Source organism: Cupressus sempervirens, chromosome 3 (genome assembly GCF_028749045.1).
Source record: "Cupressus sempervirens isolate cs-2001-9-10 chromosome 3, ASM2874904v1, whole genome shotgun sequence".
NCBI lineage: Eukaryota > Viridiplantae > Streptophyta > Pinopsida > Cupressales > Cupressaceae > Cupressus > Cupressus sempervirens.
Window position 1 is genome coordinate 309443976 of NC_143120.1, and position 144179 is coordinate 309588154.

Below are 144179 nucleotides of genomic sequence, written 5' to 3' on the forward strand. Positions count from 1 at the left end.
ATTCCTTGATGATTTTATTTTAGGTGTTTGTGGAGTCATGTTATTGAAACAACACTTCTGATCACATTAAGAGAGCATTGCATCATTAAGGTACCAGACATCTATATTTTTTAATCCAAAGCATATTTTATTACAATTCAAGGTTAACACCTACACCAAGGTTTGACTTAGGAAACCCACTTTCTGTACAATATTTGTCCCTCTTTTTTGTGTATGTGGGTATGAGTAACATATGTACAAGAATAAATACATAAATATCAAATAGAAATTTATAGTCTTCAAGTCGTTTCTTTGGAAAGTGTTGGGACCCAGTCAAGCCAAGCACATTGTTTCTAAAAATAAGTCAAGTAGGACACCTTATTATTTCCCTTTAAACCACATGTTAAACCATAGGTCAATTGCAATCAACTAGTTTGATATATTTTTTAGAATCAATTTGTCTATTCTCAATCTCCTCGTACACATAGAAAACACCCATTTCCTTGTCTGACCACTAATCTCATATTCGTCCACCTCTGATTCTATAGTGGATTCCATTTGCAATGAAGAATCATTAAATCCACATAGTGCTTCACCTCTCTTGAGGCTTAGAGGATCACATTCCTTCTAAGTTAAGTGGGAGATATGTTTAAGCTTCATGTTTTTCTAGTGCATCCTAGTGAAATCTATTTCCTATATTACATTTTGGTGAACCTGATGTGTCCCTCTTTTGCATATTTTTGAACCTTTGATTTAACTTGGATGCATTTAATTTTATACAAATAAATATTAAATAGGAATGGTTTCTATTTCACATGCAATTGCATTACTTATTAGTTACATTTGGCAAAATCAAATGTTAGATACTTGTTATTTTCACTTAATGACTCATATGTTCATTCACAACACTCTTACACATGGCATCATAGGCTTACAAAGAATATTCCTTCTTGAAAAACATTTCTCTAGGCCTTTATCCACATTCCATGTGTTATGATAATCTCCTTAAGAAATTGCATGGAATGTATGACTTTCATAAGAGCCTTTATAGAAAAATAAAATCCGAAAGATGACATTGAAATGAAGAACATTAGTGCAACTTATAGGTTATTATTTCTCAATGCTAATAGGTTTCATGCTCTGCTTAGGTCTACCGCATAAATAAGTGATGTGTATTATCCTCCCAAAGATACCTTGGTGCAAGAGATTAAGAATGTCCACTAAATCATTTCTTTAGTGCCTCTTAATTCTCCCACATATTATCTTCAACATCAAAATATTTTAAATCAAGGTGAGTTTATGCATTTTATTCATGACCTATCTCCTAACATAACATTAAGTAAATACAAAGATATAGAAAAGCCTTCCTCTTGCCAATAGAAAGTGGATGTGACTAACGATGATCAAATTTTGCATCTCCCTCAAGAGATCAATCTTCTTATCCATCCATATAAAAATATCCTTCAATAAAACATAATATGAAATTCTTCCCTATCCTCAACTCAATGTGTACTATAACCTAGGATCTAATATTTGTTCTAAACAAGGATATGGTTGAGAAGTTCTGGTATTCAATAACAAGGAATAGAGGTTCCTATAGACCCTCTTACACAAGTCAGTAGAAATGGTGTAGGATATATATACCCATCCTCACTTGTGTCTTTGATAATCTAGCTTTCCCTTTAATAGTTGCCCCAGACAAGCCTTATCACTTTTTTTTGGGGTTGGGTTAAACACTTTGATGCAGTGAGTTTTTTTCTAACCTATGTTATTAGTCTGCATGACAATAAGAATATTTCCCATAACATTTTTAAATTTCCATATCGGTATTAAACAATTCCTATAACTTGATGTTCCACTCACTAAACCACTTTATGTTCTATTTCATCCACATTTTCTACCCATAGACCAAATCTTCATGTATCACAATATTGGGTCACCATTGGATATCCATGACTCCAAGTTTCTCTAAATAACTTATCAACTAAGTTATCATTTTTGCCTCCAATGAGAAACCACCTACATTTGCTAAGAGAATCTCACATGGCATCAAAATTTTGAATTTAATATTGTTTCTAATTAATTATTTTTGAATCCTTTCTACCTATCTCGAACTATAATTTGTCATACTATCCTCTCAAACTCCTCAATCATAAAGGTCCACCACTGTGACTAGAAAACCAATTATACTTTTTCTTGATTTTTTAGTCCTAAACCCCAATATTGCTACATATATTTTGAAGTAGGCATGATTCTTTCCACCATCCTCAAATCCTTTTTGATATATAATTCTCCCAACTTAATGTATAGCAAGTCAATCCCCAAGTATTTGTATTTTCTCCCAATTTCTAACGGGTTTCCTTAAAAGATAAGAAAAAAGGTTTTTTCTTCCTCTTCAAAGAAAAAATTATAAGTTTTCATTTTGGTGATGCACACTTGCATCCCCACTTCCTAACAAAAGTTCTCTAGAGCCCCTAATTGATCTCTCAACCCTTGAGCAATTTTTGAAATCAAAATAAGATCATCTGCATGTAGAAGAAGCTTCACCATATAACCTACCAAATGATCCCCTTCACCATTTATCTTGTCTAACCAGGGTTCTAATTTATCAATGTACAAGACAAACAAAGTGGGAGATAATGGACAACCTTTTTTAACACCAATGTCACTACTAAAGTATTCAAACATTCCTTCTTTAGTTATGATTTTGGCTCCAACTCTCCCGTAAAGCTTATGCACTATTTCTCTATACACATTTAGAACACACGCCTAGAATGCCTAATTTTTCTATTATAATCCATAACCTATTTATAAGAACCATGTCAAAGGCTTTCTCGAAGTCCACAAAATAACAATAAGCTTCTCTCCTCTTATTGTCTCATATTTTCTCTAGAAGATGTCAAAGCGTGATGCAATGATCAATGATACAATGTCTGGCATTGAAACTTGCCTGCCCTTTTGATCTTTTTATTTTTTCTTCCACTCACTCGTTGGTTATATATTCCACCATGCTCCCAAAAAATCTTCCAAATAGAGGATTGACCATAATTATCTGGATGATTAATGTCCCCACTTTTAAAGAGAGGGATAATCACCCCAGTGGTTCAATTGAACGAAAACCCCTCTTGAATGACATTGTTGAAGACTTCTTTGATGTTGGGAACAAGAACATCAAATCCCCACATCAAAAGTTCAGCATGAAACTTGTTAATGTCACTTATGTAACCACCTACTATAATACCACTCCTTTGCTATCATTGTAGACTTAGTTGTTAAAATTTTACATGACTCTTCTATAGATGTGTTAGCCCTTATTTGATATTTTAAAGGTAATACTTTGATATATTGAGTAATTCATTATGTCAAGTTGTAACAATTTCCTACTTGTAGTGATGATGCTTTAATTGCTCTTAGTTAGTTAATGAAAATACTTTTACGATGTTGTCATATAGTGTGTTTAAGAAAGATGTTTATTATGTCCTCATGATGATGAGATGGTCATGTTAGAAAATGATGTTATTTATATTTAGGATTTTCTACTATACTTACCTCATACCTGCATGTGTATGGTGTATATGCTTGTTTTACATTTATGTTTGACATGTCTGATATGGTCGAGGGAGGGAGTCGTAGTCACTTGTTAGTTGAGATCTACACGATGCACCACTCCTCACCATTGTTTGTTTAACTTGGATATATATGCACATGTACATGCTCATCTTTTATATATATTTATAAGTATTGGGCATCAACTTCCTTGAATTGACAAGATGAGCACACCTTATCGCAATACCTCAATGGTAAGAATGGGGAGGTAATGTTTAGGTCCAATCCCAACCATAGCTTAATTACTTAACTTGAGAAGGAGGACATGTATTTGACTGCCTACCCGTTTTAAACCCATGAGCTTATCTTTGTTTATGTTGTTTGATTTTGAGTTTTGGTCAATTGTGATAATGTTGCTTTATGTGGATTTGGCTATGTGATTTATTTGATAAAATAATTTAACTATAATATTTGGGTTAATCGTATAGTATTGAGAATCATTAAATATTATTTGATTAAAATGAAGATATTAAAATATGAAAATATTTAATTAATAAAAAACTAATTAAATAAATGCTTTAATTTTGAAGTTTAATTTGAGAAATTGGTTAAAGAGAAATTAAAATATGATGATATTTAATAAATTATAAATTAATTAAATATGTACTTTAGTTTAAAAGGTTTAATTCAAAAGTCCAAATTAAGAAGTTGGATTAAAAAAATGTTTAAATATTAAAAGATTAAAGATTTAATATTGCTTCATTATAATTATTTATTTAATAATAATTAAATTAGAGCTGCATTTAAATAACAAGTTTTAATTATTATTATTAATTTAAATAATAAACTATGTTATAAATAGTGCTTGCACTAATTAGTAAAGTTAAGGAAAAGAAAAGAAAATATATTTTAATAAAAAAGTTCTTTAAGTGCGCATCAAAGGATTAAACAATTAAAATAATTGTTGTTTAATACTTTTTTATAATTGGAGAATAGAAATCATAGTTAGTGTTATGGTTCTTTAGTATAGGGTTTGTAGTTCATTCAGGGGCACACAAGTTTTGGAGAGCAAAATTCAAAATTGGAGCAAAAGAATTGTTGAAAGTTTAAGAAGGTTTGGATTTGCGTGCATTCACAAATTGTCTCAGATTTTAATTGTGGTTTTGAGGTAGGGTTTGAAAATCCATTGTAGAATTTTATTGAAAGATCTATCTACTTCATGTCTTCCTCGATGCTTGCATAATGCTTATTAATTTATTGTATTGATTTTTGGATAAAGAATTATGTTGTAGATTTTAAAAAAGAAAACTTATTGATCAGGAAACTGTAGAATTTAGAAAGTCATTATGATTGTATTCTTTTAAAACCCTTTATAATTTAGGAAAATTTTGATTATAGAAATTTGAAAGAAAACAACAAATTGAACAACTAGAGTTTGAACTTTAAATTTGTCATTAAAACCATGTGATTATCATGAATTTTATGAATAATGATAAATATTCTTCTTATATCTAAAATAATTTGGTTGTAAAATTTATTAGAAAGACAAAAGATTAATAGAGAGGAAAGTATGTTGTAACTTAATTTGTACATGCATGTTAAAACAAATATACTAAAGATAGAAAACAAAGTATATTATGGTTGCATGATTTGAGAGATCAAAGACATCCACAAATACTAATTGTATGTTTATTTTTATTTTATAAAAATATAATTTAATTTTCAGATTTATTTATAACACAAAAAAATATTTTTTTTAAATGTTTAGGTGAGAGGACCAAGTAGTTGAGCACCCTAACTTCGTGCTTCTCAAAATCTTATGTGAAAATTTCAAATCACTCCCATTTTTTTATAGTACTTTACTTGGCAAGTCCCTTGCTTATAACTAAAGTTTCAGAGCCACATCATCAAATATGATGTCACATCGGCATTTTTTTGCCAAAGTGTCTAAAGCAACTCAAAAAAAAAGTGAGACCAATCAAAATGCATTAGAGACCCCCATACTTGTGTAGTTAATGTTGCATCACACTATTGGTTGTTTTTTGAGAAAGGGGACACTTTTCATTCACTTATGACTAATCATCATTAGCAAGAACAAATTTAAAGTCACAACTATTGGTACAATATTGTCAAAAATGTTAGATATTAAATCAATAAGTGTGGGTGTTAAGTCAATAACTCCTATCACAACTATTGGAACACGCTTAAGTACTGGGTCCTCTCCCCTAGTTGTTAATTTCATAAATTAACTTAAACTTTATCATTTATTTATTTTGAAAAATGAAATAAATAAGTAGTACTTATTTTTTTATAAGTTAGTTTTTTTAATATTAACTCTTTTTAAAAATTATTAGTGGGTTTTAATTTGTTATATATTTATTAATGCAAGTGGAGTTATAAGTTAATAAATATATATTTGTGACATTGTTATATTTTAAGAGAAGTTATAGTGGAGTTCACTATATAATCTAATTATGAATATTTAAATATTATGAGAGAAATTTTAAATAACTTAATTAAGTTATAATTTCAAGTTTAAGTTATAGTGGAGTTCACTATATAATCTAATTATGAATATTTAAATATTATGAGAGAAATTTTAACTAACTTAATTAAGATTATAATTTCAAGTTTAAGTTATCTCTATTTTTATTATGAATAAAAGGAAAAATAAATATTAATATTAGACTTAGATAGAAGTCATATTAATATTTTACAAATAGAATTGATATCAATATTTAATCTATTAATATACATTTATGTTATTAATTAAATCATTCATGATTTAAGATTATTTAAATCAATAACATAATAATATTGTATGATAATTTATATGCACAAAGAGATTTAACATTTAAATACTTATTTATTTAAATAACTATAAGTATATTAGCATAACAATTTATACTAACACGTATATTCTTACTATATTTTTTAAACACATTTTTATAGCTCAATCTAAACATAGAAAATGATGGAATTATATCATATGGTTGAAAATTATGTTTTTTCTTAAATATTTTATTTATAGTCTTTTGATGTTTGTTTTTGTGATGATTTTCGTTGTGGGTTGTTTAGTGAGCCAAGTTAGGATGTCATGGTATATTTTATGATTGAAATTGAGATTTATTTTGATGAGCATTTATGAGAACTTGAGTTTTGAGAACTAGTTTTATTTTTTGGTTGCTCGTTAAGGAACCAAATTTGATCAATATTATTTTTGTGGTGTGGGACACAATTGTGATTTGCGAGTAATGGGAAAGTAGTCTAGGTGCATGTCTACGAGAGTGACTTGAAATGGGGGCCAAAGCCCAAAGTGGCTACCAGAGTAACTCATTGTAAGTAATGTCACAATTGATAATATAGTAATTAAAATACTTTCCTCCCTCATGCCTTGAGATAAATTAAAAAGACAAAGATTTTGGCTTGTCTATGCCTTGAGTGTTTGTATAGGCTAAGGACGAGAATGAGATGATACCTTGAGAGGTACGACTAGTTTCCTCGTAACCTTAGAGTTGACTCATGTGATGACACTCCATAGTAGGTAGTCTGAGTCTCCTTCATGGTTTCTTTATATTTGCCTCTGGTGGTGTACTTGTTGGATGATATTTTTTATGGTATATTTACTGTGAGTTATTACTTATTGATTGGATACCAGTTGTTGTTGACAATTGACTTTTATTGACAAGTGTCAATTATTCATTGATGATATTTTTATTATTGGAGTTAGTGATTGGTGGTTTACTTTTATTGATGATAGTTGTTATCTATTGATTATTGTGCTCGTGACACTTGACATTGATTTAGAGGTGGTTTTATCTTTTTTATTTTAATATTTGATTTGTACTTGGTATCTGTTGTTGATTTTGGTATGTGATGTTGGTTTGGCTTTTTGACTTTAGTTATCTTTTCTTTATCTGTAGTTTGAGTTACCCTTGAGGTATATTTGTCTATCAGGATCCCTTGCCTAGGATTGTTTTGTGATTTGATTATTTGTGTGTGGATCATACATTGTCTCTCCTACATGGTGGGAGTGAGAGTCTTTTAGGTGATTGCGTGGTCAGGAGGTAGTGATTTCTTATTATTTTGGTCTCCCTTAGATTGACAAATGTTGGATGTTCGAGGATGCAGTTGCACCTTTATCATTCTTATTCTTGTCTTGGAGACTTATATTCAATGTTATATGTGTATTGTGTATCTTGTATTTGAGATCCTATGGGATATTGTACTCTATATTGGTGTACTTATATTTATTATTACATAACTTGTGACATGTGTAGTGGATGATGTTATTTGGATGTACTTTATCATATTGGGTGTTCTTATGTATGTTCTTGTTAAATTAGATATCTGTCATTCATTTATGTTTACGGGCATTGCATTCAAGACTTAAACTATTAATAAAAGTTCATAAATGTGACTCAATGCGAAAGAACCCTTGAGGAATGAAATTTGTATTTGTATTACTTATGTGTAAATGATGTGTATGTCTATATTGCTTTTGCATTGTTACTTTGATGTTGTTTAAACTTATTAGAAAAAAAGTAATTTAGTGAAACTTTGTAACATATTAGGTTTATTTCTTTTGGCTTCCTGAATGAGGCGTTACACCTACCAATTTTTGTATTCCTAGTTTGATGTCATTCATTGTGAACAATTACATGGACGTGTTTATAATAAGGAGAGAGTCCTCCCTGCACCCCTACTCATAAGATATCTCAGTTCATACTCTAACCATTGAACATTTGTAATATTATTCTATATTTACTTTTCCCTTTGTTATAGTCCCTTCAACAAATTCCTTTGAAAAAAACCTTTAAGATTTTATTTGCCAAAATTTATTAACTCCCTCTTCCTTGCATTAACATAACTTTATTTTTGTAATTGTTCCTTGAATCAACTTAATATATAACTTCTAATTTTTCGCTCAATTTTTCCCTCTTATAAACTCACTTGGCTACCTTACACTCTTCGTGAATGAAAGAATGAAAGATTTTAATAACATCCATGAGGCTAGAATAGCCTATGGGACCCACACAAGAAATCTCCCCAGGAAGGAGAGAAACCAATCTAGCTATAGGTTTTTGGTTGACTTGTCTCTCCAATGCTAGATTTTGATAATCAAAGCCGCTATTCTCTTCACTTGATCCTCCTTAAATACGTAGTTCAAGTCTTTGTTCTCTAATAGCCCTGCATACCTCGATTTGATGTCACTGTACATTGGACATTCCTTGACAAAGTGGTGCTCCGTCTCTACCATCCTCATATTATAGAATAAACAATTTTTGTCTGACCACTCTTCTTTTGGAACTTGCCATCTACCTATTTCACACCTCAACTTGTGTGAACTAGTTTTGATTTGCGCTATGAACACTTTTGCTCTCCAATTAATAGTTGCCCTTATATATGCCTTTTCCTCATGACTAGAAGTGGGATTAAATTATTTACTATAGTAAGAATTTTTTTCCCCCTTGTGTTTTGTCTAGATGATATTGCAAAATTTTTCCATGACATATTTCTTTATCTCCTTATTACTATCCAAACAAGTATGGATGTTAACATCCCATTTTCGCATCCACTTGTCATTTTGCTTTATCCACGTGCCTTTTCGCCTAACAAGTTTTTCATCTATGACTAGCTACGACCAACTATGTTTTTCCAAACCTTGGTTGTCTTCAAATAACTTAGCATCCAGAGCAATGCAACGACTTCTAACGAAAAAAAAACCTATCTCGGTCAATAAGATCTCATAGGGCACCATAGATTTGACTTTGAGATTGCATGTAATGAAGTGTTTTTGAATTCTTTCTACCTGTCGCCATTTCTGTTCGGACATACTGCTGCCCTAAACTTCACACCCATACAGAATCACTAGAGTGACTAGTAGACCAAAAAGAGTTTTCATGTTCGCCCAATCCCATTATTTTGCATTCCTACACCTATTTTGCAGAGAATATAATGCCTTCCAACCTCCTTGAATCCTTTTTGATCTGCATGTATCCCAATTGAGTTTGTTTTGAAAATCTATACCTAAGTATTTCTACTCTTTCACAATCTCTAGTAGATTACCATCAAACAAGAACTCGTCTGGTATATCCCTATTCTTTTTCAGCGAAAAGATAATAACTTTGGTTTTGCTAGTGATCACTTGCATTCCCACCTCTTGGCAAAAACTTTCTAGCACTTTCAAGTGTTCTTTCAAACCCTTAGCCATCTTAGCAAGTATGATGAGATCATCTGCATATAGGAGCAATCTTATCACAAATTGAGCTAGCTGCACCTTGTCAGCATTGGTCTTGTCTATCCATTCTTCTAACTTGTCAATGTAAAGCCCAAATAAGGTTGGAGATAGCAAACATCCTTGTCTAACCCTGATATTGCTACCAAAATCTTCAAATAACCCTTGTGTTGTTCTGATTTTAGCTTTAACTTGCTCATATAATTTGTGAACAATAGTCCTAAGTTCCTTCGGGACTTCTAACTCTTCCATTCTATCCCAAAGTTTGTCATGTGACATTATGCCAAATGCTTTTTTAAAGTCCACGAAGCAACAAAAAGACTCGATCCCTTGGGTGTTCCAAATTTTCTCTATCAAATATCTGAGAGTGATCTTGTGATCTATAGTAGAGTGTTTGGTCTAAATCCCATTTGTCCCTTTGCTCTTTTACCTTCTGTTTTAGCCCATTTGCTAATTTTCCGTTCTACCATGCTGTCAAATAACTTTCCAAATAGGGGATTGATCATTATACTATAGATTTACCGTAGAAGTATTCAATCCTCTTCCATTGCAAGATCTTTTACATGCGTAGAATGCCTTCTCTATAATTAGAATCAACAATGAAGATGGAAGATGGGAGGTCAAAGGTCAATTTGTAGTTGTTGGATAGCGAGATGTAATTCAGGCAAAAGAATTCGCTCTTCAACCAATTAATAAAATCCCAACCAATTAATAAAACCCCACATTGGAAACATTTTCAAAAGGTGCTCAAATGCCATTTCACCTACTCCACCAACTTTTTATGAATCATGGGAGAATACCGGGAATTGGTGAGATGGCATACAGGGGGCTCAAGCCTCTTGGAAGCTCAAATCATACACGCTCACCCGAAGTTCAAATCAGAATTTAGCATCCTTAAAAATGCCTTGTTCTGCCCTGCACTGACATCCACTCAAGTGATCATGATTCAAGGAAATATGATTATATGATTTTCCCCTAATATCGAAGGTTTTAAAACCAGCCACATACCTTTCTATACTAGACATGGCAGGGATAAGCAGGATGCTTGTCTGCAATCCCTCCGACTCATCTGCTCTGCTTGGCCCTAGACAGTCTATTGGGCTAATTTTATCTAGCCCTGTGCGCTTACCCAAATCAGATCGCTGCCATTTTTCAACATCAATCTTTGCTACGAGGAGCTACAAGTGGGTCTCTTCAGAGACAAAGAAGAGAGCACCATGTCACCTAATGCGTGCCCTTGGAGCCGAAGCCAGTCAAATATTGCCGTTTACAGCCAAAACGTCGCCTTCGCAAGGTAGATCTCTTACTGATTGAGTCAATTTGGGAGTAAACTGAGATTTCTTTACTTTATTTTGTCCATTGGTGTGAAATTTTAAACACCCCAGAAAGATATAAATCTTAGCTTTTGGGTGTTCTTTTTATATGTACACACACGTTTACATATTCACAGTTATGTGTGTAGTGTACACACCCCAGAAAGATATAAATCTTAGCTTTTGGGTGTTCTTTTTATATGTACACACACGTTTACATATTCACAGTTATGTGTGTAGTGTACACATTTGTGAATAGATGCATGGCTTGAAACAATGCATATTGCCTTACTTCTCGCATTATACGTATCACAACTGCTATAAATGGATTTGAAAAAGCGTTGCCCATACACAATACAGAACATGCCAGCATCCCACCTAGATTGTGCAGTAAAATTAGCTTGTCAGGTAATTCTTCAACATAGATAACTCTACATCTTTGAACCAAGCCAATTTTGGAGCAGCTTTGTCATAATGAAACCAATCACAGGAAAACATTAATGCTGTAAAAATATTGGCGAGTGTGGTCATTGAGATGGAACTACATCTGCTGCAATATGACAAGGAGCTCCTCGAACGAAGGATCCAAACCATGAGTTTTGTTCTACTAGGTCAATTCAAATTAGTATATTGTGGAGTGTTTTATAGTGGGATATATACATCACAAACTTGTTCATGAATTTACCTTAGTCTTAGAACGGGCAAAATGGGGTTAGTGTTTTTCTGATTTCCATGGCTTTTTAAAAATTTGTTCAAATGGGAATGTGCTGTGAGCAGGTAAGCATTGCCCTTTTACGTTTAGATATAACTTCATATAGTCAAGATTGGGAGGTCGAATGGAACTGCCCTATCTTGCAGCCTTTACGTATCATGCCATCCACATAAACGCATTTGAAACAAACTTAAATAAAAAATCCTTCAAGAATAATTACATATATGGAAGGTTACAATAAGAGACAAAATTCAGGTATGTTACAATGTTTCTAGGCTCTTCATGCCTACAAACTTTCAAATCTTCATGCCGTCCCTCCTCCTTGGCTTCACTGCTCATTTGAAGTCTGATGTCTTTCTTTATCTTGCAGATCTCGTGACTGTCTTGAACACCATAAACACACTTATAAATTCTTCTTTGTCTTCTTTTATCTTCCAACTCTCAGCTAGCTAACTGCATACAATCTTCCCTGAGTGATCTCCAGAGCAACCTGCAAGTTCTTCCTCCAACCGTGCTGCTGCAGTTTTGTGGTCTTTAACATTATGAAATGATTCCTTTAATAGAGATTAGAATCCTTGTGAAGATTCACAGAGAATCATCCAAATCTTCTCTTTCATTTCCCTCCAACTGTCTGTGGTGCCAAGAAAAGGGAGACAGCTGTTGTACATGAAAAGTTGGAACAGAAGAGTAAAAACCCCTCATACAAAGCGATTCTTGTAGAGAAATCTGCGATTCTTTGCCCCTTGTTAGCCGAGTTTGATGGAGTCGTTTACAATTCCTACGTGGAAAACAGAGGACTACTGGAACCTGACCCTGATGGAAGTGGAAGGAGAGGTGAGTTCCATGCTGCAGAGCCAGGAGGGGGAGTAAATGGTATGTGCCCTCCTTTTACTGTTAAAACTTTATCCCTTTCTCTTAACCAGGATATGGTGCAAGCTATTAAGAATGAGCAGTCATGGCTCAAAAATATTGCCAATTTTTTTGTTTGTATGAGCAATGAGTCTTTTTATTCTAGAAAATTCTCCAACGACTGGCTTGCAAATGTGTGGGGTAAAAGATGGTTTTGTATGTAAGCTTCTGCAGTCTGGCTCGCTAAGGATTTTTTTTGTTTTTAAGTATAATAACATACAACAGAGAATATTGAAAATAGCCTATTGGAATGTTGGAAAATCTCCTTTCTGTGCATTCCCATGGCCCCCTAAAGGCAACTGTGAATAAGTGGTTGCCTGCTTAACCCCTAACTGGGTTGAATTGAAACATCTTCAGCCAGAATTTTGGCCCTTCATTACACAAATTCTTAAACTCTGGGCTCAATACTGCAGGTGGAAGATTCTAGGGTTACCCTATCCCCTCTCAATGCTAGGGTATTAATAGCATTAGAAGCAGAAATTGATTTTCCTGAAAATATTGTTTCAGAAATTGATGAAGATCATTCTTCATGAGACCTTTCCCTCCTTGGCAACTTGAATACTTGCTTTTATCGCAAGCTAAATGGATACACCTGCAGAGACTGTCCTGCTCTGAGAAAATTGCAGAAGGAAGAATTTAATGCTGAATCTAACAAGGATTTGAACCCCAAGGTTAAAACTAACGACTCCTCTAAGGAAAATCTTGACCAAAACAGAGAAGACATAACTGTTAATCCAGCAGGCTCAAATGTACAGGGAACTCTTGATGAGAAAGGATAGAACAATTTTATCTCTCTTACAAATCATCTATTTGTGACTACAATAGGAGATGGATTATAATACAAAGAGTCCCTACAAGTAGGCTGAGTATTGCTGGTGGGATAGCACAAATTAGTCGAGTACCATACATTTAGTTGTGGTCTGTAATGCATGTAATTCTTTTGCATATCAAAGAGATTGTGATTTCCAGACTCTTTTTTGTGCTTCTTCAGTTGTTTCGTTGTGTATTATTTGACAACTGTTATGTGGTAGCTCATTTGTGTCAAGGACACACCATTGTTTTATGGGATTTTAAGTGATTAGTGCTAAGTAAATCTTCCATCAATACTGGATGATGAAATTTAACACTTAGTGCAGTCACCTTGGGAAGAATTTTTAGAAAATTTCAATGATGGGATGACAGGATAAGAAGAGCTAGCAGGTGCAGTAGAAACACACTTTTCTTGAGTTGCAAAATTTGTGCTTCATAGATCCATTTTGCTGGTTTGTTTCTTCCTTTAGAGCAAGTTGGAATGCCTGCTCAAGGAAGTGTAAGGAAGTGATGGTGAAGAACTTTACCTTTTTATGAATATGGAAAGCAAACTGCAGACAGATTTGATGTGCAAGATTGCATCAGCATCTTGCACTTACAAGATGTTGTATATGTGCTGCATATTGTGCATGTTTTAACCTCCTTATAGACTGCACATCCTTCCATTACTAGGGGGCTTGAGGCATTTTCCCCAAGGGAGTGATGGAATGGCTAGTGACCCTTGTGAAAAGTGATTGAAACAATCAATTTATTACTGCTTTTTGAAGTCCCATTGACCTAATTTCAACATGAAGTGTTATGATGCTTTTTGTTTATGTGCTCAGTTGACAGTAAAGTTGTTTCAACTTTCTACATTGGAATCTCATTTATATCCATTGATTTTTTCTATCACAGAGGTATTGAAGGTTTGGCGCAATGCTGATGCTGTTTGCTTCGATGTGGATAGCACTGTCTGCATAGATGAGGGGATCGATGAATTGGCAGAATTTTGCGGTGCAGGGGAAGCTGTTGCAGCTTGGACTGCAAGGTGAATTTAATTTGTTTGCTAGGCTTATCTTGTTGTGTGAAGTTTGTGGAGTCATAAGGGTAATGAATTTTGATGCAGGGCAATGGGTGGTTCTGTTCCTTTTGAGGTAGCCCTTGCAGCTAGGCTTTCCTTGTTCAAGCCTTCAAAATCTGACGTTGCTAATTTTTTGCACAGGAATCCTCCCAGGTACGAAGTTTTGTGCTTGATATTTGTTTTTTCTGATGATTAGTTGCAGTGATGTTTAGGGACAAGTAGTAAATATGAACACACATCTTAATCAGTTTCAGTCATTATCCTAATTTCAACAAATGACATTTCACTTAGAAAACTACATAGTATTAAGATCTAATTAATATTACTGAAAAATTGCAAGAGCATACTAAGAAATCAAAATTTTGTACATACTACACAACATTTCTATTCAGGACAATGAACAAATGACTACATCTCAAATTCGAGGTACTTGAAGTACTATGAGCTAAATCCTGTTCTTAACACACTTGACATTGTTGTTCAAAAATCTTGGACCTGAAAAAACCTCAGCAGGCCTACAATTTGTTTCAGACTTGGGACTTGTAAAGAAATTTACCAAAAGCTGGCAAAAATTTTGAAATAATTTTTAAAAGCGTTCATAAAACTGAGTTTACAGAATTCCTATGTAGTTTTCATTCATTTATAGATAAGAAAATGAGTTGAATGCCCATCGTAGTGTCATATGATTATAGACTAAAATCTGTAATTGTAATTTTGGAAGTTTCATCTGTGGTAAACATGGGCCCAATTAAAATTCTATTTTTTGCTTTAAAAACAAGAGTAGAAATCTGGGAGTGGAAGTCCTCAGCAGGGCTGAAGAACAGCATTCTTGGCATTTTCTTTATTGTGATATAATGTGGGGTCAAGGGGTGGAGCTCCCACCACCAAGTCCAAGTTAAGCACTCAAACTAATGCAATGTTGTTAAAGGAAAAATTAAAAAAATTAGAAAAAAGATAAAAAGAAAAGTGCTTTTTATGTTTGTTGCCTGATGGCAGTTTGATGACCATTCAAATGAAATCGTAAACAACCTTTCTGAATTTGACTTTGTTATAATGGATAGGTTGGCCCTTTCTCTTACTTCGCTGGGTTTCATTTTTATTTGTGAGTTTTTGAAGATTTGTTTGGCATTTTTTACGGTGAGTTATCTTTAAAAACTCAGTAGCAACTCATTGGTCTTGGTTTCCTTGTGAGCTACTTGAAGAGTTTTTTATGCTATGGTTGAAATAATTGTTTAAGGTTGCTGTGAAAGCTGGTTTACATTTCTGTTTTATTTTGATCATGAAGATTGGTAATTTGTAAAAATGGTCTAACGTAAGAATGCCTACAGGCTTTAAATTCACCAATTCACTGAATTTTTATGCAATGATATATTTGACTGATTGTTTTCGAATAAATATGCAATTTCTTGAATTTTTAAATGGATCGCCAGGCAAGAACATGATATTACAAAAGCCAAAGATGATTTTTGAAGTGGAAAATCGACCAAAACCAAACATGATTTTTTAGGTGAAAAATCGATTAAAACCAAACATGAAGCAGAGACAAATATCAAAGAACATCAAACTTTTTCTAGGTGAAAAATCAATTAAAACCAAACATGAAGTAGAGACATATCAAGGAATATCAAACTTCATTTTTGAGAAGAAACGGTAAAACCCAACTGAATTTTTTTAAGGCGAAAATATTATGAAAACCCACTTAGATAGTTTTGGAGGAATTAATTTTAAAATAGTCCCATAATATGAGCTGGTCAAAATGAACAAGAGGCAACCTCTTCATCTAAACAGGGAGTAGATGGGGCCTTCTGCTGAGACCCTTGTGTGAAGAGTGACTGCCAACCATTTCCTGCAATCTTTCTTTATGTGACCAAACTTGTGACAATAATTACACTAACCACTTCTTTAAAGATGCCGAAGGCTCATATGAGCCTTTCAACTGTGAGAATTGAGGTTTACCCATGTTCTTATCCCAGGCTTGTGTTGAGAAGGCCACTTGTTTAGAAGATGAGGAGTTAGCATGATTTCCAAACTTTTGCTTCCTTCTATCCTGCTAAAGAAGCTTGTCACAGAGATCAAAGAATGTTAGGGCAACATTGGTAGAAGTGATATTGAGTGTCTCTTTGAAGTGCTTGTAGGATTGGGGTAGGCTTTTTAACGCGATCACTACCATATCTTCTTCCTCCGTCTTGTGGCCAATAGTCTCTAACTTGTCATATAGGTTCTTGATTGCCAACAAATGTGCCTAAAGAGATCTCTACTCATCCATCATGATAGAAAATTACACATTCTTCAGAAAGAAAGTGCAACTCTTTTCAGACATCTCATAAAGATCCTTCAAGATATATCAAATATCTTTAGTTGTTTTATAAGAAAGCACCTAAGGGAGGTGATCATCTCTCATTGAAAGTTTGAGGAGCATTACAACTTACCGATTATGTTCATCCCATCTATCTTGAATTGTTTGTTTTGTCATAGGACATGCTTGTGCATACCCAAAATGATCTTAGCAAGACAATGATACTCAAATATTGTCATCATATTCTACTTCTAAGAGTTGTAATTGCAACCATTGAACCATTGATTCCCTTCCAACATAGTGTTGGTCAAAGATGCCATCATAGAAACAAAGGGTGCTGGTCAACCTTGTGAAGACACATAAACGAAGGCAAAAAATATATTGGAAAAATGAAAACCATAAGAAAACAAACTGGATGAACATGCCAAAAAATTCGTCAAAACAAAATCTTCTGCTGATCTCCCATATGTTTTTAACAAAAAACCGGAACTGTCAAAATTCAAATAAAATCAGATTTGTTGTTCCATAGAAAATAGAGGCAGTGTAGAAAAAGATTTGTGAAAATACCTAATGAAAAATCACAAAAAACTTTCGTTATCCTTGAAAATTGCATTAAAACGGAATGCACGGGGTTGTCTTTTGGTGTCTGAGCAGTGGTCTTGTACAAGAATGAGCAAATGTGTGGTTGACCGCAGTAAACAAAAAAGGATAACAATAATTGCTTGCAAAGAAGTGTGGCGATGTATTTCCAGAAAAAGGTGGGGGCACTAACAAAGAACCCTAATTGTCAAAATTCAAATAAAACGAGATTTAGGGTTTCATAGAAAATAGAGACAGCCTAGAAAAAAGATTGTGAAAATCTCTAATGAAAAATCACAAAAAACCCTTGTTATCCTTGAAAATTGCATTAAAATAGAAAACGTGGGCTTTGTCTTTTGGTGTTTGAGCAGTGGTCTTGTATGGGGCCGTGTAGATGTGTGGTTGACCACAACAAGCAAAAAAGGACAATTGTAATTGCTTGCAAAGGAGTGCGGCGATGTATTTCTAGAAGAGGTGGGGTGTAATATCCCTCTTCCCAATCTTTTAAATATTTACCATTTGATTTCATAAACAATTGATGATTTCTCTCCTTTGTGTTTGTATTCATTTATATATTTCATTGTGAGAAGGGATGTGTCTATTCAAATTAGTTTTGTTATATTTATCATTTATTTATATTGATACTTTAATATTAAAATATTATTATATATGTGAATCATATCATATACAATTTATTTCTCTATTAAATATTATGATTATAATGTAATATCATATTATATGATAATGATTTGTATATTATTTATTTATATTTTTATATAAGTCTCTTTCTTATTCAGATGTTGCATTTGATATTATGACATATTAAATTTATGATCCTATATAATATTTATATGTACAATTATCATATATTATTATTAATAGATAATATAGTATTATTATTTCATTCAATATTACTATATTTATCTAAGTAACGTATTTATATTATAACTCTTTTATTTCACTATCATGATTAGGGGACATGACAATCCACCCTTCCTCAAATTGCTTGTCCTCAAGCAATAATCACTTACACCTATGTTTTCTTACAAAGTCAACATATATGGTATATACTAGGATGCGAGAATCCATAAGACATACCCTCTGCTAAGTTCAACCATGTTAGGATCCCCCAAAAAAGGATAATGATGGATGACATTATTGACATTGATAATATTAAAGGGGAGGATTTTTCTAATTTTGATACGGAAGATAGAGCCATAGACTCCAAGAATCATAAGGGTAATACTAGCTCTAGGGAAAGGATATCTACGAGACTCAAAAACAAAAAAGGAAAGATCTATAAGGAAGAAAGAAAGGAGGACTCCCAAAATTCTCAAATGGAGTACAAGGCGGAAGGGATAGAGGTGGAGGAAACTTCAGAGAAAGCTAGTGGGTGCTCCTTTGAAGATGCAGATTTTGAAGCAAATGGAGAGGATTCTAAGAAGGAAACCCAGTCTCCCAAAGAAATGAAAGTGGTGGTTGATCTTGGAATTTTTGGTAATGAACTAGACCTCAAAGCCTCTAATAAAATTGAGGTAGAGGAACAAGATGCCTCCCTTACTCTCATCAAGAGCCTGCAGAAGACTTAAGAAAGGATTGTGTAAAAACTCTCACTGGTACCAATGAGAAGATTGATGTGCTTAACAATAAGTTCAATATGGCCATAACTAGGCTTGAGCTAGGTGTGACAATTTTCATGATTTATAAGGTGCAGAAGGAAATGATGAGAAAGGTCATGATTGGAGTGATAAATGGGAAAAGAAAACTTAGAAAGGCTAGCCAAAACAAAGAGGAGAAGTGCAACAAGATAAAGAGTGCCAAACAAATCGAGAACTAGATGGAGGAGATCAAGTACCTCACTGAAGAATGCAAGCAAATCAACCAGGCCTAGCAACCCTTTTTTGTGTTTGGAACTTTTTAGTTCTCTATTGTTTTTAGGTTTTAATTATGGTTTAAAAAAAAAAAATTGTTTTCAACGCTCTCGATGTTGTCGAGCTAATCTTACTTTATTGTTATCTATTTTGATCCCCACTGTTGTTGGGGTAGCAAGAACTTTATTCTAGTTTGTAAGTTTATTAGTTTTCAGTTTAGACTTATGTTAGCTTTAGGTTTAGATGGCTTAAACTATTCAAATAATATGGTGTGTTTTGATTAATTAGTGATACTGTAAGTTCTAGGTGGGACTAGCTGCTAGGATTAGAGTTTTCTTCTCTACTTTCTGGCTATTATGGCCCAAAGAAGAGATGGTCTCTAATTTTTTACATTTGGGTTTATGACCCTCTTCCTACCTTTTTTAATAAAAACATGTAGCTAATGTTGAATATGATGGCATTAGCTAACAATGCAACATTGATGCTCCATGATTATACTTCAGTGATAATGTGGATTTTTTACTATACTTTAAAAGTAAAGTGAGGCTTATCGTCAAACACAACATTCCAATATAGAACATAAGATACTTTATTCTAAGTTTAATGCTTATCAATTACTTGATGGTTTGGATCCAATTTCAAATCTAAATTTTAGAATTTCAAAGATCATTTGTGTAATTTAAAAACTAGTCTTGATCTACTTTTATTTTTAAGGAATGTATGAACTAAGAATTAAGATCCATCCCCTCAAAATATATGTAATAAGATCAAATGGAGTCTACGTTAACTTTTTCATTTCATTTTACTTTTGTTGGTAGCTCCTAGTACAAGGGAGGTACAATGGAATTCACTGACAGGGGAAAGGTAGTTGCACACAAATCTAGTTGAATTGAGAGTTTAAACAACTTAGAATGATTATGCATGTTCACATAGATTGATATTTTCACATAGTTTCTTCATTTTTGTGGACATAAATTAATGAGATTCACATCCTTGTTGACCACATCAACACTGGCGAGGGAAGAAAAGCCCACGTAGGTAAAATTTTGTATTAATTTGTGTTTGGTAAATATGTTCCTATCAGTAACAATTATATGATAACTTGTATAAATTTTATGTTCGTGAACATACATATTTTGACATTTGAAATGTTAATGGCATCCCTTCACTAGCACATGCATGTGTTAGGACTTTCGACAATATAGGAAATTTAGACTTGAAGTAATCGGGAATTCAATTTTGAAGTTCAATGTATATTAAATTTGATGTTAATTTTCTTTGATTGCAACTCATAAAAATTAACTAATCTCAATTGTGGTTTGATCTTTCTATATAAGATCATTCAAAGATAAAGGCTACTTCAAACAGAATTTATTTTGATGACTCACCAATTATTTAGGATATCATAGAGATATATATTCATGACTTAAGGATATTTTCAATTTAATACATGACTATTTCACATGTATATTATGTAGAGATTTTGAGATATCATACACCACATTTTTCAAAATTTTGTTTAAGTTGGTATTTACGTGCATTAGATGTATCAATCATATTTATGGAATTATTATAATTTTTTACTTATGTGTCATTGTTATTACGTTTCAATAATATTTCTTGTGTGTTTATAGCCTATATTTTATTTTTCAATTTGATGTGATATGTTAATATTGGTTACCTTAGAATGATTATTAGACATATGTCTATTATTATGAATATGCATCATGATCTCTATTCCATGTGTTTGGGTTATTCTGGATCTATGGTTTCGTGGGTAAGATAGGTTTTAGTTAAGGAATAAGTTAAGAATGACAAGCATTAGTCTAATGGTATCCAACACGCCATTGGGTTCTATTACTATAGTATCTTCATGTTAGCTAATGGATTTGGGGGAAAAAAAAATTATATGCTCGTGGTGGGTTTAACCCTTCCTCAATCAATACTAGATGAATTAGATGTGTACTATCAAGTACTATAGATCCATTTATGAAACCATAATATTGTTAACATGTAATTCTTAATGTACCTCATTTTTTTTCCTTTCATATACATCCCTAGTTATGAGAAAATCTAGTCATTCTAATAAACATACATATATTCCTCTACACTTGAAGATGCACCTTAACTTTTTTCTTCATCCCTATTTTATTTTTTGTGTGTCTGAATCATTAGTGCCAACATCTTTAATTAGGTGGGTTTACCATATGTCTATTGCTTATTTATCTTTCAACTTGCCCAAATGGTAAATGACACACCATAACAATTTTCTCCTTTAAAAACATAAGTGCATAAAATTGTCAAACTTTAACAATTTATTTATAATAAATTGCAACATTTATAGAATATCTATGAATTTATAGGTTCATGTTTGGGCCCTCTACAATAGACATTCCCATATTTTCAAGACTCAAAGCGGTTTTTGTACTTTGCTTGATTTTTCCTTAACAAAAAATCATGAGATACATTTAGTAAAAGTTGTAAAGTACCCTATCATTTTGTTTGGCATGAGTGTGTACCCTTAATGTGAGTGCATCTGATTGGGAATGTTAACCCTAGATATATAGTCTCATTTTCCTCTTAATTCACTTGAATGTTCAATGCTATACATTGGTGATGATGGTCCCTAAGCTATCTAAGTGCATAAACTTGTCAAATATTGGTACTTGTTATTTCTCACATTTTGTGGTCCACTTGTCAATGATTTGTTGAAACCTATAGGGTCATGTGATACCCCTATACAATAATATATCCCATATTTTCAAGATGAATTATTTTTCATAGGGAAACAAATTTTCTTTTGACATAAAAATTGTCAGATGCATTCAATATAACGTTGTAAGGTAGTCCAATTCTTACTTTGTTCATTGTGGGAATGAACTATCAGTGTGAGCGTATCTAATTAGGTAGGTCTACCCTAGGCATGGTCTCATTTTTCTCACCATTTATTTGAATGCCCCACATCATACCCTAGCAATGATCACCCTCAAGTACCCATGTGCATAAAATTGTCAAAATTTGAAAAGTTATTTTTCATAGTTTGTGTCTCTTAAAATGGTGTATGTAAACTTATAAGGTTACTCATGAATACATCTAATATGCCATTGCGTTGCAGAAACAACATTATATTTCCATTTACCTCAAAAAGCTTCCATAATTAATGGTTACTCAATCAAAAATGCAAAAACATACCATCCTTGATTAGTAGAATACGTCCATTTTCATTAGTCCACTTGTTGAGGGGCAACATGTCCATTGATCTACATTCATATATTATGTCCTGATCAATGCCTGCAATGGTAGCTCTTGAAATGTCATACCATATGACCTACCTCACAATATCATTTGTAAGAAGAATAGTAACCTTGATTTAATAGAGCTTAGAGGGCACCTAATCAAGTTAAAATAAGCAATGGCATATATGGCATTTTCAAGGCTTCTACTAAAGATCCCAATTTGTGACCAAGTGTGGTCAAGATGGAATAGTGTTGTAGAATGAAAAATAAGTCATATGCATGAAAATTGATGTTTGTATACACAAGCCACACTAGTGAGCTTAAGATAAACTTGGTTTATGGATGTATTCAATGAAACATAATTAGATTCATCCAACATATTGAAGAGATGGACCTTTTCCATTCAAATACACCAATTGGGTTCCCATGAAACGTATTTATGTTGAGCTACCCTGACAAGCCAATCCATAAAATGATTTTTTATCAGATCAGGTAGTCCAGATTTGGCACCAAATTGAGGCAAATTTAAATATCTTTCAGCTACAAACCAAATGGGTAATTTATCTAGATTGGATCGCTAATATTAACCCAAATCCAAATAGAGAAATATAAGATTGTTCTCTGCTTTTGCAGAAGCAACACACATAATTTATAATATATTCAGGAGAATGATAATATTTAGTGGTTAACATAAATTACTATTCAGTTCCTATAATTGAAGGCAAATTGCTTGTACTAGGAGTGTCACTTTGTCATATGCAGAGACATGTTAATAATTCATGTATGATGTTTGTGAAACAATTGTAAGAATAAGCAATCTTTGAACACTAAAAAGGAAAAAAGAAAAAAAGAAAAAATGACAATAGAAATAAAGATAGAAAATTGCATTATGATATCATTTCTTAATTTTAAAATTCATTTATAAGTGAGAATATTTAATGTTCTATATTAAATTTAAATTCAACAAGAGCTACAAGGCAGCTAGAGTCTTTATAATTTGCAATATTTAGTCTTTGTTGTTTAAATTTGGTGATTGGTGATTATACCTAGCTTCCAACACTGAGAATGCTTACAAAATAGGAAATTCAGAACATATGAAGATCTTACTATAAATAGTTTTCCAATTATTTCTTTTCAATTATTAGAAACATAATTGCATGCAAATTGGAACACTATAAGATTTTGAAAACCAAAAAAATGCATCCATGTATTTTTAGAATACAAACCTATGATTTGAATAAGAATTCCTTGTCCATACCAATAATTTTATTTTATTATTGTACAAAGTCCATTATGCAAATGTACAAAATAGTATAAATAAAATAACTTAGTTTAGAAAACTTTAAGTCACATTATTACAAATAGCATGATCAACTGTAAAAAGCCTAAAGACCATTTCATATTTCACAATTCAATATCAAATGTCTATTTAAATATTGAAAGTTCTTCATAGGATCCTTGTGTCTAAGGATTGTTTTATCGTTCAAACCATGGATTCCCCAATATTAATAGTTTTACAAAGTCATAACCTAACTTGGTGTATTGAGTACTAGTGAATCCAAAATTTAATTTGAGAGCAATATAAAATTTCTAAATAAAATAACTTAGTTTAGAAAACTTTAAGTCACATTATTACAAATAGCATGATCAACTGTAAAAAGCCTAAAGACCATTTCACATTTGACAATTCAATATCAAATGTCTATTTAAATATTGAAAGTTCTTCATAGGATCCTTGTGTCTAAGGGTTGTTTTATCGATCAAACCATGGATTCCCCAATATTAATAGTTTTACAAAGTCATAACCTAACTTGGTGTATTGAGTACTAGTGAATCCAAAATATAATTTGAGAGCAATATAAAATTTCTAATAAGGTCTATAATCTTATAATTTCATGTTCAATAATTTTAGTTCCATTTACCCCCACATCTATTACAGGAACCTGATGCTTATATAACAATATATCATCCAATAATACTCTTGATGGTTCCAAGATTGTAACCACCTCTGATTTTATGTGTGATACCTCAATTTCCTCTAAATTACCCTTAATTTTAGACACAAACAATACCACAAAAGTTAAGATAGGAGCACTAAACAAAGCATATGAGGAATGAAGAAAGCATACAACATGAATGTTCTTAAAAGACATGCATAGCTCAATTTGAGTTTGCAATCCTATGACAATGATCCCATAACCACTTAAAAATTCCTCCTAGATTCCTAAACTAGAATTTATGATATGGCCATATACTTACCTAGGGGAGGGGACCTAGTACTTGAACACCCTAACTTCATGCTTATCAAAATCCTACGTAAAAATTTCAAATCGCTCCCATTTTTTACATCAGCTTAATTGGCGAGTTGCCACTTATAACTAAGGTTTGAAGTTCACGTCACCTATTATGATGCCACATTAGCATGCTTTTTGCAAAGTTGTCCAAAACAACCCAAATAAAAAGTGAGACTGATGGTCGTGCATAAAGGTTACCTATAGTCGAACAGATGATGTGGCATCACATTATTGGTTAATTTTAATAGCTAAGGGTACATTTTACTCAATTTTGGTTAATTAGCATTGTACTAACAACTTTAAAGTCACAAGTATTGGTACAATATTGTCAAAAGAATTGAGCACTAAGTCAATAAGTGTAGGTATCAAGTGAACAACTCCTATCACAACTTTTGGAACGCGTTCAAGTATTGAGTCCTCTCCCCTATTTCTCTAAGTTTATTGTCATTGTCACAACCCATTAAAGAGATCAATTGGTCAATATTGCCACATTATTGATAAGTACAATCCTCCTAACATTGATTGGAAGTATTTGTAGTATTAGAATAGAAAATAATGAGTACTTGGTAATTGAGCTTATATAAGACTACAAATCAGAACAAGCCTAATACATTATAATTGGGCTTATGGGGGTGGAAAATAACATTGACAGAGAACTTGAAAAATTATCTCCAATATACATTTGCTTTTGCATGCTAAAACCCCATAAATATGCCTCTGACTATGAAATTGGTGAGCATCATCCATAGTAAGATTACTACCATGTATCCATAAATATGCTGCAGAAATATTTGGATATGAAATTGGCGAGCATCATCCAGAGTAAGATTACTACCATGTATCTCGAGGCTACTATTTCTGTCCGATCCCAAGTCATAAGAATTATCTAATTACAGTGTTAGTTGCCGAGAATGATACTGAATGTAGTCTACACAACACAAGAATAGAGAAGGGGTTTAAGGCCACGGTGAAAGTTGGAGAAGAAGGGGAAGTTCCTATTGTAATGCAAAGAATTGTTGATCAATTATACTGAGATGTTCAAAGAATGGGACCAGAGTTGTCATCATATGATGTGGTAAAGCGAAAAAGAAAGAAACATTGATAAGTGTGATCCACTTGCTTTACGTCTTCAAAATCTCATCATGTATGTTTTCTTAATTAATTTTTTTAATAAAGGAGTTTTAAAATAAACTTTGCAATTTAGGTGTGTACATAATTTAAAAAATAAAATAAAATATGAATGATATAGTATAATTTAAATAAATCTTATTATACTATTTTTATATTATTATTATTAAGAGTATTATTAGTTTTATTTGTTATAGAGTTTGTTTAATTATCCTTTTTATTTGTATATTGTAAGTTTTTTAAACTTATTTAAAAAAAACAATATAGAATATTGTAATGAGAGATCGTTGTATGGTGAAAGTTTTTTCTTATTTTAAAAAAAAATTATTTGTATTGTCAAATTCAAAAGATAATTTTATTTAAGAAGACCACCACAAATAAAATTTTCAAAATGTGTCTTTCTTTCTTTTAATATAGAATATTGTAATGAGAGATCGTTGTATGGTGAAAGTTTTTTCTTATTTTAAAAAAAAATTATTTGTATTGTCAAATTCAAAAGATAATTTTATTTAAGAAGACCACCACAAATAAAATTTTCAAAATGTGTCTTTCTTTCTTTTTAGATCACATATTTCCTACATTTCATAAAGTTTTTTTAATTTCTTGATTGTTCTCAAGGTCTAGTGTCTTATGTGTTTTAGATGATTGATCACAAAATTTTAACATGTTTCTTCTAATGTTTTACAGTCATGTTAAATAATACATTTTAAAATATTTATATAATCTAGTATTTATTATAATAATTTTTAAATTTTTAAGTAATGTTTTTAAAATTACATCGAAGGTGTTATGTTCTAATAAATAGACCGATTTTAATGATGAGCAATTGGTATGGCCTAAGAGAAATGCAAGATGATTCAAGCAATCTCAAACATCAAATCATGACAAAGCTTAAAAATCAAATTGATCATTATGCATATTAAACATCTAATATTTTTTTTTTGTCTTGGTATTTATTTTACCTACATGGTTTCTTATGTGTTTGATTATGCATAAGGCCAACACAATCCAATCTAGAAACACCTTCAATGCCTTTAGTTTTAGAACATGTACTCATACTTCTATTTACTATAAAGTTATTATTTGTTGTGAGTTATTATATCTTAGATAAAATAATTTAAATAAATTATATCTCAAAAAAAATTGTTTGTTATTTTTTATGTTAAGTTTGTTTGTTAAAATAAGTTAAACAATTATATTTACATATAAGAAGTGTTTATGTAAGAACTAGCTTTGCAAGATCTTCTAGCCCTCCCTTTAACAATCACCTAGGTCCATAGATACACTTGTGTTGAGAACATTGTTTTTCCTCAAGTTTTTCCCCATTTATGTTGAACTGCTTGGCATCTGAATGTGCTGACGCTTAGTCATCGTTGTCATTCATACTGACACTCAACTTCTATATACATATATTCTCTATTTTCTTGGCAAAAAGTATCTTTTGCAATTTACTCATCTCCACTAAAATAACTTATCTTGCATATACGCTCAATCTCAACTGGGGTTCTTGGCAATCACTAGCTTATTCAACGTGTAATGAAAAATAAACAAGTCCTTCATTATGCTCAACCTTTACTAAATGACTCAGCTACAGTGATGACTAGTCATCCTTGCCTAGTAAATGACTAAGTGTTTGGACACTAATAAACAACAAAGTCTTACTAATCAACAATCTCCTCCTTTGACATTAGTGGCAAAATCACTTTGTCATGCATAGTCATTGCATTCAAAAATACTCTCACTGAGATTATAATTGGAATCTGTAAAATCTAATGTCTCTGACTTATGCCTTTATTCCCACTTATGTTTTCCCTTTTTCCTCATTTCCCCCTTTATTCTTCTCATTTCCCCCTTTTTTGTCATTGATCACTTGAGGCTGCTAGGGTTAGGTGATGCTTATCAAAAAAAATTTATGGCTTGCTAGAATTCCTACATAGCTTTTATTCCATTGTTCCTTTGCCTTCTCCAAAACTGAAAACTGTATTTGTAGCTTGGTAGCTAGATCAATGAAACCTTTGAACATATGCAAAATGTGCACCTTTCTCCAAAATATCGTATGTAATAGATATTTATCATTGTATTATTTCCAAATGGGGTAATAGCTAGAATTGAATGAAGATCAACTTGTGTGTGATGTCACTATCCCTACCCATGAGCTCAGCTAATCTTTGTTGACTAGTTTTCAACTTATTATATGATAGTGAGCTTGAACTTGCATTCTTTCATAACGAAATAACACTTTCTCTCATATTAGTATTCAATAAATCAATGGAATGTTGATTTTATAGTGTAAATACCTCAGCATCACTTAACTTTATATACAATAAATTAATGGTCTTCAAAATTATTTCTAACTTGATAACTAATTTGGAAAGCTCTGCTTGTCTATTTACAAGTTCGTGAGAGACTTTTACGAAAACTTTGTGTTCAAACCTTTTGTTTCTTCTTTTGATCTCTCCTTAGTTGTTCTTGTTTTGTCTTACGACTCAAGAAGGTTTGTAGTTCTTGCATTTGTTCAAGTGTCAAATTATTCAAGGGTGAAAGAATAAACCTATGTCACCCTTTTGTAAAGGAAAAAGATAACAAAAGTATAACTGTTCACCTTTAATGACATAAAATTGGTATTATTATTTTGAATTTGAACATGAAGTAAACTAATGAAATGTCTAGAAATGTATGAAGTTTAGGATTATAATTTTTAATAATTATTTAGAATAAGAATTGATATATTTTCCTAATTTTTAAAGACAATTTTTTAGCTGCGGAAAAATGCTGAAAATTGGGGCTCTAGTTCCCACCAAAAAACTATAGGGAAATAAATTTATTTCCTTTTGATCTGAAACTATGTATAGATAACATATATAGCTAGAACAATCAAAAATAAAAATCAACTTTAGATCTATATTTTCTTTTTTATAATGATTCAAATCTTAACTCACCTCAAATTAGTAGTTTTCATCTACCACCATATTTTTCAAAACAAATCTATTCTAACCAAGCAAAAATTGTACATTATATAAGAGGACTCCCTCCTCTAGAATTTCATGTAATTTTTAGATTTTAATTTTTTTTGATATGATTTAATATTTTTTTCTTTCTCAAAATTGACATCTTTTCGAGTGTTAAAATACATGCTTGTAGAATTTTTCAATTATAATATACTATATCTAATTAAAACACTATAAACTCTATATGAGAATATTCTTGACTCTGAGCTCTATAAAATGGTGTTTATATGTTATTAAAAAAATATCATTAAAAATAGTAAGAGTTATGGCCACTTTTTTGAAATAATTTTATTTCTTTAGTAATTGGATACAAACTAGTATAAAACATGTATTTAATAGCCATTTCCAATTGGAAATGTATGAGACCATATATAACTTAGCTAGAATAAATTTATCTAGATCATATGTTTTAACAAAATAGATTTTTAGATAGAAATACTCAAATTTTGTCATTTTAATAAGTCAGCATGAAAGGTGACACAACTTTATACTTTTACCCTCAAGTCATATATGGCTAGAGTAATTACCTCATCTAGAATTACTAACACATCATCCAGTTCATTTGTCCGAGTCAAAACCTGAGATCTAGGTGTTGTATCAATAGGTAGTGATAGTTGTAATTGTTTCCCCTTCTCTCTTGATCTCATTGCTTGTTGTTGCCTCTCCTTAGTAGGTGTCAGCTTTTGTTCAGGTGTTCTTTCCAATGATACTATAGGATTTGCACTCAGTAATTGTACAAGAGCTAGGGAAACCACTTGCTCCTTTGGTATTACCTATTCTAGTTGTGATTTTATCCTCTACTTTCCTCTTTTCTACCCGAAGGATACACATACAAGTTAATTATGTAAACACAATGATTGCATTGCCCTATTGCTCGACACTTGTATCCTCTGCTACTAATGTAACCTTTGCTTTATCAGTCTCTGCAATCTCAATCTTTGGATAATCTACCACTTTTAATAAAAATAGATTTGTACAAGGTAGAGTTGTGTCTGGCACAAGAGTCTGCTTATCTTACTTAGTGAGAACATTTAGGTTTTGTGGAGGTGTGTCAGAAATGTCTTTGATAGAAACAACTTCCTTTTGTTCACATTTATGAACTGGTTGCTTGATCTCTTCTGTTAATTTAGCAAGCTATTCCTTATATGCATCCTCAAATTCAATTACATCTATGCCTTCTCTAGCTTCTACTATTGGAGTAGTCACTCCAAATACCTCTTTCTAATGTAACCCAATCTCACCAAAGAATAATTTAGAAATTGACACGAGACAAATGTTTTAGAATACTGTAATTCTTCATTAATACTTTTGCAACTCTACTCTGCCTCTATAATGAAAACCAACACCTACCATATTGCAATTCAAAAAATTACCATATTTGGAAGATTTTTGGGAAAACAATTTTTGGTAATTTTTAAAACTCATCCTAGAAATCCTGATTTTTCCCAAGAAAAGCCCCAGCTAAGGCAGGATGAATTGCCAACTAATCAACAAAATCAAAGATATGATTTCGGATTTATTACAAAAACAAATTTATAAAAAAATTGGGAAAAAATACTAAAAGCCAATCTTGAAGGTCAAGATGAGATTTTAGGCTCTCGAGAAAATGTCAAAATGGCCACCTATCAAGCTAAGCTCAATTGGCAATCCAAATAACTCCTAGTGCAACTACTTATAAAATTTTAATCGAAACCCACATCTAAGTCAAAAGTTATGACCCCTAAAAATAAATCTCCAGTAAAATCCACATCTGAGTCAACAGCCTTGACCCTTGGATGCCCCAACATCATTCTCCCTTGCTTGAAAAGAATGAAGCTCCTATGAGTTCTGGTCCTCAAACTGCTTCCATTTATGCTCATCTAGCTTTTGCAACTCCAATTCCATAATCCAAGTGCTATCTGTCGGTGCCAACCCTTCCCACTGCACAAGATATCTATTGTAATCACCCTAGTGAGTTTGAACAATCTTCTTGTCTAGAATCTTTGCAACCTTTTCTCTCTTTTTGATAGGTATGGTGTGTGTCGATTCTACCTCATCCTTTTTTTCAACAGAGGTATCATCACCATGGAAAGTATACAAATAAGAAATATTAAACACAGTAGATATATCAAGACCACTTGGGAGCTCTACCTCATACGCATTATTGTTAATCTTCTTCAAAATCTTGTAGGGACCATTTTTCTTATATTTCAATTTATGACAAGTCCCAACAAGAAACCTCTCCTTTCTAAGATAAACCATCACTAGATCCCCTACACTAAAAACCTGATACTTTCAAGTAGCATCTGTAGAAGCTTTGTACTTCTCATTGTTGTCCTGCAAATTTTGTCTTACATCTTCCTGCAACTGGTAGAGCTTCTCTGCAAAGGCTTCTCCATCATCACTGACTCTATCACCCAAAGGAAGCTACACCAAATTGAGAACACCTTGAGGGTTATGTTCGTAAACTTGAAATGGTGACTTACCAGTTGACCTGTTCATTGAGCTTTTATAAGCAAATTCTACTTGAGGCAATGCCAAATCCCATTGTTTGGGCTTCTCTCCAACAATACATCACAACAAATTACCCAAACTACGATTGACAACTATTCGTCCATCTATTTTTGGATGGTAAGCACTATTGAACTGTAATTTTGTTCCCATTTTCTTCCATAACATCCGCTAGAAATGACTCAAGAACTTAGTATCTTGGTCAAAGGTGATTGTTTTTGGAACCCCATGGAATTTGACTATCTGAAAAAAGAATAACTTGGCCACCCTAGTAGCATCACTAGTTTTCTTACAAGTAATGAAATGAACCATTTTTGAGAATCTATCCACAACTAAAAAGATAGAGTCATTACCTTGCTATGTATGTGGCAATCCCAATAGAAAATCCATACTCAAGTATGTCCACGGTCTGACTAGTACTGGTAATGGCATGTACAATCCAATGTTTTGGGAGTGCCCTTTGGCTACTTGGCAAACTCGACACCTCTCCACAAACTTGGTGATATCTCGCTTCATCTTTGGCCAATAGTACTCATCTACCACCAAAGCTATTGTTTTATCCTTCCTAATATGCTCAGCCATACCACTACTATGAAATTGTCGAATAATATTTTCCTGCATTGAGACTATAGGAACACATAGCTGCTTTCCCTTGAATAAGTAACTGTCTTGCATTAGATAATCACCTTGAATAGTGTTTGCATGTCCAGGTACTAGATTTTTCAACTAATCAACAACTTTTCAAAATTCACTATCAGATTCATACAAGTCTTTGATTGCATCAGAGCCAACCACCTTTATTTCCATGATGGTTAGAAGAATAACTCGCTTGCTTAAGGCATCTGCAACTTGATTCTGTTTCCTTGATTTATGCTTCAGAAGAAAGGTAAACCGCTGTAGGAAAGAGACCCACTTTGCATGTCTAGTATTTTAGAGCAATATGGTCTATAGACAACACAAATTCTTTGGGTACTAGATAATGCTTCTAGTGTCTCAAAGCTTGCACAATTGCATAGAATTCTATATCATATGTAGAATATTTCTTTTGCACATCATTCAATTTTTCACTAAAAAAGGCAATGAGCTTACCTTCTTGGCTAAGTACAACACCAATGCCCACATGTGAGGCATCATAGTCCACTTCAAACACTTTGTCAAAATCTGGTAGTGTTAGTATTGGAGCTTCAGTGACTTTCTTCTTTAGGTATTGGAAACTCTCTTCATCCTCTTTGGCCCATGAGAACTATTGACCCTTAGTGCAATCTGTCACAGGTGCTACAATGCTACTAAAATTATGAATGAACTTTCTATAGAAAGTATCCAAGCCATGGAAACTTCTCACCTCAGTGATACTATGTGGACTATGCCATTCAAGAATGGCTCGAACTTTCTGTGGATTCATCTTGACACCATCTGTAGAAATGACAAATCCTAGAAAAGCCAAGCTTTCTTGCATGAACCTACACTTCTTCAAATTATCTTAGAGCTTTTCTCTTCTCAATAACCTTAATAGTATCCTCAAGTGTTGCAAATGTTCTTCGCTTACCTTGCCAAGAATCATTATATCATGAAAATAAACTACTACAAACTTACCAATGTAGGGATGCAACACAGTTTTCATGAGTCTTATAAAAGTGCTAGGTGCGTTGGATAAACGAAAAGGCATAACCTTCCATTGATACAAACCATCCCTAGTTTTGAAAGTTATTTTCCACTCATCTCCCTCTTGGATGCAGATATGGTGGTACCCACTTCGTAGATCAATCTTAGAGAAATACTTCATTTCAGCAAGAACATCCAGCATGTCATCCAAACACGGGATAGTAAAATGATACATGATGGTTATCCTATTGATGGCTCGTTTGTCTGTGCACATCCTCCATGTTCCATCTTTCTTTGGAGTTAATAATGCTGGGACAGCACAGGGGCTGATGCTTTCTTGTACTAAGCCCTTTTGTATGAGCTCAGTCACTTGTTGTCCATTTCTGCATGTTGTGTCAGACTCATTCTATATGTTGCTTGATTAAGGAGACTTTCTCTTGGAATAAGATTGATATGATGTTAGATATCTCATTTTGGGGGATGTTCATCAGGTAGGTCCTCAGGAATGACATCTGAATATTCTCCCAACACTCTAGCTGCTTCTAGTGGTATAGTCAAGTCTTCCTCTTTCCCCTTTTGTACTACCAATGCATAACAACACCTTGTCACTTTCATCTCCTTGACAAGTTCCTTTCTAGGCAACATACTTTCAATTTTTTCATCACCCTTGAGAGGTAATAAGACTACCTTAGATCTATCCTTCCAGAAGGTGTAAGTATTCTTTTCCCCATTATGAACAACCTTTTGGTCATACTACCAGGGATGACCCAAGAGGACATGACATGCGTCCATCGGAATCACATCACACCATAGCTCATCCTTGTAGACCTTCCCTATGGAAAATTTAACAAGGCATCTCTTATCTACTATGACTTCACTTCCCTTTTGAAACCATGCAATATGATAACAACAAGGGTGCTTTTCACACTGGAGATTTCTACCATTTCTTTAGAAACCATATTCTCACAACTGCCTCAATCAACAATTACTTGATATACATTTCCCCTTGAGGTACACCTTGTCTGGAACATGTTGGTCCTAAGCCATGAATCGTCAACGCCTTTCTCCTCGTCCTTCTCGTCATGAGACTTTCTCCCATATCTGAAGGTACTTCTTGTTTAGATTCATTGTCAGTGTGGGCTAGGTTCACTTTGGATGGCCCTCCTTGATTTCTATCTTACATGTTGATATTTGAACGCTCAAAAGCCTTGTGGCCTTCTTCTTCGCACCAAAAACAAGTGAAAGGCCTTCTCTAGTTTTCCTAGCCTCTTCAACTTCCATAGCCTTGACCTCATTGAAACCCCCATACGTGAAGCAGACACATTAATTCATGAAGACACAAAGCATACACAATGCAAACAAATGAAGACATGATGTAAACACAATACAAATGTTATGCAATTCCTTGATTATGAACCTGCAACCACAAAATCATTAGTACACGTTCATATACCTGTACCAAAGGAGTACAAGTTAGTACATATAACTTATAAGTATACTTTCAAAAGAAGCTAATAGTTTTAATTAGGAAAAATAGCTCCATTGTAATGTCCCTACTTGTAAGGGCTTATAATATTGTCCTATTTTTTTCCAAGGAATCCATCATTGCATTATTTAATCGAAATAATTCTTCATATATGTATATATTCATATCCTATCGATTCCATTGTATGTATAGGCTAGGTCACCTGGGGATTGGACAAGGAAATCACATTAAAGGCTTCACAAGACCATGGTCCTTACGTTTCAAATGGATACCTTCCATCCCTCACCATGCCTATATGCTATATACCATACCATAGTCCTCGAAACATCGTGGTGGGGTCCCATAGCTCGATAAACCTAAACCCAAGAGTTGTTATATACCCCTCTTGCCTTAGGACTTAGCCCTACCCTCTTACCCACCTAGTTTCTTATTGATTAACATACTCTTGGGATCATTTTAGAATCATCACTTCTTAATGATTGCCTTACTAGAGTACTCAGGTATTGTGGTGGGGTCTTATAGCTCGATAAGCCTAAACCCAAGAATGGAATACATCCCTCTCTTGCCTTAGGAATCAGCCCTACCCTCTACCTAGTCCTTTCCTCATTAACATACATTTCTTGTTTTTCATTCATTATATTTAAAAATGATCGAAGTTAATTACTCAATAAGTCATTAGATATTTAATCTTAATATTTTACTTCCTTATTTAATTATCCCACAAGAATGTTTACTCCATTTTTCTCTTATTTTATTTAATAAACTAGAGATATAACTATCCATTCTTCAATATTAATTATTCACCAAAAAATTTAAAAATATGAAAGTAAACTTACCTTTTCTTGAATCAACCTGATGGAACTCTAAAATTTTGGCAAATTTTAGAGTCCCAAGTACCATGATCAAAGCTTTGGACTTAATGCTTTGGCAACTTTAGCAGAATTAACAGTAAATGGACTCATGCCATTACCCATTGCTGAATCTGAGTCATCCGTGCAGGTGAAGGAAGGAAAAAAGGATAATAGTAAACAATAGAAAGGTGAAAGAATAGGACGGTGGGTCAGAGATGATGGTCTCTAAGAAAAGCAGCCTAGAACTTTGTTGAATTGAGAAAATGAACCATATTACAAGGCTTCTGTTAATCGTATTGAATTGGATATAAAAGAGAAACACCATGAGCATGAAAGAAGTGTTGGTTTTTAAAGAGAATATGGAAGTGCCATCATGGATTCAAAGAAGAGGAGAAGGAGGCCAAGCATTGTAAAAATGGAAGCATTAGATGTAACCTCTTCTAGAGAGATACAAAAATCAGAGGCTTTACCTGTAGATGGAACAAAGTTTAAAAATAAAAAGAGAACAGCTAATTTACATGTACTTTCTAAGCAAGGAAGATTGGTTAAGCTTCTTCCTTTGTCTAATTTAGACCCTGAATTTTCTCTGTCAAACAACGGTGTAATAGAGTATATAGTGCCACATTCTGCCTTAGGCCAAACTAGTTCGTTTACAGACCTTCGAAGCAGACACAAATTGTCTTTACAAGGGGCATTTTCATCAATACTTGGTAAAAAAAAAAGTCTAGAGAATTGTGAGAATGCTATAGTTATTGAGCAATCTAAACTACACAACAATGTGTCTGTATTTTGTCCTCATAGTGTAACAGATGGGGTTTCAAGTATGAAGGCGAAATTGACTCATTGTTTATCATCTCAACTGCTGTGGTAGTGGTGTACATATGAATGGTTTTACAGTGCAATTGATTGGCCATGGTTTGCCCGGAATGAGTTTGTAGAGTATTTGATTTATTCCCGTGTCATGAATTGGCGAAGTCAGCAACGACTGAGATGCACAATAGCAATGAAAAGCAAATCAAACCAATATCGTTGGACTTCAAAATTTATATATGTACAAAAGAAATCACAAGCCTTCCAAAACTATCGAATGAGTGTTGGAATTTGAAGGAAATGACTAAAATAATATTCAAACGATGGAGAACAGAGGGCTCTAACAGTCTGAAGGAGCCGTAAGTTAAAAGGAGCTGTAGTCTCTATTGCGGCACCAATTCAAGCTCCCACAATCAATACCGACAGTAAATGAGTTATTCACCAAGGCTACGCCTAGAATGAATATGTAAAAGGTTCAATAATCACAAATTTGTACTATCTACACCCAGTGCAATTCTGACATGGTCAGGGGCAAATGATGAGGCACAGGCATGCGTCCAAGAATGATAACCGCAAGTGCTCAGAATGCTTATACCTATTGGAGTTAAATTTACGAAGAAATGAATCTCATCGCAGGAGTTAAATTTTACAAAATGATCGCCAATGAATTAATAATAATTGTTCCCCAAAGGTTTTTGTTAACCAAAGGATTAAGGATAATTATTATTAAAAGTGTGCAATCATTTATTTTTATTAATATGACTTTTCACTTTGAAAAGTCACATTCCTATCTCATTAAAATATAAATAGGGAGATACTCAAATGAAACTAAAACAATTAATATCCGAACACTTTATTTTCTCTAAAAAGAAGCATTTTTTATATTTATATATTTTGTAAGGAGGAATAAGGGCTAAATATGGCTTCATAATGTAAATTCCATTATTTTATTTTTAAAATAAAATAAAATGTCTTTTGTTTATTTTTGAATGGCGTGGAGATTTAAATTGCAGGCAAATCGTCCTTTGTAATTAATTTTTTCTATATACAATTTTGATATCAGATAAGTGGACATGATCAATTACCATTTTAAATTTGATCAGCATAGGTGTTGTGAAATATTAATTGTTTCCATACCTCTGTCCAGTTTGTCTCCTCAGCAGAGTTAAAATTCAATCTGGACTAATTTAAGATTGCATTATAATTGGTCTGTCGCATCTGGATTATTAAAATTGTTGGCAGTATAAATGCATTGAACATTATGAAGTTGTACGTGAAAATTCACCGAAGTTGACTCTATCGCCCCGATTAACAAAGCATTGTGCTTTTGTTATTTAAGTCAGAAAATTTAAATATCCTTCTCACAAAAAATCAAATTCATTATTATTAAAATTTTATCCCAATACTCAGCATCCAGTTTCATTCTGATTGAGTTCAAGGACCTTGCCAGTCGAGGAACTTGCAAAGTTTAAATTCGCTATAGAAAACCCTTGAATTGAATAGTCAGTGTTCAATGTGAAGGTCTACCCGCCTGCGTGTCGAGGAGCCCAAAGTATAGGGGAATCTAAGCAATTTCTATTCGTTGGCCAAAATTTGATTGACAGATCCTACCGGAGAAGTGGCAGGGTCTTGGATTTCCAATCTGTGGTTTTGGGAACCAACACAACCATCTTCATCATATTTGAATGGTCTTGATAGTTATTTAAGTAGACTTGTCTTTTTCTTCTTCCCACTTTATTTGGTACTTTTCCCAATATACATTCATCCTTTTTACTCTACGCTTCCCTAAAATTTCGGCCCTTTATGCTTTTTTTTAAAGAGATTATTATTTGAAATATGCCTCTATATTCCACGTCATTAGAAGACGTGGTTTTGGTCCATGTTTTATATTCCCTTTCATATACTTATCCTTTGTAAGATTTGGTTTACTCTCCCATTATATCTTTATCCTTTTCAAAATGTAATGCCTGCCATGTGTATGAAGTTACTGAATACCTTCTATTAATTTGACCATATGGGTGTGTTTGCAATCAATGAAGGCGTACTTTGTCTTTAGCTTTCGATCATTATTTTCTAGTAGAATTTCTGAATATTTTACTGCGAAATGAATGGTTGGGTGTAATCAGACTATGGAGCATTACATTGATAATATCCCTCTTCCCTCTTCCAAATCTTGTAAATATTTACCATTTGATTTCATAAACAATCGATGATTTCTCTCCTTTGTGTTTGTATTCATTTATATATTTCGTTGTGAGAAGGGATGTGTCTATTCAAATTAGTTTTGTTATATTTATCATTTATTTATATTAATACTTTAATATTAAAATATTATTAGATATGTAAATAATATCATATACAATTTATTTCTCTATTAAATATTATGATTATAATGTAATATCATATTATATGATAATGATTTGTATATTATTTATTTATATTTTTATGTAAGTCTCTTTCTTATTCAAATGTGCAGTTGATATTATGACATTAAATTTATGATCTTGTATAATATTTATATGTACAATTATCATTTATTATTATTAATAGATAATATAGCATTATTATTTCATTCAATATAACTATACTTATCTAAGTAATGTATTTCTATTATAACTCGTTTATTTCGCTATCATGATTAGGGGACATGACATGGGGGCACTAACTGAAGGTGTGGGAAGAAAAGACCACTATTATCCGAATAAAAAGTAAGACCTGCTAAAGAGTAACTTGGCACAGGCTTGACAAGGAATGTCGACGTGACAAAAAGAAAAAAAGACTGCAGTGATACAAATCACAGGCCTGGTTTGATTTGCAAAAAACGCTAGAAAACAAAACAAAACAATAGGTGATGCTGAAAATTTTAGTTTGTATCACCTCTACAAATTGTGTCTTATATCCACGCCAAAAAAAATCACTTGAAGACTCGTTGATTTGTAGTAAAAAAAACCCTAGTTGGGGTTTTTTTGAACATATTGCAAATACAAATAATAATTTCAGTATTCACTTGCTCTGATAGAGAAATTATAATTTTCTTTCTCACCTATTTTCCAAACATAAATAATAGGAAAAACAGTGTCCTTTATTTTTATTTTTGGATCTGTAAGAGGCTAAAGCCAAGATTCATTATTATTATGTGTTATGATTAATTATTATTATTATTTATTAAGATCAAACAGACTTGAAATCAAGACCTCTCAGATTAGAGGCTGACAATCGACTGTTGTGTTGTAGGCTCTTACCTAGTGTTTGTGAAAATTTGCTCTAATATCATGAAACAATAAAAAACATAATGATCATTGTGTTAACAATGAACTCTTAAATAGAATTTAAAACTGCTAATAATAGCGTAGTCTAAAAATAGACTAAATTAAGAAAAATTTAAAAAGAAAGCCTAAATGACCATTAACTAGGATTCTAGAAGAACGAGTTAAATTTAGCAAGAGCCTAGGATACTAAATATAATTAAATAAGAAAAACATGTCATCATTTCACTTCAAAATCTTGCCTTTGTTTTTGAAAAGTGTGACCATATTTGTGGTGAATCTCAAATGCTTTCTTTCAAGGAATTTAGCTTTGTTTTTTGTTTGAATTAGGCGATTTATGCATTTTTAGGGTCATGGTTGCTCTTTTTGGACACAGATGGAATTTATGGGTGCTTTTTTGACAAATCGCAAGCCAAAACAATTGTAGTTTTCTGGTTTTTATTGGATGCAACAAGTCTTTTTTGTTGATGCCAAGGTTTTTGGTGGTTCACTAGATCAAATGATGGTTCAAGTCATTAGTGTTCGGTGGATATTTTGCAATCAACAATTTGTTGAAATTCAATCGCAAAATAGGTAGACCAGCCACAGTGTATGAGACAGAGTCTTTCCTACCTTTAAGGGAAGTCTCTCCCTTCTCACCATTCCTTAAATGAACTCAAGATATGCAAGAAGTTGAGAGATTTTGAAAGGGTGTTACTAATATTTTTTCCTCTTAACTTTTAGAAAAGAATCCATTTACCTGCTGAATGAATAATGGGCAAGATAAAATCTCCAACTACACTTGGAAACGGTGATAGAGATAAGCTAACACCAACTCAAAGGCTGATTGGAAGTGTACCAATTCGGCTCTAAGTTTTGTTTTAATCTATTTTATAAGAATAACCTCTACCATTGGGGCACAAAGGCTTCCAGAAGTAGGGAACTCTAACTATTTTGTGAATTGAGAAGGTAATACAAACTACAGTCAAGGCTTCTAGTCTATGTATCACTTAATCACTCCTAGTCAAAGCTTTGGCTCCGATTGCCTTATACTCAATTATTTAAACACACGAGAACAAAATGAATCAAAGGTAAAAAATGCAAACTATAGTCAAAGCTTCCAATTTGCACTATCACAATTGTGCTCAATCAAAGTTTTAGCTCCAATTGCTTCTTTGTATTCACTTTTCATTAAAATAGTACTATAGAATCAAGGTTATGCTTGCACAGTTCTTCAGAGCTCTCTTGCATACAATAACAGATGATTTTCACAATGAGGGGGGAGGGGGTTGCACTTCTTGTATAGGAGAAGTGAGAAAAATGAGGAAAATGTGGAAGCAAGTCAACAACTTTGATCCGGTAAAACTAGGTGAGAAGAATTATTCGATTGGGGTGGGGGGGTTGCACTTCTTGTATAGGAGAAGAAGTGAGAAAAATGAGGAGGAAAATGTGGCAGCAAGTCAACAACTTTGATCTGGTAAAACTAGGTGAGAAGAATTATTTGATTACATGTCACGAGGAGATGTAATCGAATTACGTGTAATTGCATCACATGCAATTCCTCTTCTCCAACTACAAACATGAAAAATTAAAAACTGAAAGAAGAAAAAGACAAAAAAAGCTGTATATTTAGTGGTACAATCATGAATTGTAGGAAGATCTGGGATCTCCATTGTCTTTGAGACAGCTTCAATTTTGACTACATTGACATGTGCTGATTTTACAACTTTATAGTTTTCTGCAAGAGCATTCAGAGCATTCCATAAGTGTTTTGCTACATATTTGTACGTAGCGAACCTGTTCATTGTGTGGGATCCAAATTCCTCATAATCAAGATCAACATTGACTCTGTCAGTATATCTTGAGGTCATTTCTTCTTTTGGGCACAGGTTGTCATGTTCAGTAAGGGCATTGCATCCCATTTGCTCTAGATCGCACACGAGCTTTGTTTTCATTGATTGACAACCTTCTAATGCTTTCTGCAACTTTGTCAGAATTTTTCCAAGTACCTCTTCCTTATGACACATGAGTCCTTGATATTTGTAGATCATATCAGAAGATGGGATGATGTCACATGCAATCAAGGTATCTAGTTTAACATTTTCCTTTTGATTCCAAACACCCAAAATTTCTTTCAAGGTATTGGTTTCTTGATTTAAAGAGGCAATCATGTCATGTAATATCTCCTCAACACCTGTGATACGTTCAAGAACTTTGATCGCATCCTTGTTGGATTGAATTCCTTTAGAGATCACTTTTTTGAACCAAGCCTTTGCTACTTTGGCTCTTTGATTCTCCAGAGGTGTTTTGAGGTGTGATGACAAGCAGCAATGAATGCTATTGATGGATAACCTCATTAAGATGAGCAACCTTCTACCTTAGCTGATTCTTCTCCCAAAGCTCATGATTGCTCTTTGACAAATTGGCGAGTGCATCTTGGGCATCTTGTAAACACCCCAGTCATGACTACTTACCAAGTTCAATTTTGGTGAACTTTTAATTTGAGTGGTTGAGCTCTTTAGGTGGCTTTGCAACCGTGACATACTTGGTCTTTTCAGAATCAACAACAATCCTTGAAATGACCTTGGCTTTCGAAGATTTAGACCTTAGTCTTTTTGACAAGGAAATTGTCAGGAGGTACTACAACCTTCCTTCTCTTCATAATGATTTTTTGCAACCACGCGGGCAAGTTGACACCTTCATTTACTGGAACAGGGTCAGTGGCTACAACAAAAATTGATCCTGGTTGTATTTTTGTTGTGGCTATGCATGCTCCAATTTGCGTGGTCAGACCTATGGGTGTCCTCTAAGTTGACTTTGTCATGAACATCTCAAACCCTGCAACCGAGGTATCAAGTTGGGAAACTTGATCATCTATGAGAGTTGGAAAATCTTCAAACACATTTCCCAACTTCTCACACTGCTACTTTGTGAGAATAGGAGAAGTTGCCGAATAGATTGGAAATGTCGACATGTTCACCTTCTAGACGAAAATGGTAGGTGCAAAAATAGTGGAGAATGAGTCCACATCGTTGTCTATGGTATTCCTGAATGGATGGATCCGGATTTCTTGTTGGCCGTGAGGGAAATATGATCATCTTGTCCCTTTCATCTTCTTCATTAGATTCTTCCTCCGATCCTTGGGCTTCTATGGGTGCCTGAGAAGATTCTAGAAGTGGTTTTGATACTTTTCCGCCTTTGAGCTTGAATTTGAGAGTTTTAGTCAGTGCTGAAGAGGATGAACCGTCCTTGCTTGTTATTGCCACTCAAGTTGTTCTTCCAATAGGTCCAAAATGATTGCAATCTAACTCGAGTTTTGGATGTACTCTTTTGAGTCCTTGGATGTTTAGCCACTTATTGCCATTTACTAAGATAGATTGAAATCTATCAAAGATGGAATTGCCTTCCTTTTATTGCCATTGCATAGGTAATGGACAATGCTTGTTAAGGCCAACCTTGTGATATTCTGGATATAAGGCCATCATCTTCGAATTGAAAACCTGGTGGAACATGAGCCTGCACTAGTCCATCTTCATGATGCCCACCTCTGTGCACAAATCAATCCGTACATCCTCTATGCGATGAATATGGGTGAATGCTCTTTTGATTCTTGAATGCGTTCCTCGATAATTGAAGTCGAACCTACCTTTGGATTTCTTCATGGTGATAAGTTGAAGTTCTACTTCCATTGCCTTTGCTTTGTATATTGAATTAAGCATATATTGACCAATTGCAAGGGGTTTCGCAGTGGTAATGTTGAATCTTGGCCTGTGTTGACTATGTTGGTACGACTGCACCTCCATGAGCTTTTTGGCCAATTCCATCATAATAATCCTATCAGTAGGATATCCTTTTTGTAAGGTATACAACCCCCCTTGAAAATGACTAACTCTTAAATAGATGAAAGTTGGAAATTGCAAAAAGATGCATGAATTGATTTACCCTCTCCTAGGCTTCATTTGATACTCTTCTAATTACCAACTCTTTGTCAAATTGACACCTTAAATGTCGAAAAAATGCTTCTTGGACTCTCCTATAATGATATTTGCTTTGTGTCAATGTGATCTTATCAAAATAGTCCTACATAGGAACTAGAGTCCAATCCCCCTTGGTGGAAAGTCTTAAGAATGTGCCCATGGCCACAACAATTTATACCAAGTACAAAGTCATGTAGTAAGGTGTTGATGTTAAGCATTTGCTTACATAAAACTGTGCTTATAAGTTCTCCCCAGTAGATGGGTTCCTTGTTATCAAAGATCTAAAGAATAAACTCATATATCCATGGTTCAAAATTACAAGATTCCTTGAGGTGACAAACTGTACTGGGAAGAGTTATCAAATCCTTGACTTCTGGTTTGAAGTCAGATCTATGTGTTGTTTTGGACCACCTAGAGAAGTTAGTTCTCTTGCTATCCAACCAATATGTATTTATGTGCCTTTGATAATCCAATTTGGCTTGATTCCATAGTTGTAAAGACATCTCTTGAGTCAAATCTACACATTCTGAAATTTGAGGAACTTTGAAGATTTTCTCAATGACGTTTGGATCTAGGTTAATGATGACATCTGTGTGAAAATTTACATTATTGCAGTCACTGATTATTAATCTCCTTTCATAAACGATTATTAAACTATTGAAAATAATTTCACAGCTAATATTGAAAACTAACACAATTGCAACTTCACCAATAAGATACGGAAAGAAATTCACAACACAAAGAACACAATTTTTTGGACAAAGAACAGATACAGAGATACCAGTTCTACAGATGGAAAATATATTAACTTCAGCAAATCAAGAGATACAAAATTCCTTGCCTCGTACTAGCAGAATTCAGACAACCTCCTAATTTCTCCTACTAATATTCCCTACTGCTATCCCCAACGCTATCACGATGCTCTTGCTAACACTGCAAGACTATTTGCTATCATTGCAAACTCATTTGCTAACACTGCAAATGCTTCTACAGCTCCTTGGGTTCCTCTGTTCTGTTTGCCAAATGCCTCTCTTGACCCCCCTTTTATACTACCTAACCAACAGGTTTCTAGTTGCTTTTTGATCAAGACAACCTAACCAAGAAGTTTCTAGTTGCTTCTTGATAACAACCTAACCAAGAAGTTTCTAGTTGCTTCTCAATTAAAACAACCTAACCAATAGGTTACTAGTTGCTTCTAGATGGAGTCAATTAATTACAAATATTTGCTAATTAATCACATATGGATGAACATCTGTCCAAGCTACCTAAAACTAACAGTGTGGAACCTGAGTTTTTCATGGGATGTGCTTGAAATTTTAACTTCACTTTCATTTTGGACCTATTGGAAGAACATCTTGATTGGAGATAATAAGCAAGGACGGTTCATACTCTTCAATGCCGCCTAAAACTTTCAAATTCAAGACCAAATGCGAAAAATAATCAAAACCACCTCTAGAATCTTCTCAAACACCCATATAGGCCCAAAGATCAAAGGAAGAATCTAATGAAGAAGATGAATTGGAAGAGGGAGAGATAATGATTATATCTCCCTCATGGCCAACAAGAAATCAGGATCCATCCATTTAGGAATACTGTAGACAACAATGTGGACTCATTCTCCACCATTTTTGCACCTACCATCAGGTTTAATGAAAGTTTTTTTCTTAGGGTTGAAACATCGAGCACAAACATACCAAGAAAAAGCTGAAGTTCTAGGGAAGCAATGGGAAAAGTAGGCACTAGATGAATATTGCTTCTTTTGATATGTTTCATCTCTCTATTACTAGGGGCTTTGAGCCTTTGTAAGAAATCAATCATGTCTACATGCCCTATCTCTGTATCTGTTACTTGATCCAGAGGAGATGAGACGAGTGATGCAGTTGCATGAGCCAACTTCTTATCATATTGTCATCTCATCTTCCCTTTGGATTTTGTTGGCACAAACATGTCTTGTGCTGCAACATGGAAATTCCATAGAGTAAATACATCATCTAAAGGGATTGACTCCATGAAGACGTTAGTCTTTGATTGGCAAAGGCAGATCTATGAAGAACAAGGTGTTTGGAGTACTGATTAGATACTCATGGAACACATTTGATGGCTGAAAATGATCCGGAAAGCATATTCATTTGGACAAAAAGAGTCAAAATGGGACTTAGAAAGATGGATTGCATGTGGGTAATGATGGGTTTTCATATGTATGGCCAAAAATGCAAGCTAAGTGCATAGGAATGTGTGTAAATGATGACTTTGGTATTTAAAAGATTGTCCTTTTACCAAAATCGGGTTCTCTAGAGGTAATTAGATGTAATAATTACATGTAGTAATTGTTTGAGCCTGAGGTACACGTAATTTGGTTCAGAGGATGTAATTGCATGTGTTGGAAACGGATGAAAGATTTATTGACATGAAAAGATGAAAGGTGAAAGGATGTGGATGCACTTGCATTCTTGGATATGATTCTTCAACTTTCTTTCAAAAAAAAACCAAAGCAAGCAAACAAACAAACAAACAAGAAAACTAAGCACAAAACAAAAAACACACCTCTCGCTATTGACTCAAACACGACAAACTTCAAGATGTTCTTCTACATGTAATTTCGTTTTTGGCATATGGCATGCCTTTGAACAAATGGACAAAGATGAGCCAAATAATGCAACATAATAGCAAAGTAAGCAAGAAAGGAAAGTGAAGTTGAAATTTTCAACTCACTTCGAGCCAAATGTAGAGGAAAGAGAAGTTGAAATGAAAGAGTCTTCTCCAAAATCGGACACTCCAAGTGTATTTTAAAACAACTCAATAGCTGATTACCATTTCAAAGTTGCAAATGTAAATATCTATGCTCAAATACTTGGTCGTTTTTTAATGTTGAAGGCAAAATACAAGTTAGAAAACCTTTGAAATGCAAAATGTTTTTGCATACAACATGTTTGTGAGGCATTTTTGATAAAAAAACGTGACTTCCAAATGCCAAAACATTGGTCGTTTATTAAGAGAAAGGGCTAAAACGTGGTTATCAAATGCCAAAATGAGCTTCCAAATGCAAAAATCTGCCCTTTTGTGATCATTTAAGCTGGAAATACATTTTCTAGGTGTTCTTTAGCAAGAAAGGGTCCTTGGATTGTCAAATCTTGAGCCGTTTTTGGCTTGGGAATGCAAATATGTGAGCCCCAAATGCATTTGCATGCATCTCTATGCCAAAACACACTCTAAATGTGCTATTACATGTGTTATTTCTCTTTCAAATACCCTCCATATGTAAGTTGCAGTCAAATCAGCGTTTGGAGAAAAATTAATGTCTTTGGTGCAAATCTCACTCTTAGTGCCTCATTACATATTTAAAATATGTAATACATGCCATGCTTTAGGCGTTTTGGCCTTGGGGAGCAAAAACGTGATCTTGAGATGCCTTTACATGTGTTATAGTGCAAATTGTACTCTATAAGAGACATTGCATATTAAATGTTTGGCTGGGAAAGGCATTTACATGCAAATTGTCGTCTTGGAGGCCCATTGCATATTAAAAATATATATTTTTATTTGCCAAGTCCACAAATTGCTTTCCTAGTGCAAATCAGACTCTCAAAGTGCTATAACATGTAAAGTTGTTTACATGTAGAGGGAAGTTTTCGTGTAAACGGACTCTTAGAAAGTCAATTGCATATTTAAAATAAGCATTTTCAAGCCAAAATTAGACTCTCCATATGCATTTGCATGTAAACATGTAAAAAGACATGTTGTCGAGTTTGCACAACTTAAGTGACCAATTAAGCGCATGTCTTTTTAATTTTTGAGTTAATGTGAAACTAAGTTGAACAAATTTTGTACTGATACCTACATTTTGTGGTGACAAAATGCAGGACAACAATTAGTTAAAAAAATGGCTTATTGTGAATGATCACTCTTAGGTTCAAATGATGGTTCAGGTCATTTAGAAAATGAGGTGAATTTTGTTCAAATGAATTCATGGACTTTTGTGCTAAGCATGGTAATTGAATGTTAATTGACCACACACTATACTCCACAACAAAATGGAGTGCTTGAGAGGAGGAACTTGTAAAGTCCCTTGCTAAAATACCACTAATACTTACCAATGCTGAAGTATGGAATCTTGTCAAACACTTGGCATGCAATCTGGACTGTACTGCAGTGAATATTTTCTAGGACAATTCCGTCAAACACTTGGCATGCAATTGAATTAAACTATTATGAAAATGATAAGAGGGATAATTGTTTAGCAATAAATCCACAAAATGATGCAAAAACAGTGCCAATATATTTATGTGTTCAATACAATTGCCAATTACAACTTTCGGATTTTGACAACAGTAGACCGTATGGTTTGAGCTGATCATGAATGTTTGTCACATACAATAGACACAAAATGAAATATGCAATGCAAGTAATGACTGATTTTTAATGACTGTTACAGCAATGACTGGAAGTTCACACCCTTGTTACAATGCAATCGAATTAGAGGAACCTGGAAATTTGTTGTTGATTGCATTGGGAACGCAGATGCTGTAGATGAAAACTGAACTGTTTGTTGCACCCAAAATGAAGTCCGTACACTGCTGCTGTGTCAGGCCATACTGCACTGTCTTGTGCGATTTTTATATTAATTTTTGTCTTCAATAACATGTGCCAAAAATGCTATAAACATGGACGCCTGGGCTAGGGTAAGTGCCTCCCACAATATAAAAATCAATCTCCCAGCCGAATAGGAGATACAAGCAAAAATGTGAGTTCTGGTTGGAAATCGATCCTTGCTGGGAAGCCATCAAAAACCCCTGAAATGTTCTCCAAACAATGCCAATGCACTTCTTCTAATAAGTAGATGGAAAATCAGTCCTTGGATCACTGAAAAATGCAAACCCTCAGTCCAAATCTGAGTACACCATTGAAGCTCAACATGAAATGGTTGATTTACCACTTCCATTGTCCAACCTTTCAGAAGATCTTTCACCTCCTCAGTTATGCAATCTCTTGAGAGGTATCGTTCTCAAGGATTATGCTGAATATTTGCAGACTATCAAGCCCCACAAATGCTCAAGAGAAAATGTAGTAGAATTATCAAATCTGGTGTCCAAATGAGAGGCCAAGCCCTCTATTTATTTACTTTTCTAGGAAGTTACTAAGAACTTCTAGAAGCATCCTTTTCTAAGAAGTTATTAAGAACTTCTAGAAACATCCATTATAAAATCCCATTATAATGCACTTTTATAATAAATAACTTTTATAAAAAAAAAGTGCAACTCAACTTAGAATTATAACATGTAGGCCCCGTATAAAAAATGATAATAAAATAATATCTCCACGAACATAATGAGCCATCCAATCACCAAATAAACGCCAAAATGACTCTCTCATCAATCCCATTTGCCTACGAGAGTCTATAATAGGCAAATCCATGAACAATGCCATGTCGTACTAACGAGGGGACATTACAGAACTATACTATTACAAAGGTGGCCAATGAATGTTGGATAACCAGAGTGTTCCTAAGAAGTCTTGGGAAGAGGTAGTTTACTTTGTAATGTATCTTCTTAGTAGGCCTTTTACACAAAATGTGAAGGAGAAGATACTAGATGAAGCTTGGCTTGAAAGGAAATCAAAAGTGAATGTTTTGAAGGTTGTTGTTTCTATTGCACATGCACGGATTCCACATGCTAAGAGACCAAAACTAGACACCAAAAGTTAAAAATTAATGCTCACAATGTACAATGACAATCATAAAACCTACAAATTGATTAATGTGGACACTGACCATTTGATGTTCAACATGGACGTGGTGATTGATAAAGAAGTCGAGCCTTTTTATCTCTCTTTTGACATAAAAAGTATTGAAGATCAGCCTACGAAGGCTTAGGAATTTGGTGTCCAACTCCCATTACCTACACTTGAAGGGGCAATCTCATGACTCTTGAACAAGTGGAATCTCTTGGGAGGTACTAGTACCAATATCAAAAAAACTTCTTCAGGATAATTAGGATCAATACCAAATCATGATGGTCATGTTGATTTGGATAGGGGATTTCTACAAAGTAACCTAAGTGCTCACAATGTACAATGACAATCATAAAACCTACAAATTGATTAATGTGGACACTGACCATTTGATGTTCAACATGGATCTGGTGATTGATAAAGAAGTCAAACCTTTTCATCTCTCTTTTGACATTAGAAGTATTGAAGATCAGCCTCCTATTATCTACACTTGAAGGGGCAGTCTCATGACTCTTGAACAAGTGGAATCTTTTGGGAGGTTCTAGTACCAATAGCAAAAGAACTTCTTTAGGAGAATCAAGATCAATACTAGGCAGACCAAATCATGATGGTCATGTTGATTTGGACAGGGGATTTCTACAAAGTAACCTAAGTGGTTTGAAAAACTTGTTGGTGATTTTTGAGATGATGAAATAGTTGAGGGCAAATCATCTAGGGGCAAGAGCAGAAACTTTTCTCTTGTGGCTAACATTTAGGAAGTTTACAAGCCTCATATATTTGAGGAAGCACAAGGTAAACTTAATGCAAAAGGCAATAGAATTTGAACATCAGAGTGTGATGAAATAGGAGTCAAGTTCTTTAAAATTTTCATCAAATGTGTTTACAAAGTCAAGTAAAAAGCTGATAGTACATTTGACAAGTACAAAGCATGGTTGGTGACCAAAGGGTTCTCACAAAGAGAAGGTATTGCTTATGAGGAGACCTTTGCTTCTACAACAAAGATGAGTATACCATCTATCTAGTTTAGGCCATGGTGGCACAAATTGGTTGGAAATTCCATCCAATGGATGTTAAGAGTGCCTTCCACAATGGCCATTGGAGGAAGAACTCCACATGACTCAACCTCAAGGTTTTTAGGTTGCAAGAAAGGAACATTAGATATATATACTAATGAATGTTCTTTATGGCCTAATGTAGGCACCTAGATAATGGTACATAAAGTTGACATGTATTTAGTTAAATAGGGACTAGATACATTCCTTTCAGGTTCAAATTTATATTTCAAAAGTGTTGGAAACGATACTACTCTATTGATCGTTTATGTAGTTGATATCACCATTATAGGTAGTGAGGCATATTTGATTGAACAAATCAAATATAATTTAAATGCAACTTTTGGCACGACAAATTTAGGTCTCCTACATGACTCAACCTCAGGGTTTTTAGGTTGCCAAAAAGGAGTATCAGGTATATAGATTGATGAAGGCTCTTTATGGCCCGATGTAGGGTAGTTAGATGATGGTACATAATGTTGACATGTACTTGATTCAATAGGGATTCTAAACAAGCCCTTCAAATTTAAATTATATGTCAAAAGTATTGGAAATGATATCGTTCCACTGGTCATATACGTAGATGATATAATCATTAAGGGAGCAAGGCACATTTGATTGAACAAATCAAATGTATTTAAATATAGCTTTTGACATGACATATTTCGGCCTCCTACATTATTGGCTAGGTGTAAGGTTTGGAAATTAAGTGGTATTTAGTCTAAATATGCCCAAGCATTTGCTAAGCAAGTTTAGAGTGACAAATTGCAAAATATCATGTACACATGGAAGAAGGGCTGAAGCTATGAGTCGTCATTTATGCAATGAGTGGGTTGCCTTATCAATTTTACAATCGCTAGAATTGACTTGAGCTTTGCTCTGAGTTACATTTCTAAATTTATGAGAACTCCTAAGGTAGAACATTGGGTTGTAGTGAAGAGGGTGTTGAGATATGTGAAAGGGACAATATTTTGTGTAGCAAAACTGCAAAGTAACGTGAATCGGAATCGGATCGGAATTGGCAAGGCTGAATTGAATCGTGAATCGACAATGAATCGGCGATGAATCAGCAAATTTGAAAAAACCCTTTAAATTTAAAATTTTTAACAATTTAAAACTTATTTCATGCACCCTTTATTGAATATAACTTAAACACACTATAACATCATCAAATAGAAGTTAAAACTTAACATACATAAACATGAAAGTTTGGAACATAAAATCCATCACATATGTAACTATGTTATCTAAAATGTAAATTGTAGGCTAGCTGAAGTAAATAGAAATCAAATGATCATAATGATTTAAATCATAGAATGTACGTAAGATGATCAATAAGACATCAAATCATAAATGTATGTAAGAATCTAAGATGAAGATCCATGAAAGTTTGAAACATATGTCTATCAATGATTCAGTATCAATATCTATAAACAAAATATAAAAACAAGGCTCCAGCTCAAGCCTTAGGCTCATAGTCATCATCATCCTCAACATCATCCTCAAGCTCGGCTGTAGCCTCAGCCTCAGCCTTTGAGTATCCAGTCTGCTTAGTAGCAAGGCGTCTAATGTAGGTCCTAGAGGACTGCTGAGCCATATCTCCCGCATGTAAGATGGGCGCACGAACGTTGCTAGGGCCTGTGTCTGTGCGTGCACATGTGCGTCTACCAATGCCTGAAGAACGTGCTCTAGTTGCCTCAGCCTCTATATCCACCTGGTCAACCCACGCACGGTCTTCCTCAGGGAAGACTGGATCCACAACCTCTGTGAGCCACTTTGATTCTAGATTAATCTCCTCTAGAATGATCGGAGAGGAGTCAGTGCCCAAAATTTGTCTGATCCTAAGACGAAGGTTGTAATGAACAAAGACAAGATCATTCAACCTCTGCACTGTCAACTTGTTTCTCCTCATTGAATGGATGTGCTCGAACATGGACCAACTGCGCTCACATCCAGAAGCGTTGCTTGGCTGACTTAGAATATGGATGGCAATTTTTTGAAGTTTTGGGGTTGTGGCCCCAAACATTTGCCACCATCTATCTGAAATAAGGGAAAATAAAAACAATTAGTCTCATTTACAAATTACAAGTTAATTCTAAAATTACATAATCAACTTTAAGTTTAGAATCTAGATTCATGAACATTGAATATATTATTTAATTTTTACTTGGCTGTAGTGTTGTCTGAGCATTTATGGCCATCTTGCCAGAGAAAAGTGGCCCCTCTTTATTGTTGAACTGGTCTAGCTCAACAATCGCAGCAGCGCTATCTTCATCACTACTCAACCTCTGAATCACTGTGTATAAGCTAGTGAGAACCTCCGCATTCGCCTCGAACTCAGGACGGAAACGAAATGCCGGATTCAGATAGTAAGCTGCTGCATGGATGGGTCGATGGAGCTGATTCTACCACTCGTATCGATGATGTCCCAAATAGGGCCATACCTCTCCTGCACTCCTGCATATTGGGCCTTGATGGCTTCCTTGGCCCTATCCATGGCCTCATAAATGTAGCCCATAGAGGGCTTCTCCCCATCAGTAGTTCGTAGCAAAGCTACAAGGGGCTCAGTGACCTACATATAAAGTAAAACAAAAAAATTGAGTCAAAACTTAAATATAAAATAATATAACTTAAAATTAAAAGTAAAATACTAAATGTTAAATTGCAATAAATTTACCTTAAGGATTTCTCTAGCAGGTTTCCAAAAATCATTCGCATCAAATTTGCAATCCACCACATCTATCCCTGTAGTGGTCGTAGCATAGGAAGAGGAAATCCACTTCCACCTAACAAACATGCTCCTCAATTCATCCCTTAATGTCAACAAGGACTGCAGGGTGATGAAATTCGAGGCAAACCTCGTGATACTTGGGTGAGTTAACTCCTTGCCTTCTGTGTACTTCCTCATTGTGCTAAGGACAAATGAATGATAATAAATGAACTTGCATATGTTTTTTGCCCTTTCCACACATGACTTGACAAACTCAAGTTTGCTAATTTCCTCCAACACGAGGTCAATGCAGTGTGCTGCACAAGGGGACCAAAATATGGTGGGGTGCTTCTCCATTAAAAGTTTACCTACAACAATTTTAAGTCAATTAGAAATTCAAATTTCAAAATTCAAATAAATTTATTTTCAAAACTTGAAAAGTTAAAAGTTTACCTGCAGCAACATAACTTGCTGCACAACAACATAACTTGCTACATTATCCGTCACCACTTGGATCATATTTTGTTCCGCCACCTCTGCTATGACTTCCTCAATAGCCTCACATAAGTATGTGACATTTTTTACATGTGCAGAAGCATCAATGGATTTGATGAACATGTTATATCCTACAAAAAACAAAACAACGAATTATAATATTAAATGGATCATCAACAAATTAACATTCAACAAATCAAAATTTACAATTGTGTATGTAAGAAAGTAGAATGATCAATCACCTCCACAGGATACAAGAAAATTGAGGAGTGTTCCATTCCTCCTATCTATCCAACCATTAGTCATGATGGTGCAACCCTTTGCAATCCACTCCTTTCGGTTCTCCTCGAGCTCAACCCTCATGTCCTCTACCATCTCATCCAAAAGGTATCCGCTCAGCTCAGCCTCAGTTGGGGCTTTAAACCCCGGACCACAAATAGCAACTGCATCTCTCATGTTCTACCAATAAGGAGCCCTGTCACAAATAAAAATTTAGATGTCAAAGACTCAAATTATAAAACAAGTAGATATAATTAAAGTTTTACTTTTACTTTTACTTTTAATTTTAACTTTAAAGAAAACAAAGAAAAAAGAATCAATTACCTAGCTGCAATAAATGGAATGTTGCAAAAGTACCAAAATTTGCATATCTCCTTTCTGGCAGCATCTTGAATCTCCTTGTTCAAACCCATGCCCTCAAGCGTGGGTTGGGAACCAGGAGTAGTGTGGGGCACAAAGTAACTATCCATTTTGTTTTTCCGCACTCTAGGCTGCAATAGGTTGGTGTGGGACTCTGTCTCAGTATGTGACCGACTAGCACTAGCACTAGCATGAGCAAAAGAACTAGGATAAAAAGGAGGCCTAGAAGAACCCTCTCCAACACAACCTACGAATGCAGAAGCTAATGCAGATGCAGATGTGGATGCGGGAACATGGGAGCCAATACCCCTTAACCCTTCAAGTTGCATTTTCCTATTCGCTTTGTCTTTTTCAATTTTTTCTAATGCCATTAAGCAAGTGCGTTTTGCCTCAGGAGTTTGGTGAGTGCAAATTGTAACATTGTGTCCAAGTATAGCAGCAATGTGGTATTTCAATCTATAAATACCTCCAGAAGTTATTTTTTTTTTACAAAACATACATTTTGTTTGATATTTGGTTCTTCCAGGAAACTTTTCGTTATATTTCCAACATTCATCTTTTTTACCTATTGCGAATTTGCGAAAAATGAAAGCAAAGGCTGCTGCAATAATTTTTTTAATGTAAAATATCAAAGTTTGAAGCCAATAAAAGCTACAAAACAACAAACTCTAGTTTGCAACTTAGTAATAATAAAGAACATTCAAGATTTAAACTAAAAATCTTGAAAACTATAAAAATTTAAGAAAAAATGCATAATACACTAAAAATTTAAGAAAAAATGCATAATACACTAACATGCAAAAAAAAAAGAGCACTTACCTCTTGCAAATGAGTTGAGGAGTGTTGATATTGGCTCCTTAATGCTCCCAATGCAATTGATGGCCTCCCCAAATGGACTGCTGATCTCTTTGGTGCTCTTCCTTATTGCGGGTTAGAAATCTATGGCTTTTCTTTTCTCTTCTTCTCTCTCACTTTTCCTCTCTTCTACTCATGCTTAACAAATAGAAGGCCCTTTAGGGTTATAACAAAGAGAATAGGTAAAAAAGAAAGTTAAAAAAACAAGTTATTTTTTAAAAAAATTTACAACTCCATACTTTTCTAGCCGTGGGCGATTTCTTGCCAATTTTTTCATCCGATTCATGCGTTTCTTTTGATGAATCGCCGATACTGGCGATTCATGCAATTCATCCAAAAAAATCGAGTGTGGCGATTCCCGACTCCAAAAAAATCGCCCACCTTGAATCTTATCGCTAAATCGATGATTCACGCGATTTTCGAACGATTCTCATTACTATGAGCAAAAGTAAAGATCCCAAGGTTGGTTGTGTTCATAGATTCAAATTAGGGAGGTCCTACTAATGACGAAAATTCCACAAGATGTAACAAGCAATCACTCTTTCCTTGATAAAGTAGAGTATTGTGGAACAAGCAAAGTAGCATACAAGGTAACATGAATTTGAGGATGCTTTCAAACATGCATATGTCTCAAGCAAGGCCTTTATCCTTGTTTTTGACAATCAAGGGCTGTTATATCTTTCCAAGAATCCAATCTTCCAGGAGTACACATTTGTACCAAGTTCTTGAGTCTTGTAAAATTTAGGGATAAACTTGGTGTACTATATGGTTTGACCATTAAGGGAGGGTACTAAGTGATATTGTAATAAATAGTTTGTAATGGCCAATTAAGTTATCAGGATAGACTTTAGGAACATTCTTTGTTCTTTTAGTTGTCATCTTCCTTCTTAGTCGCTTATCTTATATTCATTGGATGTATCTCTGTATAAAAGAGACTTCTGTTTTTTTTTTAATATTGAATATCTTGGTAATCATTACTGTGCCATTTCCATAATAATTTTGATGTCGTGGAAGAAATGTTCCTATAGATTTATTAGTAATTAATATGCGATGTACTTGTTACAAGGAGAGTCATGATGAAGAATATATTTTGATATTTTAAGCTCCAATCGAGTTATCATAGAATTTATGTCTGCACTCAGCAATCCTCCCATAAGGGCTAGAAGCTCATCATTGCTGCATGTTGATATTCAATATTGTTTTCTCCCTAGGAGTAGGATATAGCATAGTTCCGAGAATTGCAGAAATTCACGCGATTTGATTCAAGCCAAACAACTCTTTGTGAATCAGTTAATCGAATCAGCGATAAAAGGGTTTATGAAATAAGTTACTCACTAAATTTCAAGGGTTTTTAAAATTTGCTGATTCATGGTTGATTCGATTCCGATTCATGGCCGATTCGTGATTTGATTTGGCCTTGCCGATTGCGATTCTCATTACTTTGGGATATAGTAATTTGTGGCTTCCTCAATTTCAGTATTACTACTCCCAATTGATAATGTAGTATTTTCATATGTAAAATAATTTATCATATAAGAACGTGAACCTCCTTAGAACAACATAAATTGAAAATGTACCTCCTTAAAAGGACCATAAATTGATATGATACACATCTGAAGATAGAAATGCATCAAATAATAGCATTCATATGCAAAAATACAGTACAGATCATACAATAGAAGATACCTGATGGCAACAGATGTCTTAGTATCCACTCTGCTACAAAAGGAATGGTGAAAACCATATACTATTCCTTAAAGGAAGAAGCTAAACCACAAAATATCCATAACTTGAGATCACAATGAAATAAAATCCATGCACTACAAGATCCTTCAGAGTGCTGTTTACCTCTTTTATATAAATCTCCAGCTAAAAAAATGAATTGTATCACTAATCCCCACATAAGATGATTTATTGCTCATTATAATTAATTCTATTACCTATATGATCCAATACAACAAATGTGAATTAATGCCACATGTCTACGTCTTTATCATTCCAATTACATAATATCATATGCTTAGGTAGACAACATGCCATCCCTTCTTGACATGTTTTGTTCCCAATGCATAAGAAGAAACTGCTATTGGACACTGCCCTGCCCTTGCCTAATTTTGTGCACCCATGCAATCGATAATCTTAGATACCAATTTGTGCCCTATAGCCCCAAATGCAAAAGCGGATACATACAGGTACGTGGATGCGTACGGGTGCTCTGTGGGCTAAGTCACAAGATTTGCCAAATTTCATCCACAAAGTTCGAATTTCAGCGAATTTCGACCTTTTTCAAACATCTTTTGAATTTTATGATATTTAATATAATTTGTTATTTATAATAAGAGTGTTTTATTTTAAAATAATATTAAGTTATTTAGTTTTATTTTTTAGCAATGTCAAACGTATTTGACAATTTTGTGGATATATTAGTTGTATTTAAAAAGAGAATTATATATAAGTTCAATCTAATGTCGATTTCTTTTCCGAATTTTTACCCTTACCAAATTTCATCCGAATTTTATGATAGACAAACTTGAATTTGAAGTCAAACCTTGTGACTTAGCCTGTGGGTGCCACTTGGGTGCCACCTGGATGCCATCCATAGGCTTCCGTAAAAAAGGGTCTCCCAGAAAAGAAAGACTTTTTTTAATATTTGTTTTCACTTATAGCACTTGAAACACACTTAAAATTTTATTGTCCATACACTTCAATGCTTTAGGATCATAAACAACCGTTTGTTCCAATCACTTTATCATTGTTAAAGACAGTAAGGACATTAGATGTTCAACTTACGACTACATCATCTTCACCTTCGTCAGGATCAGTCGTTGTTGACAGCTGTCAACAAATTTGCAATACTAATTGCCATTACTTAGAGTAGAATATCCATTCTCTCAAGCCCTCATATGCATCCTGGTTAACCGATACTTGCTGGGAAACAGTGGATGCAGAAGCTCAAGATCTTCATCTGACACAATTACCGGTCGAGGCAGATTTGGTTTAATTCTGACCAGTTCTGGACTCTTTAGACCAGCCAGATTTGTTTGATTAGATCTTCATCTGGATTTTCAATTCCTATATATATATATATCATTCCCAAATGCATCCATACCTAAAAATAATAAAATTTCCCCTATCTGCTTCTGGATCGGCATCCGAATCGGTACTTAGTAGATAATAGATCTGTATGGCAATGATATTGTATTAGAGCTATTTATATACAAAGCTACATTTGGGCCATATCTAATATGATCGACCAGTGCCATGACCAGTTTAGGATCATGAAAATGCATTCAAATTGGCAACAGAAATAAAACCCTAAAAATAGGATGTTTATATATGTATGAACAAATACATTTAATATAACAAAATAAATAGTATACACTAAAAATGTAGAAACTAACATATACAAGTAAATATTTTAATTTTATGTTTTGTTCCATAAGATATTTAAATGATTGATTATATGCTATAGAAATAGTTCTTTTCTTTAATGAGAAGTATTTACCAACAATTTTTTTATGCAGTCTCAATCCAGGTATACAGAACCTGGTGCAGAACCTGAAGGCCAAGGGTGTTGATGTTTATCTTGTATCTGGAGGATTTCGTCAGATGATAGAAGTAAGGTCATTCTTAGGCACTTTTGTGTTTTGTAAACACTAGTACAGGAATCGTTTGTTTTATTATTTTTAGCTGAGTCGGTTGCATTGTTATATTGCAATGAATGCCAAAAATCTCATATTGTAGTCATGAATTTGTAATGAGAAAAAATAATTTGTCAGAGCATTTTAAAGGTGAAAGAGATAAATGTGAAGAAAATGTATTGTAGTTAACACTTATTAGGCTCAAAATATTCAGAGAGATGAAAAATAAAATGTAAAACAGATCATTGTTCTAGATATATATGAATGCTGCCAAAGGAATTTTTGAAGATTTAGTGTGTTGAGCTGATTGTTTGGCCCAACATTTAATGCAAAGGAGAAAATTTGATTTATTTGTTTCCAAATGCATATGTGGACCACAATTCTAAGTGATGAATTGATGATCTATGATAAATCTGTCTTTTTCTTTGTAGGTTAAAGGAAGTTTGTATATTATTTTATTGATCTGGACCAGAAAAGATTAGAAAAAATCATTCTTTTAAAATCTATAAGATTCAATTTCACTAAAAGACCTGGATGTGTTATCTACAAATTCCTGCTTCTTGTGTTTCATTCAACAAGAGTTCCGAATTGCGTGCCTATATGTTTAATAGTGTTTTTGTTAGGTTTTATTATTTCTATTGGTCTGGACCAGGGAATATCATAAAAAAACATTCTTTTAAAATCTATAAGATTTTAATTCTCGAAAATACCTGGATGTTTTACCTATAAGTTCATGTTATTTGTGTTTCATTCAACAATAGTTCGAACTTGCATGGCTATTTGTTCAATAGTGTTTTGTCAAGTTCTCCAGCAACAATATATCAATCTACAGAGCATGGGAATGCATATGTATGAAATTATGGTTGGAACTAAACCTCTTACAAAATGGGATGAGCCAAATCTACAGCAATAGTCCAAACTCTTTAAGGGTAGAGCTGGCAAATTTTTCTTCATGGAACATCATCTGATAAATAGCCATTTTTTTGGGCACGCGAGTTTTCTAGAGAAATACTTGCCGAAATGCAAGGCCTAGTGTTCTGGAAAAACTCGACGATTAATCACCAAGTTTTTCCTAAAAATTCACCCGCACGATGAGATCAACATTTAAACACAAAAAATCGGCATTTTGATGCCAGTTTTCATTTGCAGCATTGTGGATTTTGTGTGGAGAAGGAAAAAAGGCTTCCAAGCCCTTGCTAGCTAATTGCAAGCTATTGAAGATAGATTCGAGTGGATTCAAGGCGAGTCTCAACCGATTTTGCAAGAAAAATCACATTCGCCAGTAGGTTTGCTGAGTTTTTTTTAATGGTTTTAAAAAACATTCTATTTTTTATGTTGTTGCATCTAAATGAATTCAAAATCATTCCTGAGTATTGAGAAATGATTTTGAATCATTAGAAGACGATTCAACACTATTTTTGACAAGTTTTTTTTTCAATCTATCAGTATTTTTTGTGAAGAATCTATAGTTAAAAAAAAAAACTAACCCTAGCAGTTTGTGTAGTTATTGTTTAACTTTGAATGATGTCTAAAAATATTCAAACTAATTTACATAGTTTCTAACTTTGTTTAGTTCTTATTCTAAAATGTTTAATCTGTGTTTTAAATTTCTCTGCATAGGGCAGCAGTTAACCATTAAATAAGCATGCCAAATTCAGAACAATTGTCGCTAGTAACACCATGCCCTTCTAGATATATAGGCACCAGACCTAAAAATGCTAGAGATAAAGCATAGAGGTATGCGTATGAAGCTTCAGGGAGCCTAGGAAGGTGATATGGATAAGATGTGAGTAATTTTTGGAGGCATAAACTGCCTCAAATACCATCTTGTAGGCATTAGGAAATATGATTCAAATCCATGTGACAAAGCAACAAAAGTCTTTTTATTTATTAATGCCCTACTTGCAGTCAGGGAAAAGAAAAACTGAATAGGGAGGGGAAGATTAGCTATGAGGGTAGCCATAACTGAAACTCAAGGTGCTCCTATTAACATTGAAGAAGAAGAAGCAACACTTGAGAACGTAGGTGGGCTCTCTTCGTGGCCCATGAATATGCAAACGGAGTGCCTCCTCTTTCACCGCTTCTGCTTCCTTTGTTAGAGTGCCCGGTTCTTCACCACCATTAGCATCGAGCATAGGCAGTTATTTTGTGCCTAGGAACATACCTAGAGCACAACCATCATTACAGGCCACTGGATGGAACAAGAAGGCACATGAGAAAACTGATATTGCATGTGCTGATTTTTGGTATTTCAACAATCTCTCATTGAGTGTGGTTGAGAGTCCCTATTGGCTAAATTTGGTGACCACAATGACAGTTTCAAGAAAAAGGGTACAAGGCTCCTTCTTGCAAGGATTTGTGTGGAAGATTAGTAAATAATCAGAATCCACTAGAGTTAGGTTGCTGGTAAATGCAGTTGATAGGGCAAGAGCAGTGTTGAAAGAACAAAAAAGGAGTAGAGGAAATATGGCTGCACCATTCGATTTGATGGGTGGACAAATGGGAAGAATAGAACCATTATTATTTCTTGGGTTACTTGCAACAATAATGTGGTGTTTGGGAAATATGTTGATGCCTCCAACAATGTGAAAAATGCACAAACATCAACATTAATGTTGGAGAATGCTGTCATGGAAGGGGGAGTAGAGAATGTGGTACAAATCATCACAGATAATGTGGCAGCATATGTGGTAGCAGGTTGTATTAAATTTTTATGCTGCATATAATGATCATTAAGTATTAATAAGTGATATTTATTATTTAATTTAGTTTTGATGTAAAATATGGAAAGTTGGAAACTAGTTATTGAATAATTACTACTATGCCGGGTAGAATCCTCAAAGAGAGGCACCCCACTCTTTTTTGGACACCTTGTGCGGCACATGTTCTTGACCTCCTTTTGGAGGACACAAGAAAACTTGATTGGGTGACTCCAATTGTGGAAGATGCAAGGCAAGTAACCATGTATATCTATAATCACCTTTGGGTTCTAAATTTGATCAGACAATTCATTAAAGGGAAATATTTGGTGAGACCCGCTATCACAAGGTTTGCAATAGTTTTCTTGACATTGTAAAATATTATTACTATATTGTCTCCTTTGAAACAAAAGTTTTTGAGTCCACCACGGCTTGACTCACCTTATCCAAAGAAGCTTGAAGAAGAGTCTGTGGCATGCATAGTCTTTGACAATTATTTTTGGATAGGGCTAGTGAGATTGTGAAGGTAACTTCAAAACATTAATCTTCAATTATTCTTGATTCAAGTCTCTTAATAATTTGTAACTTACTATGTTAGTAACTTCATCAATTAATCATTTTGTAAACTAATTTGTATTTTTCAAATTTCAATTGTAGGTGTTTGAGCCCTTGGTTAGAGTTTTGTGCTTAGTTGATGAGGATCAAATCCCAATAGGATGTCTTCATGAGGCCATGGGTAGGGCCAAAGAGTCTATTAAAAATTACTACAAGGGGGGACAAACTCAAATTTGATCCCATTTTCGAAATTATAGATGGGAGGTGGAACAATCATCTCTGCCAACCCATTTATGTAGCAGGGTGCTTCCTCGACCCTTGTTTTAGGTGTGATTCTTCTTCTTTTGATTTTACTAAGACTTGATTTCAATTTGTTTTTTGGGTTGTGTACTAAGACTTGATTTCACATTTTATTTGTTTTAGGCATGATGATTCCTTTTCAGATCCTTATGGATAGGTCATGGAGGGCCTCTTTGCATCCTCTTTGTATGCATTTAGAGGATGATATATCATGTTGTGTAGAGAGACCTTGTTATGACCAAACAACAAATCTATGTGGAATCAAAGTCATTTGCTCTCTTTTGAGCTAGCAAAGAGTAAGAGGCACTTGAACCCTAGGTAAATAGGTAAATTGTAAAAGTTTAGAACACTTTCAATTTTACCATTTGATAAGTTATGCTTACACTTTTCTCATTGCTTTATAACTTCTTAATATTTTATTTTATAGATGCATGGTGGCAAAATTGGGGTGGAAATACTTCCCATCTAAAGCGATTTGTTCTCAGAATCTAAAGCAATTGGAGCTTATTTGAGTCCATCCACACAAAGAAGAGAACAAATGAGTCCCATAACACTTCAATGATCTTGTTTATGCGCAATATAATCTTAAGTTGTGCTTAAATAAGGCACAAGAAGCAGTAGCTGGTTCAGTTGATTTCGACAATATAGATCCTTACTTTGACTATACGACATAGAGGCAACCTCCATTGCTTATAGAGGATGGCATCATTGATTTGGAGAGGCAAGCCATGGAGGAGGAGGGGGGTGGATTGGATTTCACCTCGATGACATTGAGTAGGAAGATGAGGAGTCAAACAAGGAGTCAATGCTAGTGCTAGAGGTAGAAGGAAATACATCCAAGACGGAGAGTGAGTTAGTAGAGACTCCAAGCAAGGAGGCACAATCATGCCCAACACAGGGTTCCTCTTCTAGGACTAGACCCTCTCCTTTATACACTAGTAGAGATGGGAAGAGGAAGATGTGATTGTAATGACGTATTTACTTATATATTTTTAGACACTATTTACTATCTTGCTTCTAGCCATCAACATTTTGCATGAGAATGTGAGTAAGAGGCACTCGAACCCCAGGTAAACAGGTAAATCGTAAAAGTTTACGACAGTTCCAATTTTATCATTTGATACGTTATGCTTACACTTTTCTCATTGCTTTATAGCTTCTTAATATTTTATCTTGTAGATGCATGGTGGCAAAGTTGGGGTGGAAATACTTCCAATCGAAAGCCATTTGCTCTTGGAATCTAAAGCAATTGGAGCTTATTTGAGTCCATCCATACAAAGAAGTGAAACAAATGAGCCCCATAACACTTCAATGATCTTTTTTATGCGCAATATAATCTTAAGTTATGCTTAGATAAGGCACAAGAAGCAGTAGCTGGTCCAATTGATTTTGACGATATAGATCCTTACTTTGACTAGATGACATAGAGACAACCTCCATTGTTTACAGAGGATGACATCATTGATTTGGAGAGGCAAGCCATGGAGGGGTAGGGGGGTGGATTGGATTTCATCTTGATGACATTGACGAGGAAGATGAGGAGTCAAACAAGGAGTCAATGCTAGTGCTAGAGGCAGAAGGAGATACATCCAAGATGGGGTGTGAGTTAGTAGAGACTCCAAGCAAGGAGGCACAATCATGCCCAACACAGGGTTCCTCTTCTAGGACTAGACCCTCTCCTTTATATGCTAGTAGAGATGGGAAGAGGAAGATGTGATTTTAATGATGTAATTACTTATATATTTGTAGACACTATTTACTATCTTGCTTCTAGCCATCAACATTCTGCATGAGAATATGATTTGTACCCACTTTGCATTGACATATATTTAAATTCTACTTGTTTCTTTTTTGTTTTCTTAATTAACTCATTCAATTTTGCCAAAAAAAAGGAGCGCATTTTCAATTAAATTTATTTTGTGCTTTAGGTGCCGGAGTTTTTTTTTGAATTGGCTGAATTTTTTTTGAGTTTTTTTGGGCTTGGCAAGTTTTTCTGAGTGAGATATTTCCATCTATGAATTAATTTATCACGTACAAAAAATATATGTTAACTACACTATATTTCATGTACCAATGTCTCTTTATCCATGATTAATAACTAGGTATGAAGAAGCATGGCCCTAGAATAATAAATAAATAGACAGTTTTTCTATGTTACCCAGGGACACGTCTCCATCCCAAAACCTGAAGTTTCAGAAACGGGGACAGTTTCGGAGACGGGGGGACGGTAGGGGACATTTCCAGACGTCCCCACCTAGAGAAGAAAACAGGAAATGCATCCCTGAAACTTCGAAAATGGTCAACAAGTTTCTGAATCACGTTGACCGTTTTGGGGACTGTTTTTCCGTTTCCTAACGTCCCAGGGACAGCATAAAAAGTTTCCTATTAAAATTTATTAAACTCAAAAAAAATTAAAAAATGATTTTCCAGCCATCTGTGGGCTCGGACTTGTGGAAGTCAATTTTTTTATAAAATATATTATAAAATGAATGATTAGGGGCAGCTGTTATAGTATCTTTGTTTTCATTTTGAGGCTTGCGATGATAGTGATAGTGATAGTGACTTTGATATGGATGATTAGGGGCAGCTGCCTTAGTATCTTTTGTTTTCATTGACTTTGATGTTTCAGACTTCTGAGTGTTTTGTCTTGACATTATAATATCATATGATTATTGATAGTTGATACATTGATGGAATGGTTATATATCAATATGATCATTGATACACTATAGTTGATACTTTAAAAGTTTAAAACTTTAAAGTTTGAGTCTTTATCTATTCAACGTTTCCATTTTATTGAGAGTTGATGTTTTTCATTCTCTTATTTGATTCATTTCATTATGTACTAATGTTATTTTAAGTACTTAAATGATGATTGAAAATGATGCTATTTAGAATTTTCTATGATGATTCGATTAGATGCTGATTGCTATGCTCTATGATCATTAATGAATCATTATTTGATGAATGGAATTGATAATTTTAAACTATGTTGTTGTGATGAATGTAGAATTGATGAATATATTTGAAAATTCATATACATACATACATACATACATATAAAGCCGTCCCCTGCCGTCCCCTGTTCCGGCAAAAAAAATCGTCCCAGAAACCCATTTTCCCGTCCCCTGTCCCCTCGTCCTAGAAACTTGGGGTAACATAGCAGTTTTTGATGTCTTATTAGCAGAAGCCAATATGTACCCGTTGGAGGTGGCAGCGATAATGTGGTTACTAAGCTATTTAAGAAAACTTGAAAACATGGATTACCGACATTGGCCCAAAATTGCAATGAAATAGGGAATTAAATAAGTTAAGCATGTGGAGCATCAAGTTATAAGATTGCCCTTCTAATAATGGGGAAATAAAGAAGTGTGTCATGGGAAAATTTCAAACTTCCATATGGTCTTATAACACGGGTCAGAAAAAGTTGCCTTATATCAAAGTTTTCAACCCTTCCCAGGGACACAGGGAGCAAGCTTACCTAGTGACAACTATTAAAGGTAAGGCTAGGGTGTTAGGAGATCAATTGAGGACCAACTCACATTATCTCAGACGTGAGATGGGTAGATGGAAAAAAGCCCAAAGAGTAGGAGAGAATCTGCAAGTTCTGCGAAAAAGGTACCATTGAGACTGAATGGCATTTTCTCATTGAGTGCACGGCATATGAAGAAATTTGGGCTTAGTATGGGGCCATCTTGGGGGCTGGCATAAGCATGCATAATTTATTTGAGGAGGATATGCTGAGTCAGATTGCTAGTTTGATTGTCAAGATTCATAGCAGGTGATCGATCTGTAAAGGATTATGGAGTTAGTCTAAGGCTTCGACTTGTGGTCCCTTAGACCTATGGTCTTGTGGATGTCAGTAAGAAATCTTCATATTCAATGAACGATAAAGGGTCCTATGTTGAGTCTGGATAAATAAGTGTGTGATGATTCTTACCTGTTAATGAATTTCATGGTAGGAATGTCAGTTGTATTATATATGTCCTGTATTTGAGTTATCTTTTTCTGTGGTTTGTCAAAGTACTGTGAGAACTTGTTAGCCTCCAGGTCCCCCAGAATTACTGGAATCCAATTGGTTCTGGCTAGTTTCATATGGGCTGATTTGTGAGTCTCACTTAGATTGCATGCCACAGTTTTGTTTGTTTTATATAATTTGCAATCTCCCACTTTTTCACAATCTTTAATACTTCTAGGTAATAATAGCCATCAGGAAGAATTTTAAAATCAGGTAATATGTGTTTGGTTGTGTCATAAATATCCAAGGAGATCACCAGGTGTTTTGAGAGTTGTAATTTTGAAAATTTCTGTGATTAGGATGGGTTTCTATTTTTAATAATCAATTGTGGATTTTGCATTAGCAATCTACAGTCTCTCTGGTTCTTTGAATGCCCTTCTGTCTACCCAGTTGTGTTGTTACACATTATTGTACTGCAGTATTGAGCGACTCTTTTCTCAATGGGCAGATATAAGAAAAAAAGAATGTTAAATCTTACATTGATATCCATGAATGATTAGAGCAGTCATTGTAACAATTAAATGTTAAATCTTACACTGATATCCATGAATGATTAGAGCAGTCATTCTAACAATTAAATAAATCATGTATTGTGTTGAAGAGCATTAAATTCAGGCATTTTTGGGCTAAGTACAAAAGAATTTGCAAAACAAGTGCAAACAACGTATTAGAATCTTGTAAGTAATGGGTGCCCGTTATGAGTATCTCCCATGTTCCTATTAAATTATTAATGCATTGTTGTAGAATTTCGAACCTTACCAGGATTGGAATCCTGTGAAATTCCTGCATCTAGCGATATCATGTTCAATTTTGGATCATGGTTGAGCTACTCCCGAGTGTGAGCAATGAAGATGCTCCGAAGTATTGCTGTTAAGATCGTAAATGCATTATGGGAGATGCATCCTAAGTTTCCCATCAAGTGCTGTGGTTCCATGATCATTCTTATCCATTGTCACAATGTTGCCAAAATGTTTGGTCAACTCTTGCATGGTTTTAAAGAAATGGTTGCCACATGCTGATGAATCAAAATTTTTGTTGCATTTTCAATCTAGCAAAACAGGTAAATCTCTTTGTATAATATAGACTTATCAGCGATAAGTTTCCTTTTAAATTGATCGGCGGTGACTGTACAGTTCCAATGTGTTGACTAGTGATACTAGTGATATGTAAACCCAATGCAGTATATATTTTTAATACAAAGAGAATTTGTAGTTCAAAATGCATTTCACACAAGTAGGAAGTTAACATATATTGGTTCTGAGGATTTAAGTAAAAGACCATTCATAATAGGCAATCACTTCATGACGTGTCATAATGACAGGAGCAACTTGTTAAGATGAAGCCACTGTGTGACAGGTTCTCTCTTTTGTAGGTTTAATGCTTGTTGAAAATGCTTTCTTGCTAGTTATGTTGATAATTCTTTCATTCTTCTCAGTTCTGTATTAGTTGTGCAAACAATTTATATCATGAGAGGCTATATTTATTCTCGTTGCGCTTTTGAAATTATGTTGTTAATAAAAGTTTAAATTTTGTGAAGCCTGTGGCAGAACTCTTGGAGATTCCGCACAAAAACATATATGCAAATAGATTGCTATTCAATAGTGCAGGAGAATTTGTAGGATTTGATCCTGAAGAACCAACTTCAAGAAGTGGAGGAAAGGCTACTGCTGTTGCACACATAAAGAAGGTACTGATGAAATGTTCTCAACATTCTGATTATTAAGAAAATTTGAAGGCTAGTTTATCTGTAAAATTCTTGAATTACAAATGTTATGTCAGTTTGGCTTATCTTTAAAGGAAATTGACAGGAACACGGATATAAAACATTAGTGATGGTGGGCGATGGAGCCACAGACCTTGAGGTATGCTGGCAATTGCTCGTTATGAATTGTATGCTGATATTCATCTTTGTAAATTCTTTCGTAACTTTCATGAATGGATTGCAGTAGAGATTCTCGTCAAAGAAAGAAATAGCTAGTAATATTAAAAGACATCAATCTGTATAATTTGCACATATACTATTTGACTGGCATTTCTTTGACACATTAGATCAGGGTAAGATTAGGATCATGTCAATGTGGAAACTTCAAAGGCCACTGAACAGATAAAGTCCAATTGTTAGATGGACGTCACCTTCCTGAAATGAGAAGTCAACATGATTTAGGATAGTCATCTGGCACATCACATGAAAGTAGCCTGAAGTACAATAACGCTATGCTATAAAGATGGCTTGCAGATGGACAACTTCAAAATATAATGTATTTCTGTTCTAATTTTTAAATGGATTCGATTTGCTGCTCCTTGTTGATTGAGTTATGACCATAAATCTTGGTGAAGCAGTAAGAGCGCCAAAATTTAGGTTGTTGAATTTCTTGATGTCTACTGTGTCCAATATTCTTTTTCCTTATTTATTTGGGATTGCATGTCTCCAACCTTTTCTCCAAATTTGGTTCAACAGGTGATTTGTCATAGTGTTATTAAAAGAGTTTTATTGTCTCGCTTACAGTTTGAGCAGTAAGGTCCCGAACCTTTAGTTACAGCAGAGTGTAATCAGATTGGGGGGCTTGGGGACTTAAATAAATTATTATTTTTATTTATAAAAACAAATTATTTATGCAAAATATAGCTATAAATGTATCAAATGAGTTGTAAACCATTGAGAAAGTATTTTCTATTAGATGTGAATACAAAAAGAGTACGGTATCCCCAATTCTATGGGCATCAGAAATCATACCTTTGCATTGCCAAATAGTTGAGAAATATAATATTTATTATGATTTTCATTGAAAATCATCACCATAATTTACCTATCCATGCAAATTGCAACAATTGACATTTTCGTCCTCTCTTCTAGCAAGAAAATGGGTTGAGGGCCCACTGGGCTACACTCTTGTACTAGCAGTTTACTGTTCCATCCTGTATTCAAATAGCAATGACTCTTCTTATATCCCATGCTCAATATTTTCTGCAATGATGTCATCCACTGATTCCAATCTTATATCGTGCTTTTGCTATATTTACACTCTCTGTAACTTGCCTCTCAAAATCAACAATCACGTTTTTTCTAAACATAGAGGTGTCTTTATCTTGTGCAATTGAGTTTATGTAGTGATCAATTCCATCCAATTTTACTGGCCTCCTGTGTTGAAGATTGTAGCTGCAATACAGATCTTTATCTTTGATAATATGGATCTTATTATCGTTATTGTCACCTTCAGTTGAAAAGGACACTTATAAATAAATTGTAATATTAAATATAATGACATGTGTCATTCGATATGTGTTGAGGCATGGAAATTCGAAGAATCATAATTGTATTTGTAATAATGAGTCACCTTTTGGGAAATTGGAGAGACCTTAGTTTGGTATATGAAGAGTCTCTCCTTAATTTATATATATCGCATCAAGTAGTAGGCATCGTACACTCAAGTTTATGATCAATAAAATGATATTTTTGTTGTGTGGTTGGGTTTTTCCCTTCATTTTAGAAGGGTTTTCCCAGTATATTTCTGATGTTTATTATTTCAGTTTTGGATCTTTCCTATGTATGTTGTTTATCATCATTGATTTTTGGGCTCTAGTTTCAACATGGTATTAGAGCTTGGTTTGATTACAACATATAAGAATCCCCGTCTTTGCCTTTGTTGATCTAAGGATTTTTTGTTGGCTCTACAATTTTAAAAAGGTTTATGTATGAATTCTTGTATGAACATCTATATCTATTAAACATTTGCTTGCATTTCAAATGCAAACAATTTGTCATACTTGGAGACAAAGGAATCATTTGTGTCTCTTCCGTTCAGAGAACAAATCTTGGCCTCTCTCATTTTGCATATTATAAGTACACTAGGTCATGGAAAATCAACATGTTAAATTTGCGGGAGCAACGTTGCTTTAGAGTTGAGGAGCTCGTGCATATTCAAAAGCACTTCCAGTGAGCACAAGACCACTATGAAGTCAGTGTGGTTTCAGTGTTTCTAGTTACGGAAGTGTCATACCCCATTTAGATACATTTCCTCGAGTTTCTTTTATTTTCTTGTGCAGGATATATTTTAATGTCATATTTTTCTTAAACTCTTATATGTTTTAGCCATTTTTATTAGTTATGGAACTCTCGTTTTGGAGCTATTTTTAATATTACCGACATATCATTTAGTTAATAAATACGTCAGTTGGCCTCTTCTTGCATTAATGTATGTGTGCAATGACAATGATCTTTCGTCTTGATTCTTTATGTTGCTAGCTTTGTCGGGTATTGGGTATTCATTAGGAGTCCTATGTAACTCTCCTTGAGATCGAGTGATGATTAAATTTATTTTGTATCTCAATATGCTGTATATCTGGATAGAGTTAAATTGTTTGCTATCTATTCATGCTCCGTTTTGTATAAAACCTGTATTGAGATATATTTCCTATATTGTATTGGTTTAGTGCATGGCTTGCAAAGACTGACAATGGTAGTATTGTGCTATACATGCATTAATGGATTTTGTTTTTGAACTTAATGTTTGTTTGAGATTAGAGAATACTACTGACATGATCAGAGCCATCAAATTTTATTGGAGGCTTCTATTTAATGGAATTCTTTGTGCTTGTCATCTTTGGTTATCTTTCCTTTCCTGTCTTCCTTTTTCTCAAACCTTTGTTTTACCATTTTCCTTGCTATTTTTATATGCTGTCAGTTTCTCAGTGTGCATTTTATTGTGCTTAGTATTTGTTATCTTGTTTTGATGATTAGGTGATGATCTCTCAGACATTTTAAGAAGGAAAGTAAGCATATTTCTTTTCCCTCCGTCGACAAGGTATTTTCAGATGGAAGATGATGTTACATCAGATAATGGTCAATGCCAAGGCATCTTGATTTCATCTTATGAGTCGATGGAGAGAAGTCTAGTGTGGGACTTGATCTCAGTGGATAGTCTTTGGATTTGCTAGAGGCATGTTACCATGAGAGCAAGGTGATCTTTGAGATTGTAGTTGGGAAGGTCGAGCGAGACTTGATTGCCACCCAGTGTGACTTGGGAGTCTCCTTTGTAACGTCAAAACTTTAGTATGTGATCTCGATGCTTGGAGAGCATTTCTAGTTCGTTATTATTAGTGGGTTGATGAATATTGGAAAGAAATTTTGGGGTGGAGTGTCGGGTTTTTGGATTACACCTTTTCGCTTTTGTAACAGATAGACATGTATTCTATTTTGACCGTTTTTCTTCTCCATAGTCGAGTTTCTTTGCATATGGACGAGGATCATCAAATATCTCTTTGGAGTGTATGTCGAGCCTCAAATCTAGGTGACAAAATTTCAAGAGGGCTCAAATATATGTTGTGTATGATTTTGCACATTTCGTCTACTTATCGCCAAAACCTTAAGATGAGTATTTCTTTTTATTATTCATATGGTATTTTAATAGTAAAATGTATTTTGATGCCATGAGCATTACATTAGTTATAGAGGCACAAATCAGAATCTCGGGTGTTTATATCTATGTATGGCTGGAGATAAATATTTATGATGGATTGATTAATCTCCCATGGTTGTAGGGCACATTCTGATTGATGAGAGATTAATAAACATGAGAGTGCTGATTGCAATCATGGGGAGATATTTTTGCGTTTAGAGGAAGCTTGTGATCCTTAAGAGGGAGATCTTGACTTTTAGAGAGATTTTAGCTTCAAAGGGAGGCTTCATAATTAAGAGGGAGTGCTTATGGAATCCCCTTCATTTTCATATATGCGTATAATGCTTGTGGTATTTGTAAAATTTGAGACTTAAATGAAACTAAGTCTTATTTTGTTATGCCCATTCTTGTGTGAATAAAAGATTGTAAGAACAACTATGATAAATCTTTCACTATACGCTAGTGAACATCATGTTGAGAGAGTCCATGATGTCATCACGTTGAGAAATTCCGTGATGTTAGTTGGATGTCATGTTGAAAGATTCCATGGTAGTTCACATTGAGAGAGTCCGTGATTAAAGGCTTAGTTGCGAGCCTTACAATTTTGTCATGTTGAGTGATTCCATGATTATTAACAATGACAAATTGTTCTAGGTTTTCATGTTGAGTGATTCCATGAATATGAGCAATTGCTATAGGTTTTTATGTTGAGTGATTCCAAAAATATGAGCAAGTTGAATGATTTCGCGAATTTTATAGGATCTATGCAATGAGATTTTATCTAAGTTGCCAGTTCGGGTTCGGTTCCAAGTTCGCGGTTTAAGAACCGGTTCGCTGGTTTGACAAAATCTTGCGAAAGGGGTTTGGGTTCGTTTGGGTTCGTTAGTACAAAACCATGTAAAAATTATATATATATATATATATATATATATATATATATATATATATCTTTATGAAGCATGAGTTAAAATTAGAATGTAGCATAGTAGCATAAACACATTTAAACAACAAAAACTTTAAAACAGTATAAACAATAAGTTATAACATATCATGGTGATCATACCATCATATAGTAACATAGTTCAATCAACTTCAACATTAAAGATGAAAGATTCAAAACATTTAAAATATCAAGTTCAAGTATCATTGTTTCATGTTCAGTGTTTAACAGTAACTAATGGAATGAAAATCTATTAAAATTCTGAATTTTTAGTTCTAAGTTCTTCAATCTTCATCTTCTTCTTCTTCATATTCATCTTCTTCTTCATCTCCTCCTTCTCCGCTTCTGCTATTACTTGCACCAAGGCCAATGGGATCAGCAGCAGAATCAACAATTGTATTGACATCAAAGTCATCAAAATCATCAATTGTAAGCTCAGCAGTGGAAGCATCCAAGTCCGCAATCTCTGCATCTACATCCCACTTCTTTGTCTCCCCTTCTTTGTATTCTTGACTCTTGGGCGAAAGAAGGCGCAAGTTGTTATGCACAAATACCAGGTTCTTTGCTTTTTTTGACTGCAACCTATTGTGCTTCACTGAGTGGATGAAAGAATAGGTGCTCCAATTTCTTTCTGATCCTGAAGAACTAACAACCTATAAAGACAACATAGGGTAAGCAATTAAAAAAAGAATTAATTCAATCTTATAAAAAAATTCTTTTGAAGATAAACTAAGCTAATTTTTTAAAAATAGAACTTACTTGCGATGTAACTTTGATTGCAAGGGGCTGCAATGTTCGGAATTTTTGCCATGGAGGTACCACCAACCACGAGCATCCTTCTTGAAGCGATGACGAAGAGCATCATTACTTAGACCTCTAGCATTGACAAACTCAATGAACTCATCCATGATTGCATCTCTTATGTCATCATCAGGAAATATGCTTCTAAATGTTGCCTAGTACCCGTAAGACACTAACATATCTCTATATGGTGGCAACCTTCCTGGTAGATCACAATATTGTGAGCTATAGTATTTGGGGGTCAAGGCATAGGCAAGCAAATGTAATGGAGTGGTCATTTTGTTCCATCTTTCATCAATAATTTTTTGCACTTGTTTGAAAAAGGTCTCTTGCGGATCTTGCTCCTCATTTATAACTTGCCTGATCTTCTCAATCATTGAGTCTATGCCATCATAGATCTCTCCAAAGCAAGGCCTATCCATGTCAGTGTACCTAAGCATGCTCATAATGGGCTCGGTGATCTTAAGGAGATATTCCGCACATTCCCACCATAACTCAGCCAATAGCCCATCCTTTATTTTATTTGCCCTTTCAGTGTTCTTTTGCTTCCATACACCCCAATTGTTGCTGATTACCATACCTTGAAGTGCATCTTTCACTTGCACAAGTTGTCTTAAGACGATTATATGTGATGCAAAATGGGTCTAAGCAACCCGTGACATAAATTAGAGCAAAAAACAACTATTAGATACATATTTTAGAAAACTAAGAAAAGTATACACATTGGCAATTGCACAAGTAAAATATGAAAAATCAGAAATTGTCAAATATTAAAAATTAAATTATTAACTTGAGTTCAAGTTCATTTACCTTCAATAGCTCCAATTTTGAGTAGTTCCTGAAACGAGATTGAGTCATGTGGTGGTTTGTTACAAACATTTGTATGCCCTTAGCCTCTTCATACACTGTTTTGATCCACTCAATTTGGTTCCCAATCTTTTGTAGCATAAGATTGAGTGAATGGACTGCACAAGGTGTCCAAAAGATATGTTGATATCGTGATTCAATCAACAAACTTGCTGCTCTAGAATTCTTTGCGTTGTCCATTATGACTTGGACAACGTTTCTTGCACCCACTTGTTCAATGGCCTCAATTAGGATATCAGCAATAAATGGCCCATCTTTTACTTTGCCCTCACAATCCACCGCTTTCAGAAACATTGTCCCTTTAGGGGACACCGCAAGGACATTGATCAAGGGACGGTTCCTAGAACCCTTCCAGCCATCTGAAACAATTGTCACCCTTGTCTTAACCCATGAGTCCCTTATGGGCTTCAATTGATTTTCAACCCGTTGGACCTCATCATCCAACAAGGTGGTGTGCACTTTCTCATACCCAAGGCCACAATACCCTTTTGGAGCTTCATTGGCACCCCTCAACATGTCCTTCCAAAATGGAGAGCAGACAACATTAAAAGACAACCCATTTGCATACAGGCGTCTTCCCACCGTAATGTCAGCAACTTCTTGGGCCTTATTTTGAAAAGAAGTTTCTAGTGGCCCCTTTCTTTTGTGTACAATGGGGACAGATTCAGTGTCAGTGTCCATTGCAGTACTGAAGAAGGGGTGGTCTTGTACTATAACATTTGAGGGGGGCTGCATTCATTTGCTTTTTTACTTTTATTGCTACTAATACTGAGTTCTATTGCCCTGCTTCCTTCGCTCTTTTTTGCTGCCTCATGCTCTTCAATATATTTTAACACAGTGTGATTTGGTATAGAGACACCATTTTTGCCAGGGCATTTCTTGACTCCTCTTCCAGTATAACTACATAAATGACCTACCACACGATAATAAGAACTATTTCTTTCTACACCACATCCTTGACATCTCCAACGGAATGCACCACCTCCTGGAATGGGTTTTATAATATCTACATACTTCCATAGAGGAGAATTAGAGTTGGGTTCCATTCTTGTTCGGTGTTGCCTATTGATGAAGAGGTAGATGACATTCCTTTCGAACATTTCCCTATGGCAAGAAATTAGATATATGATCATAATCTATATGCAAGAAAATGACAAATTTTGGAATAATGGAAAAGATTCAAGAACATATGAAGATTGAAAGAGAAATGAAAAAATGGAAAAACTAGAACAAAAACAATAGCAAATGGAATAAGATCTTACCTTTTGGTCCTTTTCCAGCCATTGCAAGTTTGCAAATGTGTATGAATGATGCACAAACACTTGAAGAACACCGACAAATCAATCTTCAAACTCCTCCTTGCACAACTGGATGCTTGCTCAAAAACTTATGTGCTCTCCTTCAAGGCAAAATAACCTATTTAGAAACATCAAATGACAATGAGAGGGCACAAAACCAATTAATAACACCTTTTTAGGTTACATGGACGCCAAAAAAAATCCAAAATTGCAAATAAATTAGTCAAACTGACATCCATAGTCGTGGGGTTGACCTTGGTTTGAATTTTTGTACGTGGTTTGCCTGGGTTTGAACCAGGCTTGCAAAAAAGGACCTTGGTTGAACCAAGTTCGAATTGGACCCGAACTTGGAACCGGTTTGAACCAGATCGTGGTTCCGAGGGGGGGGGAGGTACCCATGCAACCTAGGATTTTATCAATAACATTTTTGGTTGCAGTCTTGTGTGATTGCTCAGCTGAAGATCTTTCTTTGGCTAAGAGGGAGTGTTGAAGAGTGTAGCTGTGATAGAGATCTTTATCTTTGAAAATATGGACGTTATTATTGTTATTGTTGCCTTCAGCTGAAAATGACACTTATGTTTAAATTGTAACATTAAATGTAATGACGTGTCTTTTGACATGTGTTTAGGCATGGAAATTGGAAGAGTTGTAATTGTAATAAAGACTCACGTTTTGGGAAATTGGAGAGACTTTGGTTAGTATATGAAGAGTTTCTCCTTAAGTTATATATATCGCATCAAGCTATAGGCATTTTACACTCAAGTTTTATGATCAATAAAATGATATATTTGTTGTGTGGCTGGGTTTTTCCCTTCATTCTAGAAGGGTTTCCTAGGATATTTTTGGTGTTTATTATTTCAGTTTTGGATCTTTCTTATTGTTGCTTATCATCATTGATTTCTATGCCCCAAATTCAACATCCTAACATATCGTGCCCTTCTTTCTTGTGCGAAATTGAAGGATGTATTATAGTAAAATTAGGTTATGAAAGTGTTGATTGGTCAATAAATCATTCTTCACATAGGTGGCAAAACAAACTCTATTTATGCTCACACTGAGAGGTGCTACAAGGTTGAAATAAAATAGAAAGGGCCAGATTTTGAAGATTTGGGGTATTTCTACCTCTTTACACAGGAACTACAAATAAGATATTCAAGAGTTTGTAAGATACAAGTGATTGTACAATTTTTTTGTTATACAATGCTTGGGTGGATCTCTTGTGAATATATAATTTCAAAGAATAGAGCCTTCCTCTAGCCCACTTGTAATTTTGTAATTCCTAAATAATCAGTTCTTTCACGTCAACCTTAGGTGTCATCCTTGTAATGCAAAGTTCCTCCATAAAGTCTGCATTAATATTTTTGAATTCATTTGAGAAGAAAAACTTGGAGTTGAGGTAATACTCAATTGCATGAATGGGTTGATGTTATGATTATTTCATTTCACCTCTGATTATCTGCCAAATGAAATTAAATTTGTCTCTATCTCCTCTATAGTAGTTTCAGATGTTCCCTTGGCCCTATGTATGGCCTCACAAATGTATTCCCTTAGGTTTTTCTGGACATCCATTAAGCACAAAACCCTCACCAAATTCTTTGCCACCTACAAACAAATTAAAGTTACAATTATTATGTATGTGTAAAAAAATAAACTTCGAAGTTAGAAGCTACATTGAATTTGTTTATAGCTTTCTTTGCAAAGACATCATAAAAAAAAATATCTTTCACCATTCTTCATCGACTTTTTTTGAAGTTAGTGGCACCTTGTCTCACTTGTTCACACAAGCTCTTTACCATTAGTGTGATCTCTCATTGAGATAAAATTTCAAGGGTGATTATAAATGTATTTGTGCCGTTCTTAGTTTCTTACTCAACTAGACTCATCCAATGAATTTGTTTATGTCCTCCAAAGAAGGTGAAGACAATGGACTGTGAAAGGGGGATCCAAAAAGTGATGGATGCCTAGCTAAAGCAATTTGCTTTCTGGCAAGTATGTTGCTGCACTATTGTTTACGACTTGCACCATATTTTTAATGTCCATTTCTAACACAACCTCCTCCAGCATTGGACTCGCAATTTTTGAGATTTTAAAATCTATTAGAGGCATATATGGACTCAAAAACACCATGTAACCATTTGAAGGTGCTAAAGAGTTGACAAGGGTGTGGCTCTTTCCATCTCCACTTCTCTGAAAGTATGGTGCATTCAAATTTCTGCCATCACTTTTCCCATTCTTCTAAAATTGTTTTTTGCATTTGTGTAGCATCCTAGAGGACCCATCCACTTAAGTCACACAGAAAGGGTGTTCTGTACCCTAAAGCTGTAGTTATTTAAATTACAATCAAATGCTCCTAGTATGGGCTCTTCAGCACATCAAAAGGAAGGTTGTACGCTAACTTAACGCTCATTAAATTAGATAAAAATATTTTTTTATGACACATTTCTAATCACAAAAACATTTGAAATTAAAAAATATAAAAATAGTGACTTAAACCCGAAACATAAAATTAAATTAGCATAAAACTCATTTTGAATGTAATACAATAATTGAATAGAAATAGAATTAAATACTTCAGCAAAACAATAGCTTTTCATACCTCAAATGCCGAACTCTCCTAGGGAAAAAATTAGTAACTTTGTTCACAACAATAGCTTAAGTCAATGTTCCCATTCATGGCATAGTCTGATGGTTAAAACATTGCATTGTCTATGGTTTGCATTGTTCAAACCTCTGTTGGGCCATAATGATCGAGGGTATTGTACCCTTGCTGATGCAATGTGTTCACATACTTGAACATCATGTTGAAGCAGTGGATATTAATGCCATTGTCTTTGTGCTCCAAACTCTCATCCGTTTGGTGTGGTTGTGGGCTCTATGTCCCTGCTGAGCTATTGGGTTTTCTGGTTTGGACTATTTGCATTGAAGCTGTGAATTCGTGCTGGGGATGAGGTCCCCCATTTGTGATCTCACTTGATGTGGGACATGCTAAAAATTCCCAAGACACCTATTAAAAAAAGAAGATTGAATCAATGTTAAAATTTACTCAAATTGAATTCATACTTTCGGACATAATTAGAACTTAATTGAACATTTCGGAAATAAATTATGTTCTTGCAATGTTTGTTAAACGAGGAAAATAAAAGAAACCTAGGATCTTGAAATTCCACAAATTTACTCTTCAGATCTACTTCAAGCTTATCTGAATTCACTCAAGAAAACTTATAAATGTTGTGTGGAAATAGCATGAGCGAGTAAGCTTAGAAGGAAAAGATAACTGCAAATTTTAATTGTTTTTTCCATGCCTCTTTCCCACATGCATGGTCATCCCATGCGGGAAAGTCCCCTGTTCCATGTTGCAAGTTCCAAGTTTTGAGTGGAGTAAATCAATTTGTAGGAAGAGTCCAAGGTACTTGCCCGAGTCTGCAATCTATGGTTCAAAGCATAAGAAGGCAGCTTTGAGGATTCATTTACAAAGCTCACATGCTTTGAAGTATAAAACAATTGGATACAACTTTTGGTGCCCACATAAACAACCTTCTTGTTTTTATGTTATTTCTCCAGTTCTAAAATAAAAAGTTCTTTTGGTTTCAACCATTGTCAAGCTTTTATCCTTTTGACTAGAAAGCTGTGTGGGTTCTTGTGGATTTCAACTCGAAATTTAACAAATACATAATTAGTACTTATTTTGTTTCCCTTTGAACACCTTGTTATTTCCTTCTAATTTTCCTACTTGAAATTGATTCTTACTGGTTATTCAAACTAATTGGCAGATATTTGTCAGTTTTTGGTTGGTTTGTTTGTTATTTTCTAATTTTCTTACGCTTGAGGTAAACTTCGATGTTTTTAAGGCAAAGCAACCAGGTGGAGCAGACTTGTTCATTTGCTATGGAGGAGTACAACTCCGGGATAATGTTGCCCAAGCTGCTGATTGGCTTGTTCTGGCCTTCGACAGTCTTATAAAGGAATTGAATCCCACATGTTGATTCACTTTTCAATGTGAATTTTTTTTGGTGTACTAAAGTTTCCAGCACAATTTATTCCATTGGTATTGCATGCCAAATATTTGAATTTTGTTTCTGATCACATTCTGTAGTTTTTGTTTCTCAAGGGGTTGGAATGACGTAGGATACTCACAAATCTTGGTTGTAAATACATCAAAAAGTCTATGCAAATCTAGCTCCATTTATTTTCAAGTTGGAAAAAAATCTATTCTTGAGATACATAGCTTCAGGATAATAATGAGCATGCAGCATTTCTTGCAACTAGTAATTTGTATTCTACGCATGATGTAATATGATTCTTTAGTTGATTTTCCATGCAGTTGTACACCTAATGGCAACGTATCAGTGTACTAAGATACTTGGGTATTGCATATCTGATTGCAATGGTTTTCAATAATCTCACATGTTTTCTGTTTCTTGGAAGATGCTGTAAATGCTTTTTAAGGTTTCCTGTTTGATTCTCATTGCATGCGTTCTTGTGAGTGCAGTGTAAAAGAAGGAAGAAAAAGAACTAGTTAACAAATGAGATTCAAAGTTCATTTTCTATTGATTTGTAATTTAAAGTGTAACGGTTTAGGTAGCTTTTTGGGCCTTTGTAAAGCCAAACACTAATTTGATGCATGGGACTTCTCTCATAGAACATCACATGAGGATTTCTTTTTCATTTGCCTTATCTGTTTAGTGAGGTGAAGGTACACTAATATTGGTGTTTGTGGCGCTTCTTGTGGAAGACAGCAAGGGGATTGTTTTTCCATTTTCCTTATGCTCTATGAGGTGTACAAACTTGCTCCTTTCCACATTTAAACTTGTGACTCCCTAAATAGAACTCACATGCTTCGAGTATTTGACCCACTTAGTTATTAATAGGCATACTACTAGAAGTGTGATTGTAATCTCTAATTGTGGTTTAAAAAGCATCCAAAGTTAGAGACATTGTTAAAGAATATTCAGGATTTGTTGTAAATTAATATCCTCTAGGATACAATAGATTAGTGTGCTAAGATGAGTATTCACCAAAATGTCAAAATAAACACGACTATTTTCTACTCCTTTTCAAGTTTGAGATGGTTGTTTGTGACAGGGGTAACCCATCATGCCTTGCTGTTAGGACCCGTCCACACACTCCTCAGTGCATCTTTGTCTTTTATCACTCTTTTCTTATAAATCATTGAGCAAAGAGATCAATGGCTTCTTAATTTACAAGGAAGGAGGTCATCCAACTCATTTGATGAAGATAGGTCAAAACTAAAGTAGAAGGCACAAGGAACCATATAATTGTGTCTTATTGATTATATTGTCTTGACTGTTTTTGAGTAGATTAACACATAAGTTGTGGAAGAGAATACATGATATCTATCAAACAAAAATTCTTAATAACAAGTTAATATCTATAAAAAATATACCCATTGAAAATGATAAATGGTGACTCTATTTTAGACCATTTGAATATATTTAATGCGATCTTAAGTTAGTTTGCTTTTGCATATGTTAAGTTGGAATGAAGATAAATGGATCTTATTTTCTATTAACATAATGCTTTACAAAATCTAATTATAGAAAAAAATATAAAATCTAAATCTAACATGCTTTTTGTAGCTCGTGTTACAAATCTGGGTGATGCTCTTGTTGCAAATTTGATTCATGCTTGTACTGCAAATTGGGTGATGCCTCTACTCTAATTCATGTGGACACCATTCCTATTGTTGTGGCCCCTGTGGCCACGTGGACAATTCTTCACCTTCTTCTCTTGCATTGCTCCAAGCTTCAATTGATAATGTACAACTTCCTCAATACTCCAACCTTGGTGTTGATAGAGGTCCAAATGGTGCTTCATTAGTGGCTACCCCTTGTAGTGAGGATCCTAATGACAACATTGCGTGGACAATTTTTTGACACTGTAGGAAAAATAGTTCTTCAACCTCACTCTTCTCCACATGTGTTTGAGTGAGTGACCTATTTTGAGGAGAGCTACGTGCCATTATGCTAGTGTACTATTTATTTTCTTTTTGACACGACTCGTTCTATTCATGTGCTGCTAATAAGTTGTTCATAGCCTATTAAAGGAAACACTCCTATTTTAGTGTTATTGTTCTCTTTGATGCCTTTGGGCTATGATTATGTAAGAGTTGGCCCCCTTGTTTGGCTGTTGATTATAATTCAAAAAAATTCAAGAATAGTAACTAGATATTACAACACGAAACTTTATGTTGTGATATTGCTAAAAGATTTAGCTGTGTAGTTTTTGGATCAAACTCATTGACCCATGTTTTCATGAGTTATGGTTCACACAAGCCCATCTCTCATGACATTGATTATAACACTTAGCACTCATTAGATCTAGGTGATGCTCACATAGGTGAAGCATCAAGACTTCTCAAGAGGTCGCTAATCCTAGTACTACTCTAGCTTGAGTGCGTGCTTAACTACAAAGTTTCCTCCATGGTTAAACCCACCTTGCTTGCAACCCCATCTGCAAAACCTTCACCGAGTGTTGTGCCTTATGAACTATTCATTAGAAAGTCCCTTAAGCTCATCAATTGATAAGTAGGAGATATTTTCCACACCAAGTCAAATTGTTATATTCTTAGCTTATCTTATTAGGATTTAACTGTGTAGTTTTTGAATCAACTAATTGACCCACAATTCATGAGTAGCGGTTTACACAAACCCATCTCTCATGACAATGATTAGAACACTTAACATTCATTAGATCTAGGTGATTCTCATAGAGGTGAAGCACCGGGACTTCCTAAGAGGTCACCAATCCCAACACTACTCCAGCTTGAGTGCGCTTTACTACAGAGTTTCCTCCATGGTTAAACTCACTCTCCTTGCAACCCCATTTGCAAAAGCTTCATCAAATGTTGTGCCTTATCAACCAGTCATTAGAAAGCCGCTTAAGCTTTCATCCATGGTTAAACTCTTTTTGCAACTCATTTGCAAAACCTTCATCAAGTGTTGAGCCTTATGAACCATTCATTAGAAAACCTTTTAAGCTCATTAATTGATAAGTAGGAGATATTTTCCATAGCAAGTTAAATTGTGATGTTGCTATTAGGATTTAACTGTGTTGGCTCTGAATTAACAATTTTTTAATAACCCAGTGATAGGAACAAATACACCTAAGGACAACTAATTCTCATGTTCAATGTACCTATTTAGACATCGAGGCCAACTATAAGGCTATATACTCCTTTAGGCTCTGTAAGACCTAGGTGGGTGAACCTCAGATTCATTATTATGGTACTAGTTTTCAAAACATACACTGAATCTATAGAGCAGATAAAAACCCCTAAATCTTCTATGCTTATGCAAACAATCATGAACATGAAATAGTTAATAATATGACTCATGAGCTTGATAAACTAAGTGAGGGTAACTCTTTTCAGTGCTTCAACAAAAGGGAAAAGGATAATTGATTAAAGATTTGAATCAGCAAAACCCACATATGCAACGACAATAAACATGCAATCTCCAAGCTAATCAATCCCTTATACATTGGGCATTAAATAAGTCAGAACATACATAAGGATACCCAAAATATACTCATATACCTAGATGTCAGATCTACTATCCATTCACCTTGCAAATAAACATCTATCTTCAAAATGAAACTCATACTTATCAAATCCTTCCATGATCTCTGCAATTTTGTCAATGCATATCAAACAATTTACTCAAGTCCTTGACCCAACAACAAAATACACAATGGCATACGACTTCAAAGCCAAGTATCAACTGGACAATATGCACCTTGTACATATATCATAGAAAATTACAAATCCATAAAGAGGAGACAAGGTTCAGATTGAAACTTTCAATAAAGTTTTGTATTCATTTCCTTGAAACCAATACATCAAATGTATGTTAAAAATTCATAAAATACACAATAGACGAGTGTATTATTTAAAAATGCTTATAAGAAATTACAATGCTATTCACAATAGAGAAAAATGTCGAGCTTGAATGGTGGGATCATAGGTAGAGCTCTGCTCAATAACTTGAAAACAACCAACCATCAACAACCTGAAAAATGAGAAAAGAAGAGAATAAATAGACAAGAAGAAACTTCCAGATCATATCTGATACTGCCAAGCGTCCACTTGAAACTCTTCCTCTTGCTGTTGTAGAACTTGTCTCTTCTCTCCTCAATCGACAATCAAATCTGATTATTATGAGACCACAGACTGCAAAAATGTTCCCTTAAAATAATGAGAAAACCCTCCTCTGATGGAATATCAGATATGTATCCAAAATGTGCAGGAGTCTTCAATTTGATTTTGTTTGTCTTCTATTGCCTTTTGTCATGAAAATCTTCAACTGCCTCTTATCGACAGAGCTTTATCATTTGCCACTACATTCAAAGCATTTATTTCATTCTTAATGGCCGTTTAGTGAATCTAATTTCATCTAAATTTAATCATAATATGTTTTTATTCCATCTAAAACATCAAATCCTCATTATTGCTGAGAATGCCCCAGATTTACAAAATTGCTTGTAACTTCTACCACTAAATATCTATGCAAATTTTGACTCCGAAAATGAAAAATTCAACTTCCCCCAGTTTCGATGACATATTATACTCCATATTTTAGATAAAAATGGTGCCCTTGGTGTGCATCTGAAAAATCAGGCCCCAGGCCATGAACTGGGCATTTAAAATGAAAAATTTATTTCTATATAGTTTGAACTATATAATATAATCATAATCATTTATTTTTTTCAAACTTTTCAATCTTAGAATGTGCGTTCAGATTGGAGAGACAATTGAATTTTAATATTCACTTTATACCTAACCTTATCCCTCCAACCCCCAGGGGCCACTTGCCATATTTTCGTTGGTCAAATTGCCTACCGCAGGGCCACAACTTTATGCAACATTTGAATTTCTTTCTTTCCGATCTCATGAACTCAATATAATTACGATCAAAATTATCATCTTATCCTTGCAATTGGGGGCTCTCAATCTCACGATCTCACTATTTGATTTTGATTTTCATAACATTTGAAGCTTGCATTTTTCATCCCTCGACCATACGAATCATAACATTGTCGTATTATCTTAACTCCCAATTTGGAGGTTCCCGACCATATGCCTGTCATAATATCTCCCAATTGGGAGGCTCTTGACCATACGCCTACCGTAACATCATAAGTCTATTTTCCACCGCTCCTGATCATACACCTCTTTGTAGCATTGGATCTCTTCATTTTCAACCTTACAGCCATATGAATTTGAAACTCCTCGTAGCATCATAACTCTCTTTTCTCCTTCTCCCGATCATACAACTCTGTACCATCGTAACTCCTCCTAAGCCTTACTGCCTTACAAACTCGTACAAAATTTGCCACGCGTCACATTCTCTCTCTGCGTCTAAATGGTCAAAATTTAGCTTTGTATTTGTTAGGCTGGCCACGACCCCACCACATGAGCTTGCGGCTTTTAATACAGATACTATTTGTGCCTTGGCGTATTTAAAGAAGTAAGCTACCCGTCAAGGCACCAATGTGGGACTAAAAACTTTTCACATCTTCCTTTTGCCCTGCGCTGTCAGCCATGACGTCGACGCTTCCAAGCTCTTTTCTGTCCAACGATGCCCAATACGATTCCAAAGAGTTGCGATATTGCTCCATTGTCCTATAAGGAACTATGTAAAATGAGAAAAAGGCCTAAAATCATATGTCCATAAATACAAACATAATTGAAAATCTCCCTAAAAAGTGCAGATTAGCGGAAATATTTTCGCTAAAACTGTGCGTAGATTCTTGAAAGTCATATTTTCTCTTCTGTTGACCAAACTAGGGGAAAACACCTACTATAGGTATCTTCCTCCATGCGTTTGGCATGTATTCCTTAACTAGCAATGTTGTGCGGTTTGTTATTTGTAGAGGGCGCGAGGGTTGTACGACATGGAAGAACAGGAGTAGTCCAAGTTCTCCATTTATGTATTTGTTGCCACAATCAAACATCCACACAACGCAATGTGAACTTTGAAGAGTCAATTTAGCATTGGGTAGTTCACATGGAGACTGGGAGGAACATTCTTGTCAGGTGGAAATGTCCATCTTAGCTCACAACACATGCTCGCATCCAGAAGGCTACACTTGTTCATTTTGGGTGTCTCATTCATGGCCAGAGGTTGAACAAATCGACATGCCTGATGCATACACACATTAATCACCATCATCGTCATTGCCTGCACTTGAACATTCTAACAATGCATTTGAAGATTGAGATGACACAACATTTGAAACCTTTCGAGGCTTGTCCCCAACTGTAGCTTAAATTTTTCCATTAATGCCTTGTGATTCTAAGATCCCTTTAGAGGAATCCACATCTACCATTCTCGAATGGAGGGCTAGCTCCAATGATCTCGAGAGTTTTTAAAACATCATGTTCCGTAACTGGCTCACATCCAATCAAATTGTATTCATGTTTTTGAATTCAATGGGATTCTAAATACATTTGATTTCTACGGGAGTTGTTCAGCCATCCATTACTTCTGTTCTTTGCCACGGTTAGAATAATGCATATAAATATAAAACAAGAGCACACCAACACCAATCTCAGATGGTTCAAAAAACTTTTATTACCAAATCATGGCAAATGTCTCTGCAGTCCATGTGTAGACTAGCAATGGTATTGGTCCATGTTTATCCTTGATTTTATTCTAACCCTACACATTTGTTTAGAGTGGGTTTGGCTAAATTTTTTTCGAACTGGAACACTTGATATCTCAAACTCATCTAATCAACACTTGGCACTAACTGGATTCAAATTCGAGCATTAAATCATCATTTAAAACTTGTTTACCTTGTTTTTCCAAACTGTGATTTTTTGACTGAGAGGCCCGATAGTTGGCTTTAAAAACTGACATAAAAACTTGACTGGGCCCTGAAAATAAACATACTAGTACTCTGCTCCACATTCTTGCACTCTATCAGTTTTCGTGACACTTGGGTCAAAAGATACTGACCATCAAAGTTGCCATCTTTGAACTGCCTGCAAACAAACATGATAGAAAACCATAAAATGTGTTTGATTTTGGATTTAAAAATAGGTCAAACAAACACTTGGAGGCACAAAATTTGGGGCATTAGTTCACTGTCATGAGGAGAGTATAAATCTGTGATTTGGGCTCATGAAAAATAACTAGGTGCATTTAGAAAGTGGTCAACGTGAGGTACTCAGAATTGCAAAACTGGGAACATTGACAAAATAGTGATTTTCACAAATGGAATGGACTTGGGAAAGTGTGTAGACAGATTCGTCAAGACTTGAAAACTGACAAACTGAAAAAATTTTCAGAGTAGAACACAGTGGTACAAACATTTTGGTCTCATTTATCATAGATTTAGAATTATGACATCCCGAATAGGGGTATCGATTAATCTGCACTTTTTGACACAAGTAAAATTTTACAAATTGCATTTGGAATCGCATTTGAAAACTAGCCAAATGGATTTCCCATAGGCTCAAATATGGAACATAGCAAGTGTTTGACCTCTATAATGGAATACAAAAGAAATTTTCTCATTTTAGTCAACTGGGTCAAAGTTATAACTGGTCAAATAGGGCTTCCCGAAATTCTGAGAAATATGCATCAACATGATAATAGTAAACAACCAACTTTGAGGGATTCAAAACCTAGTCAAAACATATTGGAATGATTTGAAAAATGAAGCATAGGTTCTCTGATATGTATACTAAACACTCCCAAAGTAGCAAGTCATGAAACTTAACCAGGTGCAAGATAATCAATTGTAAATTAGACCTCTTGTCGCAGTTTGACACTCAAGAAAAAATACATATTTGAACATTGCTCAATTTTAACTTCACAGAATGACTCAAAATGACAATTTGTCATTAAAGGACACATGGATATGCTGAATGAAAAGTGTTAGAAATGTAAAACACCTCACAAAGGACAACCGGGTATGCATGCACAAAAAGCTTAATAGGAACTCAAATTGACTCAAAATTTAAAATGATACTCAAAATGGGAATGCAATTTTGTGTCGAAACATGATCAAGGGTTTCACTAGTTAAAAAAATTTGGTATTATTGTGTATGGCTATTTTTCTATGGTTATTGCATCTTCTATTTAAATGTTTTGGATTCAATAAGGACATTAAGAGTTGTTTTAATTTGATAATTGATTCACCCCCCCTCTCAGTTATCTTGGTGGACTTTTCTTTCTAATAGTAAGTAAGAATTTTAGTTTTAGCAGACGATCTAAAAATGGATCATGAGAAAGTTAAGGTTATCCTTGAATGACGTAATCTAAGGAGTGCAGTCGAGCTAAGATATTTTCATGGACTAGCTAGTTTTTATAAAAAGTTTATTAGAGGTTTTAGTAATATTTGTGGACCCTTTTCTAAACAACGAGAGTAGATAGAAAACAATTTGATTGGATTGTAGGAGTAGATAATATCTTCAATTTGTTGAAACTGATAGTTACAAAGCAACCTATTTTAGCACTTGCATATTTTATTTAAGTGTTTCAAGTAGACTGTGATGCTAGTGGTAATATAATAGGAGTTAATTTGAGCCAAGGAAGTAGACTTGTTTCTTATTTCAGTGAGAGATTGAATGATGCCAAAAGAACGTATTCTATTTATGATTAGGCATTTTTTGCTATAGTTCAAGAATTAAAGAACTGGAGACACTATGTTCTTCCTAAGGAGTTTTTTTGAATACCGATCATCAAGCTTTGCAATATTTGAATATTAAAGGAAAATCAAATCAAAGGCATTTGAAGTGGGTTGAGTTTTTGCAAAGTTATACATTTTTTTTGAAACACAAGAGTGGGAAGTCTAATAGAGTTGCAAATGTTGTAGTAGAAGACAACTTTATTGACATAAATGAAGATTGAGGTGGTTGGGTCCATAGGAACTCAAGAATTTGTATTTAAAGGGTCCTGATTTTGGTAAGGTGTGGAAAGCTTGTACATAACCTATTACACTTGACATGACAAAGTGGTTGGATTTTATAATCCAAGATGATATGTTGTTCAAGGGAAGTCTTTTGTGCATTCCTAGAACTTTTATGAGAGAGAATCTCATTAAGAAGCATAATGGCAGATTGGCTAGACACTTTGGTAGAGATAAAACCATTGCTTTGGTCAGTAAGAATTGTTATTGGCCACACTTGCAGTAAAATGTTAAATTTTTTGTGAATAGTTGCAGATTATGTCAAATGACAAAAGGAGTGAAGTAAAATATGGGGTTATATCAGCCATTTCCTCTATCTGAGAAGCCATGGGAAGGTGTCAACATGTATTTTGTTCTTGGTTTACCAAGGAAACAATGAGGGCATTATTCAATATTTGTGGTGGTTGATGGATTTTAAAAAATGGCACATTTCATTCCCTGGAAGAAGACTAATGATACTATTCATGTGGCATAGTTGTTTTTTAGAGAAGTGGTGAGACTACATGATCTATCAAAGAGCATAGTTTATGATCAAGATACCAAGTTTGTTGGGTATTTCTTGGGTACATTGTGGAAGAAATTGAAGACAAATTTAAAGTTTAGTTCATCACATCATTCACAAACTAAAGGAAAACTAGAAGATTTGAATCATAGTTTGGAAATTTGTTGAGATGTTTGGTTGGAGATAAGACAAAAGGCTATGATATGATTTTAGCATAGGAAAAATTTGAATGCAATAATTCCATCAATAGAAGTATTGGTAAATAACCATTCTAAATTGTACGTGGGAGTAGTCTTAGAAATGGTTATGAATTGAGGTAGTTGTATAAGTGTTGGAAATACAATAGGGAATGTAAATTCTAAGGGAGGTGGGGGGGCGGGGTCGCGGGGGTGAATCAATCCTTCAAATCTTTAACCTTTAAAACATTCACCACACATCCATCTCACAATTTGCATGTAAATTGAAATACCAAACTAAGCATGTTCATCCATAAGATGAAATCAAAAATCAAATAAACTTTCAATACATATATGAAATATGATATTTGGTTACCTAGAAACCCTCGACTGAAAAGGTAAAATTGGGGTGGGGATTACACCCACAAATCTTCACTACTATAGTTGTAAAGTGTATCCAATGAAGCTCACAATGTTTGATCATAAACTATGATCTACCCTGTGAAATGTTTTCCCTGTTACAGGCTTACAAGATTGTTAGATCTTACCCACAATAATGGGTTACACTTTTTTTCCTAAACTGACATTGAACTGTGAAATTTCAAGAAAACTTTCACTTTGGGATGCAAATTGCCATTTAACGGTTAGAAATTTGAAGATGAAGTAAATTAGAGTCTTTTAAGATTTTTTGTGTAAAATCTATATATATATATATATATATATATATATAATACTGATTATTGAATTATTTTTTCCCCCACAAAAATTGGTATGTTATCAAAAACCTATTTTTTTAAAAAGTGACATTATTTTTGAGACAACTTTTTTTTCTACAATAGATATCAATGCGATTCTTTAGAATTTAGTTTGTTAACATCCATACCAAAACCATGGTGGCGATCTAATGTCTTTATCCTTAGTATTTCATATTTTATCAGAGTTTAAAGTTGACCTAACATGAATTTGGACATACATGGCTTTTGACACATGTAACTTATTATATATTTACCTAATTTCAAATTTCCTTGTTTTGGTTGAAAGAGAACTCGAATACGAAGACCGTAGTTTTTTTCAATTTTTTTGTTCTCTTAGTTGCTATTTTTCCATGAGCGTCCAATATATAGGTTTTTTTTTTTTATAAAAAACCTTTATTGAATTCGCGTGCAAAATCATATACCTAAAAAATTCAAAATGTAGCAAATTCATAGTCATTAGAAAGCTCATTCAGAGTACTTATATCATGCAAAATGACATGACTTCAGTGCTCCATCTTAACCTGGTAATTGAGCTTGGAAGCCATGAAAACACAATAAATCTTCTCACACTTTGAAACAACTTGTAATTTCCTAGTTTCGATAGAAACTAAAAAATTCGTTAAATGGGTCAGCTTTACTTTTGATCGAGATCGAAACTACTTACTGTAGTTTCAATCGAAAGTAAAGTCTACCTTTAGGGCTTTAAATTTTTTTTTCATATAAATAAATTTTTTTTTCAATTGTAACATTCGAATCCAATAAGATAATTCACACTTCAATTGGGAGGGAGGAAATATTTTGCAACTTATCTATTTTTGAATTTTGGAAAAATAATTTGTGACATGGGCAATAAAGGTAAAAGAGCAAGTAAATATTCATGAAGAAGAACTGATGAACAAGAAGATGAAAATTGTGGAAAAACTTTAGCAGGATACAAAAAGGAGGCAAGGTATGTACATGTGCAATATTTTTTCCAATGCATATTTAGTTCATATAGTGTGCAATCATAGTGTAGACTTTTTGTATGTATATAGTAAGGATTAGGGTTTATCCAGTTAGGAATATGGTAAATATAAACTTAGGGTTACTATTAACTTAATATTAAGGGTTTATTGAATTATGAATATTTAGCATTAGGTTTTATTAAATTATGAATATTTAGTTGTATTAGGGTTTATTACATTATGATTTTTAAATTATGAATATTTAGAATTAGGGTGCATTTTAATTATGGTGTTTTAAATTATAAATTTATTTAGGACATAGTGAAAGAAGAGAAACTACTCAGGTTGGAGAAGGTTAATCTCAAGTTCAAACATGTATGTATGCACGCATCTGTCGTAAGTATAATCTCTCTCTAGATTTCTACTTGTGTAGAGGCAAACTTTATATCTTTGATTTTTAATTTTAGAGACAAATCCCCTTACAAACTTGCTTGATTTTATTTGTTATATTGTGCACGTGTAGTAGTAGATGATGAAAATGTTGGACATGAGGAAATTGAAGATGAAGCAATGGATATTGAAGAAGGACCATCTGAAGGTTAGATAAAATCGTATTTAATAGTTCATTTGTTATGTAAATACACATATGTGGACCCTAAAGAAAAGTTGTATCTTAAGACTTTATTTTAACTTTTCTTGTAGCTTGAGATCAAACAACAAATGAGAATGTTAGTCTAGCTCAAAGTTTGAAGAGAAAAATTAATCATAAAAACATAGATCATTTAATTGAAATGGATGTAGAAAAATTGAGAGAATATGCTAGTCAACCTACACATACTATGAAGAGGAAATTGAATAAAAAGTCTAAAGAAATAATTACACAATTTGAGAATCTTGATATAGTGGAGAAAACTCAACAATTATCAATTTTACTTCTTCAAGATGAATTAAAAGAGCCATTGAAACTATTGGGTATAGATACAAGTGTGAAAAGGAGGAAGACTTCTAAACTACAAAAAGATATTGTTGAAAGTGTTAAGGAAGGGTTACACTCCATTGGGAAAAAATCTAGATTTGCAAATAAATCCATTGCACGAAGAGTGATACTAACATTTGTTTTAAATAAGAAATTATGGAAAAAAGACATATCTCTTCACTGTCATCTCATATTGGGTATAGTCGAAAGACAATATTACATTATTTGAAAAGGAGAAACAATTTGGATGATAGTACATTAGAAGGAAACTGGGCTCTAATATGTAGAGTTCCTCAATCTAATAGGATTGTGGAAACAATTAAGAACTTAGTCATTCAATCCTAGATTGATAATACTTGTCCTCCATCAAATAGAAGAGATATCATCAAGCAGAGAATTGGGCCTAAGGAGTATCTTCAACATGCAAAAAATTTGTTGGATGTCACACAACATGAATTGTATCTCTCATTTTGTAATTTAAATCCTGACATAAAGAATGGATAAACAATGTTTGAAAGATTGAAACCCTATTTTGTGAAGATAAATAGATCTTTTGAAACATGTTGTTGTCGATATCATGTTGAATTTGATTTGTACTATCAAGGGTTTAGAAAGATGATAGAAGAAAGTCATGGTTCTCAAAATTCTTTTCATAAACGATTGAGCCAATTCAAAACATCAATCTTATGTGACAAACCAAATGATCGTGCAATAGGTGAAATAGATTTCATAAGAGGAACTTGTGAAACATGTGTAAACCTAACCAAATTTCCTTTGATAGATGTGATGAGGATAGTAAAATGTAAGAGATATAAGTTCATAAAGTCATAAACAAAAGTTGGAAAAGAACTGACAAAGTTGGAATATGTAGAGGATGACATACCTGTTGGAAAATTTATGTCAATTTTTCATAAATTGATTCAACCATATATATGTCATGCTTTTTTTGCTAAGTGGCAAGCATAACAGTTTCAAACACTAAGAGAAACTTTCCCACTCAGAACAATTTTATCTATTGTTGACTTTGCTGAGAATTACTCATTCATTTCTGAAAAACAACTTCAAGCGGAATATTGCTATATAGAGCAGGTTACTATTATGGTTCAAGTGTCTTATTGACATGCACAAATTGATTTGGATGGTGTGGAAAGTACATATCAAGCATGAGTCATTAAAAAAGAGCATCACTTTTACATTAGTGATGACAAAGGACATGACACACATTTTGTAGAACATTGTTTTAAGACATTTTTTTGATTATTTGAAAAAAAAAGGCATAAAAATGGAAAAAACATTTTGTATGGTCAATGGTGGACGATCTGACTACCTATCAACTAGTCTACCACGCCATTGTCCTAAATGCGATGGTAAATATGTGTAATTCACCACCTTGCTAAAGCGAACCTCAACATAAAGTTATTGTAAAAAGTAGAGTGGACTTTGTTCATTATTTGGATAACAACCATGAGCAACAAGGAAGCATGGGTATATAAGTGTAGCCATCTATGGATTTGTGCACTTAAGGGGAGAATACCCCGTCACATACTTTAGTGGAAGATAATGAGGGAAACATTCCCTCTTCAGTGTCTCTTTGGGAACCAAGCCCTGTACCTACTGTAGTGAGAGCCTTGAAGAGACCTCTCATCTCTTACTGTCATAGACAACCTGTATAGTATGTGCAAAATATGGAGTAACACCATGCATCTCATCTCTAATATATATGAGGCTCCATAAGATGCTCTGAAATGTACTACTATACACACTAGAGCATGTTCCACTAGCCAAGGATTGATGAAGTCTATGAATTTCTTGATTAGTTCGATCATAGAGCATGTTGGGTGGGATAGGCTAATGATTTGTGGGAATAGCATGTTGCTGGGGGGGGGGGGGACAGGCTATTGCTCGGGGGGATAGGAGGCTGCTACTACTCGAGGGGGATAAGAGGCTACTACTCGAGGGGATACGAGGTTGTTGCTCGGGGGGGGGGGATATGAGGCTACTGATATGCCATGTGAAGGTCAATGTATGTAGAATGCCTACGTGTATATAATGTGTAAACCTAAAATTTTAATTTAAATATGACATTTTTAATAAACTTGAAATTTATCAAGTACAATGACATTTAAGAAACTAGAATTTTGTAAACATGAAATTAAATGTATATAATACATGTAAAAATGAAATGAACATAGCATATGTTAAATACTACATGTGTGAACTTGTACATCCTAATTTAAAATATGACATTTAATAAACTAGAATTTCGTAAACACATGAAATCAAATAATACATGTGTTTAAAGTTAAAATACTTTGGATTAAGGATAACAGGTTTTGAAGGGTGCTTGAAACCCTTTACTGATCTTATGATTTTCAATGAAGCCCAAACTTAAAAACAAAAAACCTTAGATGAAATAGGTCGCTGACAGAACAAGGTGACCAGAATGGCCTTATAGATAACACAATGCTCTACTACCACCTAAACAGGTTTTAAACAGGATCTTGAAACCCCATGGTTACAAAAGAAGACATTTAATCCCAAACCATGTCAAACTATAATACAACAGGCCAAAGAGACCAGGATAACCAAAAAAAGATGGAACAACCTCAAAAAAGAATAGGTGAGCAACTGGAAAAGAAATCTAAGCCTCAATATTTAATTTTAGATCTCATCTTTTGAGAAAGTAAAGACATATCAAATGATGGAAAAGAGGGCTTAACCTTTTTTCCTTTAACTTTTGTCCATCCGTCCTCCACCATCCCAGTAGCCTTTTGCCAAGCAAAGTCATCCAAACCACAAGCATCCCCCAAATCCCTACCAGCTAGGGAAAAAGTACCAACACCACACAAAAGAGGGGCAACAGCTCCCCCCAGAGCTAGAGCCACATTAGGATCATCAACCAAATTAGAAATAGCAACATTTGAAGGAGGGACAACAATATTGCCCACCACCATAGGGGAAATATTTAAATCATGCAGAGTAACAACATAATCCACCTCCAAAGAATCTTGAGAAGAATTAACCAACCCACCCCCAATAGAGGGAGCTTTTTTAACAGTGTAGTGATAATCCAAAACCCCCTTTCACCAATAAGGTGACTTTTTTAATCTAACTTTTCCAGAGGAACATCTTGCTGCAAGGTGTCCAGTCTTTTGGCATTTTCGACATCTGAAAGGAATGCCATCATAATTAAGAAGTTGAATCCAAGAGCCTTTGGGAGTGGCCAATTTAATCATTTTTGGAAGCCCCTTAGAGACGTCTATCTCCACAAGAATGTGAGTGTATGTTGTCCAAAACACATTGGAAGACATAGAGTCAACCAAAAAAAAATCCCCTAGGGCGTCCCACACAGCCTCCAGGACTGAATCTAGCCATAAGTGAAGGGGAAGATTAGGCAACCTTACCCACAGAGGAATCTTGTTAAATGATTCAATAGATGGATCAAAACCCACATACCATGGTTTGGCCATCAAGGGGAACCTCTCCTCCCAAAAGAAACCACGCCAAAGGATGACATTTCGATCCTCCTTAGAAGCAAATTTCATAATGAAAAAGCCCCTTGCGACAGGGAAAATCTGGACAATATATGAAACTATAGGCTCCCAAAATTTGGAAATCCAGGCATGTAGATCTGATAGAGAGGGCTAGAAACCCCTAAAAAAAAAAATGAAAGTAGTGGAGGAGAAGTCCTCTGCTTGAGTAGAAATATCATCAACTAGATTAGACTCTAGATTGATCAGAATAGAGTTACTTACTGCAACAAGCACAACAACACGGGGCCCTAGACACACTATCTGACCACAAAGACCAACCTCATAGGTAGCCACATTAGCATAGGAAATGGCTGAACCACCCACAGCTTCTGGGGAAAAAATATCCCCACCAGTATCTAGAGAAGCCCTAGCCCAAAAAGTAATAGAAGTTGTAGAAGAACCCAGAATAGGACCAAAAGCCAGAGCGACCGCCATAAAGCTAGATGCAAGAGTTGAAGCCAGACGTAGAAATTAGACACGGGAGCCAAAGCCAAACGCAGAAGCCACACAATTGTCAATGTTTAAATTTAAAACATTACCTGGTTAGGTTAAATTAATTTGATTAGGGTTGACATTCTTGAGGTTAATGTTTTATCATGATTATGGAAATTATATTATGGTTCTAGGGTTAATTTTAGGGTTTCTTGGTTTAATATTAAGATTGAGTTTAGGGGACTAATATTCTAGGGTTTAATCATGGTAAATTTTCATTAAGTTAGGGTTAGGAAAATATTTAGCGCTAGGGTTAAATGAGTGTGTGTTCAGAATAATATTCTATGTCAAGAGTAAGCTATTATGGTTAGAGTTAGGGTTAGTGTTATAAAATCCTACATAACTTATATAGTAAGATCATTAGTGTTTAATATCAGTGTGGGACTTACATTAGCGTTATGGGTAAAATTATGATTAGATTTAAACTTGATTTAGTGTTAAATGTTGAATAAGCTAGTATAATTAGCCTGTTACTTGGTTTAGTATTACCTCTAGGATTTTAAAAGGTAAAAATGTTATGGTTCACTATAGTTACATGGTTACATAGTTATATCATTAGAATCGTGAGATCAATGTTAGGGAAAGTTAATATAATGTTTAGGGATCTTTAGGATTAAATGTTTAGGGTTAGCACATACAAATCTAGATTAAAGTTTTTAGTTAGGATTCATAGATTATTCCATTTTTAGGGTTAAGAAGTGAGGATCGTGCTTTAAAATTTAATCTAGGGAAATAAGTAAGAAGTCTGGTTAGAGCTTTATCTAGTTAGTGTTAAGTTTGGAGTTAATTTTAGGGTTAGGCTTAAATTTAAAATGTTACTTGGTTAGGTTAAATTAATTTGATTAGTGTTGACATTCTTGAGGATAATATTTTATCATGATTATGGAACTTATATATTATGGTTCTAGGGTTAACTTTAGGGTTACCTAGTTAGTATTAAGATTGAGTTTAGGGGACCATTATTCTAAGGTTTAATGATGGTAAATTTTCTTTAAGTTATCCCATTAGGAAATTATTTAGGGCTAGGGTTAAAGGAGTGTGTGTTCAGAATAACATTCTATGTCAAGAGTAAGCTATTGTGGTTAGAGTTAGGGTTAGTGTTAAAAATTGTACATAACTTATATAGTGTGATGTCCTTGCTTCCTGATTAAGTTTGAAAGCTATAACTTGTAACCATTTGTTAGTACAATATCAAAAATTGTATTTAGAACATATTAGGAATACTGCATTGAAGAAAATACTAATCTAAATAGTACCCAAGCCACCCTTCCTAATCCTTCAAAAGAGATCCTTTCTCCAATCACCTAACCCTCTAGTGAGAATTTTATCTCGATTAGGTAATTTTCATAGAAAGAGCTTCTCCCTTAGGCCTCTTTGGGATCTTTGGTAGTGCTACTTGGTAGAGATCCCACCTCTACCAAGTCTCTTATCTCTAACATATGCATATGTTTGACCACTACTATATATATATATATAGTCTCTAAGAGATTCTCTACAAATATCTGTCTAGGATTCCGATTTGGAATCCTAACATTCAGTTATGAATGCCCTCTAGTCTCTAATTTCTCTCTATAAGAACTCAAAATTTATTATATTAATATCCTCTACCCTTTTGATGGGTCTCTCTTGTGAGAGTTATTATCCTCTCATCCCTATCAATCAAATAACCATAGGATAAATATTATACCTACAGTTTGTGATTTGTGTACCTCTTAAATGTCTATAGTACTCTGTCCCAATATTTTGTTGTTACCTCTGTATTTGATTGAAAAATTCTAATGTTACTGCCTTATAATTTTACTTGTAATAAAACTTTATATTTTCTATACGTGGTTTCTAGTACTGGTTCCAATGAATACTAGTTGCTATGTTATAGATGTTTGGATACATCCTATTTGCTTTTGATTCTTCTATACTCCCTCAGTGACCATTATGTGATGTTGATTGCACCATACAAACTATCCTCCACTAGTTATCTTCAATGTTATCATATTCCCTTACCCTCTTCTATTTATGGGGTGGTGTATATGTTCCACGTTATGTCAAATCCCCTTTTTGTCTTATGTTTATTGAGTCTTTACTATTGTGAGAATATTAGGTCTATGAAATTTGACCAAGAGTGTTCTAATTGTGTGCTCCTTACTCGATGATATGGCCTATGACTCTTTGACTGATTATATTTGCCTATGGTTAAAATTAACTGTGTCCCTTTATCTATGCCATCTGCATCAGCCAGAGGAGGTAGTATTGTGATCTACATGTAGCATGGAGTTTATCAACTATGTCCAAATTCCACTGGGCATCATTTGTGTTGTCTTCCCTATCATTAATTTATGGTATGTTGTCCACGTCACTCTAATTATTTCCAATGGTTGTTTCCTTGTCAACTCTTAACACTTTGCTATGTCTTCGATGGTATTGAATTTGTTCTCATGTTTGATGTTCTGAGTAATTTATTTCGTTTTCTTTCTTCCATCAATGTCATATTGACTGGGTTGAATCATCCATGCTGGAAAGTGCTTATCTAGGAGTATGTATCTCCATCTTCCTTTTTGTTGTTTGATTGGTAGATGTATTTTTGCTATGACTGGTAATGTACAGATGTATTTTATGACTGCATATTGATGTCTTCTGATTGGTGATTACCTCTACTTGTACTATATTTGCCACAAATCTCCTTGCTATTATTTCTAGATTTCCCCTTGGTTTATCTATCGTGGTTGTATCTTACGTGATTTGTTATTCTTTTTGATCCTTCCTTCAGCCTGTGATGATGATGATCCTTGTATACTTGGTTGATTTCTCTTCCTTGTTATATACAAGGGCATGGACTTGTTTGTGTCCCTTCATTAAGGGGATTTGACTCTTTGATTTTTATATTATATACTAATGGTTAGTTATATTAAATTGAGATCTATAAAATGTAATAATATTATCCATTATGTTTATTTCATGTCTCATATATAATAATAATAATAATAATTATTATATATAATTATCAATATATTTACGTATCTTATAGTTATCATGTTCTCTTACTAATAACTTTGGTATATAATAATTATTGTCTCTTACACTTTTGAAGTGTTTATATATTTTAATTTTGACTATTATAATTAAATTCCATTATTAGGGGGATATTATATATAGTCAGATCATTAATGTTTAATATTAGTGTGAGACTTACGTTAGTGTTATAGGTAGAATTATGATTAGGTTTACCTGATTTAGTGTTAAATGTTGAGTAAGTTAATATAATTAGCTTGTTACCTGGTTTAGTATTACCTAGGATTAAAAGGTAAATATGTTATGGTTCACTATAGTTACATGGTTACATAGTTATATCATTAGAATAATGATTGAAATGTTACTTGGAAAGTTAATATAATGTTTAGGGATCTTTAGGATTAAATGTTTAGGGTTAGTGTACAAATCTAGATTAAAGTTTTTTGTTAGGATTCATAAATTAGCCTATTTTTTAGGGTTAAGAAGTGAGCATTGTGCTGTAAAAATTTATTGTTAGAATTAATATTCATGGTTAGGTTTAGGGATAACTTTTAGGTTAAAATGATATAACTTTAGGTTTAAAGGTTTATGTTTCTAGGGTAACTTAGATTTTATTGTTATGGTTAGAATCAACCTATCTTGATTTTAGGGTACATATATAATGTTTAGAGTTAAGATTAGGATTAAATTTACATGAGGGTTAGCATTGTGTTACGTGACATTTATAGGGTTAGGATTACACGATTATATTTATTTAAATTAGATTAGGTTAAATCTAGTCAAGGTTTAATTAGACTTTCAAGATTACGGTGAGGAGGTCAAGGTGAAGTTTATATTAGGGTTCATATATATGTGTGTGCAGGCACGTTTGTGTGACAGGTAACCCGTTGGAACTAATGTTAAAGGGTTAGTTCATTGAAATTATATTATTAGAGGTAAGGTGAAGATTTAAAAACACAAACACACACAAACACACATGTATATATGAAGTTAAATTTTAATATATTACCTTGTTCACATGTGTACATTAAAAATTTAAATGTATGTGTACATATCCACAATATGTTCATGTATACAACATTACATGTACACACACACACACACACACACACACACACACACACACACACACACATATATGCACATATATATGTACATATATATGTATATATATACATAGGTGCATGCATGTATATATATACATACATGATTGCATAAATACATGTACATTTATACACATGTGCATATACATATACATATATGCATGTATACACACATGGTATATATACACACACACACACACACACACATTCAATATACATGCATATATATGCATACATATCATGTACATATATGCATATATCATGCATATATGTATATATACATATACATATATATACATATACATATATATACATATATATACATATATATCATGTATATTTGCATACACACATATATATGCATATATATATGATATATATGTATGATATATATCCATATACATGATATATGTACATATATACAAAAACATATATAAAATGAAGCAAAAAACATATAAAATGAAGCAAAAAATATATAAAATGAAACTAAAAATGTACAAAATGAAACTAAAAATGTATAAAAAAGGTAAAAAAGGGGAAAATCATACCTTTTTTGAAGGTCGGTAAATTCAAATACCTTTCCTCTTCCTTGTGCTTCTAATTGAAACTATTTGCCATAGTCAAAAATGACATGCGGGGTTAGGTCACAGGTTTTTGAATCTATTTCTAATTTTTTCTAGTTTTGATCGAAACTATATAAAATCATTTTGATCAAAAATACTTTATATAGTTCCAATCAAAACAAAGGAGCTCGACAACAGGGTTAATAAACTGTAGTCAAGCTTCTTAGTTCCAATTGAAACTTCATTAAAAGTTTTGATTGAAACTTTCAATGTAGTTTCGATTTGAACTCGGTGGCATAAAAAGTTTTGATAGAAACTTTAAATTTTGTGAGTTTTGATAGAAACTAATTAGTTTCTATCGATTTAAAAAAAAAAGTTTCTATCAAAACTAAGATGTAAAATTTTTGTGATCGAATGATTTTGGAGGATTTTCTTCCTCCAAAAAAGTGTAACCCACTATTGTGGGTTCACCGAGTGGTTAGAAGTCTACTACTAGATAATAGGTCACCTCTTTGCATGTATCTTTGATTCTCTTTGATTAGATGTATCACATTTTTCCTCTAACTTCTTTCCTCTATTCCAACTCCTTAGTCACCATGAATGCTCTATTTGCTTATGCAAACTTCTCTATTCACACATATAATGTTTTAGGGTTTTCCTTTCTTAAGAAAACCTAGGTGACTTAGGGTTAGGTATGAATCAATGATTGTGATTTATCCATTTTGCCACTTAATCCATCCCTTTAACTAATTGGTTGCATGTACTACTTAGGGATCCTTAATATAGATTAGTTCTTATCATCTAGAATCACAAAACAATCCTTAAGTCAGCTCAAAAATAGTTTATATAGAAGTCTGTGCCACTAAAATCAACTATGTCCAAAACTACTTTACTTGGCATTTGAAGTCTTTGATGTTCGACATCCATTGTATCTTCAATGCCATAACTCAGCCTCTGAATGACTCAATATCCATTGATCACTCGGCATTTGAATCATTCAGCCTCAACTGTCTACTCGACACTTAAATGAATCGAGACTTACTATTTACTCGGCCCATACTATATATCTCGCTCGACATACACTATCTGAAAACTTATGCTCAACATACATTACTTGTTTGACATGAATTAAGTTCTATCTAGTAAATGACTTAAGTCTATTGTCACTCATATGTCAAAATCAATATGAGATTAACAATATCTCCCTTTGACATGAGTGGAAAAAACACTTGGTCATGCATAAATAACCTTAACTTATGAGCATAACTCAGATAATCGCTATTCAATACTCGACTTACATACAAACTTTCAAATTTTTACAAAACTTGTGACTTATTAGTCATACCTCAAAATTTTATAACTCCCCTTGAGTTGATTGTTCATTTCTGAATTTGAATACTCCCGTTGAATAAATCTATTGTATTTGTTTCTGTACCGACTCCCCCTTAGTTTAATCTCCCCCAAAACTTATTCATTTTCCCTTTTTGTCTTTTTCAAAATTCATTCTCCCTTTTTTTGAAACTTATGTCATGGGTTATACATAGATAGTGTGTTTGTCCAAGAATGATTTATGAACCTCCATTATAATCTTTAGTGTCGCATCCCAGTTGTCACACACTACCTCTAGAGATTTGATTTGAATATCTAACTCAACAACAAGGTTAACTAGGCCTTTATGAGTAGAAAGATGGAGATCTTTCTTCATCAATGTTTTTGAAAAGTCTAGTTCTTTGTGCAACACCTCCATGTGAGGGGTCAACATGGACTAGATGTTGATCAGTGTAGCCCGAATGTTGGCATCTTGAGCATGTAATGCTGCTAACTGACATTGTGCTTATAGAAAATTTCTAAAATGAGACTGACTTTAACCAGAATATTGTTGTAGGATTTTACCTGTTGACTTCAAATCTCCCTCCAGGTGGTCAATATGTCTCTGCACATAGAAAAATATACAAACAAGTATTGAACCAAATTTGCATTGTGACATTTTTCTTTCTTATGGCTCACAAGTTTTCTGATAACTGCTGGAGTTGTAACTTGGTAAGGTCATAAGAATGGTCCTTCTTTACTATCTTAGAGCCTAAATCCACAACTATACATAGTACACTATTCAATTTGCTAGATTGAAAGAATTTATGTGCAATTACTCTTACTAAAAATGCAATTAGGGAATTAGTGATTGTGTCTATGGTCATCCCTCTCTTGTTCTATACTACCCCTGTATTCTTCTCAATTGCCTCTTTTGCATCACTCCTCATCGTCTTTGATCTATCTAGGGTAGGATACCTTGTTACTCTTTGAATAATCCTCTTTGTGATCTTGATAAGGCCATCTTCTAACTGTACACGGTGTGAATGCATAGTCATGAAACTTTAATGTAGAATGTAGATAGACTGACAACAAACTAGACTAAACCCAAGATATCATCATCAGAATGTAATCTCTACGAGTGTCTCATGTTTCGCTAACTAAAATTGCTAAAATAGTTTCGAGACTAGCATCTTAGTGATAGTTCTAGAATGGGAGTATGCTTAGAATGGAGATCTACTAGAATGCATGTAAGATCTATGACTATAATGTAGATTATATGAAAATAAAAACTCTTAAAATGCTATGACAATGGCCATACAATGACCTAACATGTAATAAATGATGCTAAATGACATAAAAACAATGCTAAAATGTTATGAATTTGCTAGAATGATGATGCTAACATGATAACTCAAAATGTACCTATAGTGCAGATGCCTAAAACTTGGGTACTTTGCCTCTTGGATTTTCCTCTTATTTATAGGATTTCAGAAGGGGTTGGGGTAAGAATCAAGATTTTCATCTTTGATTGATGGGTGAAAGTGAAACTAAAAATATCTCATAAGAGACCAAGATGAAGAGTCCAATAGACTTGGTTTTGAGGATAATTGAGGACATTTCTATTCTTTTAAAATAAAAAAGGGAGATTTTTAATTTTGTGAGGATAAATGTTTTTTTTTTGTTTTAATAAATGTCTTATTTATTCTCAACACTTTGTCTTTTTCCTCCTCTTTTTTGAATTTTATTTTATAAATTTGAATTGTTTTTCTCCTCTTTTAAGGTTGATTTACGTATTGTCGATTTTATAGATAATTAATGACCTGATGTGATTTTTGATTTGAAAGTCTATTGTGTTTCTTCTAATTTTCTCTTTAATTTGTACTGATTAATTGAAATTGCATGATTTAGGTCTTTGCGAATTTTTGGGTGTCTACAAATACCCCTTTTTGAGCTAATATGCCAAGCATATTAGTTCAAAGACCATTTTGATTTTCAGATTTTAGATCAAATTTTGATGATTGGATGTCTGTTCGATGATATATTGACATTTTTCCATTGTCTGGTGTCTATTTGTTGATGGTTTGATGTCTGATCGTTGATGATTTGATGATTTGATTGTGGTGTTGCAATATTTTTGCTTGGATACCCTGGTTTTGGTAGACTTGATGTTTGAAATTTGTTTAGCTGGGGTAGGACATTTTTGATGTTTCAAAATTTTTTGATGCTTTAGTTTAAATGCCTCGGTTTGATACTGATATATTGCCCCCTCATAAATGAAATTGGAAGAAAATATGGAAGTGCAAAAGTTAAGTAGGTTTCAATTTTATTTCTAAAATGTGGGATAGTTGACAGAAAAATATGATTAGGTTGGTTTGATACAATACCCATTTCATGAGAATGAGCAAAAAGATTCCAATGGTGTGTAAAGGGGGTGAAAAAGTGATAAAAATGCCCCTTAGGAGGGTTAAGTAGGTCAAAAGACGTTTACCCTTGTCATTTTCATACTCTCCTTTTGCATTTGGTGATTTGGAGCTCTAATTTTGTGAGGATGGTGGTCCCTTTATGAGAGCACAGATTCGAGAGGGGTCATCGGTATGAGTGTCCTACAGACTACGGTGCCTTGGTAAGTCATCGAGATCTTTCATTTTACAAGTTTTGTATTTGTATGTTTTTTTTGTTGTTGAAATTTTGCACAAATTTTCATGAGAAATATTGTAGTTTTATCTTTTTAGCACATTTACCTTTTCTTTTAGTGCATTTGAATTCATTTAGTGCATTTGGGTAATATTTTAGCGCATGCCTAGGGCGAATTAGTGCATATAAAACCCTAAGTTTTTGGTGAATGAGGACATATAGTGAACTTGTAGCGCATATAGGTGCTTTAGTAGTGCATTTGACTTATCTAGCAAATATGATGGTTATTATATCACATATGTAGAGTTTCTTAGCACTTTTGCTTATAATAATGTGTTTGTAATTCAAAATGATGCATATGTGTATTGTAATAGCACTTAGCCATATTATCGCGCATTCGAGGTATGAAATAGTGCTTTTAAATGTTGTAATAGTGCATAGGTCTATTTTAGCACATATGATGGATCTTATAGTGCGTCTATCCTAGGAAATAGCACAAGTGGACTTTGAAGGGTAAAGACAGATTATAAAACCTGGGTTGAGTGAAAGATAATGCAAGAGGCTAGAAGCTAGGTCTGGCAGTCAGGGATCTATCATAATGAGGGAACCCTAGGGATCAGATATAACAAAGTGATTTTGTAGGATCAATTTGGATGATAGATAGGTAAAGAGTGATTCCCCAACTCAGGATATAGAGTAGGGAAAATAAATCGGTCAAACTCAGGATAAGGAGGGATGAGTAATAGGTTCAAGATAGAACCAGTAGCTGAGTAGCTAGACACAAATAATAGATTGATGTATGATGATCACTTGGGATGAAAAATAATGTTATTGTTTGTCTGATAAAAAATAGGTTCGTCGGAAAAAGCTTATGGTATTAGGACTATATCCATAGCCTTTAGAGGCAGTGGGCTGATTGCCAGACGCAGACTGATAGGTGATAGATAGATGTGGGTTCACATATTTGTTACATATGCCCTAGTTCTAAGTGAACCAGGGGCTATTGACCGCTGTGGCCAAGTGATGGCACTCAGACCACAACACCTTTCATTTGCCAGTGGGAGAGATGATAGTGACTACTAAGGATGTATATAGGATATTGCAGATCCTAACAATAGGGGATTTGGTGTATTATGATTAGACAACTGATATCACCACTTTAGAGATGTGTTCAGAGATGACAACATTGGGGATGATAGTGTATTCTGGTTCCATATGCTATAGTATGAGCCACTATTGGTAGTTTTGGTAGGATTGATAGGAGGATTTTTGTTGCTAGATTGCTGAGGCTGAGGGTGTCTAGTGGTATGGGGCCAACTGATATAGGATATGATCAACAAGCCACAAAGATTTGCATGGGGCAGTTGCATTTTGGACCATTTATATCATGATTTACACCAGGTTGTGTATTTTAACGCGTCATTGTTATCAGTAGGGATGTTTTTATTATAGTTATGGACATTGGAGCATTTTCCCATTACTCATCCAATATGTGTGCAACAATAGTCTTAGGGTATTCCATTCATGTATACTTATTCTGGTGTGATTATACAGCCCCATTTGGGAAAGACAAAGTATTGGCAACATAATTTAGATGATATTGATGAGGTAGTGTAGAGACCGTACCAATTTATAGAGCCATGGGCAGAGGATGATGATGAGATGGTATATTTCTTTGGTATGAGGTATTTGCTGGGTCAGATACTGACAGTAATAGAGTAGTTTTGTTTCAGGTAGGTGGTGAGGTAGTTTGGTCAGTGGTAGGGTATGCCACATGAGACATCATTACACTCAAGTATAGTCAGAGAGAGTAGTTTGGGGGTTGACCTTGGAGTACGAGGCTTTCCTGGAGGCCTTTTTACAGATGATAGACACACCACAACCATGGGCCTTGAGAGATGGGGTGGCAGATGCAAGGATGGAGGGGGATTATGCATGGTCTTTTTAGGATCATCCCTTCCCTAGATACATAGATCTAGTTGAGCCTATTCCAAGGATCGATGAGCCATTGAGTGGGGGAGAGGATGATGATGATGAGGGTGGCCTTGGGAGAGGTAGAGGGAGATGATGGGCTAGATCTAGGGTGAGGGGTGTGGTTAGAGCATGGGGAAGGTGAGGCTAAGTAGTTGTAGTACTACCACAGAGGGTAGTGGCATGAGGCCTAGTGCAGGGTTTGGTGGGTGTAGGGAGGGTTGGAGGGATTCAAGGTCATGGTGGTGCAAGGGTGAGAGGAGGATTGCTTGGTGGTGCGAGTGTTGATCAACAGGACAGAGGGGTAGAGCGAGCTAGATTGCTAAGGGATGTGCAATTTGTTCAGCGCCAGAGACCACGAGTACATGCACCGGGTAGGGATCTTTAGAATGTACAGCCATAGGGGCTACAACAAGGGTAACTAGAGGCAAAACTATAGGTACAATAGTTAGTACCACTAGATGCATAGCTGCCACCAGAGAGGCCAGGGGGTGCTACGGATTTGGAGACTCAGATGAGTGCCATAGAGGCTTAGATGGGTGAGGTGTTGAGTACTCTATAGACATTCATAGCTATGATGATGCCAGGGCCATCACCGCCACCACTGCCATCGAGGACAGATGAGGCATCGACAAGTCAAGCTATTGTGATTGGGTAGGTTACACCTATGACAAATGTGAAAGAGCGGGTGCCTTGAGAGGGGACGAGTGCCCCCAGTGAGTGGGGACTATCAGATTAGGCACCTACGCATGGATGAGTGTACATTTATGTGTTGTGACTTTACTCCTCATGATGTATGATTATTCTTTTGATTTGATATTTATTCTGATGTACTTTTGGATGTTCATATGGATAGACATTTGTGATTTATTGACGTTCATGTTATGTGATTATTGGATGTTCATGTGAGTGCATTCTATCTTATATTCATGTGAATTTTGGCCTTTGGATGTATCATTCGATTATTGTTTTTACTTTATGAGATATCTGAGCTTATTGATACTTAGATGTGTGCACTTGTTATATCATGGACTTATGTATGCATGTGATGGTTGGATTTGATGATTATGGTAGTAGTGGATGCAAATGTGTATATATATGTGAATGATTAATGTAGCATGACAAAATGGATAATGATTGAAATGAATGACATGGTGCTAATGATGTAATGAAAGGGTAATGTGATAATATGAGTGCAATGACATAAAATGAAATATGGTGAAATGAAATTTTAATGAAATGAGATGTAATAGAATGCAATAAAATGGACTATAATGAAATGGCATTGGGTGTAATGTAACATAATGTAATGAGATGTAATGTGATGTAATAAAGTGATCGTGATGTAATGAAATGAAATAAAATACATAATGCAATGGAATGAAATGAAATAGGTAATGAAATGGAATAAAATGGAATAGGTAATGATATGGAATGAAATGATATGTGATGACATGAAATGGAATGAAATGGGTAATGAAATAGAATGAAATGGAATAAAATGGAATAGGATATGAAATGGAATGAAATGTCTAATGAACGAGATGATATGTGATGACATGAAATGAAATGAAATGGGTAATGAAATGGAATAAAATGTAAGGTAATGAAATGGAATACAATGAAATAGGTAATGAAATGGATCATGGCTAATGTAATGAAATGAAATGGAACTGGTAAGTGAATGAGAAATGTGATGAAATGACAAGGAAATAAAATTAAAAATAATACGACATAATGAGAGGAAATATGATAAAATAGGATAGTATGGAATGGAATGAATGTAGTGTAATGATATATAATGAAATGAAATCTTTCGTGATGGGATGCAATGTAATGTAATGATATGAAAATGAAATGAAATGAAATTTATTGTGATGGGATGCAATGTGATGTAATAATATGAAAATGAAATGAAACAATTTTTTTTGTGATGGGATGTAATGTAATATAAAAATATGAAAATGAAATGAATGAAATTTGTTGTGATGGTATGCAATGTAATGTAATGATATGAAAATGAAATGAAATGAAATTTGTTGTGATGGGATGCAATGCAATGTAATAATATGGAAATGAAATGAATGTGTAAATGAAAATAAAAATGTAAATGAACGAACGTGTGGCAAAGTGTCATGGAATGGAACATGATGAAATGAGAACTAAAAAAAATGAAAATGTGAAGATGGAATGAAATGAAATGATATGATAAACAAAAATATGAGATAAAATGTAACATGACTAATGAAACATGAATGAAGGTGAAAAATGGAAGGAAATGAAATTGGCTGAGATTCAAAAGTGATGAGATAGGATGTCAACTTTTGAGATTCAAAAGCCATGAGATAAAATGCATGAATAAAGGTAATGTGATGATGAACATGAAATGCAAGTCACTAATGTAGGAAAATAGTGAAGCAAAATAAAGTGAAACGAACTGTGATATGGAATTAAATGAAATGGAAGGGAATGGGATGTGATATAGTGAATAATGATAGATGAAAAGGAAATGAAGTAGGACGCGAAGAGATGAGATTATTTGAGATTATGAAGCCATGGGATGTAGTAGATGATGGGATGTGAGAAGGAATGAAATTTGATACAAGGCAGTAGTGATATGAATACTATGTCATGTCGAGAAGTACCAACAAAGATGAATAATGTACATGAAAATATGACAACTACTGGAAAAGAGAAGCCATAGCTACAAAAGAATAAAATTAGGCACACAAACAATCACATGTCAGATAAAAGACCTCACCTAAGATAGTGCACAAAATTAGTCAAGGTAGACATGGCTCTCCAAACAAGAGGAGGTACTTATAAGTGGACACCAATAAAGTGCAAAACCAAAGGATCGATGGAATTAAATAGTGAAAAACCAATAAAAATATCATGACTTCATCCTGGTAGCTCTAGTCAAGCACATCATTGAAGTACTAAATGCATATGATAGCGTAGAAAATCATTATTTACGGACCAGGCATGCTTCCAGTTGTGCATAATAGTATCAAGTTTTTTTAGTTCTACTAGGGAGTGACTTGTTGTACCAGGTGGATGAGAAAGCATGGGATGTGTTGGCAGTAATTTAGCAGTAGATTCCACCGATCTATGTGCATCGACGAGATTTAGGGTGGCTAAATGTTGAAGCTAAGGGTCTAGTGTACCAATTACCAGTGCAATGTGGTGCAGAGAGTGGATACGTGGAAGGCTAGTGAAGAACTAGTCTTGAGTGAGTGACGACTATAAGTAAGTAGATAACATGGGAATGGAACAAGGCGAGGTGAAGAGTAGAATGCGATTGTTGGATATATTGAGAAGTTGTAGGAATGGTGCAAGTGAAAGTATGTTGGGCTCACTAGATCAGTTGCAATAGGAGGGTGATGCTAGCCAAGGAAGGTGGATGAGACAAGTGCGAAAAGTAAAGTGCATCCAACAAACCTCTGAGGAGCTGGTGGATCAGTTAGAAATCCAAGTGTTAAATTTAGAGCCCGGTGAAGCGTGTTAGGTGGGACAAGGGTCAACACAAATTGAAGGGGTAGGGATTAGGGTAGAAGAAACACCCTTGTTGGCTTTAATGGTGTTGTCAGGGACTACAGTGCAACAGGCATTGCAGGTGATATTGGATGATGAGCCAATGATGTAGGTGGAGAATGGTATTCCTGGGACGATGAAGAGTATGTCAGGAGTAGAAGAGGAGGCAAGGGAGATAAAAATCTCCTAAAAAGGCAATGGGAGAAGCTCCAAAGAATGTGAGACACATTAGTAAGGGTGAGGTGATGAGCGAGATGCATCAGTTGATTAATCTCGGGACATCAAGACAAGGGACAATAGAAGGGGGAACTAGCAGTTTAAATGTGGATGAGCCACGACTAGAGGTGGGAGGCAGAGATCAATCATCATAGGATGTGGATGAATTATGAAGAATGTTAGTTAGAGAGAGAGTTTGAGAAGAGAATGCAAAATAGGAGGTCATATTTTTGTTGGGATTGATGGAGAAGGCACGTGAAGATGGGGTGCAAACAGATGAAAGATGGTTGCAAGCAGTGGTGGAGGTAGAGTGGGCATAGGTGTGTGAGAGAAGTGATGCAGGGATGCGGGTGGAATGGTCACGGGCTCAGCGGTTGTAGGAATCGCTAAAGATGGTGCAAGTGGGTTTAGAGAACATGTAGAATGAACTGGTGTTACTGCACTCACAGTCTGAGTCATTTAGGGAGGTAATTGCAAAAGCAAACTCCCTAGCATTGAAGTTGTAGGACCAATTAGCATTAAGTGGGGAGAAGGTGAGGCAATTGCAACAGCATTTGGGCAAGGCAAAAGTAGACATGGAGCGATGGTGAATGGTGATTGATCCAATGCAGCAAAAGCGGGATGTGGCCCAACGAGTGATCACTACACCAAGAGTGAAAAAGTTGGTGGAGAATGTGTTTGTGGAAATGCACTGGATGAAAAAGGTACACTGGGAGGCCACTTATTGGATGGGATGTTAGTATCAGGCATTCTCAAATGAGGATAGGTGAGAGATGCGATTCATAGATAGGGAATTTACACAACTGCTGAATGCACAATTATATGGTGGGAGGTTTCTAATTCCCATGGATGGAGTGTGGGTACGTAGAGGATTGACACTAGTGGCTTTGTCCTCTGGAGCTAGGCCAGAAGAGACACCATTGATTGGACACCTTGTCTTGCCAACTCCCCCGGGGAGGCTAGAATAAATGATCCACTAGAAATTGTTTGAATGTAATGTTGTCATTGCCGTTGTAGGAGAATACAATTTTTATGCTTGTTGTTGTGGCAATCAAATAGACAATAGATGTTGATTGTAATGCATCATCATGTGTGTTTTTTGTATTTTCAGAATATATTTAGATGTTTTGCATTTTGTAGAATATGTAAATGTTTTTGTATTTTTGATAGGTATTTGAATGTTTTTGTGTGTTGTGAAAAATATTGGAACGGTTTTAATCTTAGTAAAAGTGGGAAAAATATGATCCTTATAGTAAGGATAATCGTTATTGGTAGGCGAGAATGTCTATGTAGGCTCATAATGAAGAAGGAATATAGATTTATGCAATATATAGGGAGCCACAATGTGTAAGGCATAATTCTACGTATGTTAATAGTCGTTACAAACAATTTTAAGACCAATGTTGGGATATTCCTCTAGGTATGTGTCAAGACAGAGGTTTACGAGGCCTATACAAAAGTGTTTGGGGCTAAAAAGGTGCTAGAGCTTTCCAAAAAGGACACTTGGGCCTTGAAAAAGGTGCTTGAAGGGCCTAAAAAAGGTGCTTTGGGCTTGAAAAGGCTCTGGAGGGGTCTAAAAAGGACACTTGGGCCTTGAAAAAGGTGCTTTAAGGGCCTAAAAAGGCATTTTGGGCCTAAAAAGGCACTAGAGTGTTCCAAAAAGGACATTTGGGCCTTGAAAAAGGTGCTTTGGCCTAAAAAGGCACATGAGGGGCTTGAAAAAGGCACTTGAAGGGCTTAAAAAGGTGCTGTGGGCCTAAAAAGGCACTGGACAGGTTCGAAAAGGACACTTGGGCCTAACAAAAAAAGCACTAGAGGGGAAGCTAAGCTCTCACACTTACGCTTACTTATTCTATGCCCTTGGTTGAGTGAGGATGAAAGAGTTTGACAGATATTTGGGCTTTTAAGATAGCATTGATATATTTGTTGAAGGGGGCTAGACTAATTGCGGCCATTGCAACATAAATAAGATTAATGATCTATTGGGAATTGTTGCTCGTAACAAGAGGAAGAAAACAAGGGCACCTCTTATGCTATTTGCATTATGCTAGATTTTCCAAAGTCTAGCGAAATGTTTCAGGATGTTACTACGCTACTTCTTAATATTGGCGAGGTGTGTCGGGTTCAAAATATTTTATGTCCTATTGTATAGCCTAATTGAGCTAAAGTGAGGTAGGATTTGACAAGAATTTTGGGGTGTTGTTAATTTTTTGAGTGTTTATGGCCATGTTCAATAATTATGACCCCCTTTTGAATGCTTTTAGCAAAATTTGAATTTTTTTGACAATGTTGGACAATTTTAAATTTTTTTTGGTAATTTTAGGCAATTTTTGAATTTTTTTTGTAATTTTAGGCAATTTTAAATTTTTTTTAGTAATTTTTGGCAAATTTTGAATTTTTTTTGGTAATTTTAGGTAATTATTGAATTTTTTTGGTAATTGGAAATTTTTGAATTTTTTTGGTAATTTTAGATGATTTTTGATTTTTTTTTTTTGGTAATTTTAGGCAATTTTTGAATTTTTTTGGTAATTGTAGGCAATTTTTGAAAATTTTGGTAATTTTAGATGATTTTTGAATTTTTTTGGTAATTGTATGCAATTTTTGAATTTTTGTAGTAATTTTAGATGATTTTAGAATTTGTGGGAGTGGAATGAGGATGTGAGTGAGACTTGTTGGAATATGGGGGTAACCAAGGCAATGCGAGGCACCTAAAGAGGCAAGGAGACCAAAATGGGCCAAAAGGTAGGAACATGGGCATGGATGGCTATGTTTGGGACACGGGGGGTAATGTAAGGAGTTTGGGACATCAAATGGGTCGAACAAGGGCTAAAATAAGCATTGGTGATCGTTGGTCAAGGTGGATAGATGAGATGTGCATTGATTTTCCTACAATTCATGTCTATGGTATCTCAATACATAATTAGACTTCTTGTTTTTTCGAGTTTGTTGTGCTCCCCTTTGTTGATGTGAACTACATCTGATGCTAAAGAACCATGAAACTATGACCCCCAAGTTGGGTATATGTGAGATTAACTTGACTGTGCTGGATGAGCCTCAAACAAGCGAAATGTGTCCAGAGGCGGTTGCTTGAGGGCTATCTTAACTATTTTTTGGCAGTGAAGGACTTGTGTTGTTCAAGGTTTTTTTTTTTTTTTTTTTTTGATATTTTCTAGTGTTTTTGATTTTTTTGATTTTTTTGATGTGTTTCTCAAGGCTCTAAACATAAAATCTCTTGAGATGAATGCTATTGATGGGTTCTACTAAGTTTGTGCCATCACAATCTAAAAGTCTATAAGTACCAGTCATAAAGGACTCCATGATAATGTAAGGACCAATCCAATTGGCTTCCCACTTTCCTTTCTTTTTCTCTAGCCACTTGATTCTTAGGGTTTTCTTGGAGAACTAGGTCACCAATCTAAAAAACACAAGGTTTGACCTTTTTATTGTAATGTCTTGATAACCTATTCTGATACACTTTGAGGTGTTCATGTGCTGCATGTTGATGTTCTTCTAACAACTCTAGCTACTCTAGATAGGCCACTCTGTAAGCATCATCTGACAAGATGTCCTGAAGAGTAACTCTCAAGGATGGGATCTCAACTTCTAAAGGAAGAATGGCTTCACAACTATAAACCAAGGCGAAGGGTGTCATGCCTGCAGGTGTCCTGACACTCATCTTGTAGGCCTAGAGGTTAGGGTTTAACTATAAGTGCCAATCTCTACCAATATCATTGACGGTTCTTTTGAGGATGTTGATAATGGTTTTGTTGGTGGCCTCTGCTTGGCCATTGCCTTGGGGATGATAAATTGATGAGGAGTGGTGTATAATGTGAAACTTTTCACATAATTCATCAATTATTTGATTTTTAAAGTACAGGGCATTGTCCATGAGAATGGCATGGGGTATGCCAAACCAAAAAATGACGTGGTTTAGAATGAAGGAAGAGATTTGTTTTCCCATAGATTTGGCAAGTGGCACTGCTTCAACCCACTTGGTGAAGTATTCTATGGTGGTGATAATTAATATATGTCTACTAGAGGATGGTGGATGGATGACTCCAATTAAATCAAAGCCTCACTGATAAAAAGGCCATGGTGTGGCTAAAGGGTTGAGCTCTTGGGTTGGTGCATGGACAAGGTTGCAATGGATTTGACATTTTTTGCAAGTTTTGACATAGTCAACAGAATCCTTTTCCATGGTTGGCCAAAAATAGCCCATCCTAAGAATCTTCTTTGTTAGTGTGAACCCACTGGAGTGTGACCCGCAAATTTCTACATGGACTTCCTGTAGAGCAACTCTAGATTCATCCTTTTTGAGACATCTAAAAAAAGTACCATCAAGACCTTTCCTATACAACATATCGGCCACCAAAGTGTAATGTGAGGTTTGTTGAATGAAATTTTGTTTTTAGTTACATGAGAGGTCAAACAGAATGGTATTATCATAGAGGTATGTGATGATGAGGTTATACCAAAGGGAATTGGGAGTGTCTAAGTGGAAAATAATAAGGGAATTAGGTTGAGTAAATTTGGGTTGAACTAACTCTTCTACTAAGAACTCATACCACTTGTGCTGCTCTGTGAGCTGGAGTAAGGAGACCAAGGTGGCCATAGCATCTGCTACTCTGTTCTTCTCTATGGGAATTTGTTCAAAATTAATATGAATGAAACATGCCTTGAGTGTGTCAACCATATGTTTGTAAGGTAATAACATTTCATCTTTGGTCTGATAAGTGTCGGTGACTTGATTGATGATCAATTGGGAGTCTCCATAAACCTCAAGTGTTGTCAGTTTCCATTCTAAAGCTAGCTTGAGACCCAAGACAAAAGCCTCATATTCTACCATATTGTTGGTGTAGGGGAACAACTTTTAAGACTTAGGGATTGTGAAACCTAGTGGCACGATGAACAAGATACCAATGCCTAATCCATGGTGTGTGTAGGAACCATCAAAATAGAATTTCCACATTACTAGCTCTGTTTGAAGAATGTGGATATCTAGGAAATTCTCTAGGATAGGATTTGAACTCTCTATAGGTGTATCTTCTAATTGATCAACAATGGCCTATCCCTTGATTGCCTTCCTATCAACATACTCAATGTCAAACTCACTTAGGATCATCACCCATTATGCAATCAATTGATTAGTACTATTTTGTTGAGAAGATATTTGAGTGATCCAATTTTGGATATGAGCTTGAATTTGTGTTAGAAGGTAGTGACATAGCTTTTGGGAAGTAAAAAAACTATGGCTAGACAAGCCTTTTCAATAAAAGATTAATTGAGCTCATAATTGACCAAGGTATGACTGATGTAATATATAGCCTATTCTTTTCCTTGGTCATTTTATTGCTCCAAGAGGGCTCCGATTGATTTATCCATTATAGAAATTTACAGTAACAAAGATTTGTATGGTACAAGAGGTACCAACACAAGCAGATTCATCAAGTAGGTTTTGAGTAAGTCAAAAGCCTTCTAGCATTGGTCATCCCACTTAAAATTTATATCTTGGAGTAGCAAGTGTGTGAAAGGTATAAATTTTTCTACCAACTAATAAATGAACCCACGAATTGATTGAAACCTACTTTGAAGAGAGCATAACTAACTCAGGTCCTTTGGAGGTGGCATACTGATTATGGCTTGTACCTTTTTGGGGTCAACTTCTATCTTTTTAGCTAAGACAATGTATTGTAGGAGCTTGCCTGATTTGATGCCAAAAGTACATTTCTTGGGGTTGAGCCTAACTTTGAATGCTTCTAGGTAGGTGAATATCTTGGCCAGTATGGGAAAATGTTCTTCTCAACTATGGGACTTGGTGAGGATGTTATCTACATAATCTTCCATAAAGATATGCATCATATCATGAAAGATAGTGGTCATAGCTTGTTGATAGGTAGCCCCAGCGTTCTTTAGCCCAAAGGGAATTACATTCCAACAAAACATGTCCACACACAAGTAAAAGCTATTTTCTCTTGATCTTCTGGTGCTATCCTAATCTTTTGGTGTCAATGTTGGGAAGGGGGAAATCATCTTTGGGACATGCTTTGTTTAAATCTTAGAAATTGATGTAGATGTGTATGCTGCCATTCTTCTTTGATATGGGAACAATGTTGGATATTCATGATGCATACGCCAAGGGCTAGATGAAATTGGTGTTGATTAACTTTTCTAACTCTGCTTTAGCTAAGAGAGCTATATGGGGATGCATCTTTCTAAGCTTTTGTTTTATTGGCTTGGTCTCTGATGAAATGTTGAGATGATGGAGGATTAAGTTTGGGGCTAAGCTGGGCATGTCTGCATAAGACCAAGCAAAGTTTATCTATCTTTCTTCAAAGAAGTGAATGAATGCCTTTCTTTCTGTTGGTGCTCAAAATTGTAGCCCAAATTTTTAGCACTATTGAGAAAATTGAGCCCTTTAAATGCTTTAAAATGACTTTGTACCCGTCTACCAATTTGAGCCCCAAGAGGTGTTTAGTGCTTCTAACACCTTTAATTTAGTGCATCCACATGTTCCATGATGATAAAATGTCATTCTGAGTCATTTGGTGAAGTCCTATTCTGAGCAAATTTCAAATATGCATTTTACCCTGTGTCAAATAGTGACAGGAGACCCTATTTGCCAGTGAATATCTCACACCCAGAAATGTTTCATGACTTGCCACTTTGGGACTATTTAGTCTCCATACCTGAGAACCTATGTTTCAGATTTTGAGTTATTTCAAGTTCGTTTGATTAGGTTTTAAACACGATTCCAAATGCAATTTCTATCTTTTTACTGGTGTCAGCATTTACAGATTGTCAGTACCACTGTTTGTGGCATTATAATTCCTAATATGTGATTGGTAAGATCAAATGGATTATACTACTATATTGCCCTCCAAAATACTCCAAGTGTGTCAGTTTGCAAGTCTTGACGAATCCGTCTGCACACTTTTCTAGGTTCATTCCATTTGCAAAAAATGTTTTCTGGCAGTGCTTCCAGTTTGCGAAATCCAAGTAGCCCACTTTGACTGCTTTCCATTTGAGCCCATTTATTCATTATGAGCCCAAATCGCAGATTCATATTGTCCTCATGACAGAGAACCAATGCCCCAGTTTTCATTTCCCCATGTGCTCATTTACCCAATTTTCAAAGCCAATTCCAAACCCAGTTTATTACTTTCTGACATGTTTTCATGCAGGTGATTTTGAGTGGTCAACTTTGATGAAGAATATCTTTTGACTGGGAATTCGTAATAAGACAAGATTTGACAGGGTGAAAGTATGTGGAACACAGATTTAGTGTGCCAAATTTCAGAGCCCGGTTAGAGGTTCGAATTAGTTTTTAAGGCCAGTCAAAGGATCCTCTAGCATTAAATTGGCAAGTTGCAAATAAGATGTAAAATGAGTTTCAATTGATTTTTCGGTAATCAAACTTGTACCTAATCAGTACCAGATGGTTAATGGATCAGTTACAAATGTAAGTTGTTTGGAAACAATTTTTTTTTTTAGCCGAGCCCACTTTGAGGCCCGACCAATTGCATTAGATTGAATAGAAATGTGAGGGTATGGACATTTTAATTTTTTTTCCATGCTTCTTTTTCATGGTTACAATATTGGTAGGAAGAAGATGAAGAGAATCCAAGTTTTCATGATAGTGAGGGGAGTCCATGTTTGAAAGAGAGTTTGCACCAATGTTCTAGTCAATAAAAACTATTTGAATTGGAAGATCAAATTTAGTGGCGACCCTAAAGTAAGAAGTGGGAGCATTTGGTGGTGGAGTGTTACACTATTAGATGGGATAAAGAAAAACATTTTCAGGCATTGTGTGAATTTAGGGCCCATCCAGCAGTAGTAAGGCTTGGGATCCAAAAGTGAGTAGCATTAGAAGGTGAATAAATTGCAAGGATTTTGGGTGGCCTAATCCTTGGAAATGCAAGGGGTTGTCAAAGAGAAATAGAGTAATTAGAGAAAGAGATGAGAAATCACAAAGAATTGAGAGGAAGGTGAAAGGATTGAGACAATCAATTGACGTACTAAAAAAAATGAAATAAAAGCGTAGTTTATGCCAATTAACCATTTGAACATATTGTAGGAGTAGGCACTAGATTCAACCTCAAATCCTTGTCTACACCTTCAATTCACCTACCAATACCCACTTATTCGTCACTTTAAATTCTTCTTTTGCACATAGATTTGGCCTTGAATCCCTACACCCAAATTGGCTAAAGTGCTTATCTCTTATAAAAAAGAACAACTCCTAAAGATTAAAGTGCTGTGCATGAGTGGAGGAGGGGTATTTTTCATGGTAGGGGTGGCTTATTGTATAAAAGCTCACAGGAATCCACTAACAATAGAAGAGTCGATAGGGTACTCACATTACAGGATATAAAGAAACCTGCCAAGCACATCAAACCATAAAAGAGGCAACAAAGACGGCACAACCATCGTATGAAGAAAGCGACAAGATGAAGCTCCGAGCAGCTGCAAGAAAGAAGCTGACAAGCAACAAAGGAACACCGACACATTAGAAAGGAATCACCAAATAGAGAAGAAGTCGCCAGCTAAAGCAGAGGAGAGCTCACGTAAAATGAAAGCACTGTCAATGCATGAGAAGGTTTGGAACAACAACAGAGGTCACACATCAAAAGACCATGCCAGTACAAAGATCATCCACGTAGGGGCAGTCATAGTGCACAACAAAGGATATAACAAGCAGTTTTGTCCCATATTTGTTGTGTGGGGAAAATTATTGTTTTTTAAATACTCTAACAAGTGAAAATAATGTGTCTTAAAAGACACACGGATTTTGAAGCCGTGTTCATGCATGTGAACCCACCACTCCAACTGACTAGCTAGAAATATGCAATAAATTTTGACAGAATATACCAAGCGGTAGGGTCGGTGACGTCAACAAATATGAGGTTGCCAAAAAATTCAAAGATCTAGTGCCTCGCTACCTTGCTAGTAGGGAAATTCTAGGACTTTTGACTAGCGATATAGCGAGGTCGCCAAAAAACTCCAAAATCTGATGACAGACCAGAGAGCACGTGGGTCCCACTTGGGTACGCAGGGGCGAATCAGGTAGTGATAAGTGTCAATTTGCAGGGTGTCTAGGGTGAGTCAGTGATGACGTGGAGTTCCTAACAAATCACAAGGTGCCACATGGCACAAATTTTGAGGTAAGTTGATGTGGAAAGCAAGTCTAGCAGAGGCACTAGATCGTGCCACTTGGCAGATCTGAGGGTCCTCGCTATGTCGTTAAGAAGAAGCTGCTCACCTGTTAATATAGTGAGATAGCGACACTGACATGGCATGCTAACATAGGGTGACATATGGCACCCACTGTGTAGGATCAAACCAATCAGAATGTGCCATGTGGCACTGGTCAAACCTAGGGTTGACCCCAAATTTAGAGGAGAGGAGAAATTTGGAAAATAATAAGAATTTTTTTTTAAAAATTACTTTAAAAAAAAAAATGTGCACGTCAAATCATTTTTAAATTTAAAAAAGGTCATTTTCCAAAGTTTCAAGATTAGGCATTTTTAAATTTGGAAAATTTAAAATTCAAGATGTGCAGAGTTGAGTTTCTACCGAGAGGGGCAATTTTCAAACTGAGATTTAGTGCATTTCCTGTAATCAAAATATGTGATGTTATATATTGCCGAAATTGTGAGAATCTGAATTTTTCGATTCTGGAGTTAGATTTTGCATAGGTAGCAATGTGTTCGAGCTATACTAGGTTTTCTCCCAGGTTCCCAAATTGTAATTGTATTCAGGTAATCAAAGATCAAAACTGATTTCTAACATATTAATGACCTGAATATGGTTAAAGGGCAGTGAAAATGCAGTTAAGGTCAAATTCTGATAAGATCTAGTCAGTAAAAACTCAATTTTCATTGGCATTTTCATGAAGTTTTCAGATATTTTGGCGACTCAGCAAGTTTTCATCATTCAGAAATAGACATTTGCAAATCAGTTGCAAGAATTGATGAAGACAAAGATCAGATAAAAGGGGAGAGAGATTAGAGAGAGTCTTTTGATTGCAAAGGAGGGAATTTCAAGTGGACACACATCATCTTCAGATCAGATCCGAGAATTTTTTCTTTGCTATATCTTTCTTTTCTTTCTCTATTGTTGTTGTTGGCAATTTTTCTTTGGGTAATACCAGTAAGGTTCTAGTTCTACTATTGAAACCAGGGGTTGTTGATGGTTTTTCTTCCTGTCTATTGAGCTGAGCTCTAGCAGTGAAGGCCACACACCTGTTTATGTGCATATTTTCATTTCATTGTCATGTATTGTTATTTTGATGTACTAGAATTTGATGCTAGATCATGTGAATTGTTTAGAGTTTCATTTTGTGTTACCAGTTTGTGTATTTAATCTTTCCAGGGACAAATACAAAGGGGGATTTACATGAATTATCTGAGTTCTCTTATCCTGTCTCCTAATTCTTCATGTGTTAGTAACTTTGGGATTAAATTGATAATGTTCATTTGATTTAAGGCATCTTGGATGAGTTGTATGTCAGATCTTTGTTGCTTTTGACTCAAGCATTCAAGTAAATGCTTCATCATTTTGGTAGGGTTCCTCGGTGCATGAAGGGGATATTGCATAAGTATGGGATTTGGGGATTTTAGTTGATAAACTTGATTGTAAGGCAAACAAGTTAGGTCATCCTGCTGGTAATGACTCTATGTTTCAATGGATAAGGTACTGATCACTAAATTAGATACAAACTGATATGAATGTTATTTGTACAAAATCTTTTGAATTTTTCATGTCTTGTAGTGGGCTAAAAGGAATTAACCCTCATTCAGCTTATGAATGTCGTAGATTTGCATTTAGCTACTGTAGATTTGTGTCATTTCATGAGTAGTTAGGAGATATAAGGGGTTTCATCTATAGTAAATAGATTCAGGGATATGTTTTTGCATTTTTACAGTATCAATTGAATTTGAGGTCTACCCGCCTAGGTTTAGCAGAGCCTGAAGTAGAAGAAGGGTCATGCCTTATAGTTGGCCCGGTGTCCGAAATGGCATGTTGAGAATGGGAGTTAGCTGCCCCTAGATATGTCATATTCTCATGGGGATAATTGAAAACCCTCAAGCATTTTCAAACACCAACACTTTCCTCTGTGCTTAAGGACTGTGCCAAGTAAATGACCCTTGGTTTTTTCTCTCTGTCAATGTTGACTAGTTTTGTTGGTTCAATCAAAATAGAAGATCTTTCCTCAGAGTGTTCAAGTAAGGTATCAATTACCCCATTTGTGGGTGCTACAGTTGGGTTTTCACCTCTAGATGTGTCTCTTCTATTTGTTTCTATTTTTTTTCTTAAGATCAGCCACAACTTGGTAGTGATCATTGAGGTTGTGGAATGCTTGAACTATTCTAGTGTGACTGAGGTAATTGGTACCAGACTTGACTATATACCTTTCTTCTATTCTTGAGATGGTTCAATCACATTAAGGTAGATGAAGACTTCACAATCAGTGTTAAAATGAGTGACATGGTGAAGCTTAGTTGTATCCTAGTTAATGAGTTTAGGATGGACTAATGGTAGTGATTCATAATATGGAAAGGGTTCGATAGGGTTGAAAGACATGATTTCATTGGATGGCTCATACACTGTATCTATTAGATCTATGACATGAGCTTCTTCTAGAGTGTCTAGAAATATAGAGCTTGTGAGAGGCTCAAGGTAGTCATCTTCAACTTCTACTAGAAAGAAGTCAAGGATTAGGGTTTGAAATTGAAACCCTTCAACATGTTCATCATCTTCTAAGATGCTTTGTTGTACCCTGATTCTCGGTGAAGTGGGTCTCAGACTAGAGGTTGTTCCTTGTGTAGACAAACTATTAGACGTGGGTATCTAAACAACATCACATTCTTTATTCTGAAGAGACTCCTTGGATAATGATTCAAATTCCCATTTAGTGGAATCGTCATCATTTTCATTATTAGAGGCATTGATAGATGGTTCTTTTATGGGATGTGAACTTGAGAGGGATAGATTCAGATTTATGATGTATATTGTTTTCTGGCTATAACCATCCTTTTGTTTAGCTACCCACACCAAGGTGGAAGAGAAGGAATCACTATGCTTAGAATGAGCTTCAAAAGAGGTTAGTGTCTTATCTTATTCATCATATCCTACCCCTATTTTGGACTTGTTGGACCTGAATTGTGCCATTAGAGGTTCAACGATGCCTATCCCTTTCCCTAAAGGACCATCTCTCATGTATCCCATCTTTGTCATTAGGTCAAAACCTTTTCCATGTAGGTGGGGGGAGATGTCAATTTTTTGTTGACTGATTTTTTCCATTAAGTTTGGAGGTGTGCCACTCGCTTTGATAAAATGTGCATGATAAGGCTTGGTGGATGATAGTTTTCCATGAGATCTCAAAGAAATTGGGGGATCAAATAGGGAGATTGAGTACTCACACACCCCTTTTCAATGCAATTTACACTTTCTATCAAATTCTTTCATCATTCTATCCATTTCTTCATAGTATGATAGTTTAGGGTCTTTGGATGATGATGGTGGAGGAATGGAAGGACCAGAATAACCCACTTTCTCTTTACCCTTAGTTGATGTTGATGAGTGGTTGTTGTTTCGGTCGGTAGAGCATGTATTGTCTGTAGATGTGGACTGGCTAATGTCATCTGTCAGTGTGCCAGTTTGTTCCCTGTTGTGAGGGATAAGGGAATTACAGTATTGGGAAAAGTGTTGATCTCCTAGAATGGTCACCTCTTGACCCATGTAAGGAAATTTAAGACACTGATGATAAGTGGAAGGAATAGCCTGCATATCATGAATCCACAGTCATCCCAACAGGATGTTATAAGTTAATTGTAGGTCTAAGACCTAACAAATGGTCTCTTTCACAACTGGTCCTACTTTGATTGGTAGAATAACCATGCCTTTGGAGGATCTTTCCTTGTCGTCATAAGCTTTGATGGTAATTTTCTTTCTTGGGTTGACAACATCCTTTGTATACCCTTAGGTTTTTACTAAATTGAGTGTACAAATATTGAGGCTTGCTCCACCATTGGCCAATGCTCTCTTAACTCTATTTCTATGGATAAAGACTTCAATATGAAAAGGAAATTTTTGTGGCAAGATGAGAGACTTGTCATCTTGGTTTGAAAAGGATACATAGTAAGGGGCAACTAGGTTGCTAACCATGTTCTAAAATCTACTCATATCCAGGTCATTTGGTACTAAGGCTTTGGTGAGTATTTCTTTATGCTCCAGGGAAATTTGTAATAGTTCAAAAATGGAGATATGGGCCAGAGTTTTAAGTAATTGGTTAACTAGGTTGTATTTGGTCAAGGAGGAGCTTGTAGCTGCATGATCAAGATTTGTCACATATCCTACTAGGATATTTTTAGAGGCTTGGCCTCAGGTAATGATGTTTGAGGATTGTTTTTTCTTTTTATCTTTAACTATGATGACACTTACAATGTCATCAAAGCCAACAATCATGTTAATGGTATTGTAATAATGATGCACATAATTAACCTTAGTGTGAGGGGGTGCATTCTAATTGGCTTTGGAGGATTCACCCTTTTCATGACTTATGAAGGGGTTCTTGAAGGCTGCATGATCTTCATTATTGCTAAGGTTGTTTACTTCAATGACCCCATCATTGATTAATTTTTGGATTGCTCCCTTAAGGGAAAAACAATTATTTGTTAAATGCCCCTTGTTTTGATGGTAGGCAAAAATATGCTTGTCATTCCACCATTTTACTTTGACTTGGGGTTCATAGGGTTTGGCCTTAGGAAGTACAATGAGCTCATCAGTCAAGAGGGTTTGCAAGGCACTCTTGTAAGACACCCCGATAGGAGTATACACCTTAGGTATATTGGAGGATTGATATCTGTGGGGAGGAGGATCTTGATTGTAAGAAACTTGTTGATTGGTCATTGAGGGGCTTTCCACATTGTGTTGATAGAATGGGCAGGCATTGTCTTGTTGGGGTGCGTTTGGGTTAGTGTTGTTAACAACAGGATATGATTGATTTAGATGCGATTGGGTTTGAGTTTTAACATGGTTGGCTTAAACCATCCCATCATTAATGGTGTTCTTGTTGGTGTTGCTCCACCATGAATTTTATTTATTAGTTGTCCAACCAGAGGAAATATGAGTCTGTGTGGAGTTATTTGAAAAGACCTTACCATCTTTTGATAGTTTGATGATGTCATTATTTAGTAAGGTCTCTTCTACCTTAGCAAAATTTTCTAAGGTAGTTTTGAAATCTTTGGGCCCTTGGAGTTGGAGCCAATAATTCATTAGTTTGGAGAGACTATTAATGAATATGTCTATCTTCTCTTTGTTGGGTATGTCTCTATGATACTTAGTAAACATGTGTCTCCACCATTGCAAGAAAGTTTTGAATGACTCACCAAGAAATTTTTTTCTGTTGCATAAGTCAATCATTGTAACTTCCTTTTTGATATTGTAGGAATATTGAGAGATGAAAATGGAAGCTAATTGGTCAAAGGTTTTGATATTGGAGGGTAGCTTGGAGAACTGCTCCATGGCTTGCCTGCCAAGGCTTTTAGGGAACAATCACATTAGGTACATCATGTCATGGATAAATTCCATACTTAGGGTATATAATTGTCTGAGGTGGTCTTGCAGATCTAATGTGCCAAAGTATTTATCATATTTTAGTATTTGTACATTTTGTGGGAAAGACGTGAAGGTAATGTTCTTATCAAAGGGGAGAGGACACACCTTTTCAAGGCTGAATTCCATAGATTGTGTCTTTCCTCTCTTCATTCTTTCCATTTCCATTTGGAGGTCTTGTAGTTTTTGTGTGATAACCTCTAGGGGTGACTCTTCTTCATCTCATTTCATGTTGGTCACATCAAAATTGGATGGTAATTTTGCACCTTGTTGTGCTAATGCTAGTATACAATGCTCCTTGTATTTCTCGAGTATCTTGTCCATGATATCGACAAGTTTAGGATTTTGTTGAAAATATTTGATTTTAGTTTCAATAATCCTATCATCCCATATGTTAGATGAACCCATGGTGGCTAAGGATTCTAAATTTTTATTGAACAAGGGTGATTCGTGAATAATTGCATTCTGTGAGCAATCTGTTGTTGTAGTGGGTTCAAGGAGATTTAGAGGTTTTGTGTATTTGATGATTTTGCCAGTTATTCTAGCAATCACTTGTATAGGTGATCATTTTAGTTTTGTCACTATAATTGTCTTATGCAGTGGCATGAAAATGTGAATTGGATTCCTTTAGTTTTTGGGCATTTTTGGAATGTGAGAGTTTCTGTTGATTGCGATTTGTTTATACTAACAAGGTAGATTGGACAAGGCATTTTCCAATGTTGATAGGATGAGTTTCATTTTCATGAAGTTAGGTAAGGGATAGATGTGTGTCTCTAAACATTTGTGGCTTGATGTGCAAAATGAATCAATGATAATTGTTGGGTTGATAATGATGTTTGTAGCTCTGCTTGTTTCAAAAGGTGTTTTCGATTAGGTATGGAATTTCTCAGACTTTGTAAAATACCAGCAAGGAAAAGGGTATCCAAATTTGTCATTTTTTCACAAGTATACACCTATACATGGCCTCTATTTTATGTTTTTGCTTAGATGTCTCACAAGAATGGTCAAATGCACTATTTAAATGCTCAGATGCACTGTTTGAATTGTCTTATGCACTATTTCATGAATCAGATGCATTGTTTTACTGGGCAAATGTACCATTTAAAGGCTCAGATACACTATTTTATAGGAATATGTGTTATAACAAAGATCATAAGCATTACAGGGATGTTTAGAAGTGCTATTTTATGTAGTATATGCACTGCTTTTAGGATTATTCAACAATTTTCTCATCTTGGACTTGGTTTCTTGATACTATTTTGAAGTTTGTCTTTTTGGAAGGATTGTGATCCACATTGGTGTTTTTTATTAAGTTTTAAAGCATTTCCAAGCACAATAGCAGTGAAACCAAAAAAAAATGTAAAAACTACACGCACCTAGAAAATGGAAGAAAATGGCTTCCTAAGAAGGTTATCTAAAGCCGGTGACTAGTGGGTCTGAGTTTTTATCCAACTATGTTTGAATTTACCTCTCTTATGACAAAGAGCTTCCCACCAACACTAAGGAGGTTTGGTGCAATTCCTTATAGGTCACTTGAGGAAGGCTATATTCTAAACATGGGTGGCTTGCATTCAATTGAGAATACAAGATTGGGAAGCAATCCCTCTCACTAGCCCTACTAAGGTAACTCAGGAGGTAGCGTTTCTATGGCTACATAATCCTACCTAGTGAAAAGCAAGAAATGGAAGTCACAAATAGGTTTGGGAATCTGATCACTCGAGAAGAGTGAGAGCATAGCCATACTGTTTTGGCTCCCCAAACACAACAGACACAAAGTTTTAATCACCAACTCTTATACTATTAAAAATAGAGGGGCTCCTAGTTACGTTGTGTGTGGATTCTTTCCTTGTTCAATTCTAACTAATCTTTATAGAAGGTCAGGCATTCTGATCAACTTGAAGGAGTTGAGAGCATATGCCTACTTCTGTTTTAGATTAGTGAGATTGAACGCTTCTATTAAGCTATGTTTGGAAGTTTGAAATGCCACACTTTATATTAACAAGAGCTGAGATCCACTTACTTGATTTGGAGCTAGCAAAGGCTAGGAACTTCTAGGAGTGTCTTCGTACTCGTCACATGCTATCTACAATCTGAGAGCTTTTTATTAACTTAGAAGGGACCTATAAGCAAATGATATTGGAATATGGAAGTTAGATTTAGGAAACTGTAAATGTTACTAGATGCACTACAGAAATACTCATGCATTATCAAAAGCCTTATATGTGTTATTTAATCTAGCAATGCACAATAATAAAATCAGATCCACTGTAAGACACTTTGTATGCACTTCAAAAATCATTAAATGCATTACAGAAAAATGTAAATGCATGACTGAAAACTTTGAAAGTGTTGTAGAAAGATGTAAATGCATTATAGAACAATTTAAATGCACTTTAGAGAGATTAAATGCATTAAAAAAGAGTTTAGAAGCATCCAAATATCTCTCAAAAGCATTATAATAGAGCTCAAAAGTGTTAAAAGATTCAGATCCGGCCCTTATGTGTTCAAGGAAGACTTTGAGATGTTGTTCTTACTGATATGAGGCCTCCCGAACACTACAAAACCTGTATTCAGTCAGATCTACACAAGAGAATAGAAAAAAAACACAAATCTATACTAGAAATGAAAGATTAGATTGAAAAATTTGATAAAAGAGAGGCTTTTGGTTCAAGCCCCATGGTGGGCACCAATTTGTACATGGTGTGAATGCATATTCATGAAACTTTAACGTAGAATATAGATAGATTAATAACGAACTAGACTAAACCCAATATATCATCATCAGAATATAATCTCTACGAGTGTCTCATGTTTCCCTAACTACAAATACTAAAATAGCTCTCAAACCAACATCTTAGTGATAGTTCTAGAATGGAACTATGCTTAGAATGTAAGTCTACTACAATGCATGCAAGATCTATGCCTATAATGTAGAGTATATAAAAATAACAACTCTTAAAATGCTATGACAATGGGCATACAATGATCTAACATGTAATAAATGATGCTAAATGACATAAAAACAATGCTAAAATGCTATGAATTTTCTTGAATGATGATGCTAAAATGATAACACAGAATGTGCCTATAGTGCAGATGCCTAAAACCTGGGTCCTTTGCCTTTTGGATTTCCCTCCTATTTATAGGATTTCAAAAGGGGTTGGGGTAAGAATCACGATTTTCACCTTTGACTAATGGGTGAAAGTGAAACTAAAAATATTTCATAAGAGACTAGGAGGAAGAGTCCAACAAACTTCATTTTGAGGATAATTGAGGATATTTCTAATTCTTTTAAAATGAAAAAGAGAAAATTTCAATTTTGTGAGGATAAATGATTTTTTTTGTTTCAATAATTGTCTTATTTATTCTCAACACTTTGTCTTTTTCCTCCTTTTTTGAATTTGAATTTTTTTCTCCTCTTTTAAAGTTGATTTAGGTCTTGTCGATTTGATAGATAATTAATGACCTAATGTGATTTTTGAGTTGAAAGTTTGTTGTGTTTCTTTTGATTTTCTCTTTAATTTGCACTGATTGATTAGAATTGCATGATTTAGGTCTTTACCAATTTTTGGGTGTCTACACTAACCATACGGAGTTTTCATGTATTCTACTAAGAACTATCTTAATCCACTCTATCTTGCATATGTTAGGAAAATCTAGGGCATGGGTTAACTCTTTTCTCTCTACAATTTTGTTTTCCTCTTTCAACACTTTGTTTTCACACAATTTTCCATACAAGTCTTTGATTTCCATGTCTCATATACTCCCTATCTTACAAGTGTAGCAACAACTTACACCTTGTATTATTAAAACTTTTGCTGGAATCATATATAACGCACTAGATGGGTCTCCTTTGTATCCAATATTAGGAATTGCCTCAAAATATGGTTGTGCAATCTCATTACTAATCAATTATACATTTAAAACTTCTTTTCCTTCCTTAACCACAACAACAAAAGAGCTAGATGCCATTATAACTATCTAGGGTTTGTGTAAATTCAAACAACATAGCTTGACACATGATAAATACCTTGAAAAATCTAAAGTTTGGTGGTGAGTAGTAGTTGAATCCAGTTTTCAAATGCTTGAATCGATTTCTCCAATTCACCTTATGCTCTTTGTGCTCTCTTCAATCTCAAATGATTGGAAATGAGTTGAAAAATGACCATATAACCCTTGAAACTTTGCAATAAATGCTCAGTGCTTACACAACTATAATCTTGACTCCAATAGTAGTTTTGACTCACTTGGCTTCCATGTAATTTCTACCATGCTTGATAACCACAATGAGCTCGACCAAAACTATCACCTTTGATAGCTCAACATTAACTAAATTTTCACTTGGTAAAAATAGTGAAACTTTTCATGCTTGATAGCAACATGAAAAATTATAGATTTCTTTGAGGTTCTAACTAATAATTTGCATCTTACGTCATGCATATATGATCTTTTTATAACTATATCCTTGGAACTAATGTATAATTGAACTTTGAAATATCAATCCCACACAATATACCTCTTGATTGCCTAGTTGGGGGTGGTGTGATAACTTGATCTATTGAATGAAGTGATCCCATCTGAACTTGATGTGCTATAGTCTTCCTTTTTATTCCGTGTCTTGTTCATCTGCACTTTGACTTCTTCAACATCAACCTTTCCTTTTCCTTTATTGAATTCACTGATATGTGCTTTTGACCTTGTTGGACAATTTTTGCTGATGTGACCAGTCTTGAAACAACTAAAACATGTAGTTTGACTCAACCATCTACTGTAGTCACTTCTAAAATGTATTCTAATGCAATTCTCAACAACATGTCCATACTCTTGACAATAATAACAACTATACCTTGTATTGTAATCCCAATTGTAGGATCTGTCAGTATGGCTTACCTTATCTTGCTTGTTTGATGACCAATTAGGCTTGGATCTACACTCATATGCTCTATGTCCATGCTTCTTACAGTTGTAGTAGTAACCTTTAAAACTTTATGTTCTTGTAGTCTTGGTCTTTCATTCATGTGCTCGATGTCCTTGATTGTTGCACTTATGATAGTTACCCATCAATTTCTTCTTAGGGTTTTGATTTACATTGTTGCTCTTGCAAAAATATTCTGTATGACCTATCTTTCCACAATTATGACAAGTAGGTTTGTAGTTCTTACCTTTTCTGTTTCTTTATTCAACACTTTTAGATGATTCTCCTTCTTTAGTGCTGGTGTATCCCAATCTAGTAATATCATGATTAGATCTAGGAGATCTCATTGGTTTCTCAAAATACTTGATGGCTTCACTAGGTATGTTAATACTTTCAGAAAATTCTTTTTCTCTTTTCAGATCATTTGTTAGTTGTTCATTCTATAATTTCAGGGTTGTGATCTCAATATCCTTTCCATTCAATCCATGATTGGTAATCATCATTTGATTCATTGTCTTTAGTTGCATGTGAACAATCCTATTTACCTCCGATGTTTTCTTTTCCAGTCTATTGGTTAGTATCCTTTTGTCATCTTCAATCATGACTTTGTCTTCCTCAGCTTTCTTTTTCTACTCAGTCACCTCCCATAACGATACTAATTGGACTTCTTATTCTATCTTAAGATTTATGACCTCTTCAATTAGGGAACCATTCTTTTCCATCATATATGCAACTACTACATCAAATTCACTTGAGTTTCCATCTATAAACAATTCAGTAGTGTCTTCCTCTTGGTAATGTGTGTCATTCTCCTCAATAGCTACTCTTTCCTTATTTTAATGAGTAATTGAACTCATCTCTTGCTTCATTGAACTAATGTATGGGAAGCTAGATTTCAATCTTAGTATTCTAAATGGTCTTTCCCAACTTGTAGACTTCCATCTTCAAGACCTTTCCTCAAAGTTGCAAAGATTTCCTTTTCAGAGAACACTACTCTTACACCAATTATTGGAAATACAATAGGGAAAGCAAATTCTGAAGGTGGGGGGGTTATTTAGTTCTTCAAATTATTAACCCTTAAAACACTCACCACACATCCATCTCACAATTTGCATGTAAAATGAAATATCAAACTAAGCATGTTCATCCATAGCATGAAATCAAATAAACATTCAACACATATGACACAAGATATTTGGTTACCCAAAAACCCTCCAATGAGAAGGTAAAACTGGGGTGGAGATGACACCCACAAATCTTCACTATTCTAGTTGTAAAGTGTGATCTACCCTAAACTATGATCTACCCTATTAAAGGCTTACAAGATTGTTAGATCTTACCCTGTCAAAGGATTTCAACACCCTGTTAGAAGTATGCCTAACTAAAGGACTTAAAATTACAATGACGTAAGCACCCTATTAAATAATTTACAACAACCTGTTAGGACTACTCTATTAAGAGATTTGATTGATTCATCTGTTAGAATGTCTCAGCAATGATCCTATGGTTAGCACTCTACTACTAAATAAAAGATCACCTCTTTGCATGTATCTTTGATCCTATTGGATCAGATGTATCACTTGTGTCCTCTAACTTCTTTCCTTTGTTCTCCTCTAACTAATTCTACAATTCATAAGTTGATGATTATCACAACTCCTTAGTCACCATGAATGCTCTATTTGCACATGCAAACTTCTCGCTTCACACATACAATGTTTTAGAGTTTTCCTTCCTTAAGAAGACATAGGTGACTTAGAGTTAGGTATGAATCAATGGTTGTGATTCATCCATTTTTTTTCTTAATCCATCCCTTTAACTAATTGGTTGCATGCACTGCATAGAGATCCTTAATATAGATTCATTCTTATTATCTAGAATCATAAAATAATCCTTAAGTCGACTCAAAAGTGGTTTACATAGAAGTTTGTGCCATTACAAATAACTATGTCCAAAATTGTTTTATTTGACACTTGAAGTCTCTGATGCTCAACATCCACTGTAGCTTCAATGATGTAACTTGGCCTCTGAATGACTCAGCATCCATTGATCACTTGAAATATAAATCACTCGACATCAACTATCTACTCGGCACTTGAGTGACTTAACACTTACTATTTACTTGACACATACTGTATATCTCGCTCGACATACACTATCTAACAAGTTATGCCCAACATACATTACTTTTTCAGTGAGAATTAAGTTCTATCTAGTAAATGATTTAAGTGTATTGTCACTCATATGTCAAAACCAATATGAGATTAAGAATAGGGAGAGATAAGTAGTGCTGAAGTAGAATATTTTACTGAATATTTGAAGACATCCATTATGAGACAAGGAAGCATATAAAAAAGATGAGTATACAGTATAAGGCTAAGGAAAATGTGAAAAAGATGTATAAGGAATTTCATATTGGAAATGAGGTCATGATTTATTTGAGGAAGGAGAGATTTGTAGTGGGTACATATAATAAGATGAAGCTAAAGATGTTTTTACCATGCAAGATAGTAAAAGGGCATGGTTTTGGAAATGCCTATGAAGTAGAGTTGCTAGTTGAACTAAATATTTCACCAGTATTTAACATTTCTATTTTGATAGAATATTATGAAGGAGGTGATGGAGATGAAGTTTTAGATGTATAGTGGATTATTCTAGCATCTACTTCACCTAGAAAGGAGATTGTAGAGATATTGGATAGTTGTGTGGGAAGAAACACAAGTAATATAATATATGAAGAATATCTATTCAAATGGAAAGGGAGGCAAGTGGAGGATTCATCATGGATGACATAGGAGGTTTACTATCTTTATTTTCCCTAACTACCTAAGACTTGACATGGTCACTTCTCAAAGTACCCCAAGTATTTGATGTAGGAGCATCCTAAGTGTAAGATAAATCTTGAATCACCCAAAAATACTTTATTATTTCCAGTTTTTTAGTTTTGTGTTTTCAATAAGGGATATTCTTGCGTAGAGTTTCTATTTGAAGGAGATTGCTAATTTTAGTAAGTTGGTAGTATATGCTCAAATTGTTATAATCTCATATGTGGCAATTCATCTATGACATATCAACCTACTAGATGAGTTTTATTATCATATCATATGTATTGGTGTAGTTATTGAAGATTTTTGGTCTGAATTTTGGCTATCCAAATTTTAGGTCCAATGATGAAAGCCTTAATGGCTACAAAATGATTTGAAACCATAGTTAATGGACACTTACACTGTTAACTATTATAAATCACTAGCTAAGGATTCTAGAATGGGGTTATAAGAACCTATTGAGTCAATGGTTTTCTAGTTATGAATGATGGTCACAACTCTATCTTGCAGATTCTTGTAAGGAAGGTTCTCATGTGGGTTTGCATATTGTAATTCTAAAATTCCACATTTGTAGAAATAATAAGAAGCCCATGACTTTTTCTGTCAATTTTTTTGTTTCTTTGTTTTTGTTATGTGTTGTGATATTAAGGGGAAGACCCTTCATCAGTCATCATCCAAACCATTGAGGATTTCCCAAAAACTAGTGACTTTTAGATTCCAAGGAGTACCTAAGAAGTCTCACTTCATTGACCTCCATTTAACAATCAAAGACACTCAACTCAAGTACATAGAATGGAACACATTTATGGTACTTTGTAACAAACCCCATGAGAGGTTAGAGATTATCATCACCCTCATTAAAAATGGATTGATAAATGTTGCATCATACCCAGTATCAATACAATCCTTAGAGTTGATTATGACCTTGACAAAGCATTAGGTCCTTGATGAAAAGGTCGTTAAGAGTGTCACCAAGGAAATTTTCCTAGACATCTGACTCAATAACATATATAAGGTCTTTCATTTACCTATCTCTAACTAGTACTATAACATCTCATTGTTAGAATGTTTAGAATAATTGAGGTGAATCAATTATCCAAGGTCAAGATGTACAAATTGAAAACACAATTATTTAAACAAATTTAGATCTTAACATTTAGTAGCTCTACTTTTATAGTAAAATTTTAGTAACATAAAATTGTAGTCCACTATCCTAAATATAACAAACTTTCAAAATGTAAACATTAATAGTATATCATCACAAATAACATCCACACAAGTTTAACACTAGGATTTAACGTGGAAACCCAATTTGGGACAAACCACTAACAATGTGCCACTGATCTTTTCACTCTTCTAAAGTATTCTCTATTAGGGTCCAACCCAATTAAAAATTATAAAACACACTGTAAAATGTGATCTTTTTAAAGGATTTAATCACACTATTAGGAGTAGCCTTGTTAGAGGACTTTAGAGCATTCTATTAGAATGCCACCTTGATTAAAGGATTTACATATGATTGTTAGTTTAACCTTGATTAAAGGATTTCAATATTGATACAATTCTTAGAAAGTAATAGTAGGTTTTTATTTAACTCACTTTGCAAATATAGATCTTAGTTTGGCTCAAATGTTGATCTAAAGACTGGCCTTCATTGTCATCTTAGTCTCTGATTCATTCAGAACCCTTCAAGAAATCACACTTCACCTCTTCTCAACTCTTTCTCAACCTTTTGATTAGTTCACCAATTAATAGAATCAACAATTAATCCAACCTTTTTAGGTCAGCCCTTGTACCTCAAATAAGTAATTCTAATATTTTTCTGCTTAAACACCATTTTAGATCTTAGGTTTAGGTCAGATTCATCGAATTCTTTTGATATTTCATCTCTCATTTTTTGTTCTAGAAACCTATCCAAACTTCTCCCTAAATCCTTGCAAAGAAATGCACAAACATATTTTCCCTTGATTTAAATGTTCTAGGTCATCCATACTTATCTTCAACATTCTTTACATATTCCAAGAAATCAACTCTAGCAGACAACACTATGTTCTGTCACTCAGTCATCACTGGGTTACTTGGTCACTACTAACTTTCTTGTTTGACACATATACTATCACTTGGTCAATACTGATCCTTGTCCAACACTATTTCTTCTCAGTATATATTGGGGCTTAGTCAACACTAGCATCACCTGACATATATTACAAGTTCCTTAATGCTCAACCAAGTCTATGTATTTGGTAAATTTTGGATCACTTTTTCAAGGCTTCAGTACAACTATCTTCTTTACTTGTAACATGATTAAAAGATAACTTTATCTTGTCAATGTATAAGTAATCAAGTGTCCATTGTAGTTTTCTCTCATAACTCAACCTTTCCTCTAGGTGCTTTTGTTATGACCAACTTCTCAAATCCTCTTCATCAAAAATCTAGATATGTCACTCAAATAAAATAGAAAACTATCTCACCAATAATGTTTGACATTAATGACAACATAAGAATGATTTCAATTGTAATTTCCAAAACTTACATGAGAGCCTAGATAGATGGTATTGAGAGAATGAGGGACAAGCTAATGATATAGTACAAAAGAAGTACTTAATTAACTTGACCCTGCATAACAAGTTAGGAAAAGTTGATATGAATAGAGGATATATGATCATAGATATTGGCTACTAAATCATGTTATTGAGCATAATATTGGGCCTAACCATATCCATCCATTTGGAGACTTGGATGGTACACTTCATTGAGAAGGCCTAGACAAGAGAAAATATGATAGATTGGGGAACCCTCATTAGTGACTCCTTACATGAAAAAATAATCTTAGTCTAGAGTGATCCTAACTTTTACATGACATCCTATGTGGTCTATCTATTAACTATGAGTCCACATACATACCTAGGGCTTACAATGACATGGAACGTAAAGAATGCCAATGCTCGACCACATATAGTTTACCCACAGTTAGTGAAGAAGGACCTCTAAGATGATATCCCTAAATATGGGATAGTGAATGCTTCTTTCATATTTTCTGTAATCAAATTCATTGAAGGGGATTATGCGAAGAGATTATTATTAGAGGCAAAAGCCTGAGTAACACAAGTTAGATGGTACTTTATCTAGTTCAACACATTCACATACATATGAGTGGTTGGAACCCTCTTTCATCCAAAGAAGCTACCATGCTATCCATCATATATGATGGTACTCCTAGAGATTTTGTGGTAATCAAGCTTAACATATGATAGAGTCAAGAAGAATCACTAAAATGAATGGGTATGGCCTATTTATATTGGGTGATAAAAAGGTCAAGCAGAAGCAAGATATTGCTACTTACAAGGTGGAATGGGAAAAATACCCTTTGGAGGATCATCCAATTGCACATCCTTATTTTGATAATATAGGTATGTTTTAGCATGTTGTAGGAAGGGATTTCATACCACATTCTGCTATTAAGGACCAGTGTTTAAAGTGTGTTGATGATTATGATGTTAGAATTAGGAATTACTACAAGATGGAGTTAGTACTAGAAGAAAAGGATTTAAACCCGCATATACCCCTCAAGGTATGGGATAAGGACACCTTAGATTTTCTTGGTCCTATTTATAATAGGGAGAATAATTTTGAGTGACCAATAATAAATGCCAAGGTAGATAGGGAAGAAAATGATGACATCATGCATAGGGACCGACATGTTATTGATGTAACTAAATCTTGGGTATGCAAGCCATTCCTGTTGGACCCTCTACCCAATGTACCTACAATGAAGGAACTAATTAGGCCAAAGAAAGGAAAGGGAACCAAGATCAAAAATCCTATATATTAGGAAAAGTCTTTGGTCAAACCATAGATAATTTACAGGAATGAACAAGATGTGGCCTATTTTGAGAGGGAAGAGAATGCTAGTAGTAAAAAGAAGAAAAAAGTGTTTACGGTGCAAGAAGAGGCACAACCTCAAGAAGTTTAGATAGAAGTTTCTCTTAGTCCCAAAGAAGACAAGGACCAATATGATAGTTACTAGAGCAAAAAGGAGGAGGTTGAAGAAGATGATAGTTTCACCTTCTATTCCAAAGACTATACCATATAAAGTGGAAGAAGAAGAGGTAGATAATCTTGCCATGAATAAAAAGACACATTCAACACAATTGACATGAGATGAAAGGAAGAGAAGTTATATAGACACCCCCAACTACCAAGGACTAGCCCATCTAGATTGATGATATTATAGATCAATAATAAGGGGGACAAAAATAATTGACAATGAGGATAAGATTAAATTTGTTTTATCTATCCAACTTTGATTTCATACTTTTTGGGACACAAAAAGAGGAAGGACAGATATAGGACATGCCACTCTAGGAGCCTTTGCATAATGACTAGAATGATATACCTTATCTCCCATAGGGTCCTATAGGCATACCTCCTTCACCTCCTAGAGAACCAAAAATACCTCCTTCGACACCACCAAAATAGGAAACTATATAGGTAACTTCTCTAGTACTAGGAGAATAAACACAAGGTAGTGCAAAGAAGGGGACACAAATGGATTTCACAAAGGAGGCTCCACAACTAGGTTTGGTAGGCATAATAGAAGAACAAGCCCCTCCAACATTATAACCATCCTCCTCCATTCCTATGACAATAGTGGTTAACCCAATATGGAACAAACACGAGCAAGGGAAACTTTAGGGAATGCATATAGGGGAAAGGGCCTAGTAGTTATAACCACTATCTCATCTTCTAGCCAAGATACATCTTCTACAGGTATAACTCTTACATGGTTGACGTGAGAAGTTGAGACTTGTAAAAGAAGATACATATAGGTAGAGGCATAAGGAATATTAGTATTGATGTACACTATGAGGAAAATGAGATCTCATATGGAAGAGCCACATAGGACAACCTTCATTTCAAGGAATAGATAAGATGAAATGACAACACGTATTTCTATCCCTCCATCCCATGCTAATCCTAAGGCTATTACACCTCAAGATTTTGAAATACAAGAGGTCGTATTGGGAAAAGCCATCAAAGACAGTGCTAAAGATTTTAAAACTTTAGGATTAAAGTAGGTGTTGTTGAAAATAATTGTTTAATTGTATATTGTCTTTGATGCTACACAAAATGCCAAGTCTTTACTAGTCAAAATTTTCTAAGCTCACTCAGGTGATGAAGATAGTTTCTAGTGTCTACCAAGCATTCTAAAGATAATCAAGTTCAGATTTAGTTTCTGTCGAGTTCACTTGGGAACCAAAGTTTGTAGAAAGACAATGTCTACTAAGTTCACTCGAGCACCAAAGAGAAGTTGGAAATGAACTAGTGTTAATGAGCTCACTCAGTTACCAAAGGAAATTTAGTTTAGGATACAATATTTTCTAAGTTTACTTGGTTACCAAAGGAAGTCTAAAGAAGGTCTTTTCTGAGTTAGTGTTGACTGAGCTAGGTTGACTAATGAAGAATTTTCTTGAATCAACATATTTAGTTTGATGAATTTATTTGTCAAGTCTAGCTGACTTAAGGGATGAATATTGAATATTTTAAAGTGTAATCAAGCCAACTTGAAAAGATAAATGATATAAGGTCAAGTTGTGGGATTGAATCAGAGAAGGATGGGATTAAAAAGATAAATGAAGGAAGCAAATTGGAATGATAATAGAGTATCCTGAGCTGACCAAGTTAATTTTTTTTTCTAATTAAGGAGGATCAAGTATTCAAGCTAGAATAGAGATAAAAAATTAACAATATAGTTGCATAAAAAATCAGGTCATATCATTGTTACTCTCTAATAATTGTAGCAATGTATAAAATCTCTTAACAGAGTTAGCTTAATAGCTATTTACCAAATCCTCTAATAAGGTGGCATTTCTAGATTGAAGTGTCTAAAGACCTCTAACAAGGATGCTCCTAATAGGGTGATTAAATCCTTTAATAGGGTCACGCCTAATAGTGTGTTTTTTAACCTTTAACAAGGTTGGCTCTTAACAAGGCTCACTTCAGAAGAGTGAAAAATAATACTAGCTACAATTGGTGGTTTTTTTCCAATTTGGGTTTCCACGTTAAATCTTGGTGTCATATGTGTTCATATTATTTGCTTTATATTTTTGCAAGTAATTTGATTAAGGTTAATCACATTAAACATCTTAAGAAGCATTTATTTTAGTGATTACCGAGTGACAATAATGATTAGTGTTTTCCAAGTTGATTCAGTGCTAACAAAGTTACAACAGTATTTTAGTTTCAATAGAATTTGATTTTGATTTGTATTGACATCCAAGAGATCTAGGATTTTCTTTTGTGGTGATTGATTGACCCCTCCCCTCTCAGTTACTCCTCTTACATTTATAACAATTGGTATCATAGCTTTTGGTGTGTGCAGAGAAGGTTTCAAGGACCTAAGCTAAAAATCAATATGTCTTACAGAAGGGAGATTCCTAGGCTGAATAGAGATAACTTCAAGGCAAGATAGGAACTCATGAGATTGCATTTAGAAAAATTTGGAGACTTTGGCCTAAAGTACCTAAACACCAAGTATGTGACACCTACTAGAACTATGACTATTGAAGAAATCATAGAAAAGAGAAATCAAAACATTATGATCATTGATATTTACTCGACTCTCAACTATGCTGAATTTGATCAAGTCAACTATTGTGGTACTACTTATGAGATTCAGATCAAGCTTAAAGCCATCTATGGAGGAGATAAAAATATAAGAAGAGCTTTGGCAAAAACTCTCATAGGTCAATTTGATCATATGAAGATGAGAGAAGATGAAAATATTTCAAAATATAGTGAAAGGATCAAAGCTAGTGTGCGCATAATCAGAGCCTCAGGAGGAAAGATAGATGATGAGACAGTGGTAAGAAAGGTTCTCAGAACGCTTTTTCTTATCTATGTAATTAGAGTTTCACCAATTCAAGAGATGAGATGCAATCCTAAGAATGATATAACACTAGATGCACTAGTGGAAAGGTTGACTACATTTGAGTTAGATAACTATGTTCCTAACTCTAGCAACCTTGAGTTTTCATTTCAAGCCAAGCTATCACTCAAGAAGAAAAATGAAAAATCTAAAATGCAATCTGATAGTGAAGATGAAGATGGTTCTAATGAAGATATTGAAGTCATTGAAGCATTACTTGCAAGAATATTTCCCAAGGGAAAAGGGAAGTATAAGGACTACAAGGACAAAGGTAAGAAATCTTGTTACATCGCTAAAGATTCTGATAGTAGTGAAGAAACGAATTGGTCTACATTATTATTAAAGATGAGTTACATGATGAGAATGATAAGATGAAACTTATGTCACATGTTAATAAGGATGATACATGGATTGTTGATTATGGTTGTTCTCACCATATGACTGGTGATAAATCTAAATTTGAGAACTTGGTACACTATGATGGTGGAAGTGTTAGATTTGGTAATGATGAACCATGTTATGTAAAAGGTAAAGGTTGTATTGCACTAACCAATGATCTCAAATGTGATAATGCTTATTGGGTTGAAGAATTGAAGCATAATCTACCTAGTGTGGCTCAATTTAATAACATTGGATTCAAGGTAGAATTCATGAATGGAAATGCCAATCTGTTGGATGGGAAAGGAAATCTAGTTGGGACTAGTAGGAAAATAAAAGGTAATCTATTCTACCTAGATCTAAATGAAACTTTATGTTTCATTGCTCAAGTAGAAGAAATCCAGTTATGACATAAGAGGTTATGTCATGTGAATTTTGATAACTTGGTCAATATAAGAAAAAATAGAAGAGTGAGAGGCATTCCAAGCCTCAAGAAACTTGACATGGTCATGTGTAAGAATTTTCAAATTGGTAATATGGGAAAGAAAAGTTTTAAAATAAAAAACTATCATTTTGAAGAAGTGTTGGAGCTTTGTAGACTTCTTGGCACAGAAGCTACTGTGGAGATAAGTGCTTTATTTTATTTGTTGATGATTATTCTAGAATGATGATAGTAATGTACTTGAAGGATAAATCAAAAACTTTTCAAAAGTTCAAATGATATTTGGCTAGAGTGGAGAAAGAAATGTGAAGGAAACTAAAATATTTAAGATCAGACATAGGACGAGAATTCATTTCTAATGAATTCAATGAATTTTACAATGAAAGAGGAATTAAAAGATAGGTATTTGCACTTGGTACACCTCAAAATAATGGTATTTCTAAAGAAGGAATAGATCAATTATGGATTGTGAAAGGACCTTGACAATATAGAAGAATGTTGCTATCAAATATTGGAAGGAAACAATCAACACTATAGTTCATACCTTGAATCAAGCTCAATTGAAGAAGGATTCAAATTAAACACTATTTGAATTATGGTATAGCTATAAACCTAATGTGTGTTACTTCAAAGTATTTGGTAGTAAATGTTATATTGTGATGGAGTCAAGAAAATAAAAATTTGATTTGAAAAGTGATGAAAGTTTATTTTTGGGATATTTCAATAAGAGTAAAGAATACAAATGTTTGAATCCATCTACTCACAAAGTTATAGAAAGTGCACACATGAAGATTGATGAGTTTGCAAAAAAGAGTGAAGAACAAAAGAGTAAGGAACTTGAAAAGTACAAAAAACTTGTTTACTATGAGCCTAATACTATACCTAAAGTTTGAGCAAGTGGAAATCAACAATCTTCACCATCTGAGACCTCAAAATCCCTAGTTCAACCTAAGTTATAGCCAGTGCAACCCAATTCATCAAAAGGGCCCAAGTTTTAGCTAGTTTCATAGTCTGATGGATCTGAGTCATAGTCAATGGGACTCGAGCATGATTTAGAAGATCATTGTGAACCTAGTAATTTCAAAAAGGAGCCCAAACTTGCTAGATATGTCAAAAGGCATCATGCACCCAAGAAAATCATTGGAGATTAGTTAGTTGGTACAATAAAAAGAAACAAATAAAAAAGTACATGTTTTCTTACCAAATTTGAACCTAGATCTATAAAAGATGCATTAGAAAATGAAAGTTGGATTGAATAAATGAATGGAGAGATTGATCAGATTAAAAGAAACAAAACTTGAACTCTTGTTCCTAGACCCAAGCATAAGAATGTAATTGGCACAAAGTGGGTATTTAGAAATAAGTTGAATGAAATTGGAGAATTTTCAAGAAACATGGAAAGGCTAGTTTGCAAGGATTATGCTTAAGAGGAAGGTATTGAATATAGAGAAACTTTCGCTCCTGTTTCTAGACTAGAAAGTGTTAGAACACTCCTTGCATATGTAGCACACAAAGGATTTAAAGTATCTAAGATAGATGTGAAATTAATATTCTTAAATGTAATCTTAGAAGAGGAAGTCTACATTGAACAAACAAAAGGTCTCATTGATCCTAGCAAAAGGGAGATGGTTTGTAGACTACACAAAGCTTTGTATGGTCTCAAACAATCCCCCAAAGCATGGTATGAAATGTTACATAATTATATCATAAAGATTGGTTTTCAAATAACTAATGATAACAACAACCTATATATCAAAGAAGGATTAGATAAGAAAATTGTGTTGGTAGAAATATTTGTGGATGACACATTATTACTAGAAATAATGATTTATGTACATATTTTTTTGTGGAAATCAGTAAGGAATTTGAAATGTCAATGTTTGGTGAGATCAAAATTTTTGTTGGCTTGCAAATTCAATAGATGAAGGATGGTATCTATATTAATTAATAAAAATACATCAAGGAGATACTGAAGAAATTTGGAATGGAGGATTCTAAAATGGTTGGAACACCTATGTCTACTAGACATAAGATTTACAAAGATGATGATTCCAAAGAGGTAGATCAAATTACATACAAATCAATGATTGGAAAACTTTAATATTTGGTGCATACAAGTCCTAATATAACATTAGCAGTTGGAATGGTGGCTAGATTCTCTACTAATCCAAAAGAAAATCATATGATGAAAATAAAAAGAATCATGAGGTATCTAAAGGGTAATGAAGATTATATTTTGTGGTATAAGAAAGGAGGCAACTTTGAATTGAAAGCATTCACTAATGCAGATTGGGCAGGAAACATTGATGATAGAAAAAGCACTAGTGGTGGAGCATTCTTTCTTAGAAAGAGGCTAGTATCTTGGACAAGCAATAAGTAGAACTGTATCTCTCAATCAACAAAAGAAGCAAAATATGTTGCTGTAGTAGTCAATTGTTCAAATATTGTTTGGTTTAAACAACTATTGACAGGTATGAAGGATGAAATCAAGGATCTGGTTGTTGTTTTCTATGATAACACCAATGCAATTAACATTTCCAAGAATCCTATGATGCATACCAAAACCAAACACATTGCAATAAAGTATCATTTCTTGAGAGTGAAAGACAAGAAAGTAAGATTGGAATATGTAAACACAAAAGAATAGATTGCAGACATATTCACCAAGCCATTACCTAAGGATACATTCTTGTATCTAAGAGGTAAGTTATGGGTCTATATGCATGAAAACCTAATCCATCAAGAGCACGCGTAAACAAGAAAATGTTAGTTGTTCATGTGCATATCAAAGATCCAAAACAAATTGAAAAATAACTAATGTTAAACTTGAGTTTCACAACTTAATAATACCAAAAATAAAGAATACCCACACAACCTCAAAGTAACTCAAAAAATGTGCCCATAAGAGGCCTTGTTGGTGTGCTTTAGATTGGAGGGATGTGAGTGTGCTCTCCGCAAACACAACTTTGAATCCTAGTGATTGATAAATGATATGGACTGATATGAGATTATGCTAAGATGAATGGAGAATACTTCAAGCAATGGCTATGGAGTCAACCATGCTTGAAAGCATTCAAAGGCTATGGATGTGGATGAAAGAAATCAAACTATTTAAAAAATGCAAATGAAATGAAATGTAGCAACTACCAAGGGGTTAATAACAATGCATAAAAATTACTAAAATTCACTAAAAAGCTCTAAGTCTAAACTAGCATGATAACAATGCATAATGAGGGATATGTAAAATGCTTGAGAGAAGGGCTTTATTTATAGGTTTTAGAGAGGCCTTGGGGAGGTGGCATCTATGTGGCATCCACATAGGTGCCACAAGGGAGACAAATGGACTAAGGGGACAAGCCATGCAATGGTCAACATAAGCCTTTTTAGTGAAAGGAATGGCTCAAGGTTTGCTCACACATGTGTGAGAAACCTTGGAGAAAGGAAAGGGGGACAAATATGTAAGAGGTTTGGATAAAATAATAAAATGGAAGCTTTATTAGATCTTGAGTTTCTCACACGTGTGTGAGAAAACACTTAGGAGCTAAAAAGTGTGTTTATAAAAGGATTTAGGATAATTAAGTGAGATTAATTAATGGGTAGGCTTAGAAGGATGAGAGTGATGGGTGTACACTAGGTTTTAGGATGAGATTATGATTAAATTAGATAAGATTTAACTTAATCATAGGATTAACAAATTTAATAAAGTGGAGGGAATTAAATAAATTGAGATTTATATAAAAGGGCATTTATGGAGCACTATGCATTAAATAAATTTAATACATTAGAGGGGAAGTATTCAAATTAAATTTAAATATATTAGGGAAATGAACCTATTTAATTAATTAAATATAATTAAATAAGTAGAAGAATATGAAAAAAATATAGATAATTAATAAATAATTAATTACAGTGTAAAGAAGAATATTTAATCAATTAATATAGTGTTTAGGACAATTTTAAGTGTCTACAGGGTTAGTCCCCTATCTGAAGCTC

At 34.5% G+C, this 144179-nt stretch overlaps 1 protein-coding gene and 1 pseudogene across 1 annotated transcript; both read left to right on the forward strand.

Moving 5' to 3' along the window:
- The first annotated feature begins 10484 nt into the window (after positions 1-10484).
- On the forward strand, positions 10485-79747 carry PSP (3-phosphoserine phosphatase). The gene is made up of 7 exons (XM_089819632.1): positions 10485-11057; positions 14402-14534; positions 14613-14720; positions 58443-58536; positions 67669-67818; positions 67940-67993; positions 79282-79747. Exons 1-7 carry the CDS (start codon positions 10787-10789, stop codon positions 79414-79416), a joined length of 945 nt encoding a protein of 314 aa, XP_089675758.1. The 5' UTR covers positions 10485-10786; the 3' UTR covers positions 79417-79747.
- A 30928-nt stretch (positions 79748-110675) lies between these two features.
- Positions 110676-144179, forward strand: part of LOC149566215 (uncharacterized) — a 143221-nt pseudogene continuing 109717 nt past the window's right edge.

Coding starts and splice junctions, on each gene's coding strand:
- PSP (XM_089819632.1), top strand. CDS start 10,787: ATGGCAGGGATAAGCAGGATGCTTGTCTGCAATCCCTCCGACTCATCT. Junction 11,058..14,401: donor CAAAACGTCGCCTTCGCAAG/GTAGATCTCTTA, acceptor TTTCTATCACAG/AGGTATTGAAGGTTTGGCGC. Junction 14,535..14,612: donor GTTGCAGCTTGGACTGCAAG/GTGAATTTAATT, acceptor ATTTTGATGCAG/GGCAATGGGTGGTTCTGTTC.